This window comes from Helobdella robusta (genome assembly GCF_000326865.2).
Source record: "Helobdella robusta unplaced genomic scaffold HELROscaffold_60, whole genome shotgun sequence".
Lineage (NCBI taxonomy): Eukaryota > Metazoa > Annelida > Clitellata > Rhynchobdellida > Glossiphoniidae > Helobdella > Helobdella robusta.
The window spans coordinates 81,613-191,421 of record NW_008705331.1 but is presented as its reverse complement, the minus strand read 5'-3'; the positions used below and the strand labels follow the sequence as shown (position 1 = coordinate 191,421).

General features: G+C 33.9%; 16 protein-coding genes across 16 annotated transcripts in view; 9 read left to right on the top strand and 7 right to left on the bottom strand.

The window, feature by feature from the left end:
* Positions 1–4,227: 4,227 nt before the first annotated feature.
* HELRODRAFT_187454 (hypothetical protein) lies at positions 4,228–14,302 on the bottom strand (the record flags this gene model as incomplete). The annotated part of the gene is made up of 27 exons (XM_009029546.1): positions 4,228–4,706; positions 5,813–5,923; positions 6,047–6,116; positions 6,217–6,395; positions 6,580–6,748; positions 6,861–6,973; positions 7,212–7,397; positions 7,688–7,906; positions 8,050–8,135; positions 8,370–8,491; positions 8,784–8,917; positions 9,182–9,250; positions 9,539–9,599; positions 9,952–10,145; positions 10,409–10,571; positions 10,810–10,973; positions 11,180–11,227; positions 11,420–11,497; positions 11,570–11,705; positions 11,845–12,225; positions 12,353–12,438; positions 12,683–12,895; positions 13,047–13,215; positions 13,340–13,488; positions 13,639–13,782; positions 13,979–14,055; positions 14,191–14,302. 27 exons carry the CDS (start codon positions 14,300–14,302, stop codon positions 4,587–4,589), a joined length of 3,753 nt encoding a protein of 1,250 aa, XP_009027794.1. The 3' UTR covers positions 4,228–4,586.
* A 14,002-nt stretch (positions 14,303–28,304) lies between these two features.
* On the top strand, positions 28,305–29,036 carry HELRODRAFT_180213 (hypothetical protein; the record flags this gene model as incomplete). Its single annotated transcript, XM_009029545.1, has 2 exons — positions 28,305–28,586; positions 28,791–29,036. The coding sequence occupies 2 exons, from the start codon at positions 28,305–28,307 to the stop codon at positions 29,034–29,036; spliced, it is 528 nt and encodes a 175-aa protein (XP_009027793.1).
* Positions 29,037–30,177: 1,141 nt separating this feature from the next.
* Positions 30,178–31,456, bottom strand: HELRODRAFT_180212 (hypothetical protein; the record flags this gene model as incomplete). The annotated part of the gene is made up of 5 exons (XM_009029544.1): positions 30,178–30,425; positions 30,490–30,613; positions 30,717–30,936; positions 31,043–31,148; positions 31,429–31,456. 5 exons carry the CDS (start codon positions 31,454–31,456, stop codon positions 30,178–30,180), a joined length of 726 nt encoding a protein of 241 aa, XP_009027792.1.
* A 251-nt stretch (positions 31,457–31,707) lies between these two features.
* HELRODRAFT_180211 (hypothetical protein) lies at positions 31,708–33,057 on the bottom strand (the record flags this gene model as incomplete). Its single annotated transcript, XM_009029543.1, has 5 exons — positions 31,708–31,952; positions 32,102–32,225; positions 32,317–32,539; positions 32,628–32,733; positions 33,039–33,057. The coding sequence occupies 5 exons, from the start codon at positions 33,055–33,057 to the stop codon at positions 31,708–31,710; spliced, it is 717 nt and encodes a 238-aa protein (XP_009027791.1).
* Positions 33,058–33,150: 93 nt separating this feature from the next.
* Positions 33,151–46,005, bottom strand: HELRODRAFT_102998 (hypothetical protein; the record flags this gene model as incomplete). Its single annotated transcript, XM_009029542.1, has 37 exons — positions 33,151–33,549; positions 33,716–33,797; positions 33,921–34,081; positions 34,215–34,657; positions 34,854–34,941; positions 35,083–35,159; positions 35,296–35,443; positions 35,593–35,669; positions 35,773–36,049; positions 36,362–36,598; positions 36,781–36,972; positions 37,161–37,289; positions 37,478–37,576; positions 37,742–37,902; positions 38,149–38,322; positions 38,474–38,574; positions 38,790–39,152; positions 39,275–39,546; positions 39,639–39,791; positions 39,883–40,052; positions 40,257–40,464; positions 40,598–40,840; positions 40,952–41,101; positions 41,391–41,705; positions 41,835–42,005; positions 42,213–42,368; positions 42,527–42,664; positions 42,907–43,080; positions 43,167–43,387; positions 43,532–43,631; positions 43,888–44,040; positions 44,276–44,368; positions 44,479–44,646; positions 44,773–44,859; positions 45,211–45,382; positions 45,564–45,730; positions 45,961–46,005. 37 exons carry the CDS (start codon positions 46,003–46,005, stop codon positions 33,319–33,321), a joined length of 6,396 nt encoding a protein of 2,131 aa, XP_009027790.1. The 3' UTR covers positions 33,151–33,318.
* A 1,754-nt stretch (positions 46,006–47,759) lies between these two features.
* Esyt2a (extended synaptotagmin-like protein 2a) lies at positions 47,760–50,648 on the top strand (the record flags this gene model as incomplete). Its single annotated transcript, XM_009029541.1, has 9 exons — positions 47,760–48,065; positions 48,172–48,213; positions 48,595–48,732; positions 48,936–49,012; positions 49,262–49,328; positions 49,484–49,573; positions 49,742–49,797; positions 49,987–50,107; positions 50,544–50,648. 9 exons carry the CDS (start codon positions 47,760–47,762, stop codon positions 50,646–50,648), a joined length of 1,002 nt encoding a protein of 333 aa, XP_009027789.1.
* A 415-nt stretch (positions 50,649–51,063) lies between these two features.
* On the top strand, positions 51,064–56,871 carry HELRODRAFT_193817 (hypothetical protein; the record flags this gene model as incomplete). The annotated part of the gene is made up of 14 exons (XM_009029540.1): positions 51,064–51,189; positions 51,392–51,480; positions 51,848–51,896; positions 51,986–52,049; positions 52,485–52,591; positions 52,762–52,923; positions 53,140–53,295; positions 53,480–53,740; positions 53,900–54,342; positions 54,473–54,550; positions 54,688–54,822; positions 55,065–55,223; positions 55,363–55,725; positions 55,839–56,871. The coding sequence occupies 13 exons, from the start codon at positions 51,064–51,066 to the stop codon at positions 55,391–55,393; spliced, it is 1,860 nt and encodes a 619-aa protein (XP_009027788.1). The 3' UTR covers positions 55,394–55,725; positions 55,839–56,871.
* Positions 56,872–57,574: 703 nt separating this feature from the next.
* HELRODRAFT_87823 (hypothetical protein) lies at positions 57,575–60,337 on the bottom strand (the record flags this gene model as incomplete). The annotated part of the gene is made up of 8 exons (XM_009029525.1): positions 57,575–57,696; positions 57,884–58,049; positions 58,232–58,314; positions 58,493–58,637; positions 58,818–58,921; positions 59,109–59,283; positions 59,471–59,639; positions 59,988–60,337. The coding sequence occupies 8 exons, from the start codon at positions 60,335–60,337 to the stop codon at positions 57,575–57,577; spliced, it is 1,314 nt and encodes a 437-aa protein (XP_009027773.1).
* Positions 60,338–64,330: 3,993 nt separating this feature from the next.
* On the top strand, positions 64,331–66,137 carry HELRODRAFT_180206 (hypothetical protein; the record flags this gene model as incomplete). The annotated part of the gene is made up of 5 exons (XM_009029539.1): positions 64,331–64,432; positions 64,498–64,546; positions 64,760–65,115; positions 65,487–65,586; positions 65,971–66,137. The coding sequence occupies 5 exons, from the start codon at positions 64,331–64,333 to the stop codon at positions 66,135–66,137; spliced, it is 774 nt and encodes a 257-aa protein (XP_009027787.1).
* Positions 66,138–66,350: 213 nt separating this feature from the next.
* HELRODRAFT_180205 (hypothetical protein) lies at positions 66,351–67,109 on the top strand (the record flags this gene model as incomplete). Its single annotated transcript, XM_009029538.1, has 2 exons — positions 66,351–66,460; positions 66,692–67,109. The coding sequence occupies 2 exons, from the start codon at positions 66,351–66,353 to the stop codon at positions 67,107–67,109; spliced, it is 528 nt and encodes a 175-aa protein (XP_009027786.1).
* A 1,334-nt stretch (positions 67,110–68,443) lies between these two features.
* On the top strand, positions 68,444–75,713 carry HELRODRAFT_193816 (hypothetical protein). Its single transcript, XM_009029537.1, has 13 exons — positions 68,444–68,730; positions 69,149–69,240; positions 69,436–69,741; positions 70,039–70,246; positions 71,136–71,305; positions 71,516–71,636; positions 72,097–72,416; positions 72,666–72,733; positions 73,294–73,375; positions 73,937–74,040; positions 74,360–74,554; positions 74,716–75,123; positions 75,166–75,713. The coding sequence occupies exons 1-12, from the start codon at positions 68,519–68,521 to the stop codon at positions 74,863–74,865; spliced, it is 2,028 nt and encodes a 675-aa protein (XP_009027785.1). The 5' UTR covers positions 68,444–68,518; the 3' UTR covers positions 74,866–75,123; positions 75,166–75,713.
* A 580-nt stretch (positions 75,714–76,293) lies between these two features.
* Positions 76,294–82,159, bottom strand: HELRODRAFT_186034 (hypothetical protein). Its single transcript, XM_009029536.1, has 18 exons — positions 81,690–82,159; positions 81,244–81,476; positions 80,900–80,964; positions 80,582–80,690; positions 80,287–80,381; positions 79,914–80,045; positions 79,637–79,750; positions 79,448–79,533; positions 79,094–79,188; positions 78,583–78,791; positions 78,365–78,451; positions 78,154–78,216; positions 77,958–78,059; positions 77,552–77,649; positions 77,235–77,307; positions 77,078–77,150; positions 76,791–76,939; positions 76,294–76,636 (listed from the first exon to the last, which is right to left on the bottom strand). Exons 1-18 carry the CDS (start codon positions 81,782–81,784, stop codon positions 76,496–76,498), a joined length of 2,019 nt encoding a protein of 672 aa, XP_009027784.1. The 5' UTR covers positions 81,785–82,159; the 3' UTR covers positions 76,294–76,495.
* A 7,315-nt stretch (positions 82,160–89,474) lies between these two features.
* On the top strand, positions 89,475–92,041 carry HELRODRAFT_87741 (hypothetical protein; the record flags this gene model as incomplete). The annotated part of the gene is made up of 8 exons (XM_009029518.1): positions 89,475–89,567; positions 89,685–89,870; positions 89,984–90,052; positions 90,391–90,708; positions 91,044–91,133; positions 91,366–91,466; positions 91,679–91,805; positions 91,916–92,041. Coding segments are annotated over 8 exons (1,110 nt in total), but the record flags the coding sequence as incomplete, so codon positions are not given.
* A 914-nt stretch (positions 92,042–92,955) lies between these two features.
* Positions 92,956–97,053, top strand: HELRODRAFT_193813 (hypothetical protein; the record flags this gene model as incomplete). The annotated part of the gene is made up of 9 exons (XM_009029535.1): positions 92,956–93,350; positions 93,518–93,610; positions 93,713–93,808; positions 93,945–93,969; positions 94,611–95,252; positions 95,385–95,465; positions 95,689–95,727; positions 96,460–96,557; positions 96,940–97,053. Exons 1-9 carry the CDS (start codon positions 93,105–93,107, stop codon positions 97,051–97,053), a joined length of 1,434 nt encoding a protein of 477 aa, XP_009027783.1. The 5' UTR covers positions 92,956–93,104.
* A 3,058-nt stretch (positions 97,054–100,111) lies between these two features.
* On the top strand, positions 100,112–100,972 carry HELRODRAFT_193812 (hypothetical protein). Its single transcript, XM_009029534.1, has 2 exons — positions 100,112–100,168; positions 100,341–100,972. Exon 2 carries the CDS (start codon positions 100,645–100,647, stop codon positions 100,828–100,830), a length of 186 nt encoding a protein of 61 aa, XP_009027782.1. The 5' UTR covers positions 100,112–100,168; positions 100,341–100,644; the 3' UTR covers positions 100,831–100,972.
* A 2,958-nt stretch (positions 100,973–103,930) lies between these two features.
* The window catches only part of HELRODRAFT_87810 (hypothetical protein), a gene marked incomplete at both ends in the record, with an annotated part of 8,637 nt that continues 2,758 nt past the window's right edge, over positions 103,931–109,809 (bottom strand). Inside the window, 4 exons of the mRNA XM_009029524.1 lie at positions 103,931–104,063; positions 104,286–104,377; positions 104,754–105,006; positions 106,295–106,412. Of these exons, the coding sequence (XP_009027772.1) occupies positions 103,931–104,063; positions 104,286–104,377; positions 104,754–105,006; positions 106,295–106,412 (596 nt within the window). The remainder of the gene's footprint in view (positions 104,064–104,285; positions 104,378–104,753; positions 105,007–106,294; positions 106,413–109,809) is intronic.

The following is a 109,809-nucleotide window of genomic DNA, read 5'->3' as shown; positions in this document are numbered from 1 at the left end:
CGCGTACACTTTTGTCTGTACGCGCATACATACGCGTGTGTATGTGCGTGATTGCGTGTTCAACTGTGAGTCTACGTTCACTTTTTATTGGTCTTTATAAAATTAATTAAGAACTACACAAGAATAAAGTATTGCCGTGCAAGAAAAATGTTCTCTAAATTATTATTATTATTGTTATCCTTCTGTGTTTTTTTTATTATTTTTCAGTAAAAAAAACTAATATTTTTTTCAGTTTCCAGAAAAGTTATGGTCTCGTTAGTGTTAAAATGAGTTCAATGTATTTTTTTTCTGTCGCATGTTTTGTGCGTGTGCGTGCGTGTGTGTGTGTACGTGTGTGAGCAGTGCTTCCCATTAAAATAACTCAACTCCCAAAGTTAAGAAGATCAGGATGAAGAAGGTTTTTTAAAATGAGAAAAATATGGTTGGAATAATGAATGGATGAATGAATGGATGCATAAATAGATAAATGAATTTATAAATGAGTAAATGAACGAATGAACGAATGAACGAATGAATCTACATTGAAAATAAACGAACGTATACAGTATAATGCAAACACGCACTGTGTTTAAACATACAAGCAAGCAACAAGGAAACAACATATGTAAACATGCATAATGCCTACGCAAACATATCATGTGTACACACACGCACACACAAACACATACACACATACATACATATATAGAGAGATACGCAACACACACATACATACCTACGTATATATATACGCAGGCTAATGATGGCGTTGTACACGGATTTTAAATTTTTAACGCATCTTTCATTTTTTAGAAATAAAATTGAAACAAAATTCTCATATCAACATCTATGAAGAAAATAATTTTTTCCATAATTTTTTTTCTCAAAATTTTTATCTTTTCAATCATCATTACATCAACCGATCCAGCAGCTATCAACGTTAATCTATGTACAATATTTCCCTTTTTTTTCGGCTAATTCCTACAAAACAATTTTATAAAATTTTTTTTCGGATTCTTTTATGATTCTATTGGGATCTTTTTGCTCTTGGCCAATATTTTTATTGTGGAAAGAGAAATCGAAAAACAAGAGACAAAGAGATAGGAGAATGTAACATAAGCAAAAAAAGAAGAGAAAGAGAGAAAGAAGAAAATGAGAGAAAGAGAAAAAAAGACAGAAAGAGAGAGAGAGGGTGGGAGGATTTGCGCGTAAGGCGTTCGATATGTATGTGTGCTGGATGCTTGGACGCCCCATGGTTTTATTATCATTTGTTTTGCTTTCTTCTCTTCTTTTGTGTTCCTATTCCTTTTTTTTGTTTTATTTGTTTCTATTTTTTATTGTGTGTTTAGTTTTCCAGCGCGTTATATAAATTGCTACATGCCGGTTTAATTTGTGATTACCTTATTCTCATTTTTCTTCTGGTGTTAGATTCTTACAACAATTTTACTTGATTTATTTTGTTTTCGTACATCATTGTTTTTCGTTTATGTTGTTGTTGCTGTGTTTATGTTGTTGTTGTGTTTATGTTGTTGTTGTGTTTGTTGTTGTTGGGTTTGTTGTTGTTTATTTTGTCGTCTTCCTGTCGTTGTTTATCGCTCAGCTCTCTCCCTCTCTAAGTAGTACAACGCAGACATTGAGGGCAGTTTTGTTGATTGTACGCTTTTAAAAACTCACGCCTGCCAATCTGTTTTCTTTTTTATACATTGACCTCTATTTTTTTACTCTGTTTTTCTCTCTTTCCCTCTCTCTTCCTCAAGCTCTCTCTTCCACATCTGTTCTTCATTCACAAGTTCAACACATGCACTTGAACTTTAAAAATAAATACACACATGCCTCGCTAAGTTTCAATCACACGCTGACTTCACATTTAAACAAAATACACAAACCTATACACACACACACACACACAACACACACACACACACACACACACACACACAAGCATACGCTTACACGAAAGCACATACACTTACATGAACACTTGCATGTTATGCACGTACACGTACATGTATACACACATAAATTAAGATGCCAGTAAAATGGTATACTGTACAAACACACACATACACGCAGAGATACACGCACACGCAGAGACATACGCACAAAAACGCACACACACACACACAGACAGAAGATGGAATAAAGGTTAATCACCTTTCCGTACTGGCAAGCAAACGTGTTGTACGACTGATACAGTAAACCGGCAAACAACACATTGCACCGACCTTGGATGCATTATGCATCACAGCGCCGCACTATAGAATAAATATCACTATATCCATTATAAAGACTACTATTGTTAGTAACATTACTGATACTGCTACTACTAACGCTTCTCTGCTTCTATTGTTTTTGCTGCTACTACTTCTTCTCTTACTGTTACTACTACCGCTGCTACAGCTGGTAATGTTGACTCTGCTACAACTACTACTAACTCGTAAAATATTATTTTTTGGTCAGTAATAATACTACAACTGTGTTAAATGGGCAATCTTCAGCTGCTACAGACAGAAGACAGCAAAACATGTTGTAGACTGATGAAGAAGAAGGTAAATAGAGATGAATCCCCTCAAAAAGCAGTCAGCCCGCACTCAACTATTTTAAATGACATTTTAAAATACTCGCATTTCAACAGCATTTCTGGTAAAGTATAAAATGTAGTTTGTAAGTTCAAAATACAAATATATGTACTAATACCTGTACAGTATATACATCCTCGCGTCCTATGGATACTCAAGTAAATGTGTACAAACATGTCTACGCATCGCATACAAGGATGTAAAAACACATAAACGCATCACAAAATGCTCGGATAACAAAGTTTGAAAGATCAAACAGAAAAAATAAAATTCAAACAACACCGACACTAACAAACAAACAAATATGAAAAAACAAAACTGAAAATTTGCGTATAGATAAATAAACAAAAAAACAAAGCATGCACGCAGATATATAAATGTATGTGTATATGTGCATTACAACCCAACATAAATAATTTAAATATCAATGCGTAACAACGCACACACGCGCGCGCACACACGCACACCTCCATCGAAAGCATTTCTAAAAGTCAGCAAAACGCCTAAAACCAACATGTCATGTTTGATAAAGACACACATAATAATGCCACTACCATTACCGCCGCTATTTCTAATACTGCTGCTGCTACTGCTAACACTACTAATTCTACTGATACTGCAATACTTATACTACTAATATTGTTGCTACTTCTGCTGCTGCTACTGCTAACACTACTAATTCTACTGATACTGCAATACTTATACTACTAATATTGTTGCTACTTCTGCTGCTGCTACTACTACAGCTGCAAATGCATTCAGTGTTTTTGTCCGTATAGAAGCCATTAACGCTACCTCTGATCTTTCATCTACAACAACAATTGCAACATCAATAAGAATAATAATAAAAATAATATTAATAATAATAACGACAACGATGGCGTTTTATGAAGCTGATGCACTTGTCGTCGTAGCCACCATTCAAGCGCGTGTCTAAGTTTATTAAATAAATAAATTTTTAAATAACTATGAACGACTTCCTGAAAATGTGCGTAACTATGTCTGTGTGTAAGTACGTGTGTGTATGTACGAGTGTGTACGTTTACAAGAATGTTGATGAGTATGTGTGGTACCTATGTGTGAATGTTTATGAATCAGTTGGGAAACCTTTTTTATTCAAACGAGCCCGTTTCAAAGGGTTTCTTTGGGGGCACGTTTTAATGTATTCACAAACACAAACGTGTTTACAGACACAACACACACACACACACACATTCACAAACACAACGTAGAAAAAAATAAAAAATTAAGAGATTCCAAACTGAATAAGAACTTCAACGTGATCCACGTTTTTCAACTTAAAAATGCAGTTTATGTAAAAAGTAAAAGAGCTAAAAACTAAAATGTGTTGACACGCCATCCTTAAGATTTCCATCGAGAAATGGACGTAGGCCACTTTCTAAGGGCTTCCAGATAAAATTTTGTTGAAATCTTGGATGAGTGACACTTGGCGTTGTTTTACAAATCTTCTCATTTTCCCCCTCTTCTCTTATTTCTATCTATCACCCACATACACGCAAAAAAAATTTTCTTTTTCTCCCCGTCTTTTTCCTACTTTTGCTCCTCCCTCTCTCTCTCCAATTATCTTTGTCCATCTTTCTCTTCCTACTCTTACTCTATCTCTCTTACACGCGAGTAATTTTTCGAACAAAGATAAGAAAAAGTTAAATTAGATGTTCACTGGTTTTTATTTACGTTAATTTAAACTTTTTCAAAACAGTCCAAAATGAACAAAAACAAACACGAAAATTGAAATAAAAAATATAAAACTGTCGATTGTTTGATGAAATCTAAACTTGTCCGTTGATAAGAACCGAAAATTGAAACAAATTTTTAACATTTCATAGCACGGCACGTACCCTCACATCACACGTGCTTGCACTAAATTCATTGTCACTAACTTAAACAACTTACCAAATATTAAACAAAAATAATCACAATAAAAAAAACATTTAATTGAAGAATATTACAACAGCGATTCAAAAAAATAAATAAAAAGAAGGGAGACAAATATTATTTTCATAGAAATCAGATATCAGAGAATCTCCTGAATGAGGAGATGAAGTTGTGCGGACTCTCTGGTCTGTCGGCATCCTCATACTCCGTCAGGTCCATGGTTAGCACCTTGCTGACCACGCAGTTGTCAATCTAACAGTTTTCATTATCATTAATAAGTAACGGATAATTTCAAGAAAACTTCACTCTTCAAAAGGTCTGCCATATTTTAGGACAACCTCTGGTGTATGCATCTTGTACTAACATTCGCTATTTTACGTGTTGGCACTTTTTTTCAACTCCGCTTGGAAAAATATTTCGCAAATCATAGCGCCATTACAAACAAAAAAACAGGTAACAATCGAACAAGTTACCTATGTACCGAATTTCATATAACAGCACCAGCAACCAAAAATTTCAATAAATCTGACCAATGTTTTTTACTAAAGCCTAATTCAATAGATCTTTTGCAAAGGTTTTAGCGACGAAACAAAAAAAAGGTTAGTCGTTAGTAACAATAACCATAATTATAACAGAACAATAAACAGAGTTTTATTTTTTATTTATTTATTTGTTTGTTAATAACTTTAAAAAAATTATTTGATTTAATAAAGAATGAACTAAAGAGAAAACCAAGACGAACACTTCATTATAGTAACGTACGTATGTTTATCTCTGGTCACTCCAACATGAACATATTTACAATGGTTATGAAACTGTCAACATAGAAGATTTTCTGAACATTCAAAATTCCGGCTTTTTTGAAACATATATATAAAAAAAAAGTTGAAAAGAAAAACAAATTAATTTGAATGAATAAATAAACATAAAAATTGAATTAATTAATTGAAAAGTTAATTAACTATTAACTAATTAATTAAATGAATTAATTAATTAGGAAGGCTCTTCATTAGTGTACTCCGTTAAGTCGATTGTTAGTACCTTGCTGACTGAACAATCTGAAGGCTATTGACGACGGCAAATAAGGAGAAAAAAATATTAAAAAAAAATTAAAAAAAAATTTAAAAATATGTTGATAAACGAATAATAATATGAAAAAAAATATAATCTACAAGAATAAATTAGACTATATTGGCACATAGCAGAACATAAAACGAAATTTCTATCTATCTAACAAGTAACCAAATTGACAAAAATTTGAAAGTAACCCAAAAAATATCAGCTGCATGCAGAAGAAAAATTAGACTAAGATTAAAAAGAAAACTAAATTTATCACTACCACTATTTCCCAAAATAACCTCGGGGTAAATTCCAATGAGAGCGTCGGCCCAATTGTAAAAACCCTCCTTCAAAGAGATGACGATGCATTGGAAATTTTTATCCGACTCTTCCTTTATGTAACTGGCGACCTTTCAAATGTTTGTTTCGGCAATATTATAGTGTTAGTAGTTATCTTAGAAATAATTACGATAAATAATTATATTAAAAAATTATGATAAATAATTATGGTAATAATAGTATAGCAGCCAAACCTTGTTAATGTTAGTGTTATCAAGGGCGGCATCAACTTCATCCAGTACAAAGAACGGTGCTGGTTGATAACTGGTGGTTGTTGGCGGTTGTAGGTGATCGTTGGTGGTAATAGGTAAGAAATGGCGATTGCAATTACAATTATAATGAAATTAAAAAAATTAGTGCCAACCTATGAATGGCAAATAGGAGGGCAAGGGCGGCCACAGTTTTCTCACCCCCGGAGAGATTATCCATAGGTCTGAATCTCTTGCCAGGTGCCACGCAATTGTAGTTCACACCATCAAGGTACGGTTCTTCTGCATTCTCTGGACCTAGGAAGGCCTGGGCACTCTGATTCTTTGAGAGGGCCTATTTGCAGTTGTGCAGTTGTTGTTGCGGCTATAGTTTAGTTTGAATTTGTAGCAATAGCGTTTTGTTTGTCGTTACCTAAAATGATGAAGGCATGTTGGATTTGAAACACACCCATTCAAAATATTTCTATATAACTGAGTCCTCTCTTCATTTCAAAAATTAAAAAAAACCACCAATTAACCTTATAGACATCATCGATTTTGTTGGAGACATGCTCAAAGCAGTTCATGAACCTATCAAATCTTTCCTTCCTGATCTTCTCAAACGTCTGCTTGCACTTCTTAGCCTTACGACGGGCTGTTTCAAATTCGTCCATCGTCTCTTGAGCTTTGGCTTTCACATTCTCTAGCCTGCCAGCATGCAAAACTATTAAATAACTGAAAAATTTGATGATTTTATAATTAATACAACTCCAAACAGGATAAAAATAAGGAAGAATGTTTCAAAAGAAGTGCATCCTACTTTTCCAGGGCTTTCATGTTAGGAGCAGCTATCCTTTGTATGGTCGACTGCATGTCTGATATCTGCTTGTACAACTGATCCAAGCATTTCTTGTATTCATCATGACCTGATATCTATTTTCAATCAATCAACCAATTAATCAATCAATCAATTAATCAATCAATCAATTAATTGAATGATCAATCAATCAAATAAATATTATTCATTCAAATCTACCACTCGAAAATTAAAAAAAAAGAACAACTACAATCTAAAATGTACTTAAAATAGATATGAATGTGAAACAAAACAATAAAAAAAACACAATACAACAACCAGACAACACTCATCAAAAAGAAAAGAACAGCTAACCTCTTTATATTCCTCTGAAAGTTTTGCATAGTCGATTTGTATGCGGGCCTCCCTGGCGTAGAGGGCTTGCGTGTCGCCCTGACTCATCCTATCCCCACCCCCATCTTGAGTCTGATTGGCTGAAGTCTCCACACTGACAATGTCGTCCATGGAACCTCTCTTCAGAGGTAGATGGATGCCCTCCATCTGATTGGTTGTTAGGGGCAGGGTGATTGATCCAATCGAATGTTTGATGTTGAAAAAATTGGAAAAGTGAAAGAGTTTGATTTATTGTTTGCAATACATTTTATTAGATATGTAGTTAAGAAGCATGTAATTAAACAAGCGTCAATTCAATATATCTCCATCAACATCAATCAATCAACAAACGAAATATCAACAACACCAAACCAACAGCCAATTTCTTACTCAATCATCTTAATAATTCCTCAAGACCAGTCATGATCCCAATAGAAAGCAGAAACAGTAAGACCAACCTTACATGTTTTCAACATTCCGTGCCTATCATTTTTCTTTTGTTCCATTTTAGTTTCCAGAGCCGTAATAGCCTTTTGAGTGCTGGCGACATCCTTCTGTTGGGAGGATAATTTTTTTCGAATGGCGTTCAACTCGACCTCGATGTCATCTGCTTCCGATTTGACGGCCAGTTTCGTCTGCTTCAGGTTCTCCTGTTGTTGCATCTCTTCATCAATTTCCTTAGTGGTGGTTGCGTTAGGGGTGTGTCATTTTTAATTAATCAGTAACGCAACGTGAATGAAGTGAACGAATGAATGAATGAACGAATGAATGAATGAACGAATGAATGAATGAATGCAACAGAGCAAACAAAGTTATCTACCTTCATTTGTTTCTCTTCCTCCTTCTTCAACTTCTCCAATTCCTTCTCGTCCTCTGCAACAGCTTCCTTCCACTTTTGAACATTCACTGAAACAAGCAGCCAATCACGCGCTCAATATATCAACCAATCACACAATCAACCTATCATTCATTGGATACAGTTATCAATCAATCAATCTTCGTTTTGCGTCCAGAAACCCGGTTTCCCGAGGTAGGACGGTTGGATACATGTATGAAAGAAACAAATGACACAAATGAATTGACAAATAAATAAATGGGTGAATGAATGTATGAATGAAATAAGTGAGCTAATGAACTAACTCATGGTGTCTCGAGACTTTTCAAACTCCAGTTGATTGACCAATCTCATCTTCTGATTCTCAAACTCCATCCTCTTCTGTGCCCTCTCCTCTTGCACCTGCAGCTCCCTCTCTTCGTACTGCCTGATTGGTCAGGCGGTCGGTGGCATGGGGCGAGACAGAATGTCATTGTCAAATGATAATTTTATAAATTATTTAATTCTAACATTTTTCTTTTACAATTTCCTTTTTAGAATTCCTCAGAGGCAGCAGTAACAAACACACAGTGTATCAATACGTAAATGAAGTGAGAAAATGCATCAAGTGCATAACAAATAAATTTAATTATTTATATAAAAAAATTATTTTGTAAAATAATTAATAAAATAACCTAATTTAACAAATAATAATTTATAAAAGTGAGTTGAGATGGGACCTGATATTTTCAACACCAATTTCTTCACAGAACTCTTGAAATATCTCATCCTCCACTCTGTCCATCTTACCTTTGACTGCCTTCAACTTGACCTTTCGATCCGACATACTTTTCTGTATGGCCTCAATCTCAGGCTATTTTGAAACATAAATTAATAATGTAGGTCAGATCAGGGCAGAAAGATATTTACTTGAAAATTAAATTTTTCAATCTCTTAAAATAAATAATAAGTCAATAAATAAAGAGAGACAGCATTAGCGGCATCAATATGAACAATGTCTGTAGCAAAAATGTTAACAAAATCACCAGCACCATCATCATTAGCACCAACAGCCCTATAATCATCGACTGATGATGTGATTAAAAAAATAACAGGTTAAATAAGATGGGTAGGATACCTCGAGAGTCTCCTGTTTCAGTTTGAAGTTTTCAATGTCTTTCTCCAGTTGTTGTATAGAACGGTTTTGCTGTTGTTGCGTGCATGTGCGTGTGTGTGTATGTCTGTGTGTATGAGTGTGTGCGTATGTCTGCATGTGTGTATGTCTGTGTTTGTGTCTGTGTGTGTGTATGTGCCTATCAGCATTAATGTAACCGGTAATAGTAACAAATAACGCCATACCATTTGACCAATGATAACTCATGCAACCACAATATTATCATCATAATTAATTACCATCATAGTCATTATTATCATCAGGGTTCAATTAATTATAATTATCACAACAAACAACATAATCGTCGTCGTCATCACTTACTGTGTTATCTCTATCAGAAATGGAATATTTAAGTCTCGTCTCGAGGCCTTTGATCTGTGATCTGATGGAGTGAGTGGTGATTGTTAGGAGATAAAATCATCTAATTTCAAAATAGCATCCTTTTCTTCATTTTATCATTAGCATTGTCAGCCTTAGCAGCAGCATTATCATCCTCATCATCAGAGATAACAAAAAATTAATCAAAAAGAACAGAAGATTTTAAATCTGACAAACATTTGAATATAAGCAACATGTCAATCGACGAAAATATAACAAGACATTAAAAATATAAATAAATTATTATAAATATAGCAAAAATTATTAACATTATCTCCACACTTTATTTAGAAAAATTTGCACAAACTTAAAAATAACATGCCACAAAAATTAATTGAATGTCAAACAATAGCAACCTGATGGTGTTCAATTCAGATTCTTTTCTCTTCTGCTTCATCTGTTCCTTCATCTCTTCAGTCAGCTTCTCCTTTCTTGACTTCAGCTGGTTCAGCATCTTTTCATCCCATCTGCGAGCCTTCATCTTCAGGTCACTGGCTCCTCCACTGATCACCCCAGACTTCTGAAACAATGTTCCATCCAGTGACACTGCCTAATTTTGGTGGTTTTGAAATGTAAAATGTTTAATCTGCACTTAATGATGAATTGATGAATGTAATTGAAAGATCTCTTTATGTTAATAACTAAAAGTGAAAAAGGAGTTTAATGACATATAAATGAATGAACTGTGCAATTCTAGCAGCCATACAATCAATCATCTAATCTACCATTCAACCAAACATTTGACCAAACAAACAACTGACCAACCAACCAACCAACTGACCAACAAACCAACTGACCAACAAACCAACCAACCTTATGCCTCTCAGTCAGATTGAAAGCCACCTTCCTGGCATCTTCCACAGTTTCACACACGAGTGCATTACCACAAGCAAATAGCAAGGCCTTCTTGATACATGGTGGGTCGTATCGAATGACATCTACTACTAACTTCACATTCTTTGGCTCCTTTATATCTCTATTCATTTCAAGTCATATCATGGTAATCACAGCAAGTAAAAAATTTTTTGTGATGTCTCTAATGAAAAAATAAACAAGTCGATAAAAATTAACACAGCACAGACTCTTCACAGCAAAAGATTTATAACAAAAAAAATTTTTTAACAACACTAACAGCAAACAACAACAACAGCAGCTACAACAACAACAGCTACAACAACAACAGAATCACCAGTGACCACCAGCAAATTACCCACCTCAACTTCTCATTAACAGGTCTAACTTCCACGTAGTCAAGTGGTAGGAACGTTTCAGGTTCAATCCTCTGCTCCTTCATGTACTGGATGCAATCTTTGGCTGTCTTCTCAGAGTCACATGCAATTGCATCCATGTACTTGCCTAGCACTTTTGTAATGGCGACCTATGAAAGGAGATAAGATTGGAGATAAGATTATTTTTGATGATATGCATATTAAATACAGTATAAAACCATGAGAATTAAAACTCGGGATAATATAAATATCAGTAAATTTATTTAAATTTGTAACAAAAATGCATCTACATGTATCTAGTTGATGATAAACAGACAGATGTAACATAAATGAGAATAAACTAAACAAAACGAACCTGATACTTTTTGTGGCTAGGCTCACACAAATCTATCAACCTGCCGTGCTATTGACACATAGGAGGAAATATTTTAATTTGTTCATCAATATAAGTTTGAGATTTCATTTCAATTATTGAAAAATAAATAAAGAATGTCGAATAGATTATTATTTATACTTAATTTGCTTTAGCTTCAACTTTAATAAGTTAATCAACTTCAAGATGCATCTGAAACATAATGACAAACATGCAACTGACCACACCAGGGAACAATCTTTTCAACGTTTCAATCAGTTCAGCCTTCTTTAGAGCCCTGGCAGATTCATGCTTGTCGACCTATTTACATTAATTAATTAATTAATTATGATAATAAATGAGCAAACAAACAAATAAAACAATGTGACATACTTTAGCTTCACCTAATTGGTCCATGACTTTCTCAAGTTCAGATTGTATCTCATGGATCCTTGTCTGTGCAACCTCAACATCAGCTGATAATGTTTGCTCTAATTTTTTCTGTTCTTCAATGGCCTGCTTACTTGACCTAAGCATTGAATATGCAATTTAAATGTGTGCGATGTAACCTATCAAACAACTGACCAATCAATCAGGCAAGGACAAATAAATGAACTAGCCAATCAATCAATTAATCAATCAATCAATCAATGCAACCAACAACTAACTTGATGTACTCTTCAAGTTTTTCAGTCCTCAGTTGTGACTCGTGCATCTCATGTTCTTTCTGTTTGATGTGCGCCTCGATCTCACTCTTCTTCCTCATCTCATTGTCCAACTTGTCCTGGTCCATCTTCTGAACTCTATTGATGGAATCCAGCTCTTGCAGCAAGGCAGCTGCCTTCTTACCAGCTGCCTCCTTCAATCTATGATATTCCTTCACCTGAGATTCTTCCAACTGCATGTTCCTCCCCTGTGACTGCGACTCCTCCTCCACCTGCTCCTCATACTCCAGCCTCTTCTGCTCGACGACGTTCAACTCCTTTTCCAGTTGCATTATTTCATTTTCATGGCCGTCGTTGGCTTTCTGTGCCACCTTCAGCGAACGTCTGCCAGTGTATGCAAAATTTGTTGAAATAAGAGTAAAAAAAATGTGAAAGTTTTACAGTGTTAGGATTTGTTTAATATTGTAAAGGGAAATCGAAAAAACATTTCAACAGTATTTCAACGGCACACCTGGCCGATTCTAATTTCTTCATAAGATGGGCAGTTTTTTCTTTGGCTTTAATAAACTGAGGTCGTTTTTTGTTCAGTTCTACCTCCTGATTGAAGGGAGAATAATAATGGCGAATCAATTACACAGTCAATAGTTATGTGCTCTCTCATTTCCTCATTCAACATCTATTTATTCAACCAACAGACTGTGTGTGTGTGTGTGTGTGTGTTTGTGTGAAATGTTTGTGTGCGCAACTTTGTAAGTCAGATCTCTCAATACATCATTTATCCATTCTAAAAAATATAATAATATAAGCTGTGAATGGATTGGAGAAAGAAGACCCAACTAACCAGGTCCTTGTATTGTTGTTCCATTTTTGAGATATCTCGAATGAATTTGGCATGATCCTTCTTTTTCTCCTTCAGTTCATCCTCTGTTTTAGATTGGGCAGTTGTTTCCTTCTTTAATGATTCATTTTTTCTCTCGAAATCTTTCGTCAGTTCGCTTATTTCTCGCTCGTTGTGGTACAGCTGAAAGAGCTGCATCTCTAGCTCATGTTCAGCCTGTCAAGAGGACAATTTTTAAGAAAAACTTTACATTGATGAGCCTTCTACAAATTTAAATCTTAGACAACTAGACATTTTAAGAACTTAATTAGTTAATTATTTATTAAATTATAATAAATTGTTATTATAGAATAATTATGATAATAACCAGTTGGTTATTTAATCTTTGATAACGCTCGGCTTCTTCCTTCTCCATTTTTGCTTCCTTCTTCTCAGCAGCAATGTTCCTTTTCTTGTGGTAGTTGGCTTGTGTTTCCTCCTCTGCTTTCTGCATCTCAGTTTTTGCTACATCATATTCCTTCTGCAACTCTATGGATCTTTGTATTTGTGTGTGTTGCGTGTGTGTGTACATATGCATATATCTGTATATACAGGAAAATAAAAATATAGAACTAAAAATTTTAAAAATTTTAAATAATGATTGATGAAAAAGCCTGAGACCTGCTCATCTCCTCGAACATAACCGTCCTCTCCTTGGCGTTCTTCATGGCAATCGACTCCACCTGGCCTTGGAACACCAGAAAGTTCTTGGACTTCATCAGCACTCCAATCTTCTCCAGTGCCTCTGCATACTCCTCCACCTTGACAGTCTAGTGAGTAATAATATATTTATCTGTTTTAGGCTAAACCTAAAAAAATTTTTATTTTACAAATTCTTATTAACTGAACAATTTTAATTGTTTGTTGAAAAAACTATTCACTGATAACCTAATGACTGATAATACAAATCAATAACAGACCCTTCCATTGATGAGGTACTCAGATGTTGACCCGTGGATGACTCTACTGAACTGTTTCTCCCTTCTATCTGCCTCCTCATACACAGCCGTCACTGAGGCTCTGTTGGCAGCTGGCTTGCCCACCGGAGCACCGTGTATTAAGTCCTGTGGTTAAGGCAAGGAGTGGGGTTAATTATTTGTAATTAAATTTCAATAAGAATCTTTAAATCACTTATTTTATGACCCGTCCTAATCTCAATCTAATGTTGTCTGTGAATCTGCAATATTTTCTATTCTACATTTAAAACTTGAAAATATCAAAATCACAAAATGTAATTTAAGATTCTACAACAAAGCTAACACTGAGTTTTTTCACTCGCAAGTTACTGGTCTTCTCACCCAGGACAAAACTTATGGCATCCATCAAATTGGATTTTCCTGAAAGAGCATATGTGCAAATTAATCCTTTTTCTACAAAAATACGGCTTTTTAAAAAAGTATTAAAATGTAAAATTGGAAAAAATTGTGATAAAATAAATTATAAGTAAAACAAAAAAAAGCTAAACAGTGAACCTGTTCCATTGGGACCGATGATGGCCGTAAAATTTTTAAAAGGACCGATTAATTGCTTTCCTTTATATGATTTAAAATTATCTAATTCAATATATTTCAATTTTCCGGGCATTTTGAGCAGCCGATGACCAAAACAAAGATAACTTTTGTAAAAAGATCAACGGATCATCGCCATATTTACGCGGCAGAAATGTTTATATTTTTTTGCACAAAATAGTCTAGCGCTCAATAATTAAAATACTTGAGATGAAAAATTTGATATAGGCAAGAGAAATACACAAATTTATATATTTAAGTGGTAAAATACCACTAAACGTTAATTTTTAACTTTTTAAAAGTTTCATTCTAAAATTTATCAACCATAAACCATGACATGACACCTGTATAACAACTTGCATGAGACACTTTTACATTCAGGTATTCACCAACAAATACTACACCTGGTCGTAAACAAACAACACGTGGTAACTGTACACACTTTTGGTTTTTAATACACTTTCATACAAAATGATCTGCACTTTCTGTACAATGCAACGTACAAACAGTCAATTTTCGGTGTTTAACACACATTATTTATGATCACTATTGTAAACTTACGAACCAACAAGGAAATATTTTGTATTGCAACACACCGAACATACTTTCACACACACAAACACATACACACACACGCAGGCACATAAAAATATATATATATGTGTGTGCGTGTGCGTGCGTGTGTGTGTGTGTGTGTGTGTGTGTGTGTGTGTGTGTGTGTGTGTGTGTGTGTGTGTGTATGTACATGGTTCTTATAAGGCGAAGACTTTTATAATAATTAAATAACATTTAAATGGTGTGATTGATTGCTTCAAATAGCACAATGGGCTCGTTGGTTAGTACATGTGTAGTATGAAATATGGTGTTTGTGGCGGTATTAAATCAGTTATTATCCACTTTATGAGTTAATTTATTAATTTTATAAGTATACATCTTTGTAATTGTTCGTATTAATAGGTATTGCTACGTGTACGAATGTATATTTGTGTGTTTGTTTGTATTTGTTTGTACTGTTTGTACGTGGGGTGATGACCGTCGTTTCTATAAATAATAATAAAATATTATAGTTATTATAGAAACCAACTGCTATAAAATATTTACATATATGTTCAATCGACGCACGTACACATGCACAAACACGCACACACATACACGCCACGCACGTACACAAACATAAACAAACACAAAACACACGTTAATGTTGGATGGTGGTGCGACTACATGCCGGTATGCATATCGGCTGATAACAAATTAATTAAGACCATACGTTCCGTACCAGATACACTCTATATGGATAAAAAAAGAGATGAGCAGCCTAATTTTATATTTTTTGGTATTTATTATTGCAGCTCTGACATACTCAGAACCACCACTAAATACACATTTAAATACATTACACAAATATACAAACGGTATATAATGACATAGAGAGGTAAACATCATCCACAAACATAGTCAGTAGTTATTCGCTATAAATATACACACACATCACATAACAATAGTAATATTGTTCGATATATACATTATAACTGTATGATGTGGCTTTTAAATTGAATTTTTTGCTATTATGTAGCGTTCAATTTAACAAATCAATTTTTAATTTAACAAATCAATTTTTGCTGCACCTAGCTAGGCACACACACGCAACATATATTGCACATATAATACACACACATGCGTATGTGCATGTATGTGTGTATGTATTCATGCATGTATGCATATATACATGCATATATGATGGTAGAAGACCATAATTAATGCAGTAATTTATAAAATCGAATTTCTAGCGTTGGATATTTAATAAAATAATTAATAACGACAAGAACTCGGTTAGAAATATTGAGAAATGTAATAAAAAACTATTCAAGGCCCAGAAATTTGGTAGATTTCATGAATTGTTTCCATATATCTGTTTAGAATAAAGGCAGAAACGCATGGACCGTGATGAGTTGAAACATAAATTGTTATTCGTCTATTTATTCCACGTCCAAAATATACTAAGAAAAATATACAGTTTATATGATCATTCACACACACACACACACACACACACACACACACACACACAACAACACATACACACCATACACACATATACATTTATATATAAATAAATATACATACATACATATATCTATTATATGTAAAGTATTTAATATAAAATATTTAATATAAATAAATATACATACATACACATATGTATTTATATGTATTTAATATGGCGTAAATGAATACCATTACACTACGTATGCCATATATACATACAGTGTAAGTTAACTTTGCTAAGCCAATAAATTTGTACATGAAATATATATATATTTCACGCATATATATATATATATGCGTGTGTTTGTGTATTGTTTGTAAATACATGTATGCATTAGTCCCTCTCTATGTATATATGTTTGTATATATTTGTGTTTGTGTGTGTGTGTGTGTATAAGTAAGTTTTACAATTTAGAATTGTTGTATAAGACTATGCGATACACAGATGCTTGTTAGATCAATTTAATTTCGGTTAGTAAGTACCCGCTGGTTTGTATTGGATACAAGTTTGTATAAATGCATGTTTGTGTTACTGTTTGTATGCTTTTGTATGTGTTTTCTTATGTTTGTATGTTGTTGAATGTTTTTATGCTGCTGTAGGTATTTCGTTGTTTTATTGTGTTGCATTATGTTTGTATGTTTTGCTGTATGTTGTTGTTTGAATGTTTCGTTGTTTGTATATTATGTTGTTGTTTGCATGTGTATTGTTTTTGTGTTATGTTATCGTTGTTTGTTTATAATACAATACAAAAATAGCGTACATACAAAAATCGATTTTTTTCATCGTTCGATGCACGTTTTTGTTTCGCACGGGTATTTTTCATTGAATTTCATTTCTTTTATTATAACATTTTTCCATATACACCACGTATTTTTACACATACACGCACACACACACACATATATATACATATATATATCTATACTCACTCACACACACACATATGTGTGTGTGAGTGAGTATAGATTATTTCTATATTAAATTATAATTTTCATTATAATTTACGACTAGCCGAATCAATACTCATAGAAGAAAGACATCCGACTATAAAAATTTAACATCAACAACAACGTACAATTGAAATCCTTGCCGCTAATAAATTAAGAAACAGAAGACTCATCGATAATGACGACCGTAAAAGTGTCATATCGCAAAATGTTGAACATCTTAATAACTAATTAAATGACCGTTAATAATATTTCATTGGTAAAGATGGTATTGGAATACCGAAAAGCTTTTTTGTTCTACCATGCTTAAATGATGTTCTATCAATAAAAATTTTGGTTTTGAACTCAAGAAACTTGACAACGATTTACGATCTACCGTTAGAAAAATCGAAAAATTAAACAGAAAGCTAACTAACGCGGAACATGCTGTGATTTTCATCAATAATTGTATTCATTTCTGACTGTCTTAATCCAATATGTATATATATATTTATATATATATATATATAAATATATTTAAATTAGTGTTATGAGACTTTTATCTATTTTTTTAATTGCAGATACAACTTAGTGGGCGTGTGAAATCAATTATCCATCCATCCGTCAACTCTTCCTTCACCGACAATTTGACCTAATTACCTAGATAATCATCATCATCATACTTATCATCATCATCATTCTTATCATCATCATTATCACGTTATCATCTTCGTCATTGTGATCTCGTACTGGTTATTGGTTCCATCATCATATGAGTATGTACTTTTTTGATTTTTAATCATCTTAATCCGCCACCAACGTCATTCATTAGCCGATTATCATCATCATTATCAATTAATCATTATCATCGGCGTCGTCGTCGTCATCAATTTTTTACGCAATAATATTGTAACGTATTAAGTAAATTTCAAAATTCTCTAAGTGATCGTTGACTCGAGTGAGAGAAAGTGAATGTGAGTGAGAGGATTAGTGAGTAAATGAGTGAGTAAGTGAATTGGTGTATTAATGAGTGAGTGAGTGTGCGTGTGAGTGAGTGAATGAGTGAGTGTGTGTGTGCGTGAGTGAATGAGTGAGTGAGTGAATGAGTGAGTGAGTGAGTGAGTGAGTAATTAATTCATCATACGGTAATCAACCAATCAGTTGGCTGTGTGATATTGTTATATGACAAAATGAGAAGAAATCCGTGTTTTCTTTATTCACAAGGAAGCATCTTCTCATCTCACCTTACCGTTACCATAATTAAAATTATTTAATTTATTTAACCAAAATAATTAACATTACTGCTAGCAGTACTACTACTACTACTACTACTACTACTACTACTACTACTACTACCCACTACTTTTACTATTACTACCTCTGCTGCTGCTACTATTACTACTACCAATACTACTACTATTACTATTACTACAAATACTACTACTACTACTACTAATAATAATAATAATAATAGTAATATAGTAATAATTATAACGAATAAATAATTTTATAAAACATACGTTTGCTAGAATTATTGTTCTTTCTACGTTACTAACAAATACAACGATATTCGCACAACAACATCAACAACAACAGAATGACGTCAACCACAACAAACCAACAACAACAACAACAACAAACAAATAACAACAACAACAACAATGATCCGACGGATGAAGATTTGATTTTGGAAAAACTAAAGCAGGTCTCCTATTTTTTGGATTTAAATTTATTTATTTATTCTATTATTTGTTATTATAGTTATTATTATTATGTATTGTTTTGCTTATTTTTATATTCTCGAGGTATCAAAAATTACACGCACGCGCAAACACACACTCACACACACACTCACACACACACACATATATATATATATATAAATATGTTTTTTAAAATATGTTGTTCGTGATGACCTTGTCTATTTTTCACGTACTTTTGAATTGTTAATTGTTGAATTGTTAAATATCGAATGTCATAATTACTTAATTTATGTTATTTATCGTCCCCCTAATACTGACCTAAACTTATTTCTAAATGATTTTACATGTTTACTTTTAAAAATTTCTAAATCAAGCAAATATGTCTATATCCTAGGAGACTTCAATATCAATGCAATTAGCAATAATGCCAGTAATGAATTTATTTATCTAATGAACTCCTTTAATTTGTATCCATTAATTAATATTCCTACTCGTGTGACTACCACTACTTCTTCCTTAATTGATTATATTTTTACTAACAATTTATCTCTCCACAAATCTGGAGTAATCTGTTCTTCTTTATCCGATCATTTTCCGATCTTTACTGCATCTAAAATTTCTACACCTCTAATATCTTCAAATACTTTTATTCCAACCTTTAATTTTTGCTCGAATAATATTTGTAAATTAAATATATACCTTACAAGTTTTGACTGGAATCCGTTATATAATTGTTTTGATAGATAAGCATTTTCATTTTTTACCAGTGTTTTAAAAAATGCTATTTTGCAATACTGTTACACATCATTACCTTTAAAACAAAAAAGAAAGCAACCTTGGATTACCAATGGTTTAATTACTTCATCAAAGACTAAAAATATTTTATATAAAAACTTTTTAAAATCAAAATCATCTTTTGACCGTTTGAAATATATTAAATATAAGAATTTATTTTCAAAGTTGTGTAAGGTTTCGGAACACATGCATTATTATTATTTGTTTAATAAAGTTAAAAGCAATGGTAAAAAAAACTTGGAATTTATTGAAATTTTGTATGGGTGTTAAAAAAAAACCGACATTTTTTGCTATTAAATTGAATGATGAATTGATTACTGATGATCTGAGTTTGTGTATTTGTTTTAATGATAAATTTTCTTCGAATGTTTCTTCTACGTGTAATTATAATAATAATATTATTAATAATGAAAATAATGGTGATAATAATAATAGTAATAATAATGTTGGTAGTAATGATAATAGTGGTGATAATAATAATCGGGGTAATAATAATGGTAATAATGGTAGTGATAATGATAGTAATAATAGCAGTAATAATGGTGGTATTAATAATGGTAATGGTAATAACAATGACAATAATAAATATTAATAATAATAATAATTTAAATTTCAAAAAATATTGTAATGTTGATAAGGTAAACTCATTTGTTTTATTTGATTGTTCTGTACTTGACATTCTTGATACAGTGAATAATTTTAATAATTCTAATTCTTGTGGTGACGATTTGATTTCAAATTTTCTTCTAAAATCTGTTATAACAAATATTCTTTCGCCTTTATGTCACATAATTAATTTATCATTTAATAACGGATATTTTCCTAAGTGTTTAAAAATTTCTAAAGTTATGCCGTTATTTAAATCTGGTGAGCCTAATGATCTTAACAACTATCGGCCTATTTCTATTATCTCTAGATTATCTAAACTCATTGAAAAAATTGTTTTTAAAAGGTTTACTAATTTTCTTAATTCTAATAACTTGCTTGTTCCTAATCAATATGGCTTTCGTTCTAAATGTTCTACTGAGTTTGCAATAGCTGATGTGGTTAACTTTGTTTCTCATGCCTTGGAGTCTAAAAGGTTCTCTATTGGTGTCTTTCTTGATTTATCTAAAGCCTTTGATTCTATTGATCATAATATCTTATTATTTAAATTATCTAAGTATGGTGTTAGGGGTATTGCTCTTGATTGGTTTGCTTCTTATTTGAATGAAAGGTTTCAATATGTTTCCAGATCTCCTCTTTCTCCTATCTCTTCTGGGGTACCTCAAGGCTCTATCCTTGGTCCTTTACTTTTCAATATTTTTATAAATGATTTCGTTAATTGTTCTAGAATTTTAAAATTTATTCTTTTTGCCGATGATTCCACTCTGTTGTTCTCTAATTCTAATGTTAGTCAATTGGTATCAATTTTCAATGAAGAGTTACGTAACGTTTATAACTGGGTTCAGGCTAATAACTTAAGAATAAACATAGCTAAAACTAACTTTATTTTATTTGGACCTAAGATTCGAACAAGTGTTGTTGATATTCAGCTTTTATTAAATAATGTTTGCATTAACAGAGTTGAATCTACAAAGTTTTTAAGTGTCATTATCTCTAGCAATTTATCCTAGACTAGTCACATTCAATTCATTTCACAAAAGGCTACAAAAAATTTAGGAATACTTTACCGAATGAGATCAAGGTTTCCAAGACATATTTTAATAACACTATATAATTCTATTGTTTTGCCATTTTTCACCTATTGTATTTCTATTTGGGGTTTTACAACAAAATCTAACGTTCGTATGTTGAATCTTTGTCAAAATTATTTTATTCGTATTTTGTTTGGGTTACCAAAATTTGAGCATATCAGTCATTTGTTTATATCATCTGGAATTTTAAAAGTTTACCAGTTACACATTCTTTTCACGTTAATGTTTTTTTATAAATTATTTAAACTAAATTTTTGTCCTTCCTTGTGCCACCAATTAAATCATTTAATCAATAATCGATCAATATTTTTAAGACATAATATAGATTTTTATTTTCCTAAACCTCGTACTAACTTTTTTATTAATTCCGTCTTTCATGTCTCTTGTCGACTTTGGGACTTATTACCAATTCACGTAAAAAATTTGAATACTGCTGGTTTATTTAAAAATTCAGTTTATCAATTAATCTTAACGAATCATTGTTCCTCTTTCATTACCGGTTAATTCCCCGTGTAACTATGTTATTGTTTTCATTTGGTTCCTAAGGTTTTTGTCGATTAATTATTACTATTTTGTTTGGTTCTATTTTTTTCTTTCTTTTTATCACTTATTGTTTATCTTTGCTCGAATTTTATTCAAATTTCTGTTTCGGTGGCCCAACAAGTGCAAACTTCGGGTCTCCTAGTATTATGTATTTAATGATACTTTACTGAATAAAAGATTATTTGAATTGAATTGAATTGAATATATGTGTGTGTGTGTGAGTGTGTGTGAGTGTGACAACGTGTGAATTATCACATCGCAGTTTAATAATAGTAATGATGAATAATAAGCAAACAAATAATAGAAATGATAACAAATTAATGAGCATGGTGTGTAACTAACTATATGGTGAGTAATTATATGTAGTTAAATAGTAATTGTAATGAGTGTTAATACATGCAGTATTTTGGACCTAGCAGATGTCTTTAACAACTTCTTTTGTTTGGATTCGAGATGTCTGTTTACATTTGAAAAGCAAAGATATGAAACGGAAGTGATAAATATGCCCCAATTTTAAACAAAGAACTAAAACTGGAAATAAATATACGCTAAACACAGTGGGAAGAAACAACAATGGTGCATAAACGCCTATGTGGATTGTGTGTTTGTAGGCGCGGTCGTTCGACTTTGTATATTTGTATTCATGTATGCTTGTGTTTGCTATTTGGGAGTTTTTCTATTTGTTAATGTTTGTATTTGTATGGCAGATAAGTAGATAAACAAAAATTTGTTTTGTTTTCAATTATATATGCAAAAAACGTTGTTTTGTATGTATGTATATATGTATGTATGTATGTATGTATGTGATTGTTTATTTATGTATATATATACATTTATGTTTGTATGTATGTAACATACAAACAATTTTTTCTTTCTAAGGGGTGTCTGTTTTTTGCATTCGTGTGGTCGTAAAACTATCAATTGATGATTTAGTGGCGCAGTTTATCATTTTATTTCGTATGTTTTTGTTTTTTTTTCTTAGCTATTTCTTTACCAGTTTGTTTGTTTGTTTGTTAATATCTGTTTATACGTCTGTTCATTTGTTTGTTGGCTGGTTTCTACATTTGTTCGTTCACACATTTGTTTGTTCAAACATTTGTTCGTTCACACATTTGTTTGTTCAAACATTTGTTCGTTCACACATTCATACATAAACACTTGCATCCGGCAAACCATCCATCAAACAATACATCTACCCATCCATCCAACCAACCAACCATTCATCCATCCATCCAACCATCCATCCATCCACCAACCAACCATCCATCTATTCAACCATTTATCCATCTATTTCCAGTTAAAAGAAGAACAAGCGGAAATGCGAAAATTCCTGGTGATAAAATCGACGAAGCAGCAGCTGAAGGCGGGAATTGAGCAGCCCGTGGACACGGCTTACATCGAGTCGAAAGGTGGAGGTCTGGTACTCAAGGCCGTCTTCGACGTCAAACATTTCAAACCTGATGAGATCAATGTTCAAGTTGGCTTTTTTTTTAGAGATTTTTCTCTAAATTATTATTTTAAATCTTATTTTATTAATGTATTAAATAATCTTTCATAATTTATTTATAAATTTTTAGTAATTTTTTCAATTTTTAAAGTGAAGCTTAAAGATATTTTTTCATGAGTAAAACCGATGAATGGAAAGCAGAAATATTAAAAAAGTCATGATCAAAAAGGCCTGAAGTATAAAATATGATACCGATGTTGTTGAGTGAGCCAGGCTGGCTGGCTAGATGGTGAAATAAAAAATATTGTTACAGGTTATGATTAATTGACAAATAAAAATATGTTATAAGGAAATGTTTGAAATCAGTGTTTGAAACACTCTTGCATGACTGCGTTATCAACAGTAGAAGAAGTCGCAACAGAAACAGTTGCAGTAGTAGTAGCAGCAGTAGTAGTAATTGTAGTATGATTTAAAAAATTGATGATGCTGATGAAGATGACGGTGATGATGATGATGATGATAACAATGATGATGATGATGATGATGATGACGGTGGTGGTGGCGTTGATAGTGATCTGCATTAATCGAATTGTACATTAGCATTCAGACATGTGTTGTACACATGTGTCTATAAATGTGCGTGTGTACGCGTGTGTATACGTATTTGTGTCTGCATGTACGTATGTGTTTTTGTACGTATGTATGAATGTACTAAATGTTTATATGTGTATGTTTGTGTGTGCGTATGAAAGTGCGTTTATGTGTGTATTTTATTTTTGTACGTTAATAAGTTTTTCTCTACATATATTTGTGTGTATGAAAAGTGTGTGTGTGCGTGCGTGCGTGCGTGCGTGTGTGTGGAGAGGCATATGATGACTTGGCCATATTTGTAGCCATGGTAACCAACTTATTCCGTATCCGCTCTTATGCTAATTAAATCATTATTAATGTGATTATTATTCTACCAGCCCCATCGTCATTTTCATCATCTTCATCTTGTGATCTATTACTACTGCTGCTGCTGCTGCTGCTGCTGCTGCTGCTGCTGCTATTATAATAACTACTACTTCTAATGATAATAGTAATAATAATAATAATGGGGTATTTGTGTGACGTCGATAGCAATCATTCAAACGTTTTACGGTGCATGTTTTGGTATTTAAATAAATTTTGTGCCTGTTAAAGAAAGAAAAAAATATATGAATGAGTGAACGAACGAATGATGGAGGAATGAATGAATGATAGATGGATAGATGAATGGATTAACAAGCGAATGAATAAACAAAAAATAAGAAAAAATGAGTGGATATCATATAACATAGGTGAAAAAGTAGGATACACAAACACAGACACGTAAGGCTTAATAAGCTTATATTACATTCTTGTTTGCCTTGAATCTCAGGGTATTTCATAATTTTGGTTTTTCTTATAGTAGTATCCGAGAATATAATTCACGCATAAAATGTTTAAGGCCGAATTTTCTGAATCAAGAATCAAGTTTGTTATAAAAAAGGGGTAAAATTTGCTAGAAATAGGGCCAAAATTTTAAAAAATAGACATTGAAATAGATGGTAGGTAGCAAGGTAAGCCAGTGCAGACGACATTTCGGTCCGAAGTTTATCGGCAGCATTTCTCGTTCGATAATTTCGCGCCTATTTACAAACGCGTAAATATAGTTAAATACTTGTGGAAATTGTGGTGATACGATGATGATAGTGATGATGATGATGTCAAGGGTGATGGTTTCGTTGATGATGATGACGAAGGTGATTCGGGATATTATGATGACGATGATGATGACGATTCAATGGTTTTGCTAATGATGATAATGATGGTTTTAATGATGATGATCTGAGTGGAGGTTTGCAATAAATATAGCAATTCATAATCAGTATAGTGTTTGTTATATTTCGTGTATTTTTTTTACACAAACATTGCTATTAATACCATCATCTACGTCATCATCATCTTCTTCTTCGTCATCATCATCATCTTTTTCGTCATCATCTGTGAACCTAATCATTGTTGTCATCGGTTTGTCTTTGCGACTGATAGGATGAACAAGAACGCAGACAATAAAAAAAACTACAAAATAACACTGATAATGACGTCATTGTGAGCAATAATAATAATAACAACAATAACATCATAATCCCTGATAATAATAACAATAACTAAAAATTATAGTAATAGAAGTAGTGGTGGTGGTAGTAGTAGTAGCTAGTAGCGGTAGTAGTAGTTGTAGTAAAAGTAATAATAATAATAAACAAACATTACGTTACGTTATGCAACTCTCGTTCAGACACATAACTCAACGAAACTGATGGTAATGATGACGACGACGACGATGATGATAGTATTATTATCATATTATTAATAATAGTGATGATGATGACGATGATAGTGGTGTTCTTTTAATTAGTTTCATTATGGTTCATTATTATAGTCTAAATAATTATTCATCTTACGACTGCCACAAAACTTGTAACAACGATTGCAATGTAAATAGCAATCAATGCTGTACTACTACTACTACTGCTGTTGCTACTACTACTACTGCTGTTGCTGCTGCTACTACTGCTGCTGCTGCTGCTACTACTACTACCTCTTCTGCTGCTGCTACTACTACTAATGTTGATAATAATGATAACAATAATAACAACAATAATAATAATTCAACGTTGGCGATTTCAGCAGCGAAGCATGAATACAGGTAATTATTATATTGCATCGTCATCATCGTTTTCGTTATTATCATTATGTTTCATCGTCGTCTTCATCTTTTTGTCGCTATCGTCATCACCATCGTTATCATTATCTTCATCATCACCATCGTTATCATTATCTTCATCATCATCAGTTTCATCATCATCGTTATCATCATCACCGTCATCAGTTTTATCATCCTCATCATTATCATCTCTCTCTCTCTCTCTCTCTCTCTCTCTCTCTCTCTCTCTCTCTCTCAATATCACGGAAAAGTATCGTAGAGTTTGTTTGTTTGTTTATCCGTATTATAACCTTCGATAATGTTTGTTTTAGTGCTGCTGATGGTGCTGCTGATGATGACGTTGTTTGTAATAATAACAACATCAATAAAAATAATAACAACCGTGATGATGACGGTGATAAAAATGCTTATGACAATGGTGACGTGATGATTTTAATATTAAAAAATCAATTTTTATCCTGGATATATATAATTCAATATAATATCTTTATATGATATCCTGATATAATATCCTAATATAATATCCTAATATAATAATAATATACTACACAAATGATTTTTATTCAATTTTAAATAAATTTAAACTGGCCTTTAACTTTTGATGGGTAATAACTAATTGGAATATTTTCTAGTGGAGCTTGCCTTCACAACGGCTTCAAACTTTAAAACATTTCAATAGGGGTATCCGTCTACGCGTAACACTTATCCCCCCCCTTTTTATAACATCAGTAATCTACACTTTGAGGTGTTTTTAATTATTCTGAATACTAATAACATTTTAATTGTATATTGTTAAAATTGTGATAACTTGTAATATTAAACAAAAAAACTTTTAAAACATTTAATGCGGAACGTAATTTATTCTATTTATTGAATAAACCTGGTGAATAAAATAAAACAAACCGACGTTCAGCAAATTGGTCATTGTGATAGTTATGACGACGACGACGATGATAATAATAAACATGATGAGGAGGAGGAAGATGATGAGGGAGATAAATAAAACCGGTAAGTAGAAAGTTTTCGTAAAAAGAATTTTTAGGCAACGAGAAAGAAATTTTTTCTTTCAATAAACTTTGACGCTACCTAGAGCGAGAGGTGTATGATTTTAATTTGCTTGCTTTATTTTCATTTTAAATTTATCGTCATCGTAGTAATTATCATCAAAAGTTTATCATTATCAGAATCGTTATCATATATATATATATATATATATATATATATATATATATATCATCACAATCATCATCATTCTTATCACCTTAGTCGTGGTTCATAACGCCCCGGTATACTGCGTGTGATAACGATGACGTCACTGAAGATGACGATGATAAAACTGATGATGGTGATATGGATTAAACATGTTTGTTTATAAATGTATGTTTAACAATGTTAGGTGATACATTCAGATGAACACATGCTATATTATGCCATGTTCTGTATTCTGTTTCTATTTATATTCAACGCTAGATATTTTTTTGTGTGCGTGCGTATGTATGTGTGCGCGTTTGTGTGTGTGTGTGGGGGGGGGGGGTGTACATATGTGTGAGTTTTTTTTTATGTGCCAGGGTGTTTGAGCAAGTACTGGAAAATTTTACAAACAAAATTGTGAATGGTTAATGAAGGGTTGTTCCAATTCATCTTTTTTTTTTTGTGATTTGCAAGTTTCAATAGCGTAAAAGAAATAATTGTAAATAATGTCTGCAAAAATTAAAAAATAGAATCGGGCTTCTTTCTCTCAGCTAGCTTTTTTCGTTCTAAGAATAATTTGATCATGAAAGATGAGATGATTTACGGCTTTGTTGTGCCTTTATCTTATAAGAGTGATTATTATTTTATTCGTAATAGAGCGTTTGAGTGAAATTATCATGGAGTATTATTATAATTAATAATATTAAACTTATTATTATAAAGTTATTCTTGTATGCATTTGTACGTTGTACATGTCTGATACCAATTATAATGGTATCACTCATTTTTGTTGATGTACCGTTCAAAGTTTCAAAGTTATGAAATCTCCGTCCAAAATTTTTTACTTAAATAGTTTACCGCAACCAAATCACTTATGAAATGAATTAAAAAAAGTATTAAATGACGAAATGAGTTGAAATTATCCCAAATTATTTTAATAATATTACAAATGAGTTTAATAATTCTAATTTTCAAAGATTGTGGATAACCGCCTGGAAATGACAGCTCAATGCCTGGATGACCAGGATAACGCAGTGTACCGCAAGACAATGAGGAGGCAGATAGATCTACCGGAAACAGCTGACACTACAAATGTCGACTGCGTCATGTCGGAAGATGGAATCCTGACCGTCTCAATGCCGTTCCATCTCCCAAAAACCGTTCAATCACCGGTGCCGCCCAACCCTGCTCTCATCCCCATAGTTACCGATGACGACAACAGGAGGTACATCCGGTTGGAGATTCCGATCGGACCTGACTTCACCATTGATGACGTCAAGGTGGGTACTCTCTTTTCAGTTTTAATTCATCTTTTGATGTTTATTGAAGAGCATTTCAAATGTATTTAAACATTATGGATTGCTAAATAGCCTTCGTGAAGTTTCAACTTCTTTTGAAGGGTTATTATTCGTTCGTTACAGTTAAACTTATAGATAGAAGTAATGCACTTTCAACTCTCCTCATCTCATCTCATCTTCTGACAGGTCAGCAGCGAAGGTCACTCATTGGTGGTAAGGGCGTGGTACGAAGCCGAGATAGGTCTGGAAGGGGCTCAAGTGACTCGCAGGGAGCTAAAAAAAGAATTTCGCATTCCGGAAAGCATCCAGGTTGAATCAATCAGGTACGATTTGACGGAGAGTGGAGTGCTACAGATTGAAATTTTGCTGGCGGAGTTAGAGGAACCGTACGTTTGTTACGTCGAGACGGATGATTTGAATGCCTGCTTTTGATTTGTAATTAATTTCTATTTTATTTTATTTGCATTTGTTTTTCTTTTGCTCTTGTTAACCAACGATCCAGTTATCAATTTTAAGTTGTTCAAGGAATAATTAGTCGGAAGTTCATCTAATTTGTTGGCGGTCGTTAATTATTTTTAATTATCCTGATGAACCGTCACTTTGTTAAAATTTATTTAATCTCCAGAAATAATTTTTTTATTTTACTTTGATTATTTTACTTGAACCATCCTTGCGTTTAATTAAGCTTAGCTATAAACATGTGAAAGCATTTAAATTATTCATAACAGCTTACAGACGTATTTTTTTATATAAAGCCTCTTAATGTGAGCCTAACAATACAATACTTGAGCAAGCTACACGTTTAGTAAGTTTTTTACCGATTTATAAAAGCTTATTGTTGCAGACAAACCTAAGGATGTATAACACTTCTATGCAACACCAATATCATTCCAGTCTAATAACATCGTCGAACATCAGTTCTACATAAAACTAACGTCTGCTTACGAGATTAATTTTTCATTTATCTGTTTTATTACTTCTTATATGCATCGCCATTATAAAGTGGAAAATATTTACTTTACATAAACATACGTTATAAAGTGACATTTCTGAGTTTTAATATAATATCGTTTTGAAAATGAACCTAATTAATGTTGAATTATATTAATTGATGATGAATTCGTTCTTCGCTTTTTGTTCATATGACGTTGAAGTTATGTGCCTAAATTTTGTAAACTCAAATTGTCAGCAAATTTCATTTCGACCAAGAATTATTGGATGAAACATGAAACTGACTTTTAGTTGTTGATTGAAATAACAAATGTTAATGCAAGCTTTATTCCGCGCAAACTAAAAATAAAATTTAAGATACGGCAATAAATCGTAGTTCAATAAACATGAGATGTAATTTCGTTGAATAGAAGCATGATTGCTCTGGTCGCCACAATTTAATTTTTATCATCATTCAAAGCCAAAATTATAAGAGTACAAATTTCAAAACACAAATTTGACTCAACTACAGAAACTGAAAAGAGAAAAAATTAAACAAATTTTTGATGACCCTCTTAAAGGACGTGATGATGGCAAGGTCATGACAGCCAGGTGCGGATATAATTCAATAAATCAAATTCTCTCAAAGACCAATATCATAATCAGGTATGGCAACATCAGGGTTAGCGTATTGTTTGATGAACTCCACATTATCCTTCGTCGGAGTTAGACAGGCCTTAACAGCTGGCAACTCATACATGGTTTTCATCCAGTGGTCCAACTTAGGGTAGACCCCTTCCTTCATGAACTCATGTCCAGACACCTGCTTAACCAACTCGAATCTCTCAAACCATGGCCATATGTGCAAGTCAACCAGATTTGGGTGATCTCCTTTAGTTTTAAAAACGATAACAATATGAAAAGCTTAGCAATACCATATGTTAATAAAACTAACCTCCAAAGTATTTCGTGGTGAGTTGATCTTCAAAAATTTGCAGGACCTTATTAACTTCAGCAGAGCCTTTTTTCAACTCCTCAGGGTCCTTGCTCCTAAAACCAGCATAAAAGCCTACAGGCAACTAAATTAATAAACAGAAAATATAATTCAATAAGATTACAAATTGAGATAAATAATTAAATAAACAATTTTTTAAAAGGCCTCAAACTAAAAACTCAAACTACTTTAGAAAATCTTTCCAGCAACATTTTCTGCTGGGCTCTCTTGTAAGGGTCTTTAGTGAGCAACTTGTTGTCACCATAAACTTCATCAATGTACTCTGCACATATAGGAGACTCGAAAATCACTTTATCATCAATCTCAAGAACGGGCACCAGTCCCAAAGGATTCCTTTCAACGAACCAATCAGGTTTATCTCGGAGATTAATGTTGACAATTTCGTGACTGTACAATGTTAAAACAAACGTTGTTACATAGAAGAAGTAAAACATTCAAGTAAATTTGAATGATGTCTCATGTCTAGATTACTAGTGACCCTATTGAAACTTACGGCACGTTCAAAAATTGCAGGATCATTCTGGTTCGTTCAGCGTACGGACAAAAGCGCATGCTGTAAAGACGAAGCTTGCCCTTTTCCAAAGGCGGAAATACAGAACCTGTGCAAAGAAAACGTTATTTCAAGTCTTTCAAAATTTTCAATGAATAATTTTTTTGTAAGAAATATTACTCTACACATTTAGCGTTAGTTAAGATTAATCAGTATTTTCGATATACTTACTATGTAATGTAAGGCATAACGGTTAATACATTATAACATCCAGAAAATTAGATCGTAATGTAAACCGTACAACCCGGTATGGTGCGACAAATTTCACGAGAAAGTAAGATTTAACAATTAAAACCCTATTAAAAATGTTGATTGCCAATTAAACCAACCTTTTCTGTAGGCTTTAGCGGTTGTCATCGTCGATAGATGATGATATTAACGATTAACTAACGCTGCACAAAACAACAACCGACTGGCATGCGTACCTTGATACTTGCACTGTACGTTTGTTTATGAATTATTTATCTCATCTCTTATGCTAGTGCTGGCAGGTTCTCTCTTTATTGTTCGATAATAACAAAGCGCAGCATTTGTTTTCAAAAATAATATTTATTTAAATATTTTAACTAAAAAGAAATAAAAATGTAAATGTTTAAAATGATCTTTCATTATAATCCAATGTCAACTATATCCGTGAACCCGATTTGTTTTTTCTCGTAAAATTTGACGTGATAATCAACAGGCAAGGAGACTCTTTGAACACTTTTAAGCTTTTTCATGTTTTTAACCCAGCAGGAGAGCTTAGGGAATTCTCTTTCAGACATTATATCCAGGTGATTCAACTTGCTGATAGCTGGAAACCTTTCGAACCACGGCCAGATCGCTATGTCAATCAGACTCGGATACTTCTGATCTGTCAACAAATTTATCGTTTCTTTTCAGTTATCATGTATTTAAACGATTAAACATTTCATCAAAAAGTCACGACAATTAAAAATGTAATTGCAACAAAATCTGCCGCATTCTCGCGAAGTTTTACAAACGTTAAATCGATCAATTTACTTCCGAAAAAGGGTCCTTTTAATTCTTTTTCATAGAAACCGAGACCATCGAGTAGCTTCGGTAAGTTTGCTTTATGTACGGATCGGTCACTTGTTTTATTGATTTCAGAGAATGGAGTGGATACCTTAAAATTAAATATTATTAGTGTAATGTTTCTGTAGAGATAATGAGACGAGGAAAGATAATTATTTCTTCAATTGGAGGAAATTAGTTACTTTATCGAAGGACGCGATAAGAGCTCTTTGCTGGGCTCTCGATAAGGGTTTCTTGGATAGAAATTTATTTTCTCCGAATTCCTCGTTCAAATATTCATTACATATGGAAGACTGCGTCAATATAGCATTTTTGTATTGGAGGACTGGAATGGTTCCATCTGGATTGACGTTTGCTATAAACCACTTCGGCTTGTCGAATATGTTTATGTTGATTATTTCGTATCTGATTCGGGTTAGAAATATAACTATTTTATGTTAAGTTTAGACAAGTTAGAGAAAGTTTTTAGTAAAAATAATGGTTGAAGATAAACTTGATTTTTGTAAACTGCAGCATGAGTCTAATTCTTTCGGCGTACGGGCAGAAGCGCATACTGTACAACCTCATCAGATCGGGATCATGTTTCGGGTACTCATCAGCTAAAAGGTGGTTTCATGGTGGTTTGATTCTACGTTAGTTGAACATGAAGAGCTAAACAAAATTAATAATTTGCAGTTAAATTGAAATAAAAAATTTCAACATGCCCGAATCTAATGCTCGTTTGTCGTCAACCCTCGCCACTCGATCCTTCATTATAAATTAATTTATTTTTTATAGTATGAATGACCGACTAGACTACTAGAGCTTAGTTATTTATATTCTATAGCAACGCACGGCACACATTTCAACGAACCGTCATCTTAAAAGCACTTTTACCAATAAAAAATCTTGTATCTCCTCAAACATGTTGACAAATTCTCCATTTGCAAACGCTGATTGACATCCGAAACTCAACTCGTTAAAAATTAAATAAGCAAATTTATTGTGTTTATGTTGTTTTATATTCATTACGCACATTTAACACCAAACTCATAAGACGCCGAAATAAACAGAATAGCGATTTTTATTTAATGAAAACTAGAATAGTTCATGAAAAATTAAAATTCCGATCATACATTAAAAGTACAGTACTCCGTAAAATAATTGTTTAACAATATTAATTAATTAGTTAATTAATTGATTAATTAATCGCTGTCCATTCTCTCGTCTTTAACGTCGATCGTGAACTTGTACTCTTGGTCACATCCCATGTAGGCATCACTCATGAAGTAGAGTGTGTAGGTGTGTTTGCCTGGATGCGGTGCCACAAAGTCCAAATCCTTGTTGACTTTCTGTTGCAGGGAGAACCACTTGAGGGCCACCAGGTTTTCTGATTTGGGGTCGCCGACGACCAGCCACCATCCCTCCTCACGTTTCTGGTAATTATTTATTTTAAAAATAACTTTCAAGGTAGCAGGATTTTCAAAAATTGGAAGATAATTACGTACAATGAATACTCTTCAATAAAATTAACATAAAAATCTTTTTCAGATAATAAAAGATTTTTAATTTATTAAAAATTTAATTAAAAAGTTAATTAACCTGTGGAAAGAATGGCGCCATAATGGAGCCGGCAAATTCGTCTTCTCTTTCAAGGGTCACCTCCACTTTCACCGTTGATCCACTTTTTAAAAAAATTTCAAAATTTTTTGATAGATACATCTAGATACATCTTGTTAAACAAATATTACACTAAACGATTTTTAATTATCTCCGTAAAGAATATCTAGTGAAAAAATTAAATAACCTAGCGATGTTTTCCTTGTCAATGATATCGTAGGTCAGTTCAATGTTGGGATATCTGTTGCAGAAGCGAGCCACGTCTGCCTTCTCCAGCTCACTCATCTGCAAGAGTTCATTCCTCTCCTCCTCCTCCATCTCTATGATGTCGAATATGGAGTCTATTTTCTGGAAAGTATGAAATTATAAGGCGTAAATAAAAAAAATCATTTCTGAAGAACAGGAATAAATTGGAATAAACATGGAAATAAAAAATACAATGATTTGGATAGAAAAAAGAAATAGAACTTAGCAAACGAACCTTATCATTGAACCTCTTGATGACATCGGAATTGAAATGTGGCAGCTGTTTCAAGTAGGAATCCTTTTTCCACATAGCCTGAGTGACCATCTGGGACAGCTCCATAGCGGCCAGTGCAGGAGCCAGCCAGCCGTTGCTACTGAGAACGTTAACGCACGCCTGTATCAACCTGTAGGCCTTCCCGAGTATCTCCTCCGTATCCGTCATGAGCTCCGGAGCGAGTTGCATCCTGGACAGATGAGCTTGTAGGAGCAGATTAGTTTTAACGTGGGGGTCGTTGAATTTGGGAGACTGCAACTTGTTGGGAAGTTTGGCGGCCAGCTGTTTCAGGATGGAATCTTCGTGATGACGGATTGGGATGCTGTCGTACTCTGATGCATTGGCGATGATCTCAATGAGGCCTCGGATCTTCGTCTTGCTGTTCAACGACATGCTGAACAGTTCTGTATTGGCGATGATGTGATTATATGAGTAAGTTACACCATTGTATATGCTCTGTGATATAATGATTCTAATGTGCAACGGTTAGTGGTGGTGATATTTAAAAATGATGATGATGGTTAGATCAAACTTCGCCCACATGCTAGAACAAAACAATACATAAATTGTTACAGATAACGAATGCAAGGAAGGACGAACCGATAGTAACGTAGTTGATGTAGTAGTAGCTGGCTATCATGCCCAAGTTCAGTGGTCCTATGTCCATTTCGTTTTCTATGCTGATGCACTGATTGGTTGGTCAGTTGATTAATTAATTAAATAATTGATTGAAAAATTGATATCAAATGAAGTGTGCATACACACAAACAAACACACACACACACACACACACACACACACAGATACACACACACAGATACACACATACCTTAGAATGTTCCAGATCACTGAGTGTGTTCTCAACTAGCTCAGACATGTGATCCGACAAATGTCTATGTGTAACGCCTGCAAGTAATGAATCAATTTAGTCCAATATTCATCATAGTTAGCTATCAAATAGCAAATATTTCGCTATTATAAGCCAGGAACTAAATTTACAAAAATCAAAAACACAAAATCAAAAATAAAAAAAACTACAAACCCTGAAGATTATAATAGTTAGGATTCTGGGTCATTCTCCTGTAGAGGAAGGTCCAGGTCAGAAAATCGACTGCATCTTGTTTGTTCTCTATGGCCTTCGTCACTACCTCTGCATTGAAGTGATCGTGCAAGCAGTGGTCCAAGTGCGACTGTAGGGATGTGCCAATCAATCAATTATTCAATAATTTATATATTAATTTGTTAACTGACTCAATCAATCAACCATTCAATCAACCAGCCAATCAATCAATCAATTAATCAATCGATCAATAACACAGTCAAATAACAAAACTCATACTTCAATTGGCAGTGGTTCGTAGAGGAACTTCTTGAAGAAATCTTTCTTTGAAGACTGGCACAAAATGGCCGCCTTGCCTGGTGAATTATAAATAAAAAAAAGTAATCAATAACAATAACAAAAACTGATAATAACAATAATAATAATAATATTGATAATAATAATATTAATAAAACAAACCATCGTCATCAAGAAGGGGCCTATTAGCCCGACCAATCATCTGCAAGATTTCAGTCACGGGGTAATCTTCATAAGCGTGTATCTTTCCATTGTAGCACTGGGTGTCCATGACGATCACAAGATAGGCAGACACGCTGAGACTCCATGCCAATGACCTTGACACGATGATGACCTGGATGGCCCCTGCTTCGAACAACTGCTCCACAAGTCTTCGGTCAAGTTCTACTAGGCCCTCGTGTAGATAACCTATGCCCTTCAAGACTGAATCTTTTACCATCTGTTTAACAGGGTTGAAGGGTTGATGGGAAATTATAATCAAATGATTGAATTGCTGGTGGTTATTTCCATAGTGAATTATTATTTGTGTGTTATTATTTTCTAAATGATGTACCAATTTCAGATTGTCTCTTGACATAAAATTTATCAAGAATACAAAGATGAATTATTTAGGATTTTAAAAACATTTGAATAACAAATACTTGTGTTCACATCACCTGATTGCTTCCTACTCACAAATCCAAAAGCAATGCGCGCACACAAACAAACACTCATTCATATACAAACACACACATACATACACCACACAAACCTTATCTTGAAACTTCTCGACATAGGGCACTAGGTCTTCTTGCTTGACGTGAACGAACCTGTTCTCATGCAGATCCGCTGCACAGAGAGTCAGAAGATCGTAGGCAGTGATGCGTGTCTGCTTTCTGGACGGCACAAAGATGATGACTGGCTTCTTGGGAGAGTGCCTGAGGATCGTGTGGTAGACAGGTTTCGTCATGGCCATGATCCTCGATGCATTGTGAGTGATGTTGAAGCCCTGCATGATATGAAGGAAAATAAAAAGAAAATATTCAGTTAGTGATTTTGTGTTTTATAGATATGACAATGATGGAAATATGATTGTTATCGACGGACCGTTTTCACCAACATGCATTGCAAACAACAGCAGCAGCAGCAGCAGCAGCAGCAGAAACAACAACCACAACAGAAGAAACAGACCTGAATATGCAACTCCAATGGCACGGGTCTGACATTGGGGTGGAAGTTGAAGAAGGATGTTGACGTGCAGCCCAGCCACTGGCCGACATCTTTGGCGTTGGAGAGAGAGGAACTCATGGCGACGATGCGGATGGAGTTTTCAATCTGCGTCGAGATGAACCTCATTCTAGAGACTGCAACCTCAAATGCCGGCTGTACAAAATCATTGGGAATATTTTGAAATAAAAATCCGGCAAGTTTTAAAATTTAATTCCGTCATCATTGTAGCCGTGAAAAACAACTATATCATCATCATCACCATTCCTACCGTCATCATCACTATCATCCCCATTCCTACCACAATCACCACCACCATCATCATCATCATCATCGTAACTCACCCCATCATTTCCACCGACAAGATGTAATTCATCGACGGCGAAGAGGCTGATGTTTTTGATGGCAGTCTTCTGTTTCCACCTCCTCGATAGCACGTCCCACCTCTCCGGAGTGCCGATCACGATGTGTCCCTGGAGGTTAGCGCAACGTAAGTTAGGCAGAATTGAAATTAAATTGTTTTGAAATTTGTTATAAACAAAAATGATAATGAAACATTAGAAGGCATTTGTTTTGGCAGTGGTAGCGATTGAGATTGTGATAATAAAAATAACAACAATAATAATAATGATGATGATGATGATGTTTGACCTGCACCTACCTTGGCAAAGAGTTTCGAATCAGTAGCCATCTCCCCAGTCAGGAGGACGACCTTCTTGCCCAGCTGCTTGCCAAACTTCTGCAACCATCCCTGATAGACCTGGGCACAAAATGTACGAACGTTGAAAGGTGCTTGCAACATGCATTAACATCACACCTCTATAGCCGCAGTCATTATCAACATATTCACCACCGACATCATCACATTCATTACCACAATCCTCACAATTGCAACATTACGTGACCAGCAAGCAAACCAACTGACCAACTGAGCAAGAGCTTCAATGGGAGTAACATAGACGCATTTGTTGTTTGGATCCTGTGTGAACATCCTCAAGATGGCAAACTCGATGCAGATCGTCTTTCCACTTCCTGTTGGAGCCCCGACAAACACGTTGTCATTACTGTTGTACAGGGCGTTGAAAACTGCAAAAAAGTGTACATTCATATACGTATTACTATGCTACATGAGTGAGCACATTTATATGTATGCACAGAAGTGTATAACTATTAGGTAGAAGTGTAAATATGTGTAGCGTGAATTTTAACTGTTTGAATTTGTTGTGGGACTCAGCTAAACAATTTACCAACACGAATAGATTATAGCAACATGATTTCTTAATTTCAAATTATCATTAATATCTTCCTAATTCCAAATTATCAACCACCTACCTTGAGTTTGGATGGGGTTAAAAGACTTGAACTGGTCCTGGTAGAGCGCCTCAAAGCTTTGATTTCTTAGAGCAGAGACGGGCAAAGGTTGAAGGTCAAGGAGTTCAGTTGGTGGCGGGTACTTCTCGGGTAGGATGAGATGATGAAAGGATACTGGAAGCTTCGTTTCACTACCTGCAAAATGTGTGCGTGTGTATGAGTGTGTGCGTGCATGTAAGTGCGTGATTACGCCAGCAGTATGTAATATATCCAAAGTAAAAATTACAACGCAAACAGTAACGACGACATGTAACAACTGACAAACAAAGCAGCAAAATGAACCAACCGATCCATCTGTCGGATACAACTTTGATGAAGTATTGTGGCGGAAGAGGTTCAAAAACTGGAACAAAGAACTTTATCAGGTGTTCATCAGTACAGAACTTACTGCAAAAAGTAGAAAAGGATTTGATTAAAGTTATGCAAAAAGTTATCGATTAACACAACATAATAAAATGACATATTTTGAAATCAATAAAAAATAGAATCAAATCAGTTTGCTTGAAGCAATTAAATCCAACAACATGAAGTTAAATGACAAATGAAACTAAAACGAAGCGTAATAAAAGATAAGGGCAGTAACAATGGGAAAGAATACAAACGCTTTCAAGAGGAAGTACTCGTGATGAAGGATAACTTCGCCATCAACATCCTCAACAATGATCCAGAAGGCTTCCGACTGACCATGCACCTTATCATCCCACTTGAAGTCCGGAGTGATGGTCAGCTCCACTCTCAACATGGACCTCGTGATTGGTTGCACGTGAACTGACAGGTCCAACTTGGGCAGCTGCAGGATGTACTTGTGGACGGTTTTACCTATTTTAGGCATCCTAATTAGTTCCCCTATCTCGTGCGGGTTCAAATCGTAGAATCTTTCCCATGGGAAGTTCTTCTTTTCTATTTTCTTAATCACATCTTCGGGCATTTTCTTGAACTGTCTCAGAGGACTCATTGATTGCCACCTGTTGAGAAGAAATATTACTGCTTTTCTATCATCTAAATAATTTTAGCTTTTTTATCAATGAAAAAATTTTTTTTCTTGGTCATAAAAATTAATGTTAAACTGCAAACAAACAACACCAACATTCTCCTGTCAATCATCTTGCAAAGAGCCAACGCCTTATCAGCCAGTTGGGCCCATTCTCTGTGTAGAACGATTTCATAAATGGCCCTCATCAACCTCGACGCTGATTGGGTGACAAAGACCATGTCAGAAACAAGAGCGAATCCGTCGAGTTTGAGTTGGGAGATGTAGGCCTGGAGGAGCACGTTGACCTTTGCACTTGGTTCTTCGATGCTTTCTTTGATGGGTATCGGCACACGTTCTAATAATTTTGAAAGCTCCAATTTCTCTTCCTGTTATTAAATTTTAAAAAGTTGTCAACGAAATAACAAATAAAAGTATAAAAAGTATGAAGTAAAAATAAAACCAGGTAATAAAAACTAACATCTCTGACAGTTATGTGCTTGAACTCAGCCGACAGGGAGAACACTCTGAACAGCTCAATCTCACTCAACATCGGCTTCAACTGCTGGTTGTACGTTGCAATCGTCTCATGGGAGATGTAGTAGTAGCTGGCTATGCGACCTAATTCTGTGACCTATATATTGAAAATATATATTTCAATATAATTTTCAACAACAACGACGTCGACAACCACAACAACAACGTCACCACAAACAACGACCAACCTGGAAATGACCGGCCTTCTTATCATATCTGATTAGGTTGTGCTTATCAAGGAGGGAGGCAGCTGTGTGTATGAGATCTGACCTGTAGCCTTCCAATAGAAGGTCACTGTCAACTGGTACACTGTACAGAGCCGGACTATGAATCATTCGAATGTAGAGATATGTGTATCCTGGTAAAATTGTTGTTTCATTTTTTGTGTTTGTTTGTTGTGTTTGTTTGTTTTCTTTGTTTGTTGTGTTTTTTTAAGCTGTTGTTTGTATTGTTTGTTTGTTTAACCAATCAATATGATCAATCAATCGAAAGCCAACAAAACATTTCATTAACCAGCCACAAATCAAACAGCCAACCAACAGCCAACCAACAGCCAACCAACCTAGCCATTTAACAGCATCCTTAGCATTCTGAACAGTGCCCAGCACAATCTCAGCATTCAGGTTATCGGGTAACTTTGAGATGAACTGTGACTCGATGGGCAGTTGCTGGTTCATGAGGGACAAATAATATTGAAGTTCTGTGTGATTGGTGATCAATATGCCCTCTCCTTTTGTGTCAAACTGTGGCCGACCTGCCCTACCCATCATCTGAGGAAAAATTAACAGTGGATTGAATGACTTAGATTAGAAAGATATGAAGTTATAATTAGAAAGTGAAACAAAAATAAAAACAAAAAATACAAATATAAAAGAAAGGTAACAATAAAAATTTCTCAAAAACCTGCATGACGTCAAGGGCTCCAAGTTCGACCCATCTACCTTTTTCAGGATTATAAACCTGCGTGCCCTTTATGATGACGGTGTGTGCTGGAAGGTTGACACCCCATGCCAGGGTTGATGTGGAGACGAGGACCTGGATGTGTCTGTCGGCAAAAAGATCTTCAACCAAGGACCTGTCGACTCGAGTCATGCCGGCGTGATGGATGGCAAATCCGTAAGGCATCAGGTCTTTCAGTTCGTGGTTCTGAAAGACAATTTTTATTGTGAAATATTCAATAGGTGACATCTGGCACCTTACATGCAAAACAAAGCAAACATCGTGAACTAACACGCAGTACGAACACTGCATACTAACATTAACGTCCTGGGCTTCTCTTCTGAGGACCTCAGTGGAAGCACTGCCCTCCTTGAGGAACTGACCAAGTGAATCATTCTCCAGACACATGTCCCTGATGGCTCGTGCTGTCTTGCCAGTTTCCTTTCTTGAGTGGACAAAGACCAAGACCTTTGAAAGAAATATTCAACGAATGATAGGATGACGATGATGATGGGATGATACTAATAAAATAGTGATAGTGTGTATGTGTACTGTATATATGCATGATTATTTTAAAGACAGCATTGATAAGAACAATTGCTAAACTTGAAAATATCAATCAGTCTTTTTGTTATTAGGCATTTAAAAACTATCAAACGATAATCAAACTAGATAATTTATCAAAAATCAATCAGCAAATTAACTTTTCAATCAAATGACAAAGTAAAAACCATAGAGAGTCCACAAATTAACCAACCTGATTTTTTCCAGCATGTTGCATGACCTGATCGTACACAATATCATTCATGATCTGGAACCTCTTGACTGCCTTCTTCTCCATGATGCCAATGTATTGTTGCTCCAGAGGCACAGGCCTGTACGAGTTGTCGAAATGGAAGAGGGCATGATCGGGCACTCTCAAGAACTTTGCAACATCTTTGTAGTTCGGCAGTGTGGCACTCAAGCCAACGACACGCACTTCTTCTTGCATCGTTTCACAGTTCCTGATCGTTCTAGCTACCAGAGCTTCGATGACTGGACCGCGATCATCGTGAAGGAGATGGATCTCATCCTGTATAGGTGTGTGTGTGTGTGTGTTCAATTGTGAGTTCGTTCATTTGTTGGCAGGTGTTTGAAATACTGGTTCAAGTGTTAACCAACGAAAAATAATAATACAACATCCAACCACACAGCTACTTACAATGATGATGAGTCTGACAAGTTGGGTGTAGGTCCTTTCCCCTCCTTTCCTCGTTATGATGTCCCATTTCTCAGGGGTGCAAACAATTATCTGAGTAGACATTATCTGTTCTTTGTTCAGCTGGTGGTCGCCGGTCAGTTCGTCCACGTGGATGCCGTAACTGCTGAGGCGCTGTATATGTGGTTGTTCAGTAGGGAAGGAGTTGATTAGTTTACGGTGTGTGTGTGTGCAGTGTGCGTGCGTATTAATGTGTTTGTGTGTGTGTGTGTGTGTATTAATGTGCGTGTGTGAGTATGTGTGTAAATTAGTAAATTATGAATCGAAATACTGTAGGAAAAAAAATGTTTTAAATCACGTTGTAAAAACATCACCAGCCACCTTTCTAAAACTGCCGACCATCTCTTGGACGAGCGACTTCATGGGGGCGATGTAGATGATCTTGAACTTTTCAGTGTTAATCGTCCCGTCGTTGTTGATGTTTTTCCCTATTTCTCGTAACATGGCTAACAGGGCTACGTTCGTTTTACCCGCGCCCTGGTTGGTTGATTGGTTGGTTGTTCGTTGATTGGTTGATTGCAAACAAGAAAATAAATAAATGAATTAATATATAAAGGAATGAATGAATAAATAAATAAACGAATGAATATATAAATGAATGAATGAATGAATAAATGAATGAATGAAAGACTAACAGTTGGAGCACACAGTAGGAGATTGTCATCTGTCTCCAAAGCAGCCTTTGACAATCTGCTCTGAATTCTGTTCAGTGATTTGAAGCCTTCAAATGCAGGCTGGGCATATTTCGGCAGCTTCTCTATCGGCACTAATGACTGTAAAGTAAAATTAATACCATAGCTGATTCAACAGATGAAGAAAAAAACTTGATAAATAGAAAAAATTTATAAAGTTTGTTCTTTCATCTTCAAAAGTGTGGAACAAGCCATTAACTCCAAACTTCACTTGAACCAACCAGCCAAATCAATCAAGCAACCAATCAAACCAATCAGCCAATCAAGCATCAAACCAATCAAATAATCAGTCATTCGGTCAGTCAATCAATTAATCAGCAGACCTCTCCATCTTCGAATGGCTTTGGTTTGAGAGCAGGCAAGTGAACCTCTTCATAACCCTTTTTCTGTTTCCTGAATGAACCCTCGTGCAACTTGACACCATTGTTTGCCATGTAGTGGGATCCGTGAGATAGCATCAACTCCTCCAGGTCTAAAACGTTCATTGATGGGAGTGCCTGCGATGTTGGCAAGAATACAAAGATGCAGGTGACAATGTAGCGATGTCAAATGAATAAAAATTTGAAAAACAACAAAAACTTACTCCTCCCTCGTCGACATCTTCCACCATTTCAGCATCCTCGTCTACTCTCGACTTCCTCACAGCCTTCCTCCTCATCCTCTCTTCCCTGATGACGTCATCTTTCTCCGTTTCCTGGAGAGAGCGCAAAATTTTTTTCAGTTCTGGATCGGATTCCATTAATTCGACGATCTTCAGTTTGTCTGACTCTGTCTGCGCCTTTGCAAGCAGCGTGCAATAGAGAACTGTAACACAAATTCAATTATAAAGTTACTAAAATCACAAACAAATTCATGTTTTTTTTATTTATAAAAATAAATAAAACAAAGAAAATATGAAGGTAATACAAAAGTACAAAACATTGAATGTAGTAAAAAAAGGACACGAACTCATCTGCCTATATTGTCTGAGGATGACGATCAGTTCAAACTGTTCACAGCCCAGCAGAATCACAAGTTTGTTCTCTGCCTCTCTGTCATCTTTGGCGCTCTGTTTTGTGGATGTTTCATTTGCAGTTCACAAAATTTATTGACTCATATTATTAAAATTACAACATTTTACATAATTATTTATATTACTTACCTCAAAGAAACAATTTAACAATCGCATTGAGAAATATTAAAGTTATCAAGAAACAACACAGACACACACACCACACACACGCACATACACACGAGATCATATAAACATCAGACCGAAAATGTCACAAACACAAACTAAAAGTAATTTGGTATCAAGCACAAACCTCGAGGATGTCAAGGACTTCAGCTGCCTTCATCTGAGCCACCATGGGATCGGTATAGAATCTGCTCAGTTTCCTCTGCAGCCAGAAAGCATCAATATCGTGGGGGTGCAGACCTTTTTCTTTCTTACCTAATCCGTCTCCATCACTTGACAGCTGTTTGGTAATGACGTGACTGAAGTTAATGCGATGATGATCTAGTTGTTGATGTTGATGGTTTTGTAGTGGCGAGCGCAAAGAGTATTGTCATTATGTAGTCAGTTAATGATGCTAATGGTTTTGCAGTGACGTGACGAAATGATAAGAACTTGTAAGAAAATGTTATGATAATGTGATTGTTGTGATATCTGAGATGTTGATGTGATGTTACTATACACAGAATCATACTAACATTAGCTCTGAGTGTAGCATCAATGTGAGCTTCCTCACCTTCTTCTTCGTCCTCTCCATCTTCTCTTATTTCACCGAAGAAATCATCATCGTCCTAAAAAGTTTTGAAATAAATAATCGTCACCGATCACTTTATGACAAGATCAAGAAACAGACAGACAGACATATAGACAGGCAAACAAACAAACAAACAGCTCCTCCTACCTCTTCCTCTTGTTCCTCAAACTGCACATTAATACCGTAGGCTTCGTCAATGTTATCATCGCCGGTGGCCATCGACTTCTCGTCCGACACCCAATCGGTGATTTTCTTGCCCAAATTTACTAGCAGCGCAAATCTTTCATCCGGCATTTTGTCCAAGAGATTTTCAATCTTGAAAAAATATCAAATAAGCTTATTTTATAATATGAAATATCTGTGGGTGTGTAGGTGTGTATGCACATTTTGTGTGTGTGTATTTTGTGTGTATTTGTATGTGTATTTTGTGTGTTTATGTACCTCTCTTCTTCTATCTTTATCTTTTACTTTGTTATTCTTCAAAACTCCGAGAACCTCATCGGCAGCCCCACACAGGATATCTCGAGGCTGAGGAAAAAATTAACATAGAAATCACATAAGTTTACAAATTATAATGTAACTGTCATAAAGTGGAAAAGTAAATGTAAGAGGAACATAAAGTTATAAATTATATGTAAGATAATAGTGAAATATAAATGAGGGTTAAAAAAATAATAGATTTAAGAAGGCAGAAAGATCTACATTTAATTAAAGTTATAAAAGATAAAATATATTAATACAGGATACAAGAGAAGATGAACAAAATTATAAAACTACACAGAATTAAATCCGAATAATGAATTTAATAGAATATTCTAAAAAAGTTCCTAAAAAATAAACAAATAATAATCCAAAATGTAAAATCCATTTAAAAAGTACCTGATCTCCCAGAGCAGCCTGGATAAAACTCAGTAAGGTTTCATATGTCTGCCTTGTTTCCTGGGTCTTTGGTCTGTAGATGACCCCAGCCAAATCCTCTATGCCCTCAGACAGCAACGTGGCGCCCTTCATCCTAACCATTTCATATTGGGCTTCATCTCTTTTGCGTCTCCTGATTGTTTAAAATGGAAAAAGTTAATAAATAAGGAAGTACTGAAACTACAGAAAATTTTATCAAAAAACATAAAATTGAAAAGAAATAAACATGAAATTAATAATTCAATTTTTTAATAATCAGTTCTCTAAGTTAGAGGTACACTTTTAAAAACTAAATATAAAAACCAGAAACAAACTTTGCACGCTTTTCTTCAATCATAGGTGGGCATGTCCGTTTCGCTAGAGAGCCCATTTTGTTTCGTTCTATCATCTTGGCCGACAGTGGCAGAACTTCACCGGTGGCCTCATCTCTAGGGCGTCTGTCAATCAATGAGCGATCTGCTTGCAACACCAAATTGGAGTTCTGGAAGATAATTAGCCCACATTAGTAATTAGTTATTACATTATGATTATGGTGAATACAGAATGCATAAATTTTTCTGAGATATTATATATATTTAATAAGATTAGCTGATTAGATAAATCAGTTAATGTTGTTAATAAAAAAGTAGCCAAAGATGATCAATTAATTAAATAAATCAATTAATTTAATATTAAATATTAAAATCAAAATCAAAAATAAAATCTACATACCGCTTTGTATTCATATTGTAATGAACGAGCAGCGGCGTCCGCCATTATAAAAAAATTTTAACTTTTCTTGATTTTAAATCACAAATTTTTAACAACGAAAGAATTAAATTCAGGGATGTCAGTCCGAACGACGAACGATTGATCCTTAATTATCGCAAATGACAACATATATATATGAATAACAGCAAAGAAACGCAACTAGCTGTAAAATTATATCAATGTTTACGGTGATTAAATTTTGTTTTTGGTTTCATAAAATATTTTAGAACCACATAAATTTAATTTTTTTACTGTAATTTTTTAAATATTATTTATTTATTAGCATTTTTGTGTCTGTATATAGTTCTATTTTTAATTTGTCTGCTACATTCAGCCAATTTCGACCAACAACATTTCCAACTTTCTCTAGAAGCACGTCCGTAACACCAGTTTCATGAATAAATATATTGTGTCGATTGGTGTAAAATAATAAAATATTTACTGTCAGAATATTTTTTAAATGAATAAAAACCGAGACACGGTTATAACAGTTGTTGGAAAATTGTCATTTAGTAAATATATTTTGATGCAACGTGTTAGCTATAATTTTGCCATGAGTAAATATATGTAATAATCTTTTAAACATACAATTATTGGGTCGATTGGTGTAAAATAATAAAACTTCTACTGTAAGGAATATTTTTAAATGATTTAAAAACATAGAATTTCTTTCAATCAATCAATTAGCTTATGAAGCGCTATTTCCGCGATGTTCAACAGCGCTCCTCAATGAATTTTGAAAACAGATGAGTCTTGAGATCCACTCTGAACTTCGCAAGTGATGGAGAAGTAGTCAGAGAAGTAGGTAGAGAGTTCCTGAGAAAAGGACCAGAAAAAGCTAAAACAGATTTGGCAAAAGAGTGTTTAACACGAGTTAAGAAAAAGCGAGAAGAAGAAGACGATCGTAAACCGGGGTGTTTAGGTTCAATTAATATATCTGATAAATACTTAGAAAATAATTTAGATTTAGACTTTTACATGAACGTGCAAATTAAAAAAATTATTCTATATTTTATAGGTAGCCAGTGCAAGAGAGATATATGAGAAAAGAAAGGGGCACGAGCAACTAGAGTTAAAAGCAGCAGAGTTAAAAGCTTACTTAAAGGATATAGTATAGAGTAAGGAAGACCATAGTAGAGCGAGTTACAATAATCAATCCTAGATAAGACTAACGAAGTAACAAGAAGGAGAAGAGTAGGATCATCAAGAAAAGGCAAAAGTTTTTTTATTCTACGTAGATGAAAGTAAGAGCTTCTAGCAACACTATTAATCTGAGAAGAGAGAGACATAGTAGAATCAAAGATAAAACCTAGACTACGAAACTTATGAGAGACATCAAGAGTTTTAAAATTAGGTAAAATAATAGGAGGAATAGTAATAGAATGTTTAGATTTATTAAACGAGATAGAAACGATTTAATAGAGTGTTTAGATTTATTATTCTTTAATTAACGAGATTCGTTCACTAAAATTTATTCAATCAAATAAAATAAAAACTTTTTTTTAAGTTAAAACACGTGTTTTAAATTTGCATGTGCTTTATGCATTAATGATTTCTTTAACTTCTTCAGTTTTCCATTTTAACTCAAAAGTATATCGGCACTCCATATTTATATGTCTTTGATCATAAAATTTAAAAATCACATACATAAAACTGGTGTTACGGACGTCTAGATCGCAGTTTTATTTGGTTTCTGGTAGATTTGGTGTAACTTGCTCCGTTTAGTGTTTAGTCTTAGTGCATTCGCAGCAGAATAAAAAATGTCTGCCGTGGACGACTATCACACTCTTTTGCTGGCCAAAAGAGAAAAACTGAACAAAGGTAACGATGGTAGCTTGATTTCGCTAATTTTGAAGGGCTTCAAGACAACCGGAATTGCAATTGCAGTTTGGTGTTGGGGGTATCTGGGAATGAGTGTGGCGTGGATTTTTGTTCTCCTATTTTTTCATATCGTCAGTGAAGAGGTAACCAAACAGATTAAGTCCAAACGAAGGTATGCCCTGCAGGCTATGTGCAGTGAGAAGGGGGCCATCTTGAGTCGAGTGGATAAATCTCATGCTTCCTGGGTCGGTTGGCTGCCAGAAATTTTTTTCAACTTTTTGTTATTTGATTATTCAAAAATTTAAATAAAATAATTAATGGTTGAATATTGTTTGGTTTGTTTTTTTTTAGATTTATTTCCCAGAGGTTGAACGAGCTGAATGGCTGAACAAAGTATGTTTTTTTCTTAAATTTTTTCAGTTGCAAATTTAATAAAATATAATTATATTATTAACAAATGAAGTGATTTATAATTGCTATTATTTTTATAAGTTTTTAGTTACTATATTTCATAAGATAAAAAATGTCATGGAAAAATATTATTGCACATATTTAGTGTAAAATTTTTGTTGTATGTAGTGAAATTCACTTAAAAACTGGATTATTAGGGTTATAATAAGAACACACAATTAACAACAAAAGATAATAAATATTAGTGACAAATTAAGTTAATTAATTAATTGATATTATTGATAAATAAGTCATTGAGTTATTATGTTTTACTAGATTATAAGATCAAATTACAAGATAAAAAATAATATTTAATCACTCCAGATGGTAAAGCAGTTATGGCCGGTGATAGCAGAGTACGTGGAGAACTTGATAGTGACAACCATCCAGGATTCCATTCAGGGGTACATGCCAGCTAACTTAGGGGTCTTCAAATTCAACAACGTCGACATGGGAGATATTGTAAGTTTTGTTTCTATCTGATTTCACTTTTAATCTTTGTGTAACCTTTTGTTATTCCTCACTTAGTATTTTTTAATATTTACAATTTTATTTAGGTCTATGTTAGTTTTCTAAGTTTGCGAATCATGATCGTTCACTCCTTTACAAAATGCTTTAATGGTATTAATTGCCTTTTATTTTTCTATTTTTAAAAATTATTTCAGCCAATCAGGATAGAGGGTGTGAAGGTATATACAGATGTAAACAAGCAGGATGAGATAATTGTAGACGTCAATGTCAGGTTTATTATTTTTTAGTACCTTATATTTAGTCTCTGTTTTATTTTTGTAAAATTAGTTTTTTATCTATCGAGATTATTTTTAATTTTTTCAATATTTTCATGTTTCCATTTGCATTATTTTTAGGCTAATCAACATTTTAACAGCTTATTATTAATATTTTGAATTATCATTATTATCATTATTATTATTATTATTATTAATACTTTTATTTTATTTTTTTAAATATTATTTTCAATTTACTGGAATAGGTATGCTGGAGATGCTAATATAAAGTGCACAGTTAAGGGCATAAACTTTGGCATCAAATCTCTAAGGGTGGGAGAAAATTATTTCATTCAAAATTTTAAAAATTATGAAGATAATTATTATTATTTATTTTTTTCTCTTATTTGCTTTTATGACAATGTTGATAATAGTTATCGTCATTATTTTTAAAATTTAAGTTCTTTTTTAAAAATGATAATTGTTAGATCTATGGCAACTTGAGGTGCGTGATCAACCCGCTAATCAGTGATGTACCTATCATAGGTGGATTGACTGTTTTTTTCCTTAATTGCCCTGTTAGTGGCTTGCCATACTTTAATTTTTTGTGTTTTTTTTTTTCAAAGTTTTTTTGGTATAAAACTTTATTTATTGTAATTTTTTGATTATTTTATGAAAGAGATTCATACTTTTAATTTAATTTTTTAAAACTATTAACTTTTATTGCATTTTATTTTTCACAACAGGAGGTTACTTTTGACATGACAGCAGCTGCCAATATTCTGGACTTGCCTGTCATCAAGTATTTAGTTATTAATCCTTATTCAATCAATCAATCAGCGTATTATATCATCATCATCACTCACCATCATCATCATTGATTATTATCATTATCTCCACTCTCTACCATCCAAATTTCAATTATCCAATCAAAAATTTCAAATGAATTTTCAAAGTTTAAAAACTCGCCATTTTTTCTATAAAAATTTAGGAAGACAATCAAGGACATAGTGTGCAATGTACTGTCGGATTTGTGCGTGCTACCAAGGAGGATACCGATAGCATTGCATGGCAGCGTCGATTCTACCATGATTAAGTATCCCCCGCCAGAGGTTTGGTCATAGTTAGACCGTTTTGTTTTATTTTGGTGGTAGACTTTATATGTGTGCACCATACTTTTTTTTCTTAATTATTGTTAAAGTAGTAGTAGTACTATTGGAGTAGTATTAGTAGTAGTAGTAGTAGTAGTGATAGTAGTAGTAGTAGTACTAGTAGTAGTAGTAATACTAGTAAATAAATTTTAAGTTTGTTAATTTGTTTAATAAGGGTATGAAGAACAATACAATCCTTATCCTATTTTTAGCTGGTTATTCATTGCACAATCATCATCATGTTATTCTTATCTTCATCATCGTCTTCTTATCTTCATCATCGTCTTCATCATCGTCATGATAGTGTTATTTTCTGCCACTACCTTTATCGTCATCATCACCATCGTCATAACATTTCATCATCATCGCTTCATTTCATCATCATCATGATGACCAGGGCTTGGTGATCATACACATGGTGGAATGCAAGGCACTGAAGTCTGCAGACATCAACATCATTGGGAAAGGAAAATCTGATCCTTACTGCACTATTGGAGGCTAGAAAAATTTTTCTTTTCCTCCCATTTTTTGATTTCAATCTCTCTCTCTCTCTCTCTCTCTCTCTCTCTCTCTCTCTCTCTCCTTCTTTGTGTTACTATACTAACTATTCAAAGTAATCTCTACCCATCATACAAAAAAGTGTATGACTAATTAAATTCACACATGTTCATCTACTAAAATTTTCTAACTGAATCACAAACTAGACCTTCCTTCTTATTGGCTGACTGACTGACTGACTGGTGTTGTGCTTCTTCATTTATTACAAGAAAACGATTTTTTCTAGATAATTTTATTTACTCTACGTTTTTGTGTGTGTGTGTGTGAGAGTGTGTGTGTGTGTGTGTGAGAGTGCGTGCGTGTGTGTGTATGTGTGTGTGTGAGAGTGCTTGTGTGAGTGTGTGTTTGTGCGTGTGTGTATGTGTGTGTGGTCGCCTGTTGATACCCTTGAGTTATATACCTATGTACACGTAGTGGGCAATCTGATACAGAGAACAAAGACCATTCATGCTACATTGGATCCTGTTTGGGACCAATACTTCCAGGTTTGATGGTCGTTTTTCTTTGTTAATACTCACGATATTATACTTTAATTTTGTTTAAGGAATAAATAGATTATCTTTGTTATCAATGGGTTTTATAAATCTCTGTATGGGGATAAATTATCTTTGTTATCAATGTTTTATAGATCTCTGTATGGAGATAAATTATCTTTGTTATCAATGTGTTTTATAAATCTCTGCATAGTTTGTAGTGGACCAAACAAGAGGTCAATGGATCGACGTCCAGGTGTTTGATGAGGATGCCGGCAGTACCAATGATGACCCTCTGGGAAAGTTGGCTCCCGTTTTTTTTTTATTTTTTTATAATTTTCTTACAATTTTCTCTGTGGTATTTCTAAGAAGTATCGACAACAAACACACTGTCTATGTGTGAATGCACGTGAATCAATGCATCACACACACACATGCAATCAATGCATTTGTGTGATGGGTGGGGATCTGTTCGCATTTGAATCCGGTCATTGCGAGACCACTGTGCCAGGCATCTTGACCATTACGCCACTGACTATTTTATTTTTATTTTTTTCTCATTATATTATAGTATATTATATTTTATTTAGTTTTTATTTAATCTCATTATATTATAGCATATTATATTTTATTATAGTAAATTATATTATATTATTTTATTTTAACTCAGTGTAACTTTGGACATTGAAATGGTTGCATCAAAGAAAAATGTTGACATTGTTAGTGTTGCATTTATGTTTTATTTTATTTGTCATAATAATTTTTTTATTATGAATATTTTCGATTTAAATATTGAATAAAATTATAGTGGCTGCCCCTATCCAATGCCCCCACTGGGGCTATACACATGAGGGCCCTGTGGTTGGCTGCCAGTAAGAAGATGGACGATTATAAACCTGTTTGTCCATTCGTTTGATCTTTCATTCGTTTAGTCATTCGTTTATTTTATTCCTTCTCTTCATCCATTTATCTATTCATTCGTGCATTGATTTATTTACCAATTGGTTCATTTGTCCATTGAGGCGTTTTTTTCAACCATTATTTATTTATCTGTCCTTTCTCTCAATCATTAATTCTTCTCTCCTTTATTTATTTGTTCAGTCATTCATTCATTCATTTACTCATTCGTTCGTTCATTCATACATTCATTGGTTTATTAATTTATTCTTCTGTCTTCCTATACAAAAGTCAATTAATAAATTGAAAATTATAAAATTTACAATCTCTACCTTAATGCTCAACAATTAACTTTATATTAATTAATTAATTATAATTAATTTTATCAATATTTAACTATTTATATGTAGTTATTTCAATAACATATTTGTTTGTGTTTAACTATTTTGAAATCTACGACATGTTAGTATGCAATAAAATTTTGTACCCCTGCGAGCAGAGTGAGGTGACGGGCACGGTTAGTGACACGTTTGCCACATCCATCCTTCTAGTCGTCATCGATTCTGCTAAAAATATTCCTGTTCGTACTTTGTTTCTGAACATTGAAATTATTATTCTTTGTTTGTTTTATTTTTTTTTTTTTCACACCTCAACACTTTACGACTCCACCGACCCCGACCATCACAGAAAAGTTTGAACACGGGCAAACCGCGCAACACGTATGTAAAGGCGAAGTTGCTGCACGATTCCAGACGAACGACCATCAAATACGGAACTGGGGATCCTGTCTGGGGCGAGAACTTCAACTTCTTCATCACCAATCCACAAAAAGATCAGCTGGAGCTGGAGGTAGGTTGGGGGGCTGTGGGTGGGTAGAGATGAGAGAAGACGGAAATTTTTAGAAAAATTATTTCTTTTTGCTATTTCTATTTTTATTAAATTAAATATCATTCATTTACTTTTGTCTATATAAATAACGATACTTTCATATTTAAAATTGTTTTACTGAAATATTTTTCTCAACAAACACGACCCTCGCTAATGATCCTCAAACGTCGTTGACAGCTGGTGCACAAGGGCAGTTCAAAGGAGACCACCCTGGCCACGATGATGGTGCCCATTAACTCGGTCATGCTGACCAAGAACCTCTCACTCATTCAAGAGTATCCTCTGCTTGATATCGATAGAAATTGCTCCATCACTATTAGATTTATATTGAGGGTGAGTGCAGTTCAGCTGCTTTTTATTGTTTCAAGTCTTGGGTTCGTGTCCAATCAATTATTATCGGTTGAATTTGTGGTATTCACTATGAGATCGTGAATGACCATGACCAGTTACCACAAAATACCATAGGCAATCAACCACACACACACACACACACACACACACACACACACACATGCAGGTGTTGAAGTGCAAGGTCTGTCCGGTAGAATGGTCTCAGTTGAGTGGAGCAGCTGCGTTGAGTTTCGGCAACGTCTTGAAGCAGCAGTTTGATGGAATGAACGTCAGCGGCTCCAACAACGACAACGTCTTCTCTTTCGGACTTGGGGGATTATCAGCAGAAGATCCGCTTGCTTCAGTAGGAGAAGGTGATGATGAGGCTGGAGATATTCCACCCAAGATTGTCACAGTGGATAAAACTGAAGAGGAGGAGGAGGAGAAGGTCTTTGTTATGAATGTTTTGGAATTTTAAATAGACTTAGATACATTCTGAAATTGAGAACTACATTACATAGTAATACTATATAACATTACATTCCTTCCGTATGCCCACTTACATATTTAAAGCAACTCGCCCACTACACTATCCCATCTATGTTTACAGGATAACGAAACGAATGTGGATCCCAGTGATGTAGACCCTGCTGCTAAACCTGCAGCCCCCCAAGAACCAGCCCCTCCCAAGGAAGTCCCACCTCCAACTCTTCCTCCTACTGACATCAAGAAAAAAGTGGCCGAGACCGTTCCACATGACGAATCCAACTACCAAGGAGATTATAAGCTACCCCAGGCCATGCATCCGACCCCACCACCAGAAATGCACCAATATGAATCACCACAACATCCAAAACAGCCGATCCTACTACAAGTGCAACCTCATTTTACGTCTCCACAACAACCACAGCAGTTGGCACAACCACGCCAGCAACCATTCAACGATCGAACGACGCCATCACCTTCATTGGTTCCCAAATTTGGCGCTTCAACCACTGATTCAAGTGCTGCTGCTGCTGCTGATGTTGTGGCTTCTAAGAAACCTCCCAGGTTTGTCGTTGTAGTGTTTTTATCATCATTTTCATCATCGCCATCATCACGATTTTTGTTACTAACACAATTTTTTCATCATCGTCATTTTAATTCGTCATCTTGATTGTTAATTCCACCAATTGTTCAGCAAGTTTGGGCAGATCCAACTGACCATCAGACATTCTGGCAACAGGAACAAACTCGTTCTCGTTGTTCACCAGTGCAAGTTCGTACCACCACTATCATCATCTTTATCATCTTCATATCATTCTCAGCGACAACTTCATCGTAATCGTCTTCACCCCTTACTCATTCAACTAAATAAAAATATCAATAAAAATGATTAGCTAATCGACCAATCAGAAACTTGATCCCCTGTGATAAGGACAACCTGGCGGATCCGTACGTCAGAATGTACTTGCTGCCTGACAGGACCGCTGATACCAAGAGGAAGACCAAGCTGGTCAAAAACACCCTGAATCCAACTTTCGATGAAACGTTCGTGCCTGAATGTAGTAGATTACGATGGGTGAAAAAAAAATCATTCGCCAGTCTCAGACAAAACATTACATTTCGAAAAAAATTTTTGAAAAATTATTTATTAATAATTATTATTTATTATTTATTTATTATTTATTTATTATTTATTTATTAATTATTTATTTATTTATTAATTATTCATTCCATCCTGTACACTACACTCACACGCCACAAACAAAACCGACCCAACGCCACCACAGATTTGAGTGGGATTTGGGAGTTATGGAGTTCCCATTCCGTACTCTGGAAGTGGCAGTGAAGAATGACGTGGGGGTCTTCTCAAAAAGTCGCACTGACATGGGCGTCGTTGCCGTCGAACTCGCAAAACTGGGCAACCTCAGTTCTGCTCTCACTCAGTGGTATGTGTGTGTATGCGTATGTGTGTGTGTGTGCATATGTGTGTGAAAAATGGCAAATAAATTTTGTTTATATTATTATTTTCTAAACAATTACTTGCCGACGATGATTGTCATGGATTAAATTTAAATTAAAATGTAGGTTCGACCTTGAAGATCCAAAGGGGCATTGAACAATGAACTTTGACCTTGAACATCGAACTTTGACCTGATCTTTTTTTACCTGGATATTAACTTGACACTATACTTTATAACACACACACACACACACGCACACACACACTCATACATACACATACATGCACTACATACGCGCGCGCGCTCACACACATAGGCACGCATACATACCATATTTTATTTAATTTTTTTTACTAACTCAGCTTCTTTGTGGTAGATGCTTGATATTTTAGACCTAATATTTTAACCCTTGATATTTCAAACATTTTGTTAGTGGATTTTTGTAAATGTAACTTAGTTAGTGGCTTACACGTGTGTGTGTTGTGTGTGTGCGTGCCTGCGAGAGAGAGAATATATGTGCGTGTGAATTGTGTGTTTATATATGTATGCTTATAATACGTTCGTGTGTTTGTGACTTTTGTGTATATAAGTGTACCTAATCTATACATATGCATTTTAAGAATGTCACAGTGTGGATATTTGACGACATACATACATCTGACAATGGAATGTTTCTAGAAATAGCTTTGGTTGCTGGAATATGTTTTTCCTTTATATTTTACATCATCATAAAGGAAAATGTTCATTAATTAATTTCTCATTCATCAAATTAGTCACATAATAATCCTTGCCATCAGTTTCGTTTTCAAATCATCGTCACTTTCTGCTGCCGTAATCATTTTAGGATCATTCATTCACGGATTGTAATTTATTTTTAAATATTTGTAAATTTTCAACTTTTCCTAAAATGATTTTCTGGATACCTTAAAACATGAAGATTGGATTCATATCTTTCGTGGTTGATTTTACTTGTTGTATTGGTTGACATTTCATTTTCAACAGTTTCTTTTGGTGGTTATTCATCTATTTGATTAATCCAGATTGTTATTATTTTTGAGAAAAAACAAAACTTTTATACAAATTTTACAATTTCAGTAAGTTTTATTACACGTGTAATTGTATAGTAAGTCCACACCCAACCAAGTTTTCGTGTGTGTGTGTGTGTATGTGTGTGTGTGTGTGTGTGTGTGTGTCACATGCAAATCAGTCATAAGTCACACTTGCCATCTGATATCCCCAATCACATATATGGATATTGATAGTGGTATCTACGTAGGTGTATCTTGATACATTTAATTCGATCTTCTCTTATCCAATCATGCTTCAGGCTTATCAATCTAATATAAATGGTGTATTTTAGTTTTTAAAGTTGTTTAATTAATTGATTAATTAACTAATTAATTATGTTTTATTAATTTGTTTAGGTGTTGTTTTGAATGTTGCTATAAGTTAATTATAGTTACTTTAGTTAATTAGTTATCATTAGTATTTATAATTTTGCAATTGCTACTATGTAGTAGGTATTCTTATGATCATCCTGCTTTTTTCTTGTTTTAAAGGAATTTTATTTTGGTGATTATATTTTTTAAGTTTAAAATTTTGAATAAATAAAGTTAACTTTATCTCTAAATTGAATTTATTTTTAATTGTACGGTTTTTGACTTGAATGAATGTGTGTGCGTGCGTGCGTGTGCACAACGGAGTGTTTATTCACATTTGAATTTTAAAACTTATCTCACTAGAATGAATGGTAAATTATTGTTTATAAATTTTGTTATGAAAATAATTTTCATTGTTTTTTTTTCGACACTGCTGTAAAAGTTTTCTGGTTGAAACATTTAAAAAAGTTTGTTTGGTACTTGGTTATTAATTTTGGGCGGTGTGATGGCCTGGTGGTTAAGATTGCTTGATGCTGCCTGCCATCATCGAAGGCAAGTTGGTTCGCAAAAATTTTAATTTTCGTTTCTTTCAAATCACTCATTCATAACCGCACGATCTAGAGATTGTTTTCATGTTTGTTCATGCTTGTTTGTACTTGTTTGTGTTCCTGTTCATGTTCATTCGTGACTTAAAAGTTGAACTTAATTGAGATTTCAACAGAAATTGAAATGGCAGCCAATTGTATGCAATGTTTCATTAGCACGTATGTGTGAAATTTGTTTGATGCGTGCATGACCGACAAATGTTTCAACGCAAATCGCGCTAAAAATGAAAAGCCATGTTTCAATATTAATGCCAGTCATTTTTGTTTGTTTCATGTTTTGTGAGCATTATTTAAAAGATTATTATTTCAAATACTTCATTGTATTTTCGAAAAATTAAGTCTCAGTCGACATTTACAATTTACTCCTGGGCAGATCTTTCAAACGTCTGCGTAATATTTTTCCAGCTTCATTCTTTGGTAACCGCTCCAAGAAATAGACGCCGCCTTTCAAATGCTTGTAAGCAGACGTGTGATCTTCGAAAAGTTAAATGGAAAGTGTAAATTTAGACATAATAATCGTCAGTCTGATATTATTTTTGTTATTATTTTAGCTACACGTTCATAATTGATCATCATTGATAAATTATGAACATCATAATAACGTCTATTTAAATATAATATTACGATATTAAAAAAAAATAAACTCTACTAAGCTATTTACCCGCCACAAGATTTACAATGTTTTCTGCGCTGACGTCATAACCTGGCTTCTTAACAACAAACGCTTTTGGAATTTCCCCACCCCTGTTATCGGAAATTCCGACGACGGCGCAATCGGAAACGGATGGGTGGGTTAGGATTATGGATTCGAGTTCTGCCGGGGACACCTTAAAAAATTTTTTTCGTATTTTTAAGTTTTTCTCGTTAGTTCACGTTTTTGTGCTGAATTACTGTACTGATAACTAAAAATTGGCAGACCAAACTTCATTAAAGTTAATTTAATTGCAACATTTTTAACTAATAGCTGTTTTCAAGAGTTAAAAAAACATTTTGTTAAAAAATAACCTACTTGGTATCCATTAACTTTGATGAGTTCCTTGATGCGGTCAACAATGAAGAAGTAGCCATCATCATCGTAGTATCCAACGTCTCCTGTAGGATAGGCAATGATGACGATATATGCATGCTGTTGGCTAGAGAATTTCTTCAAACGAATTGAAAATTATCTCTTTAGTTTAAACTTTTGTCAAACAATCAACTAATTAATTAAATAATTGATGAAACAATCGGTAAAATAAAATATTAAATAAAATATTGTATGAATATTAACCTGTATGCAGCCACCCATCTTGGTCAATGGCTTCATTAGTCGCGCGTTGGTTGTTCAAGTACCCTAGCATGACTTGAGGACCCCTTACATAGATCTCTCCAGTTTTGTTGGGCCCAAATGTCTCACCTGTTTTTAGGCTTCGCACCTGGCAGAGTTTTGTATTTTGTGTTTGTTCGTCAAAAATTAAAATCGAATTAGGCGTGCAGTTCGATCTTCCACACCGTCGAGACAACGAACTCATCTCACGTGAAACGTTAATCTATTTCAAATTACAAAAGCTAGCAGTATCTCAGCTCTGCAACGCAAAGTAAAGTTTAATTCTAACCACAACTTCGGAATTAGGAAGGGGGTGTCCCACTGATCCAATTTTTAGCGGTAGATTGGGATCAACAAGCAAACTCGCCAAACAACTTTCAGTCATTCCATAACCTAGGAATTCAAATCCTCTCGTTAAAAGTTGACAGTAGTAACTAGAATACAAAATTTTGAATGTTTCTGAAAAAATAAATTTCAAATTTAATTTGCTTTATTTTGTTCTAAAGTAGCGACAGCATTGTATGAGGAAGCACAAAGCGACAACAGCAGTAGCCGCCTCAACTCCACAAACACGTCAAACCTTGTCTCACATCTTCGATGTTATAGAGACGTTTGAATTCAACACAAGATTGTTCAGTCAATGGACCAGCACCGCAAGACACAAACTTGATGGATGATAAGTTGTAATCCCTCTTCATCTCACTGTTCTTGATCATGCGATTAACGAGGGATGGTACCAAGTAGAGCATTGTCACCTGCTTAGTTGGTGTCGCAAATGTTGGCGTGCATGTTATTTGTTACTACAATCATTTGAATGAGGACATCAGTTCAATTTGAAAACAGTGAATTGACAGAAATTTTTTACAAATGTTTCATTAAATTGGAAAATATTAAAATTATTTTACGAAATAAATTGTTTGTGCGAATGGGAACTGAACCCACCTTATGGAGCTCTATGCACTTGAACATATCAGCGAGGGAAAACTTTGGTAATATGACGAGTTTGTGTCCTCTGTAAAGTGAGTGAAAAAGGATGCCAACAAGACCATAGATGTGAAAGAGCGGGTAAAATAGGAGGCAGACAGGTTGGTTCTCGGAAACATTTTTTGGGCTTAGGTCGGTGACGACGTTGCGGTTGTCGATTTTGTTTAAACTGTCGTTTATTTTGTTGTAATTTTGCGGTTCTAAAACATGGCTGTAAATATTTAGAAAAAGGATTTGTATGTATATAACTAAATAATTACTAATGAATGCTGCATTAAAAGTACTTAGATGACTTTTTCTTGCAAAAATTTACACGATTACGCAGATAACCATCGCAATAGAAAATTAATTTTTTAGTTTACAAACAATTTTTAAAAATTTTCTATTTATAAGGCACTGACTTCTTGCTATTCATCATTTATAGCTCTTTGACAAATGCTTTAACAACTTGTGACGTTACAAACTACAGACAAACCTCATCAGAACCATCATGGCGACGAGATTGTGATGAGAGAGAAGGACAGCTTTTGGGGGACCTGTAGTCCCGCTGCTGAATAAAATTAGGGCTGCATCTTTTAAGGGGTCCACGTCTCCCGGGGACAACAATTTATGGGGTAGATCAGAAATCGATGATGATGATGATGATGATGGGGGTGGCGATGATTGGAGAAATAATGATTGTGAAGATGGTGATGTTTCTTCTGGTGAAAATTGCAACGTCGGCGATGGCCTGCTGGCAGATGATAATAACGACGCTAGGAGGATGCAACCATCCTCATCATCATTGTCATCATCCTCATCGCTGTCATCATCAATGATTATCATCACCTAATTTTAATTAATTAATCAATTAATCAATCAATTAACTATTTATTAATAATATTTTTAAACACTACAATAATAAATAATATAGAAAAAAACCTTAAATTATAATTCAAAATTTGATAATAAAATGTAGAAAACTTACAGGCGAAAGTAAAATATTCATCGAAACGACACATAATAACTATTAAAATTTCACAACTCCCAGTTAAAAAATCAAACAAAAATTTTAAACGACACGACAATGAAACGAAGTTATGATGGTGGTGATGGTTAGCTGATGGTGATGATGACGTCATATCGTAAAAACAAATAGACCCTCTAATACGAACCCTAATGTTATTCGGGCTAAGAGATGCTAGCAGCTTTTTCCTCACGGATCTAGTCGTAATCCACCATCTTGAATTGATCAATCTCACTGCATTGCTTAATTCATCTGCAGATTAGATATAGACAAGACACAATAGAGACCACAAGGTACATTACATTATAAGATACAATGCGATAAAAACACACAATGATAAGATACTATAAATAAAAGATACAAGATACAGTACAAGATACAAATAAATGATTTCCACAACATGTATGTGTGTGTATACGCTGTGTGATGGGGTGAATGACATTGCAAGTAGTCATGCGTGCCATCAAATTAAACAAAGAAGCAATCAAACAGCATAGTGATTAACAACATTCGTATATCTTTGTAGGTAATTAAAATCTCACACACATACACGCACACACACACACAATCCACACACATACAAACATGGGGTATAGTTATGGTTAACATTGGATATGCAGGCCCCGTTGCACATGACGCCGAACATACAGTAGACATATTGAAAACTGCTTGGGGCGCAGAGACCCACTATGTCACCCTTCTGAAGGCCCAAGCTCTGTAAGCCCTCCGACAACAGTTTGACCTTTGCCATTAACTCGCCGAAATTTACTTCATCTTTCTTCAATCCGTCCACCTTTTGAAAAATTATTTATAATAATGATAATTATTGGCATATAATTTTTAATTATTATTGTATTTATCTGATTTATTAGGTTTAATATGTAAGCAATATTTTTATTTAGCACGATGAGAGGAACAAAACAACTTGAAGCGTGTTTCACAAACATCATCGTCTAATATCATGTAATATCATGGCGTTGAAAATTATCAGAAAATTTTCAAAAAAATAATAATACCGACAAACATGCCGATCGGATAAAACGATAATGAGTAAAACACTCAGTCAACACCGACAACTACTTACCAGGGCTATCCTGTTCGAATATTGAGCCACTTGTTTGAAGAAGTGGTCATGAAAAGAGCTATTCGGAATGTGAATCGAATCGTAACTACTCTTCACCATGGTTATTGTTCGTCTCACTCACTCACTCACACATGCACGCACACACAGGCACGCACGCACAAACGATTCACAAATTTATATATGAAATAAAAATTATATTAAATTACTTTAACAACTCCAACTTTTACAACTGATTTGGCAAACTTTCAAATATCTAAATAACCGAAATCTCAATTCTGGGTAAAATTTGTAAATAGTTTAGAAATTTTCATATTAAAAAATTAAGAATTTAAAAAAGAAATGCAGTAGTACAAAAAATAGTTTGAAATTATTGCAAAGCAGAACAAACCAACCAGTTTGTGGCAATAACTGTGGCTATCCTTTGTTTCAAACAATGCACACAAAGATAGATCTATTGCTTGTGTGCCTTATTTATAAATTCAATAAATAATTATACCTATATTTAAACACACACACACTCTTTATCTCTCTCTCTCACGCCTCTCTTTCTCTTCCTCTCTCTCTCTCTCTCTATATATATATATATATACATATATATTTATACACACACATATATATATATATATATACACACACACACATATATATATATATATATATATATATATATATATATATATGTGTGTGTGTGTGTGTGTGTGTGTGTACATCTATTTATTTATATTCATCCAGATATATACTAATGTAAAATAAAAGCTTGATGTAAAACCAGCACTATGTTTGACAGAGCACGATGTCGGATCATAACCATGTTCATTCATTCTTTTATTCATTTTTCATTCATTCGTTCTCTCGCTCGCTCGTTCATTCATTCGTTCGTTCATTCACTCATCCATTCATTCATTCATTCATTCCATTCATTCATTCATTCATTCATTCATTCATTCATTCATTCATTCATTCATTCATTCATTCATTCATTCATTCATTCATTCATTCATTCATTCATTCATTCATTCATTCATTCATTCATTCATTCATTCATTCATTCATTCATTCATTCATTCATTCATTCATTCATTCATTCATTCATTCATTCATTCATTCATTCATTCATTCATTCATTCATTCATAGGCATGTAGATGAACATGCATACGGTTTCTTTCATGTTACAGTTGTATGATAACAGTTTTAAACGTGACACATCGAATGCAAGTTCTCAATTGATCACTGCTTTAAATACGGTATATTCGTTTGTCAATCGTTTATATCGATATTCATAATAACCGTATTACGAGTTTATTCGAGTCCGAGAAGAGGGCAATAGGAAAAATGATCTGATCAACGAACAAGTATCCACCCAACTTCACAGGAATGACAGACACAAGAAAAACCTTTCTTCACGTGAAATTGATAAAACAATCACATGACAGAACAGAGCAAACATCTGGCGACCGCAAAACTGAATCAGCTGTTCTAATTGTTGTACATATTTTCTCATAAATATTACTTAAAATTCAAATCTTGCATGAAGAAGTTCAAAAAAGTAGCTTTTGAAGTTTTAAATGGTACTTAATACAACATCAACAACATGGCAAGCACACCGCAACACAGCGTGATAAATAGTAGACGCAACTGACCATAGTCGATGACTAATTCAATTTATTTGACCGTATCCAAAATTCAATCGAAATAGCCTCGTTATATAAATTGAACAAAATGACCCGTGCTATGATAGTTCATACACTGATAACGCCTTATCTCATTCTTCCCATTATCAACATTTTCGGATTGACGTCACGCGGCGATGACGTAACACATCATTATAATTAGCGAGCGATATATCAGTTTAAGTTCGGGTATTGGCAAGAGCAAATGTATAAAACAGAACACAACTTAATTATGTATATATATAAATATCAATTTCTATGAATAATTCAACCATATCCAATTATATTCTTAAACAATCCTTTGAAAATGTTGCATACTTTACAAATTTACATTAAATTGTACAAAAGAATTCACGTAGCCTATATTTTGGTTGGTTGATAATAAATCGATGATTGTTAAGATAAGTGCTATTGAATTTCGAATTCGGCAAATTGATCGCAAGATTTATCTCATTGCTGTTGACAGCTAAGCATCTATACAAAAAATTTGAAAATTTAAGATTATGAAGAGATTTGGTGGAATTTTTAAAGAAATACTCAATGACTTTAAAATGTTATTTTTTTATACTTATGTTACACTTGATTCTTCGTGACGCGCTGTTCAACATTTATGAAAATTGAGCTATTGAGTTATATAAAATAAATATTATAGTTGAATTCTAAGCATAAAGTGTCGAATTCGTTTACGAGTATAACATTAAATCTCCAATAATAATTTTGACGTTCACTAGAAAATATTGGAATTTTAAATGCACTTTATTATATCTTTGGTTGTGGTTTTGTAGCCAATCAACGTTCTTTATATCGTTTTGCAGTTTTCATTGAAAATTTTGATGTCCGATCGAAGTTTTTGAGAATTTTTAATGAATCTGGACTTTAAATTCCCTAAGTCTAATTTGAAGGTTTACTTTGCTGGTTGTTCGTGTCTGTGTTGAGTTAGTTTGATTAATTTTAGTGGTCATCGTGAGGATTTTTCAATCATTTTATGTGGATTGTCTTGAAAAGTAATAAAAATACTTTTTTGGGAAATTAATGTACTGAAATTAGTGAAGTTAGTATGAGCGGCCAGCAAGAGCCTTCCTCGGATCAAGAGTCTTCTAAACCCGTCCCGCAGTTGAATTTTTCATCCATATCCAATCCAACTAACTCCAAAGCTTCTGTGAGTTGAGTTGACTTGTTTAAAAGTGAATTCCAGTTGTAAATATTTTAAAAATTATTTTTCAGATCGTGTTTGGATCGTTGAATAAGCGAAATTCGGCCGTCGTACCAAAAGGTGCTTTGACATTTACTTCATTTAAAACTGGTTTTATTCAAATTTTTTTATTAATTTACTTATATTTATCATTTATTTTTATTTTATTCAAAGTGATTGATTAATCATTAATGTCATTTAATTTAACAACGTTATTAGTATTACGGTAGCTAACATTTGTTCACACCGTCTCATAAAACAATGACATTTTAAAACGAAAATTTTTGTTAGTAGGCCAGTCAGTTGTTGCCAAGGTTGTAATAACCGCTGGCCAAGCAGTGCAGACGATATCGTTGTCCCCACAATCTCTTATACACTCAAATTCCACAATCTCCACTAATTCTAATATCTTAGTAGTTGGACCATCTCGATCCAACAACACAGCCAATCTTGTTGTCCACCAAGGAAATATAATGACTACCTTACAACAACAACAGTTGCAACAACAATTGCAGCAACAACTGCAACAGCAACAGAATATGATAACAGCAGTTGTTACACCAACAAACAACAGCATGAATATAGCAGTTAGTAATCACGGCAATGCGTTGGCTTCTGGACAGTCTATCTATACACTTGATCAGTCACAGGTTTTTTAAAAAAAATATTCCTCTATTCGCATTTTTATTTTGTTTATTCTTTAAGAAAATTTTAACTATTTTGATATTCTGATTTAATTTTATGTTTTATTCTGATTTCAACAATTTTAACAAATCTGTGTAATGATACCCATTTATATTTTGTGTTCTAAATTTGAAAAAATATATTCATCAAAAACTGCAAAAATTTTTCAAATTTTCATAATATACTCATAAAACTATTAACTATTAATATATCTATTAAGTCTAATTTAAGTAAAGTTGTATATATTATATATTGATAGATTTATTATTATTATACCCACCTCTCAATTTAAATAATATTGATTTATTAAAAAATATTTTTTTGTTGAAATTTAAAGTTTCAAGGAAATTTTGGAAGATTAGGATTAATAAGAAATCGCATGCCCTCCATTATAACCAATGAGAGCACAAAAATTACTGTACAGCCCATACTAACTTGTAAGTTGTAATCTTTTCGCATGTGTTTTCTCATTCTTTTTCATGTTATACTATGTTATATTATATACCATAGCATTGTTTTATGTCATAGCTTGTTATGTCATGCTATGTAATATTGTTATTCATATTGGTATTCATAGTGTTATTGGAGTTTTGTGATATGATTACAGATAGATGAAGTTGATTTGTAAATTATATCTCAAATGACATCTTAGAATTTGTTCGGTTCACATCAAAAATAGATGTTTTTTTCATGAGATAGTGGTTTAAAAAGAACTTTACATATCCCATTTCAAGCCAAGAGTAACGTGATAACAATGGGCAGAACTCACTTGCAGCAGCAACAGCAGCAACAACAACTTCTAACAACAACACCGTCACCAGGTGTTCATGTCTTGACTTTGTCATCAGCAGCCAATCAGATGCCCTTATTATTACAGCAGCAGCAGTCCCAGCAGCAGCAGCAACAAATACAAGTGATGTCATCGTCGTCATTGCAATCTTCTGCTACAATTATTTCCATAGCCACCACTAGCGTCAATTTGAGTTAGTTTAGAATTTATTTTATTTGGGAACAGAAAAAATAGACCATAGTTTTGATGAAATATTCATCTATTTGTTTATTAAAAGTAGTAAATTTTATACTATGGCAATAATATAAAGCATTATTATAGCATTGTTAAATACATTTTAAATATTTCAAGAGCTCATCAATGAAATGTAGTGATTAAACATTTAAACTGTATATTCATCAAATATTCAAAATGACTAAAGCCGGTCCTTTGAGTCAGAGGTTGTGGCTATCAAGCGGAAACAAGACCGTAAGCAATACTCAAGTTCAGCAGAGACTTCCTGTCACTAACATGACATTAAAGTTAGATTTCAATTTTCTGTTGATTATTGTTTTTTTTAATGAAATTCTTGGATTTGTTTCTGTTTAGTTTGCACATGATTGCTGTCAGTTTTTATTCATAAATATATCCATTAATTTTTTGGCTTTCAGAAACATATCACATGTTTTTTGTTTTTTAAGATCTGTACAGCAAAATATTGAAAATTTTGAATTAATTTCATTATGACACTGTTTTATCATATTTTTTTACAGACAGCCATTGACCACTTTCCAGCAGCAGCAACCACAACTACAACAACTTCAACAACCGCCATCTTCACTTACAACCACAACAATCATACCTGCTATAACTTCTGCCTCAGCAATTTATACCATGCGCAGTGGCAACCTAGTGGACTTTAACAATCTCCAACAGCAACAGCAGCAGCAGCAGCAGCAAATATCTCTATCTATAGGCATACAACCCATCATCAAGTCTCCTCCTAACATTATCTACCAACCCCAAAGAACTTTCTTGCAACAAATGCAACAACCTCATCAGCTACCACTGCAACAACCACAGCAACAGCAGCAGGCTAACAAAACTATGCTGTCACCCACCATACCAATCAATCTGTCAACATCTGTTGTCATGACATCTTCATCCTCTGGGAATAAAGGTTTCCAATGAGTATTCATAGTTTCAACTATTTAATTTCTAAATAATTATTGATCAGTAAATAAGCGTTTAAATTATTAAATTTTTTAAATATATTAAAATTAAATCTAAATACTTTATAAATAAATGTATAAATATTTGTAAAATGCAAATAGGAGTCAATGAAATGCAACTTGGTTTAGAATCCAGTTTTTCTGTATACTTTAATATGAATGAAAAATTTGTTCAAGGGCAAACACAGGCGTTGAACCTGACACAGACGATGGGTCGGTCAGTTATTTTGGCATCTGCTGCCATTGCCAAGACGACAGTCATCACTCAGATACAACCAAATTCATTCAGTAAGTTTTGTTTGATATTTCTGATTGGCTGTTGTGTGTTTTGTGGTAATAATTATGATATGGGGTCATCATTTAGTTGGTTATTTCGTAGATTTGTTCATTATTTATTCATTCATTTGCTGGCTCATTCTTTCATTCATTCGCACATCTATCTCAGTTTCTCCATTGAATCTATCGAAGCAAAAGAGAGTGAAAATTCCGCCAGGCATCTCAACCGTCGTTCCAGCACCTCCATCATTGTTGTCGCCAACATCCTCCACCTCCCTATCATCGTCAGCGTCATCATCAGCAACGATAGTGATGGGCGTTTCATCACCAGCTGCTTTATTTTCACTCACAGCTGCTACAGCGACACCAGCGGTAGCAGCAGTTGCGGCAAGCTGTGCAGCTGCCATCATCCCTACTTCACATTTTTCTGCTTTCACCATTGCACCCAATAATGTCTTAAAACCAAGTTAGTCTTCAATCTTATTTAATGTCTTTTACATTTTCCTGTGCTTACATAAACATTTTACCGTACATTTTGCATTTGCTGATGTTCATCATACACATGTCACAAACACAGTCCAAAAAATGATACTTTTTTTAAAAATAAATTTTAGGAGTGCTCATTATAAAATATGAGACTAGATTCATTAAATTTAGATGCGTTTTTAATCTTTATATACGTCAACTGCTAGCTGACTAATCAATAAACACCAATGAAATATTTGCTATCCAGTTGTGACAGTGTATTCTCTGCCAAACAGTGCTCCACAGCTTGCAGGCATCCAGTCTTCATCTTCGTCTTCATCATCATCATCATCATCATCCTACATGACTCAGTCCACTAATGTTACTGCTATCAATGGTTGGTTGTTGTTGGTTGGTTGTTGTTTGGTTGTTTGTGTTTATGTATGTTGAATTGTGGTTGTCACTTCACTTGACACCTGAAATGTTTAAACATTATTTATTTTGCTTACAGCAACAAAGATTAACACACAGCAACTTCAAATAGTTCCAACCGTGTCAGCAGCAACTCATCAGTTGCAACAACAACAGTTGCCACAACACCAGCAACAACAGCAACCGCAAACTCACATGCAGTTACCATCTCCACAATTCATCCAACTGCATCAACAACAGCAACTTCTTGCAACACCTGCCATACAACAACAGCTGAGAAACATGGCCAATAGTAGCAACCAGAGTAACTTGGTTCCCTTGCAGTCTGCCAACACAATGTTACTCGGTGCAAATTACAACATCATTCAAGCTAGTAATTTATCAGGATCCTCTGTGCTGCAAGACAAGCTAGTGCTCATTCTTTTTTGTGTGTGTGTGCGTGTGTGTGTGCGTGCGTGTCTGTGTGTGTGTGTATGTTGTGTGTTTCTGTGTTAGTGTATCTATTAGTACATCTATTAGTGCAAGGTATTTATGTATATGCATGTTTATGAATCTGTATACTAATATGTACAGTTGTGTGGATACAGCTTTGGGAAGTCTTGAATGTTATTGGTCATCCATCTAACTGACTTAGTATTATTAACTCATTAGTATTCACATTAATAACTCAATCATTTAATCACATACACACACACAACACACACTCACACCCACACACGCATTATACATAACATAACGTTTATTGTACATACACGTGTGTACACGCATGACACACCTTACAAACATACGCTACGCAACAACTATATCCACATGTGATGCTAACAGGTTCCTAGTGCCGCAAACCACGCATTCTGTTCAGACCATCATGATCCCTCCATTGGCTGCTGGCGCAAGCAAGCCTTCTTCAATCATTTCTGGTGACTTTTGTATTTGATTGTTCTGCTTTGTTTTGCATTTATAAACAGTTGTTTAAATTTTTTGTCTTTTTATAATTTGTATTTTGTAATAAATACGTTGTCTGGTTTAGGTTATAGAGATGAGTTGGTTGGTGTAATAAATTTACCGACTTGGTATGATTTCTTTTAAAACCTATTTAAACTTTTTATAAACAGGCAACCTGGCAAGCATTTCTATTGCTGCTGCTGCTGCTTCTGCTCTTGCTGCTACTACAAGTACCACCATAACCACTTTTCCATCGCCGTCATCGTCTTTGCCATCATCACTCTCGTCACCTTCTTTAACTCTTAACCAGAATACGTACTCTTTGCAACAACAACAGCAACAGACAGTAAACAATACACTTAACAACAACAGCACCAACAACCTTAATATTAGTAACAAGACAGCGTCGCTATACTATGCACTGGACTCGACTAGCAACCAACACGGGTATACGTTTATAGCTGCTAATGCTGAGTGTTAGTGTTATATTTTTTTTCTTGTATTCATTTTTGATCGATTATAAAAACTGTTATTGAAGTGGTTGTTGGTATTGTTATTTACAGTTATTGAATTTCTAAAATTAGGTGCCGGTGATTTAGCTCAGCAGAAGGACATGCAACAACATCAGAGTCAGCAGCTGTTACCTCAACTTCCGTCATCATCTTTATCAACTCCTTCCTCTTTCCAAACGCCATTATCTTCACCGTTATCATCAGCATCGTTATCATTAGCCTCATTAATTTTCAAATCATCATCATCATTATTTTCTCAAGTCAACCTTCTGCAGCCGACGTCATCATGTGTGTCTAGCAACGTCAGCAGCAATAGCAGCAACTACAACAACTACAACAACAACAGCATCAATGATAGCAGAGTGAACAACGAAACTAATGTTAGTACTAATGCCAGTAGCAGTACACCGAGCAAGCAACAAAATCAATCGCCCCGACCTCCGATACTAAGGAAGAGGACTCACGAGCCGTTAGTATTTATTATTATTATTTTATTATTATTATTGTTGTTGTTGTTGTTTTATGGTTGTTGTAGTGATGAGGTTTATCGTATTTACTGTGACGATGATGAAGAAGAAGAAGAAGAAGACGATGATGAGTGATGAAGATGGTTGATAATGTGTAAAATAATTAATAACTAGTCAGTGGGTAGTAAGGAATTAATTTGTAAATGAATGTTTGGTAAATAATGATAGAGACAGTTGTTATAATGTAGATAATGATGCTGATGATTAGAGCATTGATGATGATTAACATTGATGATAATTAACACTGATGATAACTTAAAATGATGATAACTTACAATGATGTGATAATACATTGGGCACTGGGTGATGAACTTACATTTGTTATTACAACAACAACACTGTAACAGCTCTCTGAACAGTAGTAAGAAGAATCTCTTTTCGTCGTTGTCGGCGCACGCGTCGTCTAGCACCGGTAGTATTCATAACATTAACATGACGTCGTCTACAACGTCGTCGTCGTCATCATCATTGCCTCTAAGCCACATGCAGCAGCAACAACAAATACGCAACGTACAACACTTTACAACAACTGTTGCTGATATTGTTGTTAGACAGCTGGGTGTTGGTGTTACATCACACAACAACAGTAATAGTGCTGGTAACATTAATAACAATAATGCTAGTAATAGTGGTCTCTATCAATTTGCTATGCCTGCTAATCCTCCTAAAATTTCGTGAATAATTTTTTTTACTTCAAAATCATAATTTTTTAGAATTTTAAATGATTGTTTTTTTTAACTTAAAATGCCAATTTTTTAATTTGAGATCATCTTTTTCAGCTTAAAATAATATCCTTCAATATTTTTCAATAATATAATATCAACCAATCAGAGAGGCTTCTTTTGACGTTGGCCAATCATTTGACATCACGCCAACCAATGACGGCACTCAGAAATTGGGCCACGGAACCTCATTGGATAGAAACAAGGTCAAATCTAGTAAAGTGAACGTTGTGTCAGTTGGCAACAAGGGCACAAAAGTCGGAGATTCGTATAATGACAGTCAGAATAGAGATGGTAAATGGGTGTAATCTTTCCCGATTTGAATTTTTTTGTAATGTCTAATTTTCATAATGACATTATCTTTCGTTTAAATCACATTCGTTCGTTCATCACCTCATTTCTTCATTCATTCCTTCATTTATTCCTTCATTCATTCCTTCATTTATTCCTTCATTCACTCCTTCATCCATTCTTTCATTAATATAACAGGAAACAGGTTGCAAGACGAGGGATTAAAAGTGAACCCAAGAAAAAAACCTCGTAAACAAACATTCTCTCATAAACAACAGCAGCAGCAACAGCATCAGCCACCTAATTTCCTAACTGAAGAGTCAGTTTGGTTGATTAGTAAAACCTTTTTTTTCTATAAAATAGAGTATTATCTTAGCTTGTTGCAAAAATAATTTCATAGTTATCTGAAATATATTTTTGCTGGCACTGTATTTTTCAAGTAGTAATTGTAGTAGTAGTAGTACTGTTTCACTATTTATCATGGTGCTGTAGTAGTAATAGTAGTATTAGTAATATTTGATAATGCCTTTGCAATAGTGTTTTATTTTTCATCAACCTGATCTACTGTTATCTTCATTTTTACCCATTCACCTCCATCGACCTAATCAGTGATTGATTGATTGATTGATTGATTGATTGATTGATTGATTGATTGATTGATTGATTGATTGATTGATTGATTGGTCAGTTGGTCAGTTGGTTAATTGAGTGATTGATCATCAACTACTACCAGAAAATATACAGCTATGTAATGCAATGCAATCGTGACCATTTATCAGGTTACAATGCCAGGAGACCATGGCCCTGGAGGGTTTGTCATCGGAGGGAGAAAATGATGACGGTGACGTCGCTGATTGTAATGAACTCCCTTCTACGATGATGACGTCAAAAAATCATCATCAACCTTCTCATCATCACCAACAACATCAACAGCAACAGAACTATCATCATCAGCTGCAGCAGCAGCAACAACATCATTACCATGATAGCACTCACTTGGATAACAATGATGACTCTATAAAGGAAAACTCTGGAGACCGTTGTAACGAGATGATGATAGCTGATTATATCAACAACGCGAATGCTGGTCGTCGAAGAGGTCAGTCATAAATAATGGTGGTGATTGTGATTAAGATGGCGATGATGATGATGGTGGTGTTGCTGATAATGATGGCGTTTGTGGTTAAGATAATGGTAATGATGATGATGATTATGATGATGATGCTGTTGGGTTTTTGGGTAATGGTAATGATGATGAGGATGATCGTGTTTGTCATTGTTAAGATGATGATTTTAATTGAGACTTTTAATTAGATCAATGTTAATCACTTTTAATCATCTTTAATAGATATGGCGATGGAGGCAATTGTCGATGCAGAAGGTTACAGATGGACGAAAGACAAAATTAGGTCAAAGGTCAGTTTGTGAATGAATGAAAGAAGAGGTGAATGAATGAAGGAAGGAATGATTATTAGATAGATGAATAATACAGTGATTTATTTGTTTTTGAATTTAGTTAATCATATGCTGACTGTTGATCAGCGACTTGGTGTTATTGATAGTTAAAGATTTCGGTATCTTCAAATTTAAAGTAATCTTTGTGGTAGAAAATTACTCCGGCATTATTATCCAAAATTTCCGTTGTTAAAGAAATGATGCACTTTAAAATTCCATTATGTAGTAGTAGTAGTTGCCTTGCATTGCTACAGTCTGCTTATGCATGGTGAGTCTTCTAGTTGCAGATATCACATTGTATTCAAAGTTTTGATACATGCACATACCGACCAATTATATACAATAAAATGTTATAACCGTTGGCATGGTCGAGTTATAATTAATTTCAATCAATTATTATTACCTTGATTATTTGTTATCTTTGCTGTATTTGTTATCTTTGGAGTTTTAAAAGATGTGTTTATTTAATTATTTATTGATAAATAAATGAATAATTGTTTGTTGGTGTTATGTAACTGAAGGTGAGTCTATCAAATCAGTACCAGTGTACCTGGAAGCCAAGGAACAACCATTTCATCTCGTACAACGACATCAAAATTAAAGGTTACACAACTTTTTTTTTCTTAGTAAAATTATTGGTTATTTTGTTAGTTTGTGTGTTATATTGTTTTAATTATTCGTTAATTATTATTTTTAGTAATTTCAGTAATTATTTTGTTCTTTTCACTTGTTTCTGTAACAAACATTCTTGAGATTTTCGTCATGCATGTCAACTTCTAACTATTTGACTTTTCATTTTGTGTGTTTTAGTCCTCATTTAGCTTACCATATGTTTTTTCTTTGATGAGAATTTATACATCGTTACTTTGTAACACTGTAATACGCAAATATTACAAAATGTTATTATTACACTTTAAATATATCACGGATGCGATGGCGTAGCGGTAAAGTGCCTGGCGCTGTTATTCCAGTGACCAGATTCGATTGCTATGGAATCCCCCGTCTATCACATGTAACGTGTCTGATACGTTGTTTCACGTTTATTTACATTCACTGTGCTTTTATTGTTGATACTACCGATAAATAATGAAGAGCGATTTGTAATCATTAAATAAATAAATAAATAAATAAAATATCGTTAAATTAATAATTTTCGACTGGCAGACGATAGGAAGCCGTCGCTGAATGATGTGGCCAACCAGCGCGGCGTCATGCACAAGATCTGTGGCTACAAACTGCATCTCGTGTCTGGGCACTTTGACGAATTGGTACGTTTGACCTTTAACCTTCAAGTGATTGTACTGGTAATGTTTGGGATGAAAATGATAGATGGTGTTAATTTTGTCGACTATGATTTGATATCTTATTGCTTATTTTATCATTTTGACTGCTTTGATATTGTCAGATACTTTGTTGATTTCTAATTATCAATCAGTAATCCTGTTTAATTCGTTTGGAGCTCTTCCTTGATCCTTCGATCCATTGGACTCCATCTTTCTTATCAATTAAAAAATGTTTCTTACCCTGAGCCAATCTTATTGAGTTTTGATTGATGTGAATACTAAATTATTTATCTTGACTTCTCAGAAGAAAGACGAAGAGAGTGTATTGAGTCTTCTGGATGAGTTAAAATGTCTCTTAACGCCAGAAAGCAGCAACAACATTTCTGACACTGTGAATAACAACGCCACAACCACCACCAACAACAACAACAGCAGCCAATTAAATACAAACTTTGAAGGCAGGGTTGAAGATTGGAGATCTGTCGATGATCTTATACTGGTTAAATGTGGTTTCTTCTTCTGCTGTTTTGTTAATATCATTTCAACTATTTATTCATTCAATCAGTTATATGATTGATCGATTGGTTGGTTTGATGGTTGGTTGATTAGTTGGTTTCTTCATTCACTCACTCACTCATGTTTTTCTTCCTTATCTGACAGGCCAATGAGCAGAGATGTAGAAAGTGCATGGAACACTGTGACGAGTTGCAGTTCATGATGCTGAAGACCCTAAATGGCAAAGCGAAAGCCGCTGAACTCATCTACAAAAATCAAAGCAGGAGAGCGGTCAAGAAGAAAGATAGAAGTTGACGATGATGACACTAGATATCATTGGGCTTCAGTGATGATGTTAAATTCTACGATGATGATGATTGTAGATATATCGATTGTATATATATATATATACATGTAAATAGATGTGAAGACGTGTGTTTATGTATATATCTTCTTCATGAATGTGACTAAACTGATGATATGATAATAATGTTATTTCTTTAATAATAATAGTTTGTTTTTAATAATTGTATTAATTATTACTCCGTGTCTAGCGACGAATGATGATATAATTTTTAAAGAATTGCTTTCTTTAACGAAAACTGTACGAATAATTTCACGACACTACTTTTCTTAAAACACTCAAAGCATACGATTTGTAATTAGCAATACTAGAATTATCGATGCAATGACGTTTGTCGCTCGATTTTGTTACTGTTGATTGGCGTGCTAAAAAATAGCGATCTTCTCTGAGGCAGACAGTTTTATTTAATTCTTAAATAATAATATAAGTTATATATCTTGAAGATTTCAACAAAAATTGAAATAATGTTTAAAATATCTCAAGAGCACGTTTTACTGAACATTTCATGTCATTAAAAAATGTTCGGTTTACAAAATTGCAGTTCAGTCGGATGCTATACACAATGTTACTTTCGTACTGACGTTATTGATTCACATTACGCTTAATTCACTATTGGTGACAATTAATATTATTAATTGCCAATTGTTATTTTACCACAAACCTTGTATTATACCGCAAATATTGTACCGCGCACATACACACATATATATATATAATGTACAAATACACAAGTTGTTGTACATGCTTTTTTTTATTTTGTACAATTTTACCATTGATGGATAATAATGTTTTCCGCTCTTCTCGTTTCTGTCTTCGTCTCTTTTTTTCAAACGAACAAAACGGAAAAAATTGTTGTGAAAACTAGTTGGGTTGGTGATAAAGACCGGATGTAGTTAGTTTTTTTTCTGATATGTTATTTTTTCTAAACTAACTGGAACTGCAAAAGGTACACGTGTATGTGTCTTGCATAAATATTTAGAACTGTTTGTAGTTAATATTTAATCTTCTAATTCTTTAGCCACAAATTAACCAAAATGATATTGCTAATTGATAAAGAAAATGGTATTTGGAAATATAGATAACTTGTTTTTGTGGGGGTGTGTGGGTGACGTCGAAGTATATGATCTGCGCCAAGATTGGCAACTTAAAACAACGTAAAATCCTATGAAAATCACACGTTTACCCATGTTGTTTTTACTAGTTTTGGCATTTTTTTCCTGAACCGTAAATTCACAGAATTGCATACTATGGAATGATTGAATGCCGTTCGTTTTAACTAGTTAGCAATTTCCGAAAAGTAAAGATTGGTCAATGTAATAAGCTCTTCTAGTTTCTGGTTTGTAGTTCGTGTTCATGTGGACGAAAAAAAGTATGAGACGTGTCGATCCTTAATTTATTAAATAAAAGTAATAAATAATTTTAATATTTTATTGTAATTCAAAATCATTCTTTGGCACGAGTGCAACTTATTATGCATATCATTTTTTTAAATACAACAAATTCTCCCAACAAGTTTTCATCAACATTTCTGTTTTTAATAAAAAGAAATCGTAGAAGGCACGTCAGATGCCCTGCCAATCGTTAGAAACCAAGGGGACTATTGTAGATGAGACCACCGTTGCCAACAACATCCTTACTTATCTGCCTGATCTGTTCAAAGTTCTTCTTGTTCCTAGCGTCGTTTCTCAGATATCGCAGGTAACCTCTGACCTTTTGATAGCCCTATGATAGTTTTTTAGTTGTAAATAATTATGGTGCTTGTTAGCTTGACTCAGCGTGAACGGATTAGTTGGTTGTTTGAATGTGAACGGGTTGATTGATTTATTATTAATATAATGACTGATATTATTGTAGAGCATTTGGTTTTTTAAAGTACCTCAACACAAACGGTCTGGGCAATAATTTCCTCGTGTTGGGCTGAGTTGAAGTTTTTCTGGAATGACATGGTAGCCCTCGAAAGAACCACCGTCATAGCGAATATCGTTATCGCCGAGTCGGCAAGTCGGTTTAATAGGAATTGTTCGTCTGAAATTGTTGTTATGAACAAATTATTAATTCAATCGTTGACTGGTTTGTTACCTGATTAGCTAGCTAATTAATCGATCGATTAATTGATTGATTAATTGATTAATTAATTGATTTATTGATAAATTGATTACTAACCGACAACATTTTTGCCGTATTTAAAGAGAAGGCTTTCAACTGCTATGCCGAAATTTTCAATGCATGACGTAACCTGTGTGTGTGTGTGATTATAAATGTAGATTGATTGATTGGTTAATTGATTGATTTATTGTTCAAACATTCAAACATTACCTACCAAATTAGCAGACTCTACCAAATTAGGATGAACTTGTTTGGCCAATGATTCTGTAGTCGACATTCCAACGAATCTAAAACATGACAAACCAATTGATAACATTACTATAAACGTTAAAATATTACAGTAGAGGACATACCAATAGTAGAAATACACATCGAAAAAGAAGAAATTATATCTTACATAAACAACCCCAACTAAACAGCATAAAATGAAATACGAGTTCATTGAAAGACATTCAAAGACAAGGATGATAGCGTTTATGAAAAAAGTGAAAAAATAACAACAAAACAACAAAAATAACAATAAAGACTGACCTCATTGCCCTCTTAGAACCCTCCCCAATCAGCAGTCCCAAATTCGCGGTAGGGTTCTTAAAAGCACTTTGCAGCTCCTTCAAATGACTGCCAGCGTACTGTGAACGATAATTAACATTTTTAAATCTAAATGCCATAACTTTCTCGACTACAGTAAAATTTTTGTACAGAGAATCTTTTGTTTGTGATAAAAATACCAGATTATAACGCCAACAATATAATAACATTATATACACAATGCAGATTCCTATACGCGTGAATGCAAGCAATAATATTTAACAGAAAATGTAAACTATTTATTGAAAAATAAACAAAGAGATAGACGAACAAACAAAAAGATAAACAAACAAACGAATAAACGAACAAACAAATAAACGAACAAACAAGCAAACAAACAAACGCAGACTTGAATTCCAGTTAAAGCCACTAGCAACCTCAGAATGTCATTCGTTCCTTCGAAGATTCTGAAAATTCTAATGTCCCTCAGAACTCTTTCTAAACCAACTTCCTGTTTATTGGTGTTGTTGTTGATGATTGAATGAATGAATGAATGAATGAACGATTGAATGAATAAATGAATGATTGAGTGATAGAGCAAACACCTTCATATATCCATTTCCGCCCAGAATTTGAATGGCTTCATCAGCAACAAACCAGGCTGACTCCTAAATCAAAAGTGAAAAAAATTAAATATCAGAATTTGAAATAAATTTAACATAAAAATATTATAATAAAATATAAATAATAAAACGTCATAATTAAATAAAATGTAAATAATATTCAATAAAAATGAATGAATGATGATGGACTGACTGATCCGAATATTTTGCTGATTGCGGCTTCGACGTGATAGTCCGACGCCCCTTGGTCCATTTTGCCTGCTACCGTGTAAGCCATACTCTGGCATGAATGAATGAATGAATGAATGAACATTATATTTAATTATTAATATTTATAACATTTCACTATAATTTACTTTCATAAGTAATTTCATTAGTACAACTGCCAAATTACGAAGACCATCCAAGCACCTCAGTAATATAATGGGCCATTGTCATCCGAGCGATTTTTTCCTGAATGGTGCCGAAGGATTCCAACTTTTTGCCAAACTGGGCCCTGTTGCTCGCGTGCTCCACAGCCTTTTCAATGCAGGCCTTCATCGTACCTGAGAGGAGGGCCGACATTATAAATCTTCCACTGTTCAGGATCGTCATGGCCATCTTGAAACCTTCGCCTGGTTCTGAGGTGAAGGTCGTATGTTAATGAGATGTAATGATATATTGAGTTGGAGGTCGTATGTTAATGAGATGTGATGATGTATTGAGTTGGAGGTCGTATGTTAATGAGATGTATTGAGGGGGAGGTCGTATGTTAATGAGATGTGATGATGTATTAAGGTGAATGTCGTATGTTAATGAGATGTGATGTTGTTTCAAGGTGAAGGTCGTATATGTGATAATGTTTTAAGGTGCGGGATGTATGTGTAATGTCGTGTGGGTTGTTTGTGGCCAATATGCAAACGTTCAAAAACAGCAAAACTACCTCCCAGTAAATTCTCTTTCGGTACATGCACATCGTCAAAGTGAACTTCAGTTGTATTTGAGGCTTTTATGCCCATCTTTTTCTCTGGTGGACCACTTGTGGGTGTGTGATAAGGCGTGTGTGGTTTTATGGTATGAGTCGTTTTAAGGTGTGTGTCGTTTTAAGGTGTGTGCGTGTCATTTTACTTGGTGTGTAATGTTTTACGCGGTTATAAACATGTATAGCTTACCAAAAAAAAAACTGCGTTATGACGTGTGTATTTATCTGACGTGTTTCGTTTTGTGGTGTGTGTCGTGTAATGGCGCGTGTCACGTGAAAAAGGTAAAAAAGTTGTTCATGCAAAACAAAATGAACCTGGTCACACCCCCGAAACCTCGTTCGACGATGAAGACGGACATCTTGTCCTTGGTCAGTCCCGTTCCAGGCTCGGTTACGGGGGTCTAGAAATTTTAAATATCAAGTATTTTCATTTATTATGTTTAATTGTAGAAAAGATAAGAGAGAGTGAGAAAATAGAGAAAGAGAAAGATTAAAGTTCAAAACCTTGGCGAAAACAGTAAACACTTCAGCCATTCCTCCATTGCTGATCCAAATTTTATTTCCATTCAGAATGTAATGCTTGCCATCTGGTGACAGAACTGCTCTTGTTTGTATGGACTTTAAAAGAATTAAAAAGAATTTCTTATTAAAAATTTAAACAACGGATTAGCTCAGTCGATAGTTGAAGGCTGACAGTGTCGAACTGAAAAATTATCACATGCCTGTTGCAAATTATAAAAAGATGTCTGTGGATGAAGTTTATTTTGCAATTAAAACGTACCCCGGCGTCAGATCCACTTCCGGATTCAGTTAGGCAAAATGCCGCCATCTTTTCTCCAGTGACCAAAGAAGGAATGTACTTTTGTTTCTGAGCCTCGGTGCCAAACAGTGAGATTCCTTTGTAACCGATAGACTTATAAGTGTGAGGAAACAAACGTAGTGTTAAAATGATCTTCAGTTTGATCAGTGTACAAATACGTAAAGTTAAATCCAAGCAAATTATGTTGCAACACATCCAGGCTTACACATACTTATACACTTACAAACACAGGTACATACATAAACACGCACACACACACACACACACACACACACACACACACACACACACACACACACATACAGACAAACAACGGAACACACTTGCAAGTCACCTGATGGGCACCCAGCATGACGGAGATACCTAGATCGTTAGCCCCGATGATGGTCCCTATCCTTCCGTACTGCGTGTTGTTCAAGTTTAATCCCCCTGTTTTGATGTTTCGTCATCAACAGAACGAATTAGTCCCACGTGTTGACGTCATTTGTTTAATTTTATCGAAATTTAGTTTTTTTTATCCTTTTCTTGATCACTATCTTTGCGGCTGTGAGGAACGCAAAGAAGCTCCAGAATACAATCGTTCTTTAAGATTGATAATACTTAAATTTTTAACAAAATGTGTCACAGACCATATTTATCAGAAGCTTGCACACCAAACGCTCCCAACTCTTTCAATTTGGACATGGTGTCTGCATTCACACCACCATCTTCATCATTCCTCGCTGGGTCGTTGTGCTCCTTAGCAAATTTTACGTTTATCCGTTCATTAGTGATACAATTTAAAGAAATGACTCATTACGCTGACTCTAATTTATTCAACAATTTATTCATTTGTTCAATCGTTCATTCATTAATTCTTCCACTTACTTATTCCATCATCTGTTCATTCATTCGTTCATTCGTTTATTCGTTCGTTCGTTCGTTCATTCATTCATTCATTTAATTACCTTAAAAAATGTTTCAACTGGATCAATCATTGCAAGTACATTCTCCCTCTGTTCTTCATTTAAAACTGTTGACAACGAATGTGATGAATTATTATTATAATGATGTTAACGATGATGATGAAGATGACGAAGACGATGATGACCAAGATGTGATGATGAACATTTAATTAGAAATTCTAAAAATTGTTCTCATAAAATCTTTGTTTATAATACTTTTTAAACTATCAAATAAACGACAAACCAACAACAAAAACAAAAGTTAAATTGCAAAAAATTGACAAGAATCTGCTACTAATAACTTAACAACAACAACAACACAACAATAACACAACAACAAGACACACCATCCTTATATGGAAAGACATCCTGGTGCTTTATGACACCCCTAAATATATTCATGGCAAATGAGTTTGATTCCTGGGCTGGTTTAAACGATGATGATGATGATTCTTTAGATGACGATGACGACGACGATGATGATGACGTAGTTGATGACGTTGATGATGACGTTGGTTTGAATTTAGCTGCTGTGGATGCATGTTTTGGTAGATTTTTGTCAGAAGCACATAAGACCCTTGTGGATGGAATTTTTAAAATCATGTAAATAATAGTTGTTTAATATAACTAACATGTAAAAAATGAATAAATTAAAAAAAATTGTGTTTGTGTATGTATATTAATGTGATTTTAATAATTTAGTATTAGTAAAATAGTAATAAGATAACATTTATTTATTTATTATAATACGAAAAAAATGAATAATAAAATTGACGTCTGGCCAGCTAACTTTAGTAATTTATTCACGTTTTTACTGCCTCTACTACTGCTGCTGCTGCCGTTGTTGTTTTTCAGAAGCGATAGGTAGATATTTTTTGGGACAAACATGGTCAATCAATTAACAATCAATCAACCTAATTAACAATCAATGAACGACAATCAACCTATTAATTATTAAATAACAATCGATTAACCTTAACCAATTAAATTAACTGAACATAAATTAACATCAACTATGGATAATTCTTAAAAAATAAACAAAGGCGGTTCAGTTATTTATGACAACAAAATGATCATACAATATACAATGGATACTAAATTAAGTAAATTTTCAAATATAGTGTATATTTAAGTAAATATTTCAAGTATTAAGTAAAATGTAATACCAATGTGATCTATACAATCAAACTATATAGAATTTTTAATAACGTTTAAATAGCATATGTGTCTTATCTAAATAACAGTAACCTATCACTAAAACAACCGGTTCAGACTAAGGCAAATTACACACAGTATAAAAATATATATATATATATACATATATATATACGCATATATATATTGTATATTCACTACCTTAAATATTCAATATATGCCTCATATATTTCTGTACATGTGTTTGCATTGTATAGAGAATTTGAAAGGTTCATTTTGTAGGCCGATCTCTGTTCGCATGCACTGAGTTCATTGTTGTTGATACATGTGTGTGTGTGTGTGTGTGTGTGTGTGTGTGTGTGTTTGTGTGTGTGTTTGTGTGTGTGTGTGTGTGTGTGTGTGTGTGTGTGGGTTTATTTTTATTCATCTTATAGGGAAATGCTTGAAATATTCTATCTCCACTTTGGGTCACGGAACTATATTCATATATATTTAATATATTTATCTATTCATTTTGTTACAATTCAGTCAAACTCGTTTTATAACAATAATTGTTTTACTTATTTGTAGACATGCGTTTCATTTGTCGGTTTGTCAGAAAATATTATCGATATACATTCTTCACGTATGTGATCGAAGTTATGGAGTGGTTCATGATAAATTCTGGCCTATATGGAAATGGATGGACCTAAGTATATGGAAAGTACTAGATTATCGAAATTGCCCTATCATTGCTAACTTTCCATTGTTAACTTAACTGGCAGCATAAACAGGCTTTGATGTCACAAATTTATTACGATTTAAATTTACATAAGAAACTCAAAAAAGAATGATTAATTGACAAACGAAGTGTATCCCAGTGAACTAAAATACACTGTAATAACTCAAACTCTTCCTCTTCCTGTCCCAAGTAGCGTTTATGATCAAGTACTATAGCTCAATTTCGCGAATCTTGGTTTAAAGATACTAAAAAAGTCGACAACGGTTTCAGAGTTTGTAATTAAAAATTGATATGATTATAACAATAGATAGCATTATATAAGAGCTATGTATGACATAAAACTGAGCAATACATGGAAGTCCTGCTACCAATTGGAGTTAGTTCATCAACGGCATTGTCATCATGAGAACACATCGTGTTGTAGTAACTTGTTATGAAAGTATCGTTGATAAAAAAGAATTGGAAAATAATAATGTTCGGATGTAAAACGTCGGATATTTAAAATATTTAATTGCAATTGGCGAATAGATAAACATAAAATTGGCACTAGAATGAAAATCAGCCAAGTTTTATTTTCATTTCTTTTTCTTCTTCTTCTTCACCTTCAATGTTGGATGTTTAAAGCCCCTGATCTCCAGCACATCCTGAACGTTGTGGGTGATGTAGTAGAGGTTTTCCATGGCTGACTCACTGAACATATTCGGCCTACCAACATCTTGGGTGCTTTTATTCCGACCTTTTCCTTTTTTCGATTTTCCATCCTTCTTTTTGGCCTAAAGTCAAGTAGTTCAGGTGTGTAAATGAAAAATAAGTTTAAAATTTTAACATCGCAACCAGATAATACAATTTAATAATCAATTTCTATTAACCTTTCCTTTGCCTGCCATTATTAGTTTGATTTGAGATGTTGGAAAATGTTCTAAGTCCTTGCAAACATCAAATTTGAAGACAATTCATTTACCAAGAAAGTATTTCTAACACCGAGTAACTGAATTTATATGCAAAAAATGAATGTTACATTCCGATTTTTCTATACCATCCTGAAAGAAAATTGTTAAATTGACAAATTATATTATTAAAATTAATAAATATTATTAATTAACTAAATTAATGTTATGAGTTGCTGTCAATTGAACAATTTAATTACTTAACGAATTTAATTATAAGGGTATTTACCTTTACTTACGTGCTTCATATTATCACATGAGAATGTCACTTTACAACCTTCAATCGTAGAAGATTATTTTTCAGGAGTTTTGTTGTTTTTGAGTAACTATAGAAACATTTGTCTTAACCACAAAGTTCAATTTTTTTATAATAGAAATGCCATGTTTTTTGTAGTTTAAAATTTTTTTCATGTATTTTACGGTTAGGTCATAATCATCGTCATCGATGTCGCAATGAGATGAAATTAAAAAGTTTTTTAAATAAGGTCGGTTCCTTGCTGTGATATGCTGTGAGGTCACGGCATGGATGGATATATCCATAGATCACGATCATCATGTATGTGCTTATGCATGTGCGTGTGAATGGAAGCATAAGGAACAGTAATGTAAGTTGGTGTAAGTAGTAAGTATGCGAACTCTTTGAACAAGTATTGTTACACTGTTACTAGCATTTTTATGATCACCTTTGTTTATTATCAATTTTATTACAATTATTTCCAGTATTTTAAAAACCAAGAAAATCTTTTGTTTGCGCGCGCGTGTGTGTGTAGGTTTGCGTATGATGCAAAAATACGTAAAGAAACGTAATTGAAATCATTTTACATTAAGTATAAACTATGATTTTAATTTTGAGATAATTTATAGCAGTATAATTTTTAATTGAAATAAAAAACTTATGATTTTACTCAACACTGTATGTTGTAATAGGTATAGGTAGTCATCAATTTTTGTGTACCCCGTTCCCGTTGTTAAAGCTCTGGTATACATGTGGTATACATGTGGTATACTAGTATACATCCATATATTTAGAATATATCCATATACTTAGAGTAATCTCGTTAACTGGAGAAATAACAATTCACATATGTTGGAAAAAAGTTTTAATATCCTCTGTGAGGCCTCAAAATATGTTGAAAATCTGGGTGTAAGTATGTGTAAGTATACGAACTGGTTGGATAATTATTATTATTACATTTTTATCTAACATTTTTATAACTCTTGCTAGGTTACGTTATTAATTATTGGTTTGTGAAGTCATACTGCTATTTAGAGTCTTCGGAAGTAATTCTATGTTATTTGTGGTCCGTACCAGGCCGCCATTAAAGTAGAGAGTAGAGGATTTGTTATTTTTGCCCTAAATTCATACGATACTTACGGTGAATTTTGAATCATTGGATTGTTGTGTTAGAATTATGATACATACTTTGTTCTATTTTTGTAACTGTAATTTTTATTTAGCTCAGCGTTCCGATATGGAAAGTGCCAGATTGGTATGTCAAAGTATATCATGACACATTTTGTTAAATAAATTTCAGTGACGAGATGTCGGATCATTACTATTACGAGGAGTGTGGTGATATGACGGCTCCTGAGCAATTGTTATACATGGCAGCCGGGTCCAAGAATTCTCGAAGGGATAGGGAGCGGTCTCGATCGCGATCGAGGTCGAGGGACCGTTCAAAGGAGAGACGGAGGGAAAAGAAAGAGAGGTCGAGAGATAAGAAGAGGTCGAGAAGGAGATCCAGGTCAAGGTCAAGAAACAGATCCCGTTCGCGAAGCCAATCCCGCTCTGCCAGTAGAAACAGGTGTTTACTAATTATTATTAATTATAATTATATTATATTTATATATTATTTATATATTATTGAATTGAAATTGGTTTTTAAATTCAGGTGTATATTTTTCATCATTACATCTAATCAAACTTTATATTAGCAGGTCGCAAGATTTTTAAAATTAAAAAACTATTGAAATAAAGTTTTTTATAAAAAGAAAAGTGATTGATACTTTGTGTTTTCAATTTTTTAGTTCTAAATATTCCATTGAAAGTTATATGGTGATTTTAGACATAGATCTTCTAGAAAGTCTCGAGGATATTATGATGATGAAAGTGACTCAAATGATAGTGGAAGATATTGGGAGGAGTCACCACCTGGCTACAGAAATGTTTGTGCTTAAAATTTTTATCCACAACTTCTTTCATCGTTTGATTATGTTCTAATAAATGTTATTGTGTCTGTTGTAGAAGTTTAGTGTTTTGAAATTATTTTATTTCTTTGTTTTTGTTGAGTAAATTTGTGACCAATCTGATAGTATGACAAGTACGATGGCCAACGAGGTATAATGAAAGGAAAGTGGGATGATGGAATACCAAATAATGTCATCCTGATCAGAAACTTGCCACTCAATTCCACTGAGCAAGATGTCAGTTTTGTGATCTCATTTGCTTGTATAAGATATTAATTTTTGTTAAAGGATAAAAATTATTTAACTTTTTCAGCTTTTTAGATATTTTAAAGTTATATTTTCAAAATTTGTTTATAAAAAATTGAATTAAAACTGAAAAACAGGTAAGAAATATATTCAACAGACATGGAACGTCTGTCAGGGAAGTTAGACTGATGAGGTCGAGAGAAACAGGTGCCCAGAATTTATTTTTCTCATTTTTCTAACTGTAATATCTAAAAGTATTCAAGATGGTTTTAGTTTTTGTTTGGTTAACATTTTTATATATTTACTTTTTTATATATTTAATATTTACAGGCCAGTCATTGAGGTACTGTTTTGTTGAGTTCTTTTCTATTCCAGAAGCACAATATTGGATGGAACTAAATCAGGTCTGTGAGCTTTATTTAATCACATTTAGCATAGAACTTTTAATAACATATAGCTTATAACATAAAAGTTTTTGACATTATGTTTAATATTTCTGCCGATCTGAATCGCAACAGGGCGAATTAAAGGCTGAAGACAACTCAACTCTCTACATGTACTACAGTACAACTAGGCGAGGAAACATCAACAACCTTACTGGCAGTGACACCATCGACTCAATGTCCGACTGGGTCTGTAATAAGGTCAGTTGTAGTCATGTCAGCATCACTAGTAGTCAGGAAACTTGAAGTGCATCAATTTGTTTCGTTTAAAAAACTCTCAGCTCTCATTTCATACTCTGTTTACTTTGTGGCTTTCATATGAAATTGAACTGCCAAAATTGCTCAAAGAAAAATTTATTACCACCATTCCTTCATTTGATCTTGGGAACAAGTAAAAGTTGTTGATGGTGATGAGGATGATGGAGACAACTGGAATGGTTTGCTATCTGCACAACCAATTGAAATCATAGTTTCCTAATAAGCAATTTGTTGGCACACAATATAATTTGTGTGCAATCCAAATGACGAGTTGCATGATCAGTAGCAGGAGAATTTTGAGGAAACAGTTTATTATAAATTTAAGGAATTTGTAATTAAACAGTGCAGCTGTAAGAACTTTCAAAGAAGGACATTCTGCAGAAGATGTAGCCACTTTAGAGAAGGTAATGAATGATTTTCGGCATGGTGCTTGCTTGCTCTGATGATGTTTACGATGTCGTTATTTATAGTATCGAAGATGTGTAGTATGCTGTTAGTGACTTATAATAATTACTAGTTGATGATAAGAGTCTCATGATAGCTATGTAAATAATTGTTATTTTCAACTTTATGTTTGTTATATGTATTTAGTGACAAAAATTTATAAATGTGCTGCAATGGCCAGCATATTCAAGAAATTTATTCTGACTGTATGCACGAAAATTTTGACTTAATTTTATATGTATGTAAACATGATCAATTAGATTGAAATAACTTTTAAATATATAATTTCCAATGGTGTTTTTTCTAGAGAACTGTTTAATGAAAGACTTTACAACTAATTTTGTGATAGAGTTCATGTATATAATTGTTAAAGACTGTAATAGTTGAAATTGTTTTAATTCACTGTGTGAGAAGCTGGTTTCAGCTGACTGAAATTGTTGTTAACTGAAATGCATCTTTGTGAATAATGTATGATTACGAACTAGTAGTATTTTTTTTTGCTTAATTGATGATTCGTCTACTTTCTTGGTTATTGTTTGTAAATCACCAAAAACTGGATCGACATCAAATGTAAAGTTGTGACTGTGGAAAACATTGCAATATTTGAAAAAACCTCTCTTGACCGCATCATTCATCTATGGAAAGACACAATGAGTTATTACAAAGAGGTATGCCCAGAAAAGATCGTACACGGTGGTGATAAGAACAGCCATATTGTTCATGATAGATAACCAAGTGGTGATAGTGATTATGATTAACCTATAATCTGACATCTGCTTAACAAATATAGACACGTCGAAAAGGATGATGATGAGTTCTGCTGGGTGCTCGAGCTCTGATGGTAGTGACCAGATTGGCAGCAATGCATGCAACAGTTGGTGTTAATTCTTTCTAATTATTTTTTAAATATTTAATTTTAATGAAATGTCAATGTAAAAATTATGATAAAAATATTTTGTTTCTGCTGTTAGTATTAATTTTCATTTATTTATTTCAACCCATCAATTTTACCAACTTGGCAGCTCTGATCTTACGTGGTTTGGATGGCTTGACAACTGAGGAATCCATCCAGACGGCTATGACACAGTTTGTTAGTGCTAAGATCGTCAACTGTCGAGTTATGAGGGATCCCATGACTGGAGTTAGTAATGGATATGCCTTTGTTGAGTTTGGATCCGTCAAGGAAAGTAAACAGGTTAGTTAGTCAACGGTTGTGTGTGTTGGGATAGGAGTATCTGTTGCTACTGCTGCTGCTGCTGCTGCTGATGCTTTCAGTGATGATGTTAATGGTGATGAAGATGATGCAATGATTGATAGTTTGATGACTTCCTTGTTTTATTTGAAGATCATGCAACAGTTGCTTGACCAGGACGATCCATTGGAGGTGGATGGGAAGGCCTTGTTTGTTGACTATGCAAAGAATACTTTCACAACTGCGTATGTATGCTCTGTTCAGTTGCTCTGTTGTGTTGTTTATTGTACTGTATGTTGTTGTGTCTCATGTGGCAGATTATGTTTCTATGCATATATTCCTTGTATATTCCTGCTAGTAAAATGTGCGTGCATGCTATAAATGAAGAACAATTTTTGAGACAGGATATCCACTTTTGAATCTGACGCCCAGATGAACACCACTTCTTATTACGAACAATCTCAACAAACGTACAACAATGCTCAAGGTTTTGTATGGGCATTCATTATATTTGCATACTTTCATGTTATAATTATGGGTTGAAATAGTTCAGTACTTTCATTCATTCAACTTTTAATTAGTTGACTCATTCAAAGTTTAAATCCTTCATCTAATTTCAGACATAACGGCCAACCAGGCAGCAGCTGTAGTACAAGCTGCCATGCTGAAAACAACACAGAATAGGAAGGCTACTGCACTGATCCTGCAACAACAGCAGCTACACTACCAGCAACAAGCAGCTAGTTCCTCGAGCTTACTGGGCCCTTATGTTGCTCCAGCTACTGCTCTTGCTTCTTCAGCTGCAGCTGTTTCAACAGCAGCAACTGCTTCTACAGCATCTTCATCTGCTTCTACCGCTCTCTCAACAGCTGTTACTAGTTCAGAGTACCCTAGATACCGTGAGTTTACGTTCATGTTTCATACTGTTAATAAATAGGTTCAATAGTGAGTCAGTGGTAAAAGTATATTCATTTGTTTTACTTTAGCTACTCCTGACACATCAAAATTTACTTACGATGAACCATCTGGCTACTACTACGATGCCTCAACATCTTTCTACTATGATGCTAAGAGCCAGGTTACATTTTGTTCTACTTGCTTTATACCCATTCTTATATTATATCTATCATCACTGTTTGTACTTGCGTTAACGTTATTATGTTGCTGTATTATGTTTAACAACTGTTGTTTGCAGTATTTCTACAACACGCAAAAACAACACTTCATGTATTGGGATGGTCAACAACACACATACATTCCTGTTGCAAGTGCACAGCAGCAGCAGCAGCAACAACAACAAACCAATGCTGCCGAGTCCACAGTCACTAAACAAAAATCTGAATCTCCTGAAAAAGTTAAAATGGCCAAAAAAATAGCAAAGGTAGTGACTGTTCCATTTAGGAGAATTAACTCTTTAGCATAGCAATATGATAGCTTTGATCTTAAATGATACAGTCAATCTTATCATTTGTACTACCATAATTATTGATACAGGATATGGAAAAGTGGGCAAAAAAGATGAATTCTCAGAAAGAGTCTAAGAAGTTTTCATCTGATCTACAGGTGCAACAACAACAGCAATCATTATCTTCGTCGTCATCATCATCTGTGGCACCTGATCTCTGCTACTCACTTCTTGAAAAAGTATGCTTTTGTTATAATTATAGTAATAATAATTTTTATTCCTCTTCTTGGTGTTGTATTAATCATGACGTCATAATTACGTCATCACACAGTCATCAGCAAGCAGTAGGAATACTCTAGAAAGATTGGACGACGTATATTCACATAACAGCACGTCAACTGAGGTTAGATGATATTCCTGCTAAATATTTAGCATTTTTATTATCATTTTTATCATTAATATTAATTTTTAATTTTGTTATTATTCCATTTAAAAGCCTCCTGTTAGCAGTTCATCGTACGCAAGGAAAGATTCCCCAGGATCAATGATGTCGCTCTTCAATTACGACTCGCCCACACGACAACAACAACCCCAACAGTATGAAGATCAACATCAACAACAACAACAACAATCTTCATCAGCGTCGTCGTCAACAATGACATCAACTCCTCAGCCTAATGGTAGTAATAATAATATATACAGAAGTGAAAGTGACATGATCGACTGGGCAAAGATGACCTGCCTGTTGTGCAGAAGGGTATTTACAACTAAGGAAACATTGGTGAAACATCAGCAATTCTCTGACTTACATAAGGTACTTGTATTTTTTTTCGTTTGTTTTTCTCGATTTTGTTTTCTCTCGGCTGGAAGTGATTATTTTGGATTTGTATTTTTTATGTGTTTGTTTTCTATCATATTGTATAATTTTTCTGTGCGTGTGTGTGTATGTATGTGTGTGTGTGTGTATGCGCGTGTGATTCTTTTTGCCAGCTTGTCTTTTCAGAGAGAGAGAGAGAGAGAGAGAGAGGGAGAGTGAGTGTGTGTGTGTGTGTGTGTGTGTGTAGTACAAGTGAGGTAATAAGTAATAATAATAATAACTATTAAACATTGCAAATGATTGATGATGTTATGGCAATAACAATTCTCTAGAAAAATTTAGAAGATTATCAAAAATCAAGAGGGGAGTATTCGGATGAAGTAAGTTTCATTATAATTAGTACAAACTTTACACATTTGCTTGTGCCTCTATGCCTTCAGTTGTACTAAAAACCGTTATTATTTAATGTTTGTTAATTTTTTTTATAATATAACGATTTTATTTGAATTTGTTGTGTAGATTTTTCAAACAAGTGTTTTTAAAAAGTCATTTAATCGTTACTGTAGATTTCATTGTCAATACCAATCTTGTAATACCAATTCGATACCTAAATTCTATTACTAATACCCATTCTCAATGCTCAAGGCTCAGCAGTATAGAGATAGAGCTAGGGAGAGGAGGGAAAAGTTTGGCGAGTCAGACCCACCACCGATGAAAAACAGACGACATCGAGTGGAGGCAGAAAGGAAATATGTGTTAGTTGTTGTTGTTGTCATCAGCGATGTTGTTAGTTGTTGCTGCTGCTGCATCATTGCGTATGTACAGTTCGTGTTGGTTTTTGATATCGTTGGTTGTTAGTAGGATGTTGATTTAGTTATTAGTGGCATTATTAGAGGTAATTTCAGTCAGTTAGTTTTTTAAAGACGCATCGCATTTATTGATCATTATATTTCTGATCACGCGACAGCACGGAAACACCGACTCAAAATGGGATAAAGGAGGATAATGTTGGCAACAGGCTTCTGCAAAAAATGGGATGGAAGGATGGACAGGGATTAGGGAAGGCCGGACAAGGAATTGTTAACCCAATTGAGGTCATTTTTTATGCTAATTTATGGTTTATTGTGAAATAATTTGCTTTTTTAAAGTTTCCCAGTGAAAAATTTTTTCAATACTCAATAAATAAATAATTTAAATTTGACAGGCGACAATGAGGCAGTCTGCAGCGGGGTTGGGATCTAGGGGAAGTTCATACAATGTCAATCCATCTGGTTCATATCATGATCGATTAAAAAGCACATTTCGGGCTTATTTTGATGAAATTAATTAACTTTTAATATATTTTTCGTTGTTTTCTGTAACAAAAACTCAATCTCTTCAATTTATTTTTATTCATCATTACGCATGTACAGTTCGTGTAACATTTGTACCCAAATATATTCTTATTACTGTCAATTGTCAATAAAGTTATATGGAAAAAGTTGTTTGTGTCTGTTTGGGGACGTATCTTTTTATTGTTTGAATGGTCGGAAATGGGACTACTGTTGCATCTGGAAAATAACTCAAGAGATTAAAAATATCGCACAAATCGCGTCAAGTAACTAGACGGCAATATAAATTATTTAAAGTACAGAAAATAAAGGACTATTAAAGGTACATGGTGTGTTCAAAGTTAAGTAACTACAATGGGTTCGATTCATTTTCATCTAATTCAATCCTAATTCTAGCTATTTGATTCAACAATATAATATGATTAATATATATTTGTATAATTTTGTTTTACAATCTTTCGGAAATTCCATTTGAAATGTTGTTTCACCTATGATGACGACAAGAACACACCTGGTGAATGTTTCCTAAGTGCCTGCGTAGTTACTATTGTGTTGCTAAGTGCTTGGTTCTTAAGCAGACAAACATACATACATACATACATACATACATACATACATACATACATACATACATACATACATACATACATACATATGTACATACATACATACATACATACATACATACATACATACATACATACATACATACATACATATGTATGTATTATATTATATACATTCATATATCCGATAATAATGTGTGTAATTGTTTATATATGTTTTATTAGGTAGGTATGTACTAAAAAGTATGTTATACTCATGTTATATGTGAGTTGTAATGTAATGCATTGATTGATTGATACGCTTGTTCGCGTTAACTCACCTAGAATACATTTTCAGTGCTGTTGAATTTATTTTTTCAGTTTTACAATTTATCCACGCAATAAATTAAAATTAACACAACTTTCCAACGAATACTTGAGGGGTAGTAATTGAAGAAATAAATTCGTGTATGCGCAGTATTTTGTATTACCTGAATTGACCGAATTGATCAAACAAATGACACTCCTGGGAAAGCAACCCCTTGCCGAATCACTTGGTTCCAACAGATCAGCCATCAATGGCTTATCAAAAATCATAAAACTCTTCCTCCTGCTGTTCGTCATCCTCTGCCTCTTCCTGGCCTATAGATGGTGGGTGCTGGTCAGCACAAATAGAGATCTCTACAATGAAAATGAAAAACTGAGAGCCAATATTAAAAGGAGTAACGAATTTCTGAAAAAGATGCAACAGATGAATGGGGATGTTAGCATTTCATTTTAACTCTTTGCATTAGTCAAAATAATTATTATAGAACTTTGTAAAAAATGAACATCTCTGATGAGTTATAATTTTTGTGGGTTATAAAGTGCTTATCTAGAGTTTAAAATAATCTTTAATTAAATTTTATATCTACTTTGTCTGATGTACAGTTGAAAGATTGCCGGGACGCCATGTTCAGAGAAAAATCTAAATCTCAAATGTTTGCCAAGAACAGTGAGCAAGAATCTGAAAAATATCAACAGGTGATGTAAGACCCATCCATACCTTGTAATTTTTTTAGATAAATTTGACAACATTTTGCTTAAGTATTCCATATTAAATAAGGAATTTGTTGTTAAAAATAGCTAAAGACGGATTTGAATAAATGTTCTGATGACTGTGCAGAAAGAACAAAGATCTTGGAAGGCAGACTAGCAGTTTGCCAGAACCAACCCAAAGATGTAGTACTCTTCATTGCAATTTTTAAAAATTTTTATCACAAAATAATCTCTGCTATAAATTTATGAATAAAAAATATTCTTATATAATTGTATTTTGACAAACTATATATTATATTTTAAAATTTTCACAAAACAGGCAATGAAACAACCATCTGCTGGAAGTATGTATATATTTTCATCATTCTTTGTGTTTATTATTTTAAATTTTTGTGAAAATAAAATAAACATATTAAAATTTTAACTAAATTATTAAGCTTTAATTTATATTTCATGTATAACCAAACTCAAGTGTAAAACTTAGTATAACAAATATGTGTAGATGTAAGTAGAACCAGCTCTACCCACCGTTGGTTTCTAACTGCAGGTTTTTCATTATAAATATATACTATAATCAACCATACATGTTTTAAAATTTTTCAGTTTTAACAATGTACACACCAGCATACCAATGAGAAATTACACACAGCCTAATAGCTTGTCTGCATATGTTAGGCATTGTATGAACATGTATGTACGCTACAAATACATCAATTAATTATCTCTAGGCATCTTTTTTCAACTACCGAAATTGATTTCTCCCAGTACCGTTAACATTATTAACAGCATGATTCGTTGCTATGTTCTAAAGTACTTTACAAACATGATTATTTTGTTAGAACTGTTAGAACATCATTTGTTCATATCTATCATATCAAATTTATCACATCATCACATTATCACATCATTACATCATCGCATCATCACGTCGTCGCATCATCACATCATCCTATCATCGCATTATCACATCATCGCATCATCACAGATGGCGTGCAGACTCCTCACTCAACTCAAACACCCGCTAACATTTTTGCTTCTAAAACAAATCAACCGAAGCAAGAGCGTCCTCCATTTTTGGGGGGCAAACCTTTTGGACTTCCAGACGATGGCAAGACCGACAAATCCGGCAAAACGTGGGCGGACAAACAGAAGAACATGGATCCAAACATGGGCAGGCCCAACATCACCCCCTCCCCAGACGGCGTACAGGGCAACATACCTCCTAGGAAGTTTACTTTCACTGAAAGACCCAACGTCGATAAGAATTTGGTCAAAACAGATGATGTGGATAAAAATGCTGCCAAGAACGTGGACGCTGGCAAACCCGGTAACCCGGCTGGTGGAAATTTCGATCAACAAAAATTTCCAAATAAATTGAAAGTTGCGGCAGATAAAAACGTTAACGACAACAAATCTGTCAAGAAAGATGCGAAAGGTGATAATGAAGATGATGACTACGATTACTCCGATCTTTCTGATAAGGAGACAAAACTCGCGGTAGGAATAACTACCAAAAAATCTGCTGCTGCTGGCAATGTTGGTGGTGGTAATGCCGGTGTTACTGGTGGTGCTGTCAATGATGGAGGAAAATCAGGAGGAGGAAAGGACAGCAGGCCTGGCTCCAAAAGTATGTGGCTGTTCAATACCTCAAATTGAGAGTAATTTGATTATTTTTACGTAATTCATAATACACACGTATCACGCACTCAAATTTACGCGCGCATACAAGATAATTCCGAACAAACATTTATTCCAAAAGTTACTCCAGGCCTTCCAATGAAGGGTGACCAAGATGTTAAAAAAACTACACCATCTGGAAAAACTGCTACTGGCAAAATCGGTCAGTAACTATTTCATCGGTCAGCTGGTTGCTAGTGAAATTAGTTTATTTACTCTAATGAATTAGTCGTATTCTTACAAGTTGCTTCATAATTGAAGCATTATTTTTTAATAAATATTAGATTAGTTCACTAATAATTTGTTTCAAATGAATAATTAAGCGACTGTTATTATTTTTATAATAAAATTTATATCTAATCTCTGTATTAACTCAACCGACGCAGATGATGCTAAGAAAGATGAATACGATGATGGTGATTACGGTTTGTGATGATGATGAAAAAGACGATGATGGTGAAGATGACGATGATGATGAAGATGATGACGACGATGATGATAATGACTGGCAAGAATGGCATTAACAGCGATGATGACGACGACGAATGATTGTGTTAGTTTAGTAACAATGATCAACATAATGATGATAATAACTTTTACAGAATAACTCTCTCAAGAGCCATGATGAAGAAGGAAAAGACGAAAAGTATGATGACGAAGTGATGAAGATGACGATGAAAATAATAAAATTAAAACTAATAAAGACTATTGTGACGTCCGCGATAGAGTTACTTACAAACTATGGATATATATATATATATATATATATATATATATATATATATATATATATATATATATACAAGTGTATCGCGAGTTTACCAGTTAGTTGTAATCATTAAATCCATGATTACAACCAACTGATGAACTTGTAGCGACTGTAATGTATTTTATTATTATTATTTTTTCGACCATTGAAAACAATATCATTACCCGGCCAAGTTTCTTTCTGATGTGATATTTTGTCCGAACAATGTTTTGTATTTTCTATCAATCTCCACATTAATAATTAATTACAATTATTCATTAATAACATTAATAATAATCATGAATAATATTAATTATATTAATAATTTTTATTTTTTTCATAATTTAATATTGCTATTGCTTCATCGTGCACATTTTTTGATAATCTCTGGAACAAATTACCCTATCAGGTTATATGCGGGTCGTTTGGATGTACGTTGCTAGGGTATATCAATACCAGATATGCTATATTCTGAATAGTCTAGTATGTATGGGGGTACTTTATAAGGTATAAATACACACAATTTATATATATATATATATACTTGTTTTTTTTAGAATTATTTACAAATATTTATTTATTTATTTATTTGTAAATAACGGGTTGCTGTATAGTATAAGCTTGATTTATAAATGCTTTTACGTTTATTATACAAAAATTCAAATTCAGAATGATTATTTTGATTTAATTTTATATCTTTAAATGTTGTTATTAACAGAAACATACATTCTGTGGTAGTAAAATCTTTATTTAGATACAATTTTTAGTGTTTTGTTCGTTTGTGTTATGCAGGCAAGCTTTTGAAAGCAAACATTTTGCTTTTCACGCACACATGTACACGCATACAAACGATTAAGCACACACACACACACACATGCGCGCGCGTCAGACGGGCATAGAAAAAGCGCTCAACAATTCATTATTCATGAGCTTCGGCAGGTGCAACCTGTTTCCGCCATGCGCAGTCCATTACCGCCATCTTGACCAAAGAACAATAATCTGACCCAAGAACAATTAAACAAGCTGTAAACAAACATTATGACGTAATTATGTGAGACGCTGTATGTTATTGTGTGTATGTATGTGTGCGTGCATGTGTGTATATACGTGTGTTTGTAAGTGCACACATGCGTTTTGATAAAGAAGATGATGATGACATTGATAATGGTGATGACATGACGAAGATGGTGGTGAAGAGGATGATAACAAAAAAATTAATTTATCAAAATGCCGTTGAAATAATTACTAACGAAGTTGATGGGGATAAAAATAGACACAACGTAGGAATGGCCATTAAAAAACATTTTCTTCCAAGATCTTTCTTTTGATAACACGGCCAAATTGTACAATGCTTTGATGATGGTTTCAGTGATAATGACGACGATGATGATGACGGTGATGAAGATTGTGACGTGATGATGAAGATGGTTCCAACAATGATGAGAGAAGATGATGATGAGAAGGATGAGGATGAAAGTAGAAATGATGATGATAATTATACTGTGACAATGACGATTTTCTTGATGGTAATGTGATTTAATGATGAAGTCGACGATGATGACGATGACGACAGTGATGATGACATTGATGACGTTAACGATAATGACGACGACGACGATGATGATGATAATGACTCAAAGAGTTAAGCGCTACAGAATTCAAACAGCTGACCTTCTTCTGACAATTTCCTGTCGGTCAACATCAATCATAGCAAGTTGGACATACTCTCTCTTTCTTTCCATCTCTCTCTCTCTCTATATATATATATACATATATATACATATATATATATTTCATAAACCTATGCATATATATATATATATATAATTAACATATATATTCATATATGTAATTTATAAAGATTTTTAGCTGAGAATCCAGACGCAAAATTACATGACATTAATTAACATTGGCGAATGAATGAACCTTTATAAAAATGATCCATCTGAAATATTCTTCATCAACTTGACTGAAATAATTTAAATATGAATGAATTATAACGAGATAAACAAAAATATACAAAACTGAAAATTATAGTGATATTTCAATACCAAAATTCCACCAATCACGAACGAGTACGCTCCTGAATAACCAATCATATTAAAGTTTTTGAAATCAGTTGGATGCTGACAACCAATCACGTCGAAGCTTGTTTGAGGATTTGTATAAATATCCAGCTAACAAGATATTATAATTTGTCAACCATTTATCTGTTTTAAAATGAATTTTATTACTTTTCTAATTTCAATTTTTCCCGAAAAACTCCAACATAGTTAAAAAATATTAACTATCACATTAACTTCTTTTTCAACAACAGCAACAACAACAACAACAACAACAATTACGCAATAACATTAACGGAAACCGTCACAACTCAGACGAAAACATGAAGATACCTTTCAGATGTTGCAAAAAAATGTTGCTTACAAGAAAGGTTGATTCATCAAAGAATAATTTGAAATCTGACAAATACATCTGAGAATGTCAACAAACAACAACACCATTGGCAACAACAGAATTGTAAATGGCATGAGTCCAATTGAAAACAACGACAAAAACAACAACATAAACATTATATTACCCAGTGCAAATAACGTCTGCAGTGGCGTCAGTAACTCAAGAAGCATGGATAGCAACAACACAAACACTGCAAACAACAGCCCTAACACTAGCATAATTAATACTGCTACACTCAACAACAACAATAGCAGCAGTCGCAGCAGCAATAGTGGCCACCACATTCGAAAAAACAACTACAAACACGTGCCCCACCGCGAGAAGCCAGCGCATTTGGTGGCAAAGAGAAACGCCAGAGAACGTCGGCGCGTGCAGGCCGTCAATGGAGCGTTCTTGAAGCTAAGAAAGCACATTCCGTTTGGAAATAAAAATAAGAGGTTATCGAAGGTTGGTTGTCATTGTTGTTGTAGTCCTTGTGTTGATAATTTCAATGAGCTCAGAGTCGGATTTAGTAGAGGGTTCTGCCTTGGGGCTTACACAGGGAGGGTCCTATCCCTCATAGATTTAAATGAATACACTCAAATTACGAAAAGTTAGCAAGTTTTACGATCATTTCTCGGCAAACATTTTTTTCAACCAACAAGACCAGCGCAAATATAATTTGTTGAAGTGGCAATTTATTTGTTATATCATTTGCATTTGACTTTGACAAACTGTTACACTATTTTATGAAAATGGTTTTTAGGCAATAAATTTTGTAAAATTTTAAGAGGAGTTTTTTTATACTTTTATTCTGAAATTATTCTACGGCCTTCAGACGTCCAAATCTTGTCTTGGTTACAATTGTTAAAATTTTATCAGTGTCGTTGTTAATATTGTCAGGTAGTCTTGCAGTTGTTTTGCTCGATGGTAATACAAGGTGTTGATGTTTGGCTGTGTTGTTAGCGGTTGGCTGTTGTGCCTATCTGGAAGTGAGGATAAGTAATTGTCAGGTAGTGGTTGTTGTGTGTTCATGACGTGGTTGTTTGTTGTTAGGTCACATTTTTAAAACTGATTTGTAAAAGGTAGTAGTGCTTTTTCGTCAGGATTTTACAAGAACGCAAAAATTTTTATTGAATGTTAGTGCAGTTCTAAAGCCTGCGACTTTTGTTGTACTTCTGATACTGCTACTGCCATTTTTTGTTCATTTTCATCTCTTGTCGTTATTTTTGATAGATTTTATTTTTTTTAAACGTTTGATCATGTCTCAAAGGCATGTTTCAACCATTGTCGACAACCTCCTCAATATTGCCCCATAAAAACTTCACCACTATCACCACCAGGTGAAAACCTTAAGATGCGCTATAGAGTACATCAACCATCTTCGCTTCCTATTGGACAGTACAAATATGACGTCACCGACGAAGCCGACCAATCAGAGCGCAGAGAGGACAGACTTATTAATATCGAGTGATGAACAAACTTCATCTACTGAATTTTCATCCCCAACAACGCCGAACTCTATTTTTCAAAATCTCCCTCTGGTCAAGGTGACCTTGCCCTTGGAAGTTCGTCATCATTACCATGATCATCTCCACCACCACCACCATCATCATCACCATCAGCAGCAGAGATCCTGGGAGTCCGTGTGTGATTTTTACAACGAGGAGTTTATAATTTATGTAAGTTGAATTTGCCATATTTTTTATTCAATTATTTATTTATTTTATTCTAGGTTATTTAACATCTCCAAATATTTTAAAACTAAAAATGCGGACCAACATTTTAATGAAATTTTTTTAGAAAATAAATTTATTTTTTCAAACTTTATACAATGGAATATTTTAATTTCAGTGATTCATGGCGATTAAAAGACAGCCAGACCGCAATTTTTTTTCGATTTTTAAGTCCCAAAAATCGGCAAATCAACTCCTGAAATATAATTAAAACCTATTTCGTCATTTTTTTCATCATTATTGATAATATTTTCCAAATTTCTTTGATCTTCATCATCAATTTGATAAAAACAACTTGTGATTTGAACAATTTTTTCTTTCACAATTATTATCACCCACCTATCACCAGTTATCATCAACGGCATAGTCGTCATCGTTATTCATCACCCTTCTTAATATAAAAAACAATAGCCAACAAATGAATGAACAATAAACAAACGAACGAACGGACGAACGGTCGAACGAACAGAAGAGCAAACAAACGTCACGGAGAAGCACATGAGGGTAATAAATCATACAGCGGCACACTTTTCCATTCATTCCACATGAGAGAAAAACTCTCGCAAGATGTCAGAAGTGACTGCGAAATCTGTTTTGTTACCTGTTAATTATATGAAAGTTGATACGCAAAAATAGAGAATTAGTGTATCGAACTTGCCTTTTTCTTTAGGTATTTACGGATATGCCGTTTGGTATAATTGTATTCTTGTTTGTGTATAATTTGTATAGAATAGCATAGATTTCCAACAATTTTGTATTGTTTTAATTGATTCAACACAAACTTCATAACTGACGACGATAAACCTGTGTGTGTGTGTGTGTGTGTGTGTGTGTGTGTGTGTGTGTGTGTGTGTGCGTGCGTGTGGTGTGCGTGTGGTGTGTTTTTTGTATGTACGTGATTTTTGATACAAAATAAATGATACAGTTTGTTTGTGGATGAAATCGTAGAAACAAACTTCCGACAATGCTTATTCATTTATTTATTTAATTTTAAATGTAAAAGAACTAGACGTCAATCGGTAAGAAATGTTATTTATTTTAAATTTTAATCAATTGATTAAAAAAAATTTATATTTATAAAAATATTTTCAAGTTTTTATGAATTAGTTAAACAAATAAAAATACGAATGAACGAACGAATGAACGAACGAACGAACGAAGGAATGATGAATGAACGAATGAGTGAATAATAAAGAAATGAATAAAATATGTCCAATAAATTTTGTTGAGCTGTTGTTCACGTTGCTGTGATGAAATTAGTTCATCCAAGAAAGATTTATAAGATCTGAAGTGCTACATAAAGTGCTACATTTAAATATTATTTTTCATTTATTATTTTATTATTATCATTAATATTATTATTTTCATCATCATCATCAACATCAACATTATTATAATCACCGTTATTATTGTCATCAAATTGTCACTTACATGTAGTATAAATATTAGCAAGGATATAATAATAATCAAGTGGCGAGATGGTTTATTTAACGAGTAAGGCGTCTGACATTGTTGTCGTAGTAACCGGGTTTAAATGCAAGAAGATCCGCATCTATCACACCCAATGGGTGCGTGATGCGTGTGTGTGTGTGTGTCTTGTTGACGTATTAATAGACGTTTTGCTTGGCATTATCATATCTTGCGGCTACAAACAACATGGTATTAGTTTAGCGTGTTATACAAAAATACCAAAAGTATTTGTATATGTTGTTATAGCGGTATTGAATTATATGGCATTAAATCAAAAAATTGAACTTAAAATTCCAAAAAATCCATGCAAGAATGATGGATTGTTTGTATCTGTTGGTATTTATTCTAAGAAAGCTCGAAAATTTAAAAATATCAATAATAAAAATTAACCATAACAACAACAACAACAACAACAATAATAATAATAAGAATAATAACGCTTCTGATAACGTCTAAAATAGATCGTAATTGTAATAATAATAATAGCAATAATAATAAGATAAGATAATAATAATAAGAATCAATATAATTGCAATGTATACAAGTATTTACACATCGTATCAGTTACATGAGGAAAAATATGCACTAGTATGTATGTAAATACCCAGTTATTAATGATGTACAATGGATGTCATACATCATATATTTGTACAAATTTTGTACAATGGCAATAGTAGTACACATGTGGTAGTACACTTGTCGTTGTACACTTGTCGTTGTACAATTGTCGTTGTACGTTTTAATGAAGCAGTGGTCTGATCATTTTGTCTGTACATTTTTTTACGTAGAATGTATACGTTCGTTTGTCGGTTGCCTTCCGTGATGGTTATATGGGTTATGTGGATTTCTCTCTCTCTCTCTCTCTCTCTCTCTCTCTCTCTCTCTCTCTCTCTCTCACTCTCTTCCTCTCATCTTCTCTCTTTTTTTCTCTCGCTCTCTCTTTTTCTCTCTCTCTCTCTCTCTCTCTCTTGGTGTGTGCGTGTGAGTGTATGTGCTACAGGGGACAGTTGTTATTTAAGTATGATCATTTTGTGCGCATACTTTTTTACAAAATGTACACCACAAATTTAGCGTCAGACGCTATGCAAATCTTCAAAGAACTAAATACTAGAATTATATTTCACGTTGATACTGATTTATCTTGTGTGTTAGCTGTTTTAAGTTTTGTTTAGACAGGCATGGAAAATAAATAAAGTGAAAATGTCAGTTGACGAACGACAGGCAGACGTATTAAATGTTTCTTAAACTTTGTCGTTATAAAATATAATAAGATACAAACACACGCACGCACGCACGTACACAAACACGCACGTATACATTACACAAAAATTACCAAAAATCACACACACACGCACGGTCTTTAACATATGCAGATATATACATTAATTGATGTGCATCTTTTTTTGTATGTCTGCTTGTATAGATGTTTGGATGTATGTGCGTGTGTGTGTGTGTATGTGCGTCTACATTTGATTCGTTTGTTCGTGGCCATTGTAACCATATGTAAATTTTTCAATTGTTGCCGATGAGGTAAAATGTTAAGCTGTTGTTGTTGCTGATATTGTTGTTAGACTGCATGTAGTTGTTGTTACTGCTGTCGTTGTTGGTTTTATTTGCTTTGTGGCTACCGGGCTGTTGTTGTTGCTGGTGGTCGTGGCTTTCTGTGGCATGAGTTTCATGGTCCTCAAGTACTTCAACGTATTTGAGGTTGACGTCCGTGTCGTTAGAACTGATTTGGTTGAGTGATACGTTGTTGTTGTTTGCGTTGTTGTTTGCGCCGTTCTTAACGCCAACGCAGTCACCACACGCAATGAAGTTTTGGTTGAAAGCAACATGCTTACTGCTAGCATCCAGGTTGCAAATGCTGGCCTTGTTACAAACCTCCTCAGAATTCTCTACAGCACGCTTGCTTTCACAACCATCCTTACTACAACATTCACCTTCGAATACCTCATCACTTCCCATCTTCAGCATCTCACCTCCTCCTCTTCTTCTTCTTCCATCTTCTTCACATCTCTTTTTTCCAAATCTATCTACCCCTTCAGAATTACCATCGTTGAAACTTCTGACACTCAGGGCTCCCGCCCCGGCCAGAGAAGTTGGACGGGTGTGGCCCTCATCGTCGTTCGCCGCCTCAATGAAGTTGTCCGCAATGGAAGGGGCGTTGTCGTCGAAGCAATCCGACTGGCGTTTGAGTTTTGAGAGGGGGTAGCACATGACGGGCTGACACCTCGGGTCCACGTGGCAACAGACGACCTCCCTGAAAGCGTCTCTGAAGTCTTTTGACGAATGGTTGTAGATGAACGGGTTGATGACTGAGTTGGTGTAGGCCAGGCAGTTGAAAAATATGGAGAGGATTTGATACAAGTCGCTGTAGGTTGGTTGATTGGATGATGGTGGTGGTGTTTATTTGTGTGTGTGCGTGTGTGCCTGCGTGTATATGTGTGTGTGTATACACGAGTGTGTATCTCTGTGTGTGTTTGCTGTAAGAGTTTAATAATGATCATCATTATTATCATCATCATAATCAAAATTATCATCACCATTTTCCCCACAATTTAATACTATATAATAAAAATCATCATTGGCTGACTTTTGGGGCAGTGCATCGTAATAATGCAGCAGCATCTGGATGTGGATTGGTAGAAGGAAGGTGAAGAAGGCGAACAGGACCGTCACCAGCATCTTGCCGGCCTAATGTTTTTCGTTCATTTTTCAATCTTTCATTTGTTCATTTCTTTCATTTGTTCATTCATTTATTAGTTTGTCCGCTTATCCATTTGTCTATTCATCATCCATTCATTCATTCGTTTGTATGTTCATTTGTTCGTTTCTTCTTTTTTTATCCATCTATCCATCATTTCATCCATTTTCTCGTTCACCCGTTCATTTAGTTATTCATTCGATCATCCATCCAATCAACCATTCAATCAACTATTTAATCAATTATAATTATCCAATCAACCATCCAATCAACCATCCAATCAACCATCCAATCAACCATCCAATCAACTATTCAATCAACCATCCAATCAACCATCCAATCAACCATTAAATAAACCTGTCTGGTCTTAAGCTCTGATCTGATCCTGGGTCTGCCCTGAACAGTGCAGACGGACATCCTCTTGCGATAGATGTGGTGAATGATCGAAACGTACAACAGACTTATTGTAAAAAGTGGCAGAACGTAACTGTGTGCATGCGTGTGTATGTTTGTGCCTGTGTGTGTATGTTTGTGTCTGTGTGTGTTTGTGTGTATGTGCTTCTGTAGATGCATGTGTGCTGTATGCGTGTGTATGTGTGTTTGTTTGTGTCTGTGTGTATGTTTTTTTTTATGTAGTGTTTTACTTTTTTGTTTTAAGTTTGTTTGTTGATATATGCAACAGAATGTTGGCTCTCTGGCTTAATTGTGCTGCTGAAAGGTGGGTCGTTCTATGTAAAATTGTATGCATCCTAGTTTAAACGTGTTTGAATATGTGTGTGTGTGTGTGTGTGTGCTTCTGCGTGTGTATGAGTGTGTATGTTTGAGTTTTAACGTCTGTATGAGTGTGTCTGTGTGTGTATGTGTGTGTTTGGAAATAATAAATAAATCAATAATGGAAAAGATTTAGGAATTAATAATTGAATAAATAGAAAAAAGATTAATTAAATAAAAATATTAACATTAAAAAAATTAACACTGACCCTTTTCAATAATCATCATAGTAACGATCATCATCATCATCGTCGTCATCATCATCATTATTATCGTCGTCGTCTTCATCATCATCATGACAATCATCATAAATAACGGTAGAGGCTCAACAGTCTTCTTCTCCCTTATCATCATCATCATCATCGTCGTCGTCGTCATCTTCTTCATTTCAATTCCCATCTTCATCTTATCAAAACAGATCGTAAATCAAGGATTCTCAGCATACATGTAGATACCCTATCAACCAGCCAAACAAAAATCTAGGCAAGAACCAAACAGACAGACAAATAGACAAACAAATAAACAACCAGACAGACAAACAAACAACTAGACAGACAAACACCCAGCATAAAAACAAACAAACAACCAGCAAACCAGACAATCTGCTAAACAAAGGTAAAACTAAAGTACCATACAGATACAACTAAACATAATGCCAAATATACAACTATGCAGACGAACGAACAAGCAGACAAAGAGAAAGGTTAGACATACAAACAACAAAACAGACAGACACACAGACAGACACACAGACAGACACACAGAAAGAAAAACAGACAGACACATAGACGGACAGACAGACAAACAAAAATAAAATACAATCTGATATTCCAGCAAAAAAAACATCCCAGTATGTTTTTATATTGATTTAATTTCACATTTACCTTGACTTTTAGTTATTTACGGCATTTGGTAGTTGTAGTAATACTACTCCTACTACCACTACAGCAGCAGCAGCAACAGGAGCGTCTTCACCATCATCATCACCATCACCACCACCATCATCACCATCACCACCATCATCATCATCACCCTAACGATCTTACCCCAGAATAAAGAAAGCCCAGCCAAACTTGAGACCGACATCTCGGTCGATACTGCAGCGAATATCGACTCGGTAATAGAACGGTACCGGTAAGCTGAGGGCAAAGGACATGATCCAGACGCAGGCGATTGCCATTAGGATCCGCGGTTTCGTTCTGAGGTGTCCTGTGGTCGTGTTCCTTACCACCACCATATAACGTACTATCGTGTGGTTGGTGTGGTTGTCATTTATATAGGGGTTATTATTCTTATTATTATTCTTATTATTATTGATGTTATTGTCATCGTCGTTCTCATTTCGGAGATTATATTATTGTTGGTTGCTGCTGTTGTTTAGACGTTTGTTGTCCTCATCATCGTCGTCATCGTCACCATCGTCGTCGTCATCATCGCCATCTTCGCCGCGACCACCAACCATCTTTATTAATATAACTTCCACGGGAAACTTTCGACAATGGCCGTCCTATTTTCAACAAAAATCTCGAGACTTTCGATTCCTAATTTAATGGCACTTTGAAGCGTAACTTGAAAAATTTGTTGAAAATTTCGCTAAAATGAACTCTCGTTGTTTTATTTATTATTTTTCAATTAATTAATTGATTAATTGATTGATTAATTGATTAATTAATTAATTAATTAATTAATTCATTCATTCATTCATTCATTCATTCATTCATTCATTCAGTCATTCAGTCATTCATTCATTCAGTCATTCATTCATTCTTCCGTAGAATAATTTATTATATTTTCACCTCATCTTTATTTCGATGCATTTAATCTCGCCATAAATCAAATTCCCGACTCATATCTACATCAAGAAACGCCTACTATATCAACTTTTTGTAACATTATTTTTTGTTTTTTAACGAAAAAATAAAAACATCTCGGATAATTTTTTTCTATTAGGCTTCAAATTTTGCGTGGTCGTGATGCTAAAAATTTTTTTTTTGCTAAAAAACAGTTTTTCAAAAGTATTCGAGTTAATTTCTTAAATGGCATCAAATGCGAGTAAAAATATCATTAAAGTGACACCCACACATCTTTGCATACATTCATCATCATCATCATCATTATAATCTTAACTTTTATAATCATCATCATCTTCCTTATTGTCGTCGTCATCATTCTCCTCATTATCATCGCCGTCGTCATCATCACCACCATCATCATCGTCATCCTCATCATCATCTTCGTCATCATCATCATTATCTCTTTAAGAATCACATAAAGTTCTTGAAATGTTAAAGGCGTGGGTTAGATGATGCCAGTTTGGCATTCGCTAACGAAATTTGCAATAAAAAATAACATGAAATACTTGAAAGAAACTTAAAAGTATTACATATACATATACTATGTATGTATGGTGTATAAAAAATATTCATACAGTGCTATATATAGCAATATGCATAATACTATATATAGTACTATACTGCATGTAGCCTACGTTGAATGGATGAATGAATGAATGAATGAATGAATAAATGAATGAATGCATGAATGAATGAATGAATGAATGAATGAATGAACAAACAAATAAACGAACAAACGAACGAACGAACGAATGAATGAATCTATGAATGAATGAATGAATGAATGAATGAATGAATGAATGAATGAATGAATGAATGAATGAATGAATGAATGAATGAATGAATGAATGAATGAATGAATGAATGAATGAATGAATGAATGAATGAATGAATGAATGAATAAATGAATGAATGAATGAACAAACAAACGAACGAACGAACAAACAAATGAATGAATGAATGTATAAACGAATGAATGGAGGAATGAAGGAATGAGCGAGGCATGACTAGAAGAATAAATAGACAGAAGTAAATAACGAAGTATGTCTTCAAGCAATTTATTGTATAAAGAAAGCCTACAACGTTCATTAAACAAGAAAAAATGTGCCATTCACAAAGAGTTACCAAAAAAATTAACTAAAACAAAAACAAATAAATAAATACTAATAAACAAATTTAAACAAAAACAAATGAAAAAATTTTTTTTTCCTCGATTCGGTGCAAAAATTTCGCAACTGATAAAAATTTCATAAATGTGGAACATTCTTGGACAGAATTTCAAAATGACAGATGCGTTTGAATCGTAAATGCTAACAGAAAAAATGAAAAATTATTAATTTTCGTCGAATTTTAGAATAAAAATTAAGAAAAAACAACAAAAAAACGCTTGTATTTACACATGTGTACATCAACCAACAAATCATCAACAATTTAAACATTGCACACTAACAAACAAACCAGTCAACCGACAAACAAACCAACAGCAACAACATCATACAGATGATAAGTTGTTAATATATTCAAAAGAATGCAGACGTGACTTTGCTTAGAACATTATTCAATGGATTGAATTTGAAAACTGCCACTATCGACAGAGCCATTTTGTGTCCCACACTAAAATGTTAAATATAAACATTTTAATATAAACAAATATAAACAAAGAAACACAAACAACTAAATATACAATTAAATCATTATAACATACACACATATGTATATCCAATCCATCCACGAACAAAAATCTGCATACAAACATGTTTACCAGAAAGCATACAGACGCATACAAAAATAGATGCAAAATTACGCACACAGATACAAACATACACACAAAACGATATACAATCAGAAATACAGAAGCAAAGAGAGACATACGTGCAAAGGTACATGGATGCGCTGGCTTGCGGTTTGTTTACTCGATGAAATACTTGAAGGCAGGTAAACATACAATATGTGTTGTATGTATGTATGTTTGTACGTATGTTTGTATGCATGTATGTATGTGTGTATGTATGTATGTATATGTGTATGTTTGTATGTATGTATGTATGTATGTATGTATGCATGTGTGCATGTTTGTATGCATGCATGAATGTATGTATGTATGAGTGCTGTGTGCATGCGTCTATAAAAAATTTTCGCAGAATATGTCAAAGTTGAAATTGAACCTTCACCGGCGATGTTTGCTAAAAAACATCAACCAAACACAAAAACATACTAAGACATTATTATTAAACATGGAAAAACTGGCAAACATTAAACATACATAAATACGAAACTAATCATCAGATTAAGACATTCAAAACATAAGCATCTACAAGCAATAAGCAACTCTAATTACATTTGCTATTTATTAAATGTATTAACATCTTAAAAAATAAAAACTTGAACGCATAAACATTGAAAATTACTTTTTGTTTAACTAATAAAATTACTACATTTAACTTACAAAATCATTCAGAAAAGACGAACGCTTATCGTTAAAATTTGTTTGAACGTATCCGAAAGTTTAACATGTTTAACACTTATAAACAAACACTTCAACTGCACATAAATAAACCAGCAAACATTGACATTTTTAAAGACAGAATAGTTGTGTACTTTTTATGTTCTCAAGAAAACATACAGCAATATAGTTTTTTTTCTTATTTTTTCAAAATAAAAAAACGAATTTACCTATCTATTATTCTTGTTTTTTGCGCAAATAAATAATTTTATTAAAAAAAAAAGGAATTTAATTAAATTTTTTCATATGAAAAATCAATCTGATTCTACCCTGGAAAGCAAATGCA

What these genes read in the sequence shown, in the direction of transcription:
- HELRODRAFT_193816 (XM_009029537.1), top strand. Translation starts at nt 68,519, where the DNA reads ATGCAGTTACCATCTCCACAATTCATCCAACTGCATCAACAACAGCAA. An exon ending in GCCTTCTTCAATCATTTCTG is followed by an intron (nt 69,241 to 69,435) that starts GTGACTTTTGTA and finishes TTTTATAAACAG; the next exon opens with GCAACCTGGCAAGCATTTCT. An exon ending in CGGAGATTCGTATAATGACA is followed by an intron (nt 71,306 to 71,515) that starts GTCAGAATAGAG and finishes TTAATATAACAG; the next exon opens with GAAACAGGTTGCAAGACGAG.
- HELRODRAFT_186034 (XM_009029536.1), bottom strand. Translation starts at nt 81,784, where the DNA reads ATGTTTGTCCCAAAAAATATCTACCTATCGCTTCTGAAAAACAACAAC. An exon ending in TGGCCCATTATATTACTGAG is followed by an intron (nt 78,452 to 78,582) that starts GTGCTTGGATGG and finishes CATTCATGCCAG; the next exon opens with AGTATGGCTTACACGGTAGC. An exon ending in GCGGAAATGGATATATGAAG is followed by an intron (nt 78,060 to 78,153) that starts GTGTTTGCTCTA and finishes ACCAATAAACAG; the next exon opens with GAAGTTGGTTTAGAAAGAGT.
- HELRODRAFT_193812 (XM_009029534.1), top strand. Translation starts at nt 100,645, where the DNA reads ATGAACAATAAACAAACGAACGAACGGACGAACGGTCGAACGAACAGA.